We start from the raw sequence: 107,330 nt of genomic DNA on the forward strand, positions 1-107,330 counted from the left end.
AGAGGACGAAGGCCTGGAAGGGCACATTCCCGAAGCCGCCGCCGCTTCTCCATGCCCTCCGGACTTAGGGCGCTCCGGGGGCGCTGCGGCGGGCGAGGCCTGGCCGCTAGAGGGCGCCGGGAGCTTGGGCCGGAAGCCCCGCGGGGGCCGGCTCCGGCCGCTTGGGGGCGCCGCGGGGCCGCAGTCGGCCGCCAGGGGGCGGCGCGCAGCCGGGTCTGGCGGCGGCCGGTGCTCCGGGAGCGCGGCGCGGCGGGCGGGCCCTGTCGGGAGGTCCGGGGCGCCGGAGCTGCGGGGCCCGGCGCGGCCGCCAGGGGGTGCTGCCGGCTCCCGCTCGCCCGCCTCCCGGTAGGCGGGGCCCCGCTCTCCCAGCAGCCGCCGCCGCCGCCGCCACCGCCGCCGCCGCCGCCGCCGCCGCCGCCGCCGCCGCCACCGCCGCCGCCGCCGCCGCCCCGTGTCCCGGTGGAGCCGCCGCCGCTGCCGCCGGGAGCTCGATGCGGACGGAGCCCGGGCCGGGCCATGGGGATCCTCAGCATCACGGACCAGGTGAGCGGGCGCGCCGGCCGCCGCCGCCACGCGAGCCCGGGGATGTGCGGCCTAGGCCCGGCCCGCGCCCCGGCCTCCCCCCCGCCGCGCCCCGGGCCCGGCCCGGCCCGCCCCGCCCCGCGCCGGCCCCGCCTCCGGGCCCGCCGCTGCCCTTGCGGGGTGACAGGGCGCCGGCCCGGCGGGGAGCCCCGCGCCCCGCGCCCGCTGAGCCCCGCTCTCTCCGCAGCCGCCCCTGGTCCAGGCCATCTTTAGCCGGGACGTGGAGGAAGTGCGCTCCCTGCTCTCGCAGAAGGAGAACATCAACGTGCTGGTGAGCGGGGGCGCGGGCGGGGGCGCGGGGCGCGGGCCGGGGCCGGGCCGGGGGCACCCCACCCCTCCCCGCCCGGCCCGACACCCCGCCTTCTGCAGGACCAAGAGCGAAGGACCCCGCTGCACGCCGCCGCCTACGTGGGAGACGTCCCCATCCTCCAGCTGCTGCTGCTGTCAGGTAAGCCCGCCGCCCTGCCCGCCGCACCCGCCGCACCCCCGCCCCGCCCCACACCCGCATTCTCTCCTTGTCCCAGGTGCTAATGTCAACGCTAAGGACACCCTGTGGCTGACCCCCCTCCACCGAGCCGCCGCCTCTAGGAACGAGGTAGGGGCGCCTGGGCCGGGCTCCTCCGCCATCCTCCTTCCCTACTCATCGCCTGCACCATCTGGGGAGGAAAGTCGGGTCTGGGCTCCTCCCTCCCGACCTCGGGACCGGCTGTTTATGGGGGGCCGAGCCCTGCCAGCTGATTTGACGTCAGGGGCAGCTTAGCGCTCCGCTGGCTGGCAGACTGCAGGGGGCTCCCATGCCAGGCCTAAATGACTCATCCCTCCCCGAGGGGCCACCCCGGTGCCTGCTCCCCTTTAGGGCTCTGGGAGGAGCAGGCTGCCCCGGCACTCCTAGAGGTCAGAGAGCCGCTGCTTTAGTCCAGACGTTAAGGGGGACATTTTGGTTGACGTCGGGGGGGGGGGGTGTTGGTCTCAATGGTTGTGGAAGGGTCAGAGTGCTGCATAGGTGAAGGCGAAGGCTTTACTTTTCACCCACGAGGGTGGGAGGGTCTATGGGATGCCTGCGTTCGCTTGGCAAGGGATGTGAGGAGTGCTGAGATTGGCACGACAAAGTTCGTTGTTCTTGAGGAAGTGGTTAGGGAACTTAGAGCCCGTGTATTCTGGAAAGATGAGCGAGGCTGACGGATGATGATCAGTCGGCAGCTTCCCTCTGCTTAGGGGTATTGAGGCATCCCGCGATGCCTGGATGTTGCGGCTGCTCTCGCTTTGGGGGCCGGCGCCTGTGCTAACGTGCTCCCTTCTTCCTGTCTCCCGGTCCGCCCTTCCCGTAAACAGAAAGTTCTGGGGCTGCTCCTGGCACACTCCGCAGACGTGAATGCCCGAGACAAGCTGTGGCAGACGCCGCTGCACGTGGCCGCCGCCAACCGGGCCACCAAGTGTGCCGAGGCCCTGGCCCCGCTGCTGAGCAGCCTCAACGTGGCCGACCGGAGCGGGCGCAGCGCCTTGCACCATGCTGTGCATAGCGGGCACCTGGAGGTATGGGCTCCCCCGATGCCCACCTGGGTCTCCGGACCCTTGGTGAAGGGGCCTGGCTTTTCCTTCCCAACCCCTGGTCCTTTCCCTTTCCCAAGTCTCTGCTCTCCCCATTAGTCCCTGTCCATGGTCCTTTCAGCCTCCAGTCACTTCTCTCTTCAGTTTCCTGGGAAAGTGGAGAACCTTTAGTAGAAGATGGCTGGGGAAAGGGACCCATGCCAGGTTCTGAGCAAAAGCATCTCCTGTTCTCATACAGATGGTGAACCTGCTTCTGAACAAGGGGGCCAGTCTGAATGTCTGTGACAAAAAGGAACGGCAGCCACTACATTGGGCAGCCTTTTTAGGTGAGGAGGAATCGAGGTGAAAAGGTGTATGGCTCACCTAGGCATAACTTAGAGACGGGGAGTTCTGGAGGAGGGTCTGCAACAGTTTATTCTCTGTTCCCTTTAGCCTTGCCATATCTCTGCTCTTCTCCTCATTTCTCCCCCTCCACCCCACAGGACATTTGGAGGTCCTGAAGCTGTTGGTGGCCCGGGGTGCAGATCCTAGCTGCAAGGACCGGAAGGGCTATGGCCTACTCCACACTGCTGCAGCCAATGGCCAGATTGATGTGGTCAAGCATCTGCTACGGCTCGGGGCTGAGGTCAGGGAACTGGGGGATGGGGCTGAGGTCAGGGATTTAAGAACTGTAGAAGAGACTGTGGGGAGATGGGTGAGCAGAAGGAACCTTGTAGTTGGTGGATCCATGGGCATCGGGATGTTTGGAAGGACAGTACTGACAGCCTTGGATCATGGGATTGGAAACCTATGCAGGCTGGAACTGGAGCATTAGGATTCTGGGTTTCCTTGACCAGATGTACCATCTTTCCTATTTTGGCATTCCCCACCATTCCAGATCGATGAGCCCAATGCCTATGGGAACACAGCTCTGCATATCGCCTGCTACCTGGGCCAGGATGCTGTGGCCAATGAGCTGGTGAACGCAGGCGCTAATGTCAACCAGCCCAATGACAAGGGGTTTACTCCATTACACGTGGCTGCGGTCTCTACTAATGGTGCACTCTGCTTGGAGCTGCTGGTCAACAACGGGGCAGATGTCAATTTCCAGGTGACCAAAAAAGAAGACGCCAGAGTAGTGGGAAGAGGGGAACGGTCTATAGGACGGGGAAAGCCTGGAAAAATGACAAAAGTCCCCTAAATTCCCATGCTATTAAACTATAGGGAAGAGTTTCCAGGTTTCTCCCTGTCCTCTAGAACTTTCTGCACTACCCGGCTGGTCTCCAAGAAAATTTACTTACCCCCCAACAGTGATCAGATTGAGCCAGGGGCTCAGGGCATCAATGTCTGCACATTTACTTGATTTTTCTGGACCCAAGGGCTATTCCTTTGGGAGGGAATCTGGACCCAAGGGCTGGTCCTTTGGGAGGAAATCTGGATTAGGCACTTATCTGCTTTTTACTGAAGGATCTCGTTTTCCATAGAGCAAGGAGGGAAAGAGTCCCCTGCATATGGCTGCCATCCACGGGCGTTTCACCCGATCTCAGATCCTTATTCAGAATGGTATGGACCCCAGAGATTACGAGTTGTTCTCCTTCCTATAGGGATTCTAGATCTTTATCTTTTTTGGCTTTTCCAAAAACTCTTGTGTTATTCACTTTTCCTTCTTTTTCTTTTAAATCAATTTTATTGATGTCTTTTGTTTTTTACGTTGCTTAAGTTTTCTCTGGTATCTCTTTCTCTTTTCCCTTCCCAGCGAGCCATCCAAAATAACCAAGAATATTTTCTATCATCTTGCTAATTCTATCTCTTGTCTTATGTTCAGGCCCTTTTTATTACCTGACTTGTTAAAGGTTTGCTGTCCAAAGTTTGTTGCTAGCCTTAGTCCTAAGGCTTGTTCTGTGTGTAAGATAGTATATGTGTCTATCTTAGGTAGTGAGATTGACTGTGCTGACAAATATGGGAATACACCATTGCATGTGGCTGCCCGCTATGGACACGAGCTCCTTATCAGCACCCTCATGACCAATGGTGCTGATACTGCCCGGTGAGCCACCTCTCTTACCCCCAGATCTCATAGGCGAGCCCTTCCAGCTTCCACATCTCTTTGCCAGGCATGTGGGACAAATGAAGGTGCCACTAGCTCTCCTCAGCCTCCTTGGCTAAGCCCAGGGCTGACAGCTGTCCTCTCCTTTGTCTAGGCGAGGCATCCATGACATGTTCCCCCTGCACTTGGCTGTTCTTTTTGGATTCTCAGACTGTTGCCGTAAGCTTCTCTCCTCAGGTACAGACTTTTTGGATCTTTAGCTGAGGATTGGTGGGTCATCCTCTCTCTGATCATTGCCCAGAGGCCAGAACCGTGGATATTCCTTCCCTCCCAGGTCAGCTTTACAGCATTGTGTCTTCACTCAGCAATGAACATGTTCTCTCTGCTGGTTTTGACATCAACACACCTGATAACCTTGGCCGAACCTGTCTCCATGCTGCTGCTTCCGGAGGGTGAGTTCCCTTTTCTCTGCACTCCGGTGAAGAGCCCTGGGCTGGGTCCCGGAAGTCATTGTTTTCTCTTGCCCAATTCTATTTCTGTGCTTCCAATGATGTGTCTTGCAGGTAGGAAGTACCAGCTGTTTTTGTCCACTTAGTCCTTCCTCAAGTGTCCACTTCTTTCTCAGAGAGTCCCCGTTTCTTCTTAACCCTTGTTCATCCCTCCCCCTCTTTCCAGGAATGTTGAATGTCTTAATTTGCTGTTGAGCAGTGGCGCTGACTTGAGAAGGAGAGACAAGTTTGGAAGGTGTGTGGGAAGGGTGAGGTGGGCTCTGGGAGTGGGGGCAATGGAACATCTGCTGGGGGGAATATTGGGAGGACGGCTTCTGACTTGCCTCTCGGTCCTTCACCTCCCCCTCACCATCTTGCCATCATTTTCCACAGGACCCCATTGCACTATGCAGCCGCCAATGGCAGTTACCAGTGCGCTGTGACGCTGGTGACTGCTGGAGCAGGCGTCAACGAGGCTGACTGCAAAGGCTGCTCCCCTCTGCACTATGCCGCCGCCTCCGACACCTACCGGAGGTGAGTCTCCCTTTCTTGCTTCCTCCACCCCCAGTACCTGAACTGTCTCTCCCTCTGGCTCCCCCCCTCAGTTTGCCCTTTGTGCCTAGAGCGGAGCCGCATGCAGCCGCCAGCCACGACCCTGAAGAGGATGAGCCACTGAAGGCATCCCGGAGAAAGGAGGCCTTCTTGTGAGTAGCTTTTGAGGACCCCTGAAGTCCCCCCAGCCCCTCTGTCCCTTGTGTCCCATCCTCTCCTGGGCTTCCCTAGTCTGACTCTGTACCAGCACTCAGTGGGCATCAAGCTGGGCCCCAGAATCTTCAAGAGGCATGAGGCGAGGGGCTCTGCTCCAGTTGAAGTTGAGGGAGCCTGATGGGAGAAGTATTCCACATCTGGAGGTACTTCTAAACAGTTGATCTGTTTGACCCTCCTGAGGCCTGTGAAGGAGGTGATGCAGGGCCAGTGCCTCCATTTTACAGATGAGCAAACCAAGGCTAAGAGAGGAGGAGTGATGGGGCCAGGGTCAGCCTCTCGGTGGAACTCCAGTTGAGGGACGTGGCGAATAAGAGGAGGCAGGGTTGGACATGCTGTCATCTAAACCAGCTTAGAGACAGAGGGGGGCCTTCCAGAGGTGGACCTGGACCACGGGGTAGCCTGGACTCTGTTCTCCCTCCAGCCCTCATCTCTAGCTTGAGCTCCACTACTCCTGGGCTCTTCTCTGATGTGCTTTCTTGCCCTCAGCTGTCTGGAGTTTTTACTGGATAACGGTGCAGACCCTTCCCTGCGGGACAGGCAGGGTTACACAGCCGTGCACTATGCAGCCGCCTATGGCAACAGACAGAACCTTGAGCTGGTAGGTGGGAGGAAGTCCTGAAAAAGTCCAGGACTAGAGAGATCTGGTCTGGCCTGGGGGGCCCAGATCAAGGTGAAGTGGAAGGACCCTGGGGGCATCCCCTAGGCAACACCTCATCCTCACAGCTGCCTCCTCCTTTTCAGCTCCTAGAAATGTCTTTTAACTGCCTGGAAGATGTGGAGAACACCATTCCAGTCAGCCCTTTGCACTTAGCTGTAAGTCCTTTCTGCTAATTCTTCTAATTCCCTCTATGGTTGTTCTTTTTCTTCCCTATCCTCCAGTGCAGTCATAGGAATGGACTTCTGGGTACCAGCACAGGTTGGGAGCTGGCACCCCCTTGAGTCCTCTTCCTAGTTTAGATTCCTTGGGGAAGTGGCCTTGAGGGCAGCAGTCTGGGTAGACACAGACTTGGGAAAAAGAATTAACCAAAAATGTCAACCCCATGGTGCCTAATGATTTGGGAGAAATTTTATCAGGACCCCTCCCAGTCAGAGGTAAGGAATTGGCCATCGACATCAAGGACAAGCTCCATTTTAGTTCCCATACTCTCCCAGGCCTATAATGGTCACTGTGAAGCACTGAAGACACTAGCAGAGACGCTGGTGAATCTGGACGTGAGGGACCACAAAGGCCGAACTGCACTGTTCCTGGCCACAGAACGGGGCTCCACTGAGTGTGTGGAGGTGCTCACAGCCCACGGAGCCTCTGCCCTGGTTAAGGAGCGCAAGCGGAAGTGGACACCCCTCCATGCTGCTGGTAGGGGTCTTAGAAATTTACTCCTCTACCCTGTATAGTCAGGTGAAAGTAGAATTGGAAAATGTTGAGCAAAACCAATAAAAATAACAGTAGAATGCTGATAAAATGAATATGTGGTTTTCTAAGTCACCATGCAGCCTGCAAGCATCCTTATATACAGTTTAATGGTGCCCCTTTTCTGTTTGACCTTGACAATACTGCTGGACATCAATGACCTCAAACTCAAATAGCAGTTAATTCCTGCTGCCCACTTCTTGGCTTAGAAAACCACAAATTAGCATTATCTGCACTTTTATTTGTTTTTGTTCAACATTGCCCAGGTACATTTCAGTCTGGTTTCACTACCTGGGGAGTTTTTCAGACCAGAATTTAAACACCTCCGCTACACTTTAGCAAACCCCTGTTTATGCAGGTTCAAAGTGTGGATGATCTGGAGGATACTGAAAACTGTCTTTGTTTTGCTCTGGGTCCGCTTTCTTTGGTGTTATTCTGATGCATGCTTTAATAGGATATTAAGGTCCAGTGCTGGATCATTACTCTGACTCCCCTAAGGACCTTTCCTTCTCGTCGTCCTAGAAGAACCCTGAAAGAGAATTCCATTTCCTTCCCCACTGTCCTGGCTTGGGCCCTCCCTGGTGCCTTGTTCTCCTTTGGGCCACACCTGGCCCCATCTGGCCCTAAGTTGCCTCCTTTTCTCCCAGCTGCTTCTGGTCACACAGACTCCCTGCACCTGCTGATTGACAGTGGAGAGCGAGCTGATATCACCGATGTCATGGATGCCCACGGACAGTGAGTGTAGGGCTAAGGGTCCAGGCACCTTGGTTTAGGTCAGAGCTTCTCACTTCTTAGCCCCATGCTCTTTTCTTTTTCCTGTTCTGCCTTCAGGACCCCACTCATGTTGGCCATCATGAATGGCCATGTAGATTGTGTGCATCTCCTGCTGGAAAAAGGATCAACAGCTGATGCAGCTGATCGCCGGGGTCGAACTGCCTTGCACCGTGGGGTGAGTGACAGCTCTTTCTAGGCAGGGCCGTGGTAACAGGGAGAAGATTTAGTTGCATGAGACTGACCAGTGTTCAGAAGTCAGGTTGGCCATGGGGAGTGAGCCATCTTATCATCCTATAAGTAGGTTATCAAAACCTCCATTCTATTTTCCTGACATCCCTCTGGGAGGTCACATAGTATAGTAGAAGGAATGTTGAATTTTAGAATCAGGAGCACTTGGGTTCAGATCTAGTCTCTAGCACTTTGTGATCATGGACAAGTCTTTTAGTCTCACTGAGCTTCCTCTTTTCTCAAGTGGGGTTATTGACTCTGGCAAAACTTATCTCCTAGGGCTATTCAGTATACAGTACTTTGTAAACCTTAAGATGCTAAAATTTTATGTCTATATACATGCTCATCTATCTATATAATATGTACAAATGTGAGCTATTATTAGACATGTTATTAGAGATAGCTCACATGCACTTATACCTTCCCATCACCTACTCTTCCTCCCGAAACACTCTTTTAAAAAATTTTTTTATTTACTTAAGGCAGTGGGGTTAAGTGACTTGCCACACAGCTAAGCAATTATTAAGTGTTTGAGGCTGGATTTGAACTCAAGTCCTCCTGGCTCCAGGGCTGGTGCTCTATCCACTGTGCCACCTAGCTGCCCCAGCTCCAAATACTCTTGATCTGTTCCATGGGATAGCCACTTCCGGACTTCAGAGTTTCACCACCTTATTCCCTCTCTGTGGCCCATTCTTCCTCTTGTATCTGTTGACTGCCACATCAAGAATCTTTTTTTCTGGTCGTTGGTTTCCTTGATAGAGGGCATGGTGGGTGGTGAAGAGAGGAGGCATCCCCCCAGCATTCAGTGGTCAGGCTAAGGCTTTTAGTCCTTGGGGTGCAAGATAGGTTAAAACTGTCCCTGTTGCTGGCTCATAGGCGGTGACTGGCTGTGAGGACTGCCTGGCTGCCCTTCTGGACCATGACGCCTTTGTACTCTGCCGAGATTTTAAGGGCAGGACACCTATCCACCTGGCCTCAGCCTGTGGCCACACAGCTGTCCTGAGGACCTTGTTACAGGCTGCCCTCTCCACAGATCCCTTGGATGCAGTAGTGGACTACAGTGGCTACTCTCCCATGCACTGGGCCTCCTACACTGGTCAGGAGCCTGGGAATGGGTGGGCACTGGGATCAGGGGATGGGACTAAGGCTGGAAGAGCTAAACTGAGACCTGGGAGCATATTGGAGTTGATTTGGGAGATTGCTGGATGCTGCTGGCTGGAGGGGGCTTTGTACTGACTCTGCCTTTCTCTCCCCACCTCACTCTCCCCATCATTCAGGACATGAAGATTGTCTGGAGTTGTTACTTGAACACAGCCCGTTCTCATACCTAGAAGGAAACCCCTTCACTCCTTTGCACTGTGCAGTGTGAGTGGCCCCTCTTGCCCCCACCCCTCAAGTCCAATGGCAGGCCCTCTTCCTCCTCAATAAGACCCTGCTCTCTTTCCCCAGAATTAACAACCAGGACAGCACCACAGAGATGCTCCTGGGAGCGCTGGGCGCCAAGATTGTGAATAGCCGAGACGCCAAAGGACGGTGAGTGCTGGCATTCCTGGGGAGCACCACCTCAGGCCTGGCTCCCCCAGGCTGAGGAGCCTCCCCTGCTTCTTCTGTTCCCTCCATCTGCAGGACCCCCCTTCATGCTGCCGCCTTCGCAGACAACGTCTCTGGGCTCCAGATGTTGCTGAGGCACCAAGCCGAGGTGGATGCCGTGGATCAGGCCGGCAGAACGGCTCTCATGACGGCGGCTGAGAATGGGCAGACTGCTGCTGTGGGTGCGTGCAGGGAGGGGGCATCTGCAGCAAATGGTTCAGAGCATCCTAAGGAGGGACAGGATGTCAGGCTGATGGGGAAGCCAGGAAGGCCTGGAGAGGGGAGTTCCAGGCCTTGGGCCATGGCTAGTGATGCTCCTTCTCTTCCCCACCCCCAGAGTTTCTGTTATATCAAGCAAAAGCAGACCTGACTGTATTGGACGGGAATAAGAACACTGCCCTTCATTTGGCGTGCAGCAAGGTAGGGGCATCTCCGCCAGGAGGCTGGTCTGTCAAGGGCCTGGGGATGGGATGGGGAGCAGGACCTGGGGACAGGCAGGCCCTACAAGCAGGAATAGGAGAGGCCATCCAGGAGGGGGCGCATCTGGGGGCAGAGCCCCCATGCTACCAACTTTGTACTCCCTTTAGAAGTCATCCTTTATGGCCTCCCTTTCCCCCACTTTTTCTCAGGGTCACGAGAAATGTGCCCTGTTAATCCTGGCGGAAACTCAAGACCTTGGCCTTATCAATGCCACCAACAGTGCACTGCAGATGTGAGTGTTCACATGAGAGGCTGGAAGAGGGGAAAAACACAGGGTCCTCCAAGGGGTGAGGGAATCTTGGGGGTCTGCATGGTCCCTGCAGAGGCCTTCCCCATCCGGCTTGGGTTTCAAGGACACTGAGCATCTCATTGACTGATTTCTCTTCTTTTTCTCCCTCCCAGGCCGCTCCACATCGCTGCCCGGAATGGCCTGGCTTCTGTGGTACAGGCACTGCTCAGTCGTGGGGCCACAGTGCTGGCTGTAGATGAAGAAGGTGGGGTGGGGCCCAGAGCCCCCCCTGGGTTGGGGTCAGGGACACTAAACAGGAGATAACTTCCTGACCAGGGCTGTTCAAGCTTCTCTTCCCCGGGGAGCTGTTTGGGGTAGGGGGCCTGGTCTCCCCCATCACTCACATTCTGGAACCACCGAAAGGAGGCCAAGGGATAGCGTTTCCCTTTGGGGCTGATTCAAAGGAGAGCCAGGAGAAGCCCCAGTAAGGTGTACTTCCCACTCCCTCCTTTCTGGCCCTCTCATTCCAGACACAAATGTATATACACTTTGCTGAATAAGGATATATTTACCTGGACTCTTAACATTTTAGGAAAACTTGACTGCCTGGGCTCACCTCCACCAGACTCGTGGGGAGCCAGGCTGGTGGGGGAGGAGATCGAAGGGCCCGTACCTCAGTTTCCCCTGATCTGCCCGCAGGTCACACTCCAGCCCTGGCTTGTGCGCCTAACAAAGATGTGGCGGACTGTCTGGCCTTGATCCTCTCCACCATGAAGCCTTTCCCACCCAAGGACGCCGTCAGCCCCTTCAGCTTCAGCCTGCTCAAGAACTGTGGCATCGCTGCTGCCAAGACAGTGGGTGGCTGTGGTGCCCTGCCCCACGGGGCGTCCTGCCCCTACAGCCAGGACCGACACGGCGCCATCGGGTTAGACGGCTGCTACTCAGAGTAGATCCTCCGCTGGTCTCCCCACACCGGTGACCTGATATCTTATTCTATTTATTTAGAAAATGTCTATAAATATAGGGCACTTTAAAGGAGAACACGACTTGGGTGATGGGGGGGCTGGGAGTGGGGATAAGTTAAGAGGAATGAGGGAAAAAGTTGGAGATGAGCTGCTCACCCCTCTGCCACCCAAACTGAGCAGGGTATTAGTGGGCTACCAGGGAGTTCCCAGATTTTCTTGGTGCCCCCAGGGCAGGCCCTTCTGCCAAGTAATCTGAAAAAATTACTAAATGCCTGGCTCTCCTTATCTCTGCCCACCCTTGGCCCTTTTCTTCCCCCTGCCACCCTCCACATTCTGCTTTCAGCTCCACTCTCTCTTCCTCCTGCCCTCCCTCCTGCTTCTTCCTTTCTTGGTCCTCTCTCCAGTTTTCCTGCCTCTGGAGCCAGGCAGTTACCTGTTCCCCATCCTGATCACTGCCCTTCCTGCTCGGCTAGCCTCTCTACCCCCGAAGCAGTGAGAAGCCTTAATTTCTGGTACTGTGTGAGCACTCTGGAGGTGTCCCCCCACTTCCCATAGGGGCAGCTGGGTGGGTGGGGGAAGACTTTGAGCACTGAGGCCTGGAGCTTCTTCCTCTCCCCTCCCATCTACCCTGTCCCATCCCCCCTCCAATTCAAATGCAAAACACTTGAAGCAACAACTACTGTACCTGGGACTCTAGAACCTGCTCCCTTCTCTCCCCACTTCCTCATATGCAAACCAAGGGCTGGCTCTGCCCCTCCTCCCCCAGCTTGGCCCTTCTGGCCCCCCTCACCATGCACTTTAACCTTGCTTCTTCATTTGAGCTCCTTTCAGGGGAGGGCAGCTTCTCAGGCTCCCTCCTCCTCAGCTTTTCTCTTTGAGGCTTGTCATGAATTTTTCAGTGAGCATTCACCCTTTAGTGGAAGAAACAAATGAATTTCCTCTCCATTTCAAAGCCACAGCCCTCTTGTATTCTCTGTGTGTGCTTCCAGCATGTGCTTGTCTTTTGTGTGTGTGTGTGTGTGTGTGTGTGTGTAAGGAGGGCATCCCTACCCAGAGCTCCTCTGGGCCTCCCTCTGCCTCGACCATCCCCTCATGTCCGAGAACTCCCCCCACCCCCCAATCACTGCTGATCTGAAGCCAAAGATGGTGGGAGGGGCATCCGAGCCTTCCTCCAGAGCTAGGGCCCTTGGCTTAGGAGGGGGAAGGCAGACCAGAGTCCCTGCCTCCCAGTGATGGGGTGCGGGGAGGGCCAGGGGCTATACTAACAACAGGATTCCTAAAGCCCCACCCTAGGCACCGCACTAGGGAAGCTGAGGGGGCAAATTTTTCTCTAAATGTAGCATTGAATTTGGCCCTGGTCCCCTTCAATGCCCTCCCCATCCATCTCCCAGAATATCCCCCTTCCCCTTCCATCCAGTGTTCCCTTCCTCACACGCAATACCTCAGCCAGGAGCCAAGACACATAACTTGAACAGAGGCCATAGCCCCTTCCCCTCCCTCTGTATCCTACAGTTGCCATCAGTATTGTTTCCTGAAAACTGGACTGGCCTCGTTTACATAGTGCTTTTGTGTCTCCCCCCACCCCCACAGAGAAACACAAGGGCCCACCCCAGCCTTGCTTGCTTGCATTCTTCACAGCTCTACTGACTTTTCTGTTTTGGATTTAAGTTCTGCCATTTCTGCCTAGAATGATGTTGGGGCATTAGGGGACACCCAGGGCCCCCTTCCTCTCCAAAACCTAACCCCCCCAACTTTTCATTTGTCCAGTTCTCTGTAGCTTGTCTGAGACCTCATCTCTCCATTCCTCTTGGTCTCTTTGTCTTCCCCACTATCTCTTTGTTCCCCTTTATTCTCTTCACCTGCCCTCCCCCACCAATCATTGTTCTAAAACCATTTCAAAACTTCTAAATGACCATTTTTGGTGAGAAGAATTGTGCAGCTTTTAGTTTTCGATCCTGTTAAAGCCAAAGGGCCTTGTGCTGCCCCTTTCCCCCCAAGTCCTTTCCACACTCCCTCCTTCCCTAAATGACAATCAATGTGACCTCTCTCTAAGGGCTGCAGCCCCTCCCCTCAAAAAAAAATCCCTGCTGGCTTTTCAAAGTGCACTCACCCTCTCTGCTGTTTTTTCTTCTCAGCCTTCTCACTCCCCCTTCCATTCTCATTTTGATGCAGGGAGCTGGGTAGAAGGGACAACACAGGTTCTCCAGAGGAGCCCATGTGTGTGTCGTGTTCTCCTTTAATGATGCTCAACAACATCAGTAAGAATCTAAGTGTTTGCAAAGCACCCCATTATTTTGCTAAAAGAGATTTCTGGTGGCTGCCTAGTCTTTGCCCCTTCAGCACAGTGTCAGCTTTGCTGGGGAGGTAGGGGGAAACCCTTTGCCCTTCCTCATGTCATTGGTGAGGGGGGCCTGGAGGATGAGCAGCCTCCTCTCCTTATGCCAAAGGAAATTCCCTGCCCCACCCTGGGCTCCTAAGCCCCTATTGTTTTTGAAGCATCTTGTCCCATACTCATGGCCACTGCATATTTATTTTAATTTTCAGGGTTTTTTTTTTTTAAAAACCTTTTTGACTTAAACGGGTGTGGAGAAATTAAACAAAGGCAGAATGGCCCCCAGTCCTTCTCCAGGAAGGTGAGAGAGTAGACCTCTCTTTCCCCTTCCTTCCCTAGGCTCTCCTCCCTTCTCTCCCTTCTACCCCCCCCTTTAAAAAAAGCTCTAAAGCACTTGCTTCAAGTAATAAGCACTTTTGTGGAAAAGGCCTCTCTAGAGAGGCCCTGGAGAGCAGCCCCAGGGTCCCAGCAAAGAGCGCTGTGGAGGAGACAGACAAATGAAATTGGTAGGAAAATGAAAAGACAACTAATGAGAGCCAGTTTTTAGTTTCTGATTTGGGGGGCTTTTCTGATCTGAGGGACATTGGGCAGTTGGAGGGGGAATCCTCCCTCTTCCAGAAAAAGAAAGGCACAAATTGTGGGTCCTGGTAGAACAGATAGACCAGGGTCACTGCCACTTGTCCAGCTGAGACTGATGGGGCTACCTCCCCCACCCTGCAACCCCCGAGCCATAGGACTGCTGAAAACCACTGAATGTACAGCCCAGGTTGGGGTGGGGAGCAGCCCATAGGGGAGGGGCTTCTATTCTTCTTGTTTGGTGCTGTGGGGGGTGGGGGAGATAACATTGAGGGACCCCCACCCCCAATAAGACTGGTGTTTCTTGGGGTGGAGGAATGGAGGAGGGCTGCCCTTCCTTCATTCACCCCAGGACCCTTTCCCTCTCTTCACCCCCTCCGTTAGACTGTAAGTCCAGCTCACCTTTGCCTTCAATATGTAACCAAAGGAAAACTCCATACTGTTTCCACCAATGTCCACCAATGTTGCCCCACTGGACCACCCATATGTTCCCTTGGCCTTGAAGGGGAAATGAGGATATGAGGGCCATGGGAAAGGGTCTGCAGATCCTCCAGTCTCTCCTCCAGAGTCCTTAAAGGGAACCTGAGAGCTGGGCTGGAGGGCAGGGGATGGGTGGTAAATTGGAGGGAGAGGGTGAATCTCTTGACTATTATGCACACAAGTGTTTCTTTGTTAACAACAGCTCCAGACCTCATGTTCCAGTAAGGAAGACCTTCCCTCCTCTCCCCTCCTTGGCCATCCCCAATCCCAGTCCCCAGTGTGTGTTAATCCTTTCCCCCTTCCCTGATTCCAGCAAAGGAAAATAGCCTTACAGACAATAGCCCAGAAGCCCCCCTTGGGGGGGAAAACACTAGTTTGGGGATCACCCCCACCCCCTATCTTCGGACTGTGGGGGATGGGGAGGAGAACAAAGCAGCCCCTTCCTCTGCCTGGTACAAGTGGTTCCAGCCCTCTCCATCCAAGGGGTCCTTAGCATGGTCAGGTTGCCACTCCACTGGTGAGTAAGGGTCAAGACAATGAATACTTGAGGTCCAAGCCCAGGGGTCTGAGAGGAGGGTCTGGCTTGTCTTCCCCGAGAAGTGACCAAACACCAGGTTTGGGGAGGGCCAGTAGTGGGGGTGCTGCTTTTTTAACTACTTGAAGGTACTAACTCCAAGGCTGCTGTTGCCCATTTGTGTGAAGTGATAGAAACTGTACCCAGCACTTGGGAGGGCATGTAATAGTGAGGGTGGATTGTCCCAGTCCCAGTCCTCCTGCCTCCCCCTCCCCCCTGGGCCTGAGCACTGGACTGCCCATTCTGAGCCTCCCCTCCCCAGGGAGCCAAGAAACTTGTCTTGGCTCCCGGGGACCCGGCTCCCCCTCATTCTGGGCACCATCTCCAATTGCACTAAAGTAGCTGTTGTGCCAGTCTTGCCCCCACTCCAGGGTGGGGTCTCTGCTTCCAAACCCTGCTCCCCATCCTTAATCTCCCCATTCCCTTGTCACACCTGGATAGCTCAGCCTTGTGTATGTGTCCAGGGCAAAGGGAGGGGGGAATCTGGCTGGAGAGGGGTCAGTTGATGAAGATAGGAAAAGAGTGGAGAACAAAATCCTCCCTTAAGCCATGGGAGCCCAGGAGTGAGGGTCTCTGCCCTCAATGCTCTGTGACTGGCAGATGTGCCAAATTGGGGTGGGGATGGGGATGAAGTGGGGCTGCTCTGCTGGCAGCCCCTCCCCCCAAGGTGGCTCTCTCAAAGCAATACAGTTCCCCCTTCCCAGGAGCCAAGCAAGACAGGGGAGAGGGAAGGCCAGAGGCCTGAGGACTTCCTCGTGTACAGCCGTGTATATGGGGACATGTGAGAGTGTTCTTTGTACGGTGCCCACTGTGGGTGTCTGTGTGTGTCTGCTCCTCTCCCCTCATGACCTGCATGACCTGTGATGCTGCAAACACCACCATCCTGTGTGCAGGTGTGCTGGGGGGGCAGGGGGATGCACCGTGTCCCCTCCTCCCCCATCCCCACCCGTGACCCATGTACTCGGTTGTAGGAAGTAAAGAGAACTGAGCACAATTCACTGGATTCTAGTGGAATCTTTCTCTAAGCAATTGTCACACCTGCCTCTCTTCCCTGCCCCAAACCCACCCCGTGGTGCTAGTGTTGGAATCGGGGAGGGGTCTGAGGGAGAGGGTGTAGAACTCCAGGGCACCAATAACAGGTATCGATTCTGCCTGGCATGCATGCACCCAGAGTGCTCTGAGGGCAGCATGGGGAGAGGGAGCTGGGAGGGCTTCACCTGCGGCCCCCTAGCCCTGGGGTAAAGCACAAAGACTCCTTGCAAATGGACATACCCATGCCCCCATCAGACCTAGGCTGGGGTGGAGGGACAGGTGGAAGAAAGACCCCTCCTTCCCCTCCCTATGGCCACCTGCTCTGAGCCTAAGGCCAGATCTTGGTTTTCTACCCTCTTTTGGTGTGAGAACAACTGTTAAGTCATGGCTTTGGGATGGGTTCTGTTTATTAAAAGTCCTATTGCTCCTATTGGCCCCGTGTCCGGCCTCTGTTCCTGGGATGGGGGTGGGTGGGAGTGAAGAAGGGACAGGAATAATGACCCCTTCAGCGATTCCACTTCAGCCATCTAAGGGCAGGGGAAGCAGCTGCTCTTCAAATAGGGCAATAGTCAGCATGAGACATCCCCCCATCAGCAGCCCCAGCCCCTGGAGCAGGATGTGGGATGTAGGCAGGAGCTCTGGGGGATGAAGCAGAGTGGGTAGCTGAAGGGGGGGAAAAATGGTGATCAGATCCATGGCTCTGGTAGCAGGAAAGGCCTGGAGGTGATATTTGGCAATCTCCATGGCCCTTTCCCATGGGTGGGGGGAGGGACAGGAGAATCAGATACCACCCAACCACCACCATCAATTTACAATGATATTCCTTGTCATCCCCTTTTAAATTCCATATTTATCAGTGCCAACCCCATCCTCTCTTACCATATCCACAAGCGCCACATAAAGGAAGACCCCAGCAGTGATCCCGAAAACCCAAGGAGTGAATGGGGCAGGGCCCTGGCTGAGACCCACTCCCAAGGCCGCCCCACCCAGGCCCAGGGCCCCTGACACCAAGCTTAACAGTAGAAGCTTTTTGTGGGGTAACCCAGCCTGGAGTAACATAGCAAAATCACCTGTTGGGAAGAGGAAAGTAGCAAGAGAATGAGACAACTCTCAGCCCAGCCTCTCCCAACCACCACCACCCAAGACAGGCCTTTATTCTCCTTGACCACTACCCTCCAACCCCCCAGTCCACCTCTGAGGTGGCCTATCTTCTTGGAGGCCTCCATCGTTGCCTTGTTTCTATCATCTCCCTACCCAATTCATGGGGAAGCTCATGGCAGAAGACAGCCAGGGTAGTGCTGATACCACTGGAAAAACCATCAGAGAAGGCAATCCCTGAAAGGAAGATGGAGAAGGGATCATGAATCAGTTATTAGATGCCAAGAGGCTGTTTTCTGTAGGGAGCAGCTCTGGACTCTCCCCCAGAGCCCTCCACTTAGCCTCATCAATTGTATCTCTCTTCTGGGTACCCAAGCATCCAGGCCCGGCCCTCCAAATCATCCCACCCTCTTCCCAAAGGGCCCTCTTTTTCACCAATGGCAAGCCCATCAGTGAAGTTGTGAAGTCCATCTCCCAGCAGGACCATCCATGTGACTTGGGTGTTTCCACTGCTTGGGTGGCTGTGGCTGTGACTGTGGCCATGGCTTTGGTGTCTTAGAGGGAGCGAGGCTGGGGAAAGTTGACCACCCAGTTCCCGTGGCCCTTCAGGCACTGGATCTAAAAGGAGAGGAAAGAAAAGGTTTGGATGCAACTCCTGAATTTGGAGAACTTTTGACTCCTGTTTGTCGTCCTTTCCTTAAAGTCTGGCCCCACTTGGGACTTACCTGAGCCTTCCCTCAGGGGTTGAAGAGTTGTTCCCCTACCGTTTTCTAGGTCCTGAATGTCAGGATCTCTCCTTGTTTGCTTACAGCATTTCTAAAACAGGAGTGAGCCCAGGGCTTAGGAAAGTAAAGTCAGAGGGCTAAGGGGCAACATCTGGGTTCATCATTGGCAACCATGGGCCACCTTCTCTCTTGGTTTCTTGTCTCCCTCAGAAAGGAAAAAGAGGTAGGATACCTGGACACTGTCAGGAGGTAAGGTGAAAGGAACTGCCACCCAACTCCCTCACAAACTGACAAGTTTTATTAAATAAGGGCAGCTCAAAACAGGAGGAAAGATATGGCCCCCAGACTCCTTCCCTCCTCCTCATCTCCCCCCCTCCCCGCCTTTTTTCCTAAATAGTTGAACGGGTTCTGGGCTTGTAGGCAGGTGGGGAGTTGGTTACTCACCGACTGTAGCCCACCATGCCGAAAAATACCTAGTAGATTCTCCAAGACAAAGAGGAGGAAGAGGCCTCCCAGCACAGCCAACCCAGGGCCTAGGTCCCCCCCATGGCGTCCTCCCTGAGCCTGAGACATAGAAGATAGAAGATGAGGCAGAGGCCCAGGAAGAGTCCCCACCCCAGAGAGGAAGCCTCATCCAACCCCTCAGAGTAAAACAGCTTCTTCCCCCAATTCACATTTTGGGGAAAAAACAAACAAACATCACTTTAGATGGGGTGTAGAAAGAAGGAGGAACACCAAAGAAAGTGAGATACTCAAAAGTAATTGGAAACAGAGATAGAAACCCAGGAGAAGGTTGGGGAGTTTTTGAGGTCAGGGGTTTTAGGTCACATACGTGTGGCAGCAGGTGCAGCAGAGCATCTCCACAAAGGGTTCCCACAGCCAGTGCCCCCAAGAAGCCCAGGAGAGGATGCAGCAGCCAGGACCCCAGGAGTCGTAACAGTAATATGGAGAAGGGAGCCAGGGCGCTGAGCACCAGGACAGCCAGAGAGCTATAGGCCAAGGCTGGGGGAGGGGGGAGGAAGTGTACAGTCCAAGGTCAGACTAGGACCAGAAAGGTCTCAAAGAGGAAAATTGGGAATAAGGACTAAAGTGGGGAGAGCGGAGGAAAAGTAGGGGGCTTCATTCTGATCTCTCTCCCCCCAAGGATGGCACCCATGTTTCCACTGAAATGAGGGATCCAAGTTCACCATACCCCCATTTCTGTCCATCCAGGTCACTGACCTGTTAGTAAGTCCCCTTGTGGGGCAGGAGCTGGGGTCTGGATGCAGACTCGACTGTCAATCTGGTAGAGTAGGGCTGGGCACAGAAGGGCAAACTGATGGGGGGTCAGGGGAGCAGCTGGGCTTAAGCCAAAATTGATGAGAAGCTGGGAGCCATTTAGACACTGGAGAATTTGGAGGTGAGAGGTCAGAGGACCCTTGGAGACTGTGACTGAGGATTGTAAAGGTCTGTCTTTTTTTTTTTTAAGTTTTTTTTCTTTTGCAAGGCAGTGGAGTTAAGTGGCTTGCCCAAGGCCACACAGCTAGGTAATTATTAAGTATCTGAGGCCCGATTTGAACTCAGGTACTCCTGACTCCAGGGCCAGTGTTCTATCCATTGTGCCACATAGCCGCCCCAAGGTCTGTCTTCGAGAGTATCTCCCCTGGGGCGGCTAGGTGGCACAGTGGATAAAGCACCGGCCCTGGAGTCAGGAGTACCTGGGTTCAAATCTGGTCTCAGACACTTAATAATTACCTAGCTGTGTGGCCTTGGGCAAGCCACTTAACCCCATTTGCCTTGCAAAAACCTTTAAAAAAAAAAAGAGTATCTCCCCCAATGTTTCAACTCTTTATCCAAGTTAGCCCTTGGCTAACATGCACCATGTCTCTCCTGGTCTTTCCAGGCAGGTCCAAGACAAATAGACACATTAGGAATTGGGGGGAGAGAACAAGGGAGATTAGGTGCATTCAGAGGTGAGGGAATCCCAGTCAATTTATGAAAATGACATACAAATAATCCTTGTTTCCCACATATATCCCAAATTATCAGTTGAGGTACTTTCTGAGTGGATGATTCTGTTTGTCTCACCCATTCTAAAATGTGAGACTCCTGGAGTGAGAAAGTCCATTTAAATGACAGTAATCTAGTCTAGTGGCAGAAAAACTCACTTTCTATCAATTCAGCCCAGTCATTGGAAAACTCATTTTTATAAATTTCTTTTTCACTATCTCCCTATAATTACTGTCCATTTGTCTTTTTCTGCTCTCTGAACAATTTACTGAGAGACAGCCCTTTGGAGACAGTGATTACAACTCTCTCCCCAGGCTACAGGGTTAAAAACTGTCTTCAGATGGGTCACCTGACCCTTCCCTGGACATTCTCGACTTTATCAGCGTCTTCCCAATGTGATGACTAAACTTAGAGTTCTCCAAAGACTGTTGTTCTCCAAAGGGTTATGGTCCTAATAAGCACCTAATCACTACAGATAATGTTTCTGTGCTCTGACCAACCTTCTATAAATGCAGAATAAGATGACTGTTATTTCATTAGCCACATTGTACTTTTGGTTCAAATTAAACTTGAGGTTAATAGAAGTCCTCTGATTTTCCCCTCCTCACGGTTCTCTTACTCACATCCTCGTTAAGATGGTCAGACAGTGAATGGTCCAGAAGCAGTAGCCTGTGAAAGAGGCCAAGGCCAGGGGATGGTGGCCCCTGGGGCAAGTGGGAGGACCCTGGTTTCTCTGGATCCCTCCACTTGGAGGGTCCCAGGGGCAGTCCTGCCCAGACATCCACACTCAGCTCAGGGTCCAGTGGCCTGAAAAGGATGGCAATAAAGGAATGGAAAGAGTCAGTTTGTGGACTCTTCCAGAAATTTTAGAAAATCACTTAACATGGAAATCAGGAGGGCATGAGGTTAGAGATGGGGTGTGGGAAGTAGGGCTAGGGCTGCTAGTCTAGATATTAGCAATTATAACATTGGAGAGGATTTGGGAATTCACAAATGGAAAACAAGGTGAGATTAGATTGGGAAAAAGCAGGTACTGAGTATCAGTGAAGAGGGAATTAAGGAACAGCTCAGTGGTATTGATTGAAAAGGTAGAGCATCAATGATGATCAGGACTAGGGTAATGAACTAGAAATTATTCGGGGACTAAGAATAGGGGAGAACAGAAATGAGGGAAAGGAGAATTTGAGGAACTAGGAAATTGAAGATTGGAGGGCTTCAGCAACTCAGAAACTAGGAGATGTGGTTTTGAGGACTTGGTACCTGTGTGTGAAGTTGTCCCCGGGGGAGGGCCCGGCCCTACCCCCCATAGGGGCTGAGTGTCCTAGTCGAAGTCCCTGAACCTGACCCAGGCCTAGGCTATGAAGGAGCCTGGCGAGGCCACTGACACTCAGGGTTCCATTCTCTCCATATAAGCCAAACAGCTGGGCCAGGTAATGTCCCTGCTCCTGTTCAGCGGGACCCAGGGGAGCTGGAGGATCTGGGGAGGGGTCCAAACCCATCACCCACCCTAGAGCCACCCAAATACACAGTCCAGTCAACAGGGGCCCCATGCTGGAGCAGGAGGTTGGGAAGCCGAGGTTTCTTTCTGGTGGTTTACTTCTATTCCCCTTTGGGCATCCTGGGACCTAGCCACACCTGAGAGAACAAGGGTAGAGGGAAGTTCAGAGAAAACTCCCCCCCCACACACACACATTCAGAGTCATTTAGAGTCCACCTTTTATTCTTTATTTTACCTGTGGCCCCCCACAATCAGATTTTTCCGTTCTAGCCTACCCCATCTTCCCCCTTCCCACTGTATATACAGTACCGACCAGTGTTACCACCATTACCCCAGCCCCACCATCTGCCAACATCCAGGAAGATTCTTCCTTCTAGACTCTCCTTTCCAGACTCCCATTACTCCAGCTTCCCTTCTCACATGGGATCCTGTCCCCGACTCCTCATCCCTTCTGCCCTTTGCCCTGCTCAGGCCTCCCTAACCCCACCTTCCCAGGGCCTCACCCACATTAGCAGTGGGAGAACTTTCCACGCAGGTCCGGTAGTCTCTAGGGGTAGACCCTGGCTGGTTCTCTAGGGGAGCTCACTCCTGTGAGGGAAAGGCTAGCCTCAGCTTCCGGTCTCCAAAGTGAAGCGTAAGACACGTCAGGAAGGCTAGGACTGCCACCCTAACACACCTGGCTGGGGGCGGAGTGAGGGTAGGAGGGCTCATATCTGCAGTTAATGGTTCACTTGACTCTGAGCTAGGGTCGAAGGCCACTGGACAGGGAAGGGTTACCCTCTGCCCCTTCTGGGGAGCCATATGGCTAGGACCAATTTAGGGAGTGTAGGACTCAGATTTTTGAATCTACTGCCCCCATCTTCATCCCTGCTTTGCTACCTCTAACACACCAGTTGTTCCCCCTTTCCCAGTTCTTTCTCCAAGTACAGCTCCCACCCCACCCAAACACCCTACTCTCTCCAGGTGGAAAGGAAAGGACTAATTTAGTCACCTCCTTGCCCTGCTTCCAGTATTGATTTTGGCTAGGACCAGAACCCAAGAATCTCAAAGCCGAGCCAAGAAAAACCAGGCTTAACAAGCAGAAGTCCCAGACTGCTGGGAAGGGCATGGTTTATTACTATTCTGTACCCAGAACTATCTAGAGACCAGGGAAGGAGAAACCCTTATGCAGAGAGAAGGCTAGGTTCTTACCTCTGGCCTGGAGCCCAATGGGCAGAGCCTGGCATTACCTGACCACGGCAGAGATGTTAAGGAGCCCTAATGGCAAAAGGACCCAGGCTTCTTACTTTCAGCAAAAGGGGTGGGGGGTGTCAAGGGTCAGCAGCTGAAAGCTTGGGGGAGGGACACTACCTTAAAGGGGCAGGCCTGCCTTCCCCAAGGTGGCTATCTTCTCATTTCTCTCCCCAGACTTCTCCCATCCCAAGGATACCCCTAAGCCTTTCCAAATCCAGAGGCAGTAACTCTCTGCCTTTCCCCATTACAGCAAAGCCACAGAAAGCAAAAAAATTCAGGCACACTGGGTATAAGTATTTATTAGGGAAGTCCCCCTATCACACACACATTTACCATACTTACCCCAAGTTTGGTTTAAAAATGGCAGAGAAGGTTTGGAGTGCCCAGCATGAAGGGGCAGGAGACACAAGTACGCTCACTTGAGTAGGGGGGATTGGCTTAAGAAATAAGAGGAAGAGAGATGACTGCACCCCTACAAATCACCTCAGAAAGTCTGAGGCCAAAATACACTCCCATCCCATACAGACATGGCCAGCTCCCAATGGGCAGTCTTTGTTCTTAGTGGGGAGACACATTAGAGGGTTGTCTTCAGTGAGGAAGAAGAGTGTCTTGCTATCTCTTGCTGCTCCTACGGGTCTCTTTGCCGTTGCTGACCGTGTTGGAGGAGGGGCCTGCCGGGCCAGCAGGTGTGTGGCTAGGCTGACTTCGAGTAATCCGGGTGCTGATAGGGTGAGGGGGAGCATGGGGTGCATGGGAGCCACTGCCTGTTCCAGGGGGGGTAGTTAGGCCGTTCCCATTTTGAGTCTCAGAGGCTGGTTTTAGGAAAAGAACACAGGAATTAAAACAAAAGACCTTTCCTTTATCCCCTAGCCCTGCCCTCAAAAAAAAAGAAACATAGGTATAGATGGATCCATGGCTTCAGCCTCCCCAGAAGTGATATAAACAGACCTAGGGCACCCTTCCAACCAGCTAGTGTGGGGGACAGTACTGAACTTGGAGTCAAGACTCTCCAGTTTGAATCTTGTCCAAGACAAGATACCAGTTATGTAGTTCTGGGGAAGTCTTTTAATCTTTCACCCTCAGTTGTCTGATCTATAGAATAGGTATAATAATATAGCACCTGCTTCAGTATTACAATAGAGCAGAACTAACAGAAGATGGCCTTTATCTTCCAAAGAGAAGAGTTAAGTAACACCATTCCTGGAGTGTAGGGAAATTTGAAGGATAAACAATATATGGCTCAAGTAGAAGAGCAAAATTTAGCTTTACACTTCGATTGCTTTTGCACTGGACTGCTATGAAAAGTGGGGAACTGACTGCCAGAGGAAAGGTACTGGGGAAGAAACTGGTAAGTAGTGTTTTACTTTTAAAAGAAAAACTTCCAAATTTTTTGTCCATAGGTGGAAGCAGCAGAAGACCTACCTATGGATCAAAGACCTATCAATGGATCACAGAAGGTGCCATCCCCTATTTCATCTCAGGGGCCTAGTAGAAGTAAACCAAAGTAGAAAGGAAAGAAGAGAGTTTTGCAAGTGTGAACCTGGAATACTGAAAGGTTCCGGAAGGTGCTGAACCATCATTCCCCCCAGACGGGAGGGTGAGGTAGCAGAAGGAGAGATGCCGAACCTTTGAAGGCCTTTCTCGATGTCTCTCCCAAATAGGAAGAAACAAAAGAAAGGTTTGGATGTCACCTTCACCAAAAAGCAGAGTAGGAATTAAAATCTGGGTGGACTGATAATGCTAAGGGATGGGGTTACAGGGGATGATTTTCAGAGGGCCCCTTTTCCATTCACTGAGATGGAAGATCAAGGGAGAATTTTACCTGGAGATATGGCAGGAGGGCCAGCAGGAGCCTGGGAAGTGGCAGAGGTACTGTCATTCTGTACCTGAGGAAACAAAAACACACTCAATCCTCATCATCAACTCTGGACCCGATTTTAAGGAAGTACCTATGCCAGCTATTGTATTCTTTTCAAACCTCACTTTGAAACTTCCTTAGCTTCCTTTAAATTCCATCTAAAATCATTATTTTCCAAGAAGTTTTCCCATCCCTTCCTAATTCTAGTGCCTTTCATCTGTTAATTACTTCCTATTCATCTTACATACTTAGCTTATTTGTACATATCAGTCTGCTTGCTGGTTTTTTTTTTGCTTTACCTATCCTCCTACTGATCTCTTTATTAAAGCAACAACATCCCTCTTTTTCTTACTCTTTACGAGGATCTCGGGGACTCACCGTTTTGTTGGGGAGCTGCTGGGCACTGTACTCGGGGTTTGGCTCACTGAAGTTGGGGACTTCAGAATAAACCATACAGAATCTACCAGGGAAAGGAAACAACCGAAACCTGGGTCAAATCCTTATGGGCCAGTCTCAGAGGTATCAATTCCTCCCCCCGCCCCCAACAAACAACATGGAATAGGAGCATAGTTGTGGAGCTAGAAGGACTCTTAAGAGGTCGCCACATCTAACCTCTTCATTTTTCAAATAAGGAAACTAAGATCATGTAGGCAGTTAAGAAAGAGGCAGAGCCAGAATTAGGACGGAGATCTGGTGACTGCAAACCTCTTCTCCACCATACCTTGCTGCTCCCTCTAATACAAGGCAGCAATAGCCCTTCATCCCCACCTGCCCTCACACCACAGCTTTCCCCCCTTCTTTAAGGGGGGGGGTCTTCTCCAGTCCAGCCCTTACTCTCCAATCTTCTGGAGATCTCCCCCACGGCCGGTGTAGAGCGTCAGACAGCCTTTAAATACTGAGGCGTACCTGCGGAGGAATGCGGGAGACCCTTCAGGCACCTGGTCCCGGAGGGCACTGCCAGTCCCACCCCAGGATCCTGCCTTACCCCTTGGTGAGGCGGATGATGTCCCCGGGCTGGATCAGGTTGCCCACGTCGTCCCAGACAGAGATGTTGATGCTACCTGTTTTGTCCGCCACTTTGCAGGTCCTCACCTCGTGCCCATCTTTTGTCTTGGTCACTCGGCCTGTGAGGGCGGGGGCGGTGAGGGATGTCCGTGAGTGTCCGGCGGGGTGGGGGCGGGGCAGCTCAGCTGGGCGGGCCCCCCCCCCCCGGCCCCGGGCGCCCCCTCACCCACCTGTCTCCAGCACGATGAAGATGAGGTTCAGGTTCTTGAGCCCCGGCTTGATGTCTTTCACAAAGGTCTCCGTCGTCATGCTGGCCGGGCCTGGGCTCCTGCTGGTGGGAAGAAAGCGGTGAGGCGCGGGGAGGCGTGCGGGCCTTCCAGAACGTTCATCGGCCGCCCCGCGCGGCGGCACCTCGGCCGCTGATGTCGGCGCTCTCCCCCCCACTCAGGGGCCGCGGGCCCGGGGAGGCTGCGCCCGAGCGCGGGGCCGGGGGCCCGGGGGCGCGGCCTGGGCCTGGCGCTGAGTGGGGGCGGGGCGGGGGTGCCGGGGCCTGCCCATTCCGAGGCCGCCGAGGGAGGGGAGGAAGGACGCCGGGGCCCCTCCCTCGCCCACCACCACCACCTCCACCCACCACCCACCCAGCCGGGAGCACGCTGCACGCCGCTTAGCCGCCCCCAGGGGGAGCCAGGGGCCGGGCCTCGGCCGGATGCAGCCCGATGGAACGGAGAGCCGCGGACATTCCAGGAAGTATCCCGGGCCCGGGGAGGGCCGGCCAATCAGCGCGCTCCCAGCGCCGTCCCGACGCGCGCGGCCCCGCCCTCCGCAGGCCGCCCCCAGGGGCTGACCAATCAGAGCCCGCGGCGGCCCGGGCCGAGAAGGGGCGGGCCCTCGGCGTTAAAGGGGCCTCGCGAAGGAGAAGCTCCGCCCCCCCTCCCCGCCCCATCGCGGGACCTTTAACTCCCGGGATCTGGCCCGGCCTGGAGCTCCCCGAGCCTCCTTAAGCATCCCAGTGCCCCGGGGGGGGGGGGCGTTGCTGAGCTCCAATTGACCCCGTACCCCGCCTAGCTGACCCTAGTCGTGTGCCTGGTGGGGCGCCCTCGGGAACGAGCGGGTGGCGCCTAAGAAAAGTTTACCGACTGTCTCCCGGAGCCCGGCCCCTCCGCCTTTGGGCGGAGGAGGGAGCTCTAAGACTATTATTTCTCGAAGTCCAGCCCAGACCTGGCTCCGGAGGGGAGCCTGAACACCGGGAGGATAGGAAGGGGTGGGTGAATGCCTTCGTCATTTTCCTCGCTCCCTGTCATGGAGATTGCGGACAAATATGCAAAAACCGGTAGCCCTCCGACAATAAACATATTCATATACCCAGCAGGTGTCCATAATTAGGATTTAAAACCGAGATCAACAATGAGAAAAACGTCACCTTCCGTAGAATTGAAGATTAAAATGTTTTTTAATCCATTACCTTGTACACAACAGGCGCATAACACATGCTTGCAGCATCGAATTCCTAGAAAGCGTGTTGTTTTACAGCGGTTCCCCGCAGGTCCCAGGACTAAACTAAAATTTCTAGATTTGTATAGCAAAGTGCACCTAGTGGGCCTTCAGTCTCCATTCCTTTCTCCCTGGCAGCTAGCGGGCTCAGGAGGACCTGAGAAAGTCACTTAACCCATTGCCTTGCAGAAGGTGAAGGTTGTTTGCCCCTAGCGCGGAGGGGGGCTCGTGTGGCATACACGCGTGTTTCTGAGACCTCTGGGACTACCTGAGGGAAGGCGTTCACCAAGCGGGCCTAACTCTCCAAGGCCTCGGGCTGAGGCCAGGGGAGGCTCGGGGAGGCCTAGGGGAGACAGAAAGCCGGAGCCCAGACAGGCTAGGGTTGGCCTCGCCCCAACCCAAACAAGCCCGCGAGGCCAAACACGTGCGTGCAGAGCGGGTTTATAAAGCAGCCCCGCCCCCTAGCGACAGCCTCCCGGGCATTACAGAGGAGGGCGGAGGGAGGAGGCAGACGCGGAGGCCTCTCCCCTCCCAGGCAGCTACGTCGTCTTCTTTCGGAATCACGAAAACTTCCGGTCAGGGGAGGCGGGACTAGAGAGTTTCGCCCTTTCTCATTGGCCAGGTGAGAGCTCCCCCTTTCCGGCCCGAGGGCCCGTCAGGAGGCGGGCCGAGGCGTGGCGACGTATTTCCGGTGAGATGCGTCGCGGCGATAGGCGGAGCGAAGAGCCTGGCTTGGACGGACCCAGACTGGCGTCGGAGTCTTCCCTTCCCTCCCCCCTTGTCTGAGGAGCTACGGGGAAGGGACTTTGAGAGCCCAGCCACAGCCGCTTCTTCTCCAAGCAGGAACCCGGAGCCGAGGAGGCCGGGCCGGGCCGAGCCCGGGGGAAGACGGGTCCAGACCGCTCCCAGGGCGGTGCGTACTGCGCCTGCGCGCGCAGGGGAGCGGGGAGGTAGGGCTGGAGGAGTCAGGCTTCGGCCGGGTGGGCGGGCAGGTGGGAATTGAGGAGGCTTCGGGGGGAGAGGCTTGGAGTGGGCAGCAAAGTGATTGGGGAGCCCAGCCGCCCAAACTCACTTCCCCCCCCGGGACCAACTTGATTTCACTCCCTCACTCTCCAGGGGGTGACTGAGCCTCTCTTTTTCCCCCTTCTTGCTTTGCTCCCTCACTCCTTCCTGCTTGAGGGAGGAATCCCTTATTTCTTCCTTCCCTGCTCATGGTTTTTTTTTTTTGTCTAACCTTAAAATTTGAATGCAAGGACATCTTCCCAACAGGAGAGAGAGGGAAGGCCAGGGAGAGGAATTGGCAAACACCCAGCCCATTTTGCCTAACAGTACTCAGGTAATCCCAAAAGAAGTTATTTAATTAAATTAATTAAAGTGGAAAAATAAGAAAGAAAGAAGGAAAGGATTCCCCCCCCCCTTCAACTTTATTATAATAAAGGACTTCTTTGGAACCAATTTCAGAGAGGAAGTATATGACTGATTTAGTTGTGTTATTTTGCTTTATTATTCAAACAAGATTACCTTTCAGTTCAAAAGAAGCAGCAACTTAAGACTCTCTGGTCTTTCCCCACCATTTCCATCCTGATTGTCCAATATTTGGAGGACAGAATCCTGGAATCATCTAGTTGATAGTAAGGTAAAGTTTACAGGGAAGATACATCACCTTAAGAAACACTCCCAGCATTTACAATTGACCAGAAATAAAATGAGCTGCCTTAAGCTTGGTTTGAGTTCCCCATTAAGATTCTTGCTTTAGTTGGAAGTTGCACTGGATGTCTCTTGTAAGCGAATTACCCTTCCAACTTTTCAACTCAAATATCTTTTACATTGTGTTACTATAGAAAGGATACTATCTCACCTGGCTGTGTTGTTTCCTTATGTGTATTCTATCTTATTGAATTTCACAATAACCCATACAGTGGGAAAGTATTATCATTTCCATCTGACAAAACGAAAAAAAATAGAGATTTGAAGACATTAGCTGACCTAATTGAGGTTAGACAGTGTAGAATCAGTTCAATCAGTTCAACAAGCTGACCTTCAGTCTTCCCAGTTTAAAATTTTTTTTTAGAAAATTGTGAAATACTGTGTTACTTTTAGAAATTATAGCATTTGTGGTACCAAGGGACCTTTTGACTGGGGGGAAGGGAGGGGCAGAATGAGGCAGGTTTAGTGACATACTCTTTAGAAATACTATGGGCATGGTGAGTGCCTGCTGAATCACCAATTTTAGGTTTCTAATTAGGCCTGAACCATGAATTGAATAGATAGTCTCTGGAACTGATGGGGTGTTGTGACTTGAAATGAAATTTCTGAATGAAAGAAATAGGATGTTTGCTCTTCTTTGGAACTGGAGAGGACAGTGGGCCATGCTTTATCACTTTGTAGAATTTCCTGAATCAAAGAACCTTCAAGATGACAGAATAGGAATGGCTGTGCCCTCATCCTTTTATCAGAGAGTCGATCTCTGGTTTAAATAGTGCTGCTACACTTATGTCACTATTGCAGACCAGTGTCAAACTAATTGACATTTATTTACTCTATGCTCTGGAGATGAAACATACCCTTTATTATATATAATAGTGATAATTACTCTACCCTTTAAAATTATTTAACAAGAAAAATATGTGTTTGATGGATTGATAATTGTACTTAGGATACGAAAAGTATGATTGGGTCTTAGCCCTCTCTCCTTGATGCTTTTATCAGGACCTCTTGGCCTGTAACTATGTAGTCATCTCTTTAGCAAATCAATTTCTTTACTTATATTCCTTTGTATTGTATCCTGTGTTACCTCAGTCTTCATTATTCTCAAGCCTGTTTGTTCATCACTTTCTAAGTAACTGGGAAGTGGGGAATTTCTGTCTGAACATTCCCCAACTATCTAATTTTTTAAATTTTTACTAGAATACTCTACCTCTTTAACTTTGACTTTCTCATCCTCCCCTCTGCCCTGTATTCGTTTTGTACATGAATTTTGTCTGTCTCTCCTCCCCACCCCACCCCCATTAGAATATGAGTTCTTTGAGGGCAGGAAGTTTATGTGTTCCTTGTACCTTTAGGGCTTAGCAAAGTGTTTGACATGTAGGAGGCACATAATAAATGCTTATTGACATCTGAGCAATTGACATCATAGACTTGAGAGAAAAGCATCTTTTTTCTTCTGTTTTGGAGAGAGGATAAAGTGCTCTCTACATGAGAAAGTGTATAGAAAAATACTAAAGAATGTTAGAATTAAGGTAGTGTTATGGGATCTGGGCATTGCCTAGCTGAGGGCTTGAAGCTTTTGGGCTCTGAAGTTACATTTCTCCACAGAGAATTTTAAAACACAAATGATTGTTTATTTCAGATGATGTCTTCCGTCTCCCTTTTTCCTCCTCCCTCTCTTACTGAAACCTGTGTTGGAGCCTCTCATACTCAATACAGCTACCTCATTTGCCCCATTTGGTTACCAGTTCCAAGTCTGTTTACCTATTTCTCCCCCTCTTCTCCCCACTCAGAGTCAATTTTCCCTGATTCACCTTTCTTTTTCTTATTTCTATTAATAGAGCATTCCTGATTATGACATCATCACCATCCCCTTGGTGACGGAGCTTATCATTAGGATGGAAAAATGAGTCTGAGCACAACATACAAGATGGGTTACTGGGAGCATATCATGAGAGGCACTGAATGGAGCCGTGAGGGGTCTGGAGCCTTGTGAACAAGGGACCCTGCCCCACATCACCTGCCAGGTAAAAAGACAGACCATTGGCTCAAGACCGTGCTCTTAAGTTTTAGCTACCTTCTAGCAAGTCATGTCATTTTCCTTCCTCAGAGTTCAGTCTTTACTGTCAAAAATTCTAATTCCTGATTGGCTATATAGTTTTGCTTGTTTTTTTGTTCTTCATTTCTAACATTTTAAATTCTGGTACCTATGTTCATTTTCACTTATTCTTAGTTGCCTAAGAAATCTTAAAAATTTTTATGTGTCTATCCTATCTACCAACAGATCTAAGGCTATGTCTTAGCTGATAAATCCTTAGGGAAAAGGAATTGACTTGGATTCCTTTTTTGGGGGGGGGGGGTTAGGTTTTTGCAAGGCAAATGGGGTTAAGTGGCTTGCCCAAGGCCACACAGCTAGGTAATTATTAAGTGTCTGAGACCAGATTTGAATCCAGTTACTCCTGACTCCAAGGCTGGTGCTTTATCTGCTACACCACCTAGCCGCCCCTGACTTGGATTCCTTTTATCATACCCTTCTACCCTCCCACCTTCTCAAATAGAGACTGGGAAGAGTAGGAGAGTTTCCATTCCAGGTGTTCCGAATGTTATTAAAGCAATAAATAACCTTTTGATGTAGATGTGTCTTATTTTACATGTTAGAGTTTTACCTAGAAAATTGTGTACAAATTGAACTCACTTATAAGTGGGATTGTATTTTAAACATGCTACGGAAATGTAGCCTCTCCAGAGTCCTATTCTCATATTCTATGGAATGCATTGCAGTGACCCTGAAACTTTGAAGGCAACTACTAGTGCTAGTAGAGAATAATCTTGAGTTAGAGTCTTTATGGTGGTGAGGCTTTAAGTATCTCTTAGCAACAGACTGAGCCTGCTTTCTAAAGAACTAAGCTAAATATGTAGACTGGCCACTCAGAGGAGGAATTATTTGGCCATGGCAGCCCATGAGACAAAAAAAACTAGAGAATGACCCTCAGTCCTGTTTGAACTTGCTTTCTTAGTGAGAGTGACTACAGGGTAATGACATATAAACATACATATATGTGTGTGTATATGTTATGTCTAATGTGTGTACATGTATACATGTATATACACGCACACACAAATATACATATACACACACACACACACACACACACATTAGATCAGGGCCATTCAACCTTACTTTTAAAAGTTTATCGAAATAATAGACAGCATATTTGATTTGCCATTTTAGTGAGAGCTCTGTGGTAGCTTGACTTCATTTACTAAAAGCCTTTAGTAAATTCAGTCAGGCTGTATAAAATTGCTCTGTGGGCCACATTTTGGATGGCCCTGTGTTAGACTGTAGGAAATTTCCCTTGGTTGTTAATTTATGAGAAATCTTGGTCCTGTGATTAGCAAATATACTCAGGGTTGAAGGAAACAGATCTTGTCATCCTCCTTGTAAATGAAACCAAAAAAGAGGGGTTTCAGTTAGCTGAACAAAGAGGTTAGAGAGATAAAGAAGGAAGTTGGACAGTGATAAATATCATTTTAGGAGACAAATATTTACAAAAAAGTCACCATTAAAAACAATTGCAACTTATGTACTATATGGTTTCAAGGGAATTTCTCTAGTAGAGAAATTTATTAGGAAATTTGGTAGGAAAATAGAAAATACTCCTGCATTTAAATCAATATTGTTTGACATGTAGTGACTTCCTGTAAAAGTTGGAGTAGGTGATGTCAGTGAGAATTATAGCGATCAGGTAAAAAGGGATGAGAGGGAGGGCCCAGACTTGGGTTTGAAGCTTTTGTATAGTCTTGTTTCATTCATACCTTATTTGAGGAAAGAGCGCCAGATTCTAGCTACATTGAGCACCAGACATCATCACAAAATAGTAAATTGGTTATAATTGTAAAGCCCCCTAATAAGTCCTGTTGTAAAGTACTTAGTACAGTGCCTGCCCAATGCACCTGAGGTGCTTAATAAACTCCTTGTTTTGGCTCAGTCGTCTCTCCAGTCAGATTGCTCCCTTGTTAGAGCAAAAATCAAAATTAGTGTAGGAGAGGGAAAAAAAAGATGAAAAGACATGGAACTTAGGCTTGACCTAATCAAACAAGTTAATGATAATGAAAAATGATAATGGACAACCACAAGGGCTTGAACATTGCTGTAATTTTATACACACACACACACACACACACACACACACACACACGAAGAAAGATGATGGAAATTTATGAGCAGTATTGCCTCAAACTAGAGAAGAGTAAGATCAGTTTTAAGAAAGTATAGTAAGGGACTTAAGCAAAGTTTCTGAAGCCATTTAAGGGGAATCACAAACAGGAAAAATAGAAAATATCTGCATAGATTTTATGAAAAACTTTTAAACATCAGGGTCAGTAGATCTATCACACATGAACATCCCAGATGACATAATCCTGGGGGTACTTAGATAACCTATTATAAAGGAGGCAGAATAATTCTAAAATGAACCAAGATTAGAAAAGCACCTACTCTCTGCCAAGTGCTAAAAAAGACAAAAGAAACTTCTTGCTCTTAAGGAGTTTACAATCTATTGGATTATAATAGTTCAGTGTATATGGAGTAGATCTGTTTTTAGAGGAAGGCATTGAGGAAATATTTATAAAGTATCTGAAAAATGAAACAAAATTTGTGGGGACAAAATTTACTGAAAATTTTTCAGAAATTTATTGATAATGGAAAAAAAACAAGCTGATATGTACCTACTTTTCTGTATATACAAACTTTTCATGAGAATTCTCTCCATACACTGTCCAATTTGAGAACAGGTAGACTTTTCAGTTGATATTCTACAATTGGCTCTAGCTTTACCATCATACAATTTACTGAAAGCCACAAAATAGTGCTTTAAATTTCTTCTATATACATCAGAATCATTTAAGTTTTTTTAATAGATTTAACCATGGATCTTGATCAACCCACCTCTGATTAGAAACAGTAGGTGTAACACGGAGAAGATGTGTGCTTGCCAGTAGTATTTGACACTTCATGTGGAGAAGTTCATCACAGAGACTAGTGTGAAATGTATGATGAGATGTTCCAGTTTCTATTTGCAGATAAATAATGCTAGTGCATCAATCCTTAAAACATTTCTTAGTTTCAAATTAGAGATACATAAGCAGTCAGAATGATTTGACTTGGCCATAATAACAAGTGGATAACCAATGACTACTGCCCAGACTGACTTGAAGTGGGGTGTCATTTTTTCACCATTATTTTTATCTGAGGAGAAAAAAATATAGTACTAATGGACCCTAATTGAGTTGAATACAGAATTAAATGGGACAATGAGTGGATTGGATTGACCTCAAGAAATTGCAAAGTTCATTTAATAGCCCCAAACTTTTCCTAGAAATAAAAGTTTATCTTTTTTAATTCCAGTTTTTACTTGGGTTATGTTACCTGTAAGACATAGAATGTCTCCAAAGAATCAAAAATAAGTATTACATGGCAAGTAAAAGGCTTATGGTAGGTTTGAGTTGGCTGCATCAGAGAATAGATGAGTAATTTGGAGGAACAAGAATAAAAGTTATGGGGGGGGGGCGGCTAGGTGTCTTAGTGGATAAAGCACTGGCCCTGGAGTCAGGAGTACCTGGGTTCAAATCTGGTCTCAGATACTTAATAATTACCTAGCTGTGTAGCCTTGGGCAAGCCACTTAACCCTGTTTGCCTTGCAAAAAAAAAAAAGCCTAAAAAACAAGTTACCAGGAAATTGTAAGGTCAGAAGAGAAGATGAACTAGTTATATATGGTGAGGGAAAATAGGTAGGCATTTATTATGGAAAGACAGGAACAAGATTATGTGGTCTGTATCTTTGGAGAAGATAGTCAAATTCATATGATGATCTTAGATCCTTTTGAAGTAAGAGAATCTTAGTTTTAAAAACTCCTTGTGGTAAGAATTTTGTAAAGTACTTTTTTAAGAGCTAAAAGGCACCTTAAAACATAATCTCAATCAGTTTTTTTCCTCTGAGGCCCAGAGAGATTTTAACTATAGAAGATCACATCTATTAAGGTCGAGCTTTTGTAATGTGAACAAACAGCTTCTAATTTGTGTGTGCACACACATACACATGCATCTGTGGGAGGGACACATCCCTGCTCAGAACTTAAATCAGTCTTTTCTTTTTTTCTGTGGTTTCTCCCCATCCTAACTGAGAAGGTGGTAAAATACCATGGCATCTTTATATAGGAACTGTTTGCTTTAAAATAAGCAGTCCATATTTTGGCTGGAGGAAGATATCTGTGGCTATTGTACAGGAATTTGGTAATTTTTCTGAGACCTTGGAATTGGTAGAAGGTGATAGGGGAAACCCAAAACCTAGCTTTCTGTGGACAAAACCCTGGCAAAATTCTGTAGATGTAATTGGGTTCAGAGTGTGTTCTTTTCTTCTGTATTAAACCTGCAAAAGATTCCGAGAGGTTTTCTAGAATTCCGCTTTGGAGAATGACAGCCTTCTGCAAGCCCTGCCCTGGAGCTTCTCTGAAGGAGAGAAGTAGGTTCTATTTTCAATTGCTGACACACAGGCAACCTGAGAAGGACTTCTACTCCTTTAGGAGCAGGCTTGCTTCCTTGAGGGATTGAGATATTAGTATAGAGCTTTGCTTCCTTTTCTAGATTCTCTGGTGACAGAATAGGCCTGTTCTCAGATCTTTCCCCTACTCTGGATTTTGATGATTATAATGTGTAAGTTGTCTCTCTCAATAGAATGTAAGTTTCTTGAAGATAGGGATTGATTTTATTTTTTCTTTGTATCCCAGAACCTAGTATAATACCTCAAATGTAGTAGGTACTTTCAAATGCTTATTGATTAAAAAAAATGTTAAAAAGGGACAGCTAAGTGGACCAGTAGATAGAGCACTGTTTTTTGTTTTTTAGTTTTTTCAAGGCAAATGGGGTTTAAGTGGCTTGCCCAAGGCCACACAGCTAGGTAATTATTAAGTGTCTGAGGCCAGATTTGAACTCAGGTACTCCTGACTCCAGGGCCGGTGCTCTATCCACTGTGCCACCTAGCCACCCCTCTTGATACACTCTTTTTTTTTTTAGATTTTTTTTTCAAGGCAATGGGGTTAAGTGGCTTGCCCAAGACCATGTGGCTAGGTAATTATTGTGTCTGAGGTCGGATTTGAACCCAGGTACTCCTGATTCCAAGGCCGGTGCTCTATTCACTGTGCTGCCTAGCCGCCCCCTTGATACACTCTTAATGAAGTTTTTTTTTTATTTTTTGAAGTTTTACACCAGCAATGTATTTTTATACTTATCTAGATTTTGCTACTAAGCCAGAAAAAAGTTAGGATTTGATTATTTTCTTTATCGAAGTTATTTCAAACATTGTGAAAATAGTACCTCAAAATCAACAGAATAAATAGTAGCTATTGGAATATTTTTGTTATCATTTGGAAAGGGTCAGTTAAAACAAATTTTTTTTAATTTTTAGAGATTTTATTTGAGTTTTGAGTTTTACAATTTTTCTCCCTAGCTTACTTCCCTCCCCCTACACCCCCCCACCACGGAAAGCAATCTGTCAGTCTTTATTTTGTTTCCATGTTGTACATTGATCCAAATTGAGAGAAGTCACATCCTTAAAGAAGAAACAAAAAGTATAAGTGATAACAAGATCAGACAATAAGATATCTGTAAAACAAAATTGTTAAAACAGCCTTAGGTTATCTTTGTAAAAGCTTGGTGTCCAAAACAAAGGAGGGTTAGTTCCAGCCCCTGTACACTTGGCACTGGTCAGACCACAATTAATAGTCTTTCTTGGGCACAAAATTTTCCTAGTGACATTGACAAAGAGGGCAACTTCTCTGCGGTGAAGTATGGGGAAGTCAAGTCATATAACTCACATTTAGATTGTGCTTTATAATGGTTGAATGAACTGGATATGTTTAACTTGGAGAAGACTAGAAAGAAATAATAAAATGTCATCATATTCTTGAAGGTTTGTTAACATAGGAAGAGGGATTGTACTTGAACATACTTAATCTTTTGGCCTTGCTCCTTATCCAAACAGTGAAGCAATTAGACTAGATCTTGCCTTTGAGATTTCTTTTAATTTTATTTAAGGCAATGGGGTTAAGTGACTTGCCCAAGGTCACGTAGCTAGGCAATTATTAAGAGTCTAAGGCCAGATTTGAACTTAGGTACTCCTGACTCCAGGGCTGGTGCTCTACCCACTGCACCACCTACCTGCCCCCACCTCTCAGATTTCTTGATAATTTATCTTATGATCTTATTATTTAGTTAATAGGACTGGTAGGATATAGAACTGGGAAGAGATACTCCAATACCGTGAGAGTAAGTGATTGTTCAGGGTCCAAGTAGCAGAGCCAAAATTTGAAGTCTTTACCTCTAAATAGTAGAAGAGACAGTGCCACAAATCTGGGAAAGTAAGTAAAGAGGGAGAAAAGAAATCCATGTAACAATTAAGACTCTTCAACAGTGAACTTTCTGTCTATTAATATCTGCTTCCAGGAAGTTGTAGTGAGAATTTTTCCCTCAGGTGGAAGGCCAAATGAGGTGACTTATAAGGGCCCCAAATAATTAGAAGTCACTTGTTTGTAGATTTATTTAACTGATGTAAGCAGTTTATGTGTCTTGGCTATTTTCTTCAGCAACAAAGAAAATGTTTATAAATTTTTAAAACTTATTTTAATCACCTGTGTGAAATAGTTTTGTTTTCTACATAAAATCTCAAATTCAATAGAGTAATTAGGTTGAGATTTTTTTATTCTTGTTTGGAAAAAACTATCAGTAAAAACAAGCTGTTAATATAGTCTTAGGGTATATTACTACTTCAGTAGTTATTCTCACAGAAACTTGATACCATATTTTTAAAGATTTTTAGCTGCATGAACAGTGATGGTTTCACTGATACTCTTTAAGGTGTTTCATGGGACTGATTGTTTAACTGTCTTTCCTCAAAGATTGTTAACTGATTGCAAAGGATGAAAAGGTAAGGAAAAATGACTAAATCTGAGGATAAACTTTCTGTTTTTAAAAACTCCTAAATGTTTTCTTAATTTAAAAATTACAGAGAAGAAAATGTTTTTCTTTTACATAGTTATACTTCTCTCTGAATTAACCTACTAAAGTGTCTTCTACTGGCTCACTTCATTTTAAAAATTAAGCATTCAAAAAAGTTTTTAAAATTTGAGCTTTCATTTAAGAAAATTAAGAAAAGTAGAGTACCCTGATTTTACAATAGATTTATTTATGTTGAAGTCATGGATTTCACTCTACTATGACTCCTTGGGAGGAACTGCAATGCTGATTTCTTGCTCTTCTTGGGCATTTCTCGTTCTTGTTAGCACAAACAAGAATGTATGAGTTATTTTCTTCTACTACTCTGTCCTCTTCTCAGCAAATTAGGGACACAGAAAATCTATTACAAGAACTTTTGAGTCAGAGTTTTATTTTTGGTTTTTTAAGGTCATCTCCTATCCATCCATAATCATTTGTTAATTGAAGGATTAATATCTTTGGTGTCCAGCCTGCTTCATTCTCTGCTTATCTAGATACTTCTGGGGATCTGAGAGTAGGAAGAGCATAACATAAAGTAACTTCCCTTGTTACCTGCAAGGAACTGGAAGCCAGTTGTCATTTTGTAGCCCCAAACTCCCTCCTCTTTTTGATGCATTCCTAAGTTTGATTAGACAAGATACTGGTGTCAGGTTAACAACCATTTATTAAAAGTGCCTTTTTTTGCAAGTGAACTTTAATTTATTATTGCTATTATTACAATAATTTTGTTATATGAGTAAACATACCCCCCCCAAGAAGATGAGAAACCTCAAGAATAGTGAGAGAGAGAGAGAAAGAAAAAAAATGTACTTCAGTCTGTGTTCAGATTCCAATGACTGTCTCTGGAGTGAGTTGCTTTCTTTATCATAAGTCCACCAGAGAAGTTGCTTCAATGTTTTTCCCACAGTTACTATTACTAGCTGTATTTCTTGCCACTCTATTCTTCCCCACTCTCATTTATTCTATTCTCTCTCTCTCTCTCCCCCCTTTCATCCTGGCCCTGTCCAAAAGTGTTGTATCTGAGTACCCTCTCCCTCAATCTTCCCTTTCTTCTATTACCTATTCCCCTCTTCCCTCCCCCCATTCGCCCTTATTTCATCTCTTCTCATTTTTCTCTAGGGTAAGATAGATTTCCTCACCCTATTAAGTGTGTATGTTATTTACTCTCAGTCATTTCTGGCTGGGAATTCAGAGAATGAAGGCTCACTCATTCCCCCTTGCTTTCCCCCTTTCTATTCCATTGAAAAAAACTTTTTTCTTGACTCTTAGGTGAAATTTCTTAGCTTCTTCATCTCCTTTCCCTTCCTCCCAGTACTTTAAAAGTGCCTTTTAAAGTGACTGGGATCCAAAGAAAAGCAAAAGCAAAGCTGTCTCTGCCCTCAGAAAGCTCACAGTCTAAAGCTGAGATAACTATTCAAAGGAGACATAGGCTGGATAAATTTGAATGACTGTGAGGGGAAAGCACTAGCATTAAAGGGGATTGGAAAAGACTTTTTCCAGTAGTTGGGTTTTTCAGCAGAGAATTAAAGGAAGCCAGGAACAGAGATGAGGAAGAAAAGAATTCCAGGCAAGAAAATCACCAGCAAAAATGTCTGGAAGGGGAGTGTCTTTAATGAGGAATAGCAAGGAAGTCAGCATCACTGGTTTGTAATATACAGGGAGTGAGTTAATGTATAAGAAGACTAGAAAGCTAAGAGGAGGTCACATTAAGAAGAACTTTAGAAGCCATGGATCCTCAACTATTCTGACTCATGAAACTGTGCCCAGAGGGCTATCAAACTATATATCCTTTGATCCAACAATACCACTTTCTAGGTCTATATTCCAAAGAGATCATAAAAAGGGGGAAAAGATCCACAAGTATAAAAATATTCATAGCAGTTCTATTTATGGTGGCAAAGAATTGGAAATTGAGGGGATGCTCATCAACTGGGGAATGACTGAACAGGTTGTGATATTTGAAAAGTAATGAAATATTACTGTTTATAAGAAATTATGAATTGGCAGGTTTTCAAAAAGCCCTGGAAAGATTTTTGTGAATGGATGCTGAATAAAAGGAACAAAACCAGGAGAACATTGCCCTGAATATCAACTGAGTTCTTTTCAGTGATAAAGAGATCAAAGATAATTCTAAAACACTCATGATAGAAAATGCTCTCCACAATCCAAAGAAAAAACTGTGGAGTCTGAATTTAGATCAAAGCATAATATTTCCACTTTTGAAAATTTGATTTCTCTCTGTTCTGATTCTTTCACAGCATGACTAAAATTGAAATATGTGTAATATGATTGTACATGTATAACCTATATCAAATTACTTCCTGTCTTAGGGCAGAGGGGAGGGAAGGATGGGTGAAAGGGAGAAAACTTTACAAAAGCAAATGTTGAAAACTATCTTTACATATAATTAGGAATATAAATAATTTTTTTTAAAAAGAAGCAGCCATATCAGTTTGACAACTGAGTGGAGTCTGAACTGGTGTGAGGAGAGACAATGTCAGCATTTCAAACTGGTTTGAACTCTAGGTTGTAGTCAAAACTTTCAGAGTCTCATACAACTCCTCTTCCCTCCTCCACCCCCCCCCCAAAAAAAACCCACCTTTTTTTGGGGGGGGTGGACCTAAGAGAAATTTCTAGTCAGACTTACCACATGCTGCAAACTTAAATTGGTAAATGTCCCCAAAGGGCATCTGGTTGACAGCAGTCATTTATGTCCAATCCAGTCTTTTACATCTAATCAGCCCTGCTGCTCAATCACCACCTCTACCCTGTGGGTTAGTCGGTGTTCTTGCTCCATACCCTGAAGACTCATCTTCAGGTATCTATTGGTAGCTACCCTTTCTTCCTCCCTTCCTTGTAGAAGTTGCTAGCCAAAGACCTTTGGAATCACTCAACACTCTCCATAAAGGAGTTATTTGAATCAGATGTTTAGGTAGTGGCATCTTAACACATCTTTCCCATTCTCCTTGTGAAAACCAATAATAGTCAGATTTGAATGTATGGAATTGTGAGGTTTTTTTTTATTTTCTTATAAATACTTAATTGTGTCTTTCATTTTTGGCCAGACTAGAATTTTCAGGGACCCACAAATATATTCTTAGACTGGTAGACTACCTTCTCTTCAGGACTCAGAGAATTATTAGCTAAATTCTTTTCCTGGCCCTTATTAGAGCCCCTACTTCAAGCACACTCTTCATTGTGTTCAGTTTTGCATGTGTATGCTGAATTTTCTAATGAACTATAGATTAAAACTCCATTTGAGATGAACGTGATTTTTTTCTTGTATCCTTGCTCAACAGCTACTTGTAGCTCAGCTTTGAGTATAGTCAATATTTAGTCAGTGATATTGAATGCCCCTTTTCAGTACAAATCCTAAGAGAAGAGGATAAAATCTTTTTTTTTTAAGGTTTTTTGCAAGGCAATGGGTTAAGTGGCTTGCCTAAGGCCACACAGCTAGGTAATTATTAAGTGCCTAAGACCGGATTTGAACCCAGGTACTCCTGACTCCAGGGCCAGTGCTTTATCCACTATACCACCTAGCCGCCCCCCTAGAGGATAAAATCTTAGGGTGGAGTGAATCTCCCCACATCTTCCTCTACAAATTCCCAGAAGTTTTAATTCAGTAACTTTTTGTTCTTTGGAAAGGGAGGGGGATCAGGACATAACTTCCTTTCCCAGCATGTATGGAGGAAATTGAAAGGATGTAGTAAGCAAAGTAGTAACTTGTAGAGCACTGGCGTGATGCCATAGGGAAAGAGGTGGAAATGAGCTGTGTCTCCCAGCCTAAGAATATACTTGTGGGTCCCTGTGTGTGCAAGAGTGATTGGAGGAGGATTCTTTTCCCTTCCTCAACAAATAAGTTGTATCTAACAGAGGTGAAAAGTTAAATTCCTAACCAAATACACCTGCTCAGCTTCAGTGTCAGAATGAATACAAAGGCTAACATCTGGTGGGAGAGCTGTGGCCTGGCCCATTTGTTGATCTCTCCTAATGCTACTTCTCTTCTCTTTCCTACAGGGCCTGGTCTTGGTGATGAGACATGGGGTATGATGTAGCCCGTTTCCAGGGGGATGTTGATGAAGACCTTATCTGTCCTATCTGCAGTGGAGTTTTGGAGGAGCCAGTGCAGGTGAATTGGCAGAGTAGAAGGGCAGCAGGTGTTGTGTTTGTATCTCCCTAACAGTACTTTTTGAATTGGGATGAGAGGTTTAACATGAACCATTTTTCATTGAAAAACAGTGTTAATGGAATGCTGAGGCCCAGAGAATTAAAGCCCCGTAAGTATCAAGAGAACTAATGTTAGAATAAAAGTGTCCCAGTGTCTGATTTCCTATCTCCCAATACAGAATGAATAACAGAAAAACTCTGCCTGAGTAGGCAAGGGAAATTGGGGAAACGATTGATCATGTTTTCCTCGTATTCATTGAGAAAGGAAAAAGATCCAAGTAAACTGAAGAGAGGCCTGGCCTAGGAGCCAGGAAAGCCTTGGTTTAGGTCTCACTTCTGAGACACTGGTTATATGAATCTGGGCAGACAGCTCACTTAAATTTCCCAGTGTTTTGTGTGATTCTCAAAGACTATCACAGAAAAAGTGCAAACAGGGCTTCCTTTTCTGAGGTTCCCTCTGTCACTTTAGCAATGGCTTCAGGCTTTGTCCCTACTAGATTTTTCTGGGAGGTATCTTAGCTGATGACTAGAAGAAATAAAATAATTGCGTGTAATATATGCTGGCAGAGAAGCTCTAATTAAACCAGTTGAAGTTTGAGGTAATGGAGCTGATCTGCAGCCTCCCAGCACTCCTGTGAACACTCGTCAGGGCCCCTTAGCTCCTCTTTCCTTGTGGGTCTGACCAGGGTCCTCCAGCCAGGTTTCTCCTCCTGGCCATGGCCTCATCTCCAGCCCTTCTAAGTAGTGACTCGGGTTTTATATATCTTGACAGGTGAGAATGCTGCCTGTCTCCTGGTTGCTGCCTACTTCTATCAGCAGTATGGGTGATTGGGGGTGGGGGAGTGGGTGCCTTTCTGGAGAGCCAGCAAGATTCACATTGAGCCTCATCATTGGTCCATCATTGTCCCTTGGTCTCGAAATCACCCTGCCTGTCTTCTTCCTCAAGATCTCTCTAGGCACCTAGCTCCTGTGTACAGTGAGCCAGAATTAGTAGAGAAAGAGAAGCCTCTCTCTGAAACTAAACCATTCCTCCTCTTTCTCCAAATCAATCGCTTGGGTCTGATATGTGAGAATTTACAGAACTAGCCAGAAAACATGAGTATAAGATGAATGCCTTTGGTGCGCGCTCTCTCTCTCTCTCTCTCTCTCTCTTAGTAAATACCAATTGAAGGTATGCTCTTGTGGGACCTGGAATTAAGACCAGTAAATACCCACATTCGAAGGTAGTCAGACTCTCAGAATCTCCAAGTTTAGAGGACTCTAATGTTACCCCAAAGCATCCCCTGAATTTGCTGCTCAAATGGCTTCACCTCTTAGATTACCTTCCTCCCTATCTCTTCAGCCACTCAGAAGAAAAAGTTGCAGTGTCTGAACAATTCAGTTTGAGTCTAATGAAAATAAGCTCTGTCTTTGCAGACTTTGCAGTTTTGTACCAAGAGTAATAGTATTAAATGTGGGAGAAGGTTCTGAGACCATGTCAGGAAGTCTCTCTGGGTTTCCCTTTCTCTTCCACCTAGGTTGAGCTTTGTTTTCAGGTACTGTCATTTAATGTGAATCAAGTAGGCATGGAAGGAAATGTCCAACTGTCCTCCATTCTTTATTTTTTTTTTAAAGATTTTTACTAGGCAATGGGGTTAAGTGGCTTGCTAGGTAATTATTAAGTGTCTGAGGTCAGATTTGAACTCAGGTACTCCTGACTCCAGGGCCGGTTTTCTATCCACTGTGTCACCTAGCCGCCCCTGTCCTCTATTCTTGAAATGCTCTCCCTCTACCCTTCCAACTACTGACCTGGCTTCCTTTAAGTCCTCCTAAAATACTGCCCTTGGGAAAGGAAGCCTTCTCCAATCCCTCTTAATTCTAGTGCCTTCCCTCTATTAATTGTCTTCTATTTATTTAATGATTTTCTTTGTATGTATTTTATTTGCAGGTTGTTTTCCCCATTTTAGATTGCATATTCCTTGAGGGCAAGGACTGTTTTGATTTGGTTTTTACCTCTTTTTTGTATCCCCTGTGTTTACCACAGTGCCTGACACTTAAAGGTTTTGAATGATTAAACTGAAGAGTAGGTGATTGCCCCTTATTCCCAGACAAGATTTTGCAGAACAAACACCAAAGTGTGTCTCATATGTACGAAAGACTAAGAGCTTTGTCAGCAATGTGGAGAATGGTGTCCTCAGCCTTTTTGTAACTAGGGGACCCCTTAGTACCTGGTAAGGCCTGGGTGTTAGATGATGCCCTCACGAAGGCTCATGGTTTTTTCCTACTTCAAAATTACTGGCCTCTAAGGACTTTCAAAGGCTGTCTGGACAACAAGAAGGGAGAAGACAAGAACAAGAGGAATATTTTGTGTGTTTTCTAAAGTGGAAAATTTATAGCTAAAGAAGAGTCTGGTCTCAGAAAAGCCCCAATGGCTTTTTTGTTGAGGTTAAGACAACTGTTGAAAAATGTTGGACATCAACAGAGGAGTTTCAGGTAGAAAGTAGCAAAATTATTACACAGTGAGTGTGGGTGAGTTCCAAGCCTGGGGACTGTGTTTCAAGTAACACTTAGGAAGTTGTTGGCACTGCTAAGGAAAAAAAAGCCTCAGTCTGTCTAGGAGGAGGCTTGTTTTAACCTCAGCATGGGCAGTCAATTTCTTCAGTACACCTTGCTTTTGCCTGGAATGACCCCTTCTTCTTCCATAGAAATCCTGTCCCTTCTAGAAACTTCCTCTCAGAAAATTCCCTCCACTCACCAACCATTCTAGCGTCTTATGTCAGCTTTTCTCTTTATAACTCGTTAATCATGTACTGCCTTGTGACATCTTTTTCCTTGTCGAAAATTTCTTAAATCATTATTATTTAATTTTGTTCATGTTTCATTTCCCCTACTGGTTTATAAACTTTTTGAGGGAATAGATTGTAGTTCCTTATAACTTCCAGAGTGCAAGCTAGGCATGTTGTAGATACCTAATAAATAATTGTTGATTTGACCTACTTCAACCCTAGAGGGCACTTTATCTCTGTTGGCTAGGTCATAAACTTCTAAACCTTGAGGGAAGGAGGGGAAGCCCTTATCATTCCTGGGCACCTAGGAGAGATCTGACTAGCTTGGTCTGTGGAGATGGTGCCAATGCTGCTCCCAGGCCCTGCTGACTCTCCTGGGGAACTCTCTCCCTGCCAGGCCCCTCACTGTGAGCACGCCTTCTGCAATGCCTGCATCACCCAGTGGTTCTCTCAGCAGCAGACGTGCCCGGTAGACAGAAGCGTAGTGACAGTTGCCCACCTGCGCCCCGTCCCCCGGATCATGCGGAACATGCTGTCAAAACTGCAGATTGCCTGTGACAACGCTGTGTTTGGCTGCAGCGCCGTTGTGCGGCTGGACAACCTCATGTCTCATCTCAGTGACTGCGAGCACAACCCCAAGCGGCCCGTCACCTGCGAGCAGGGCTGTGGGTGAGGATTGCCATCTGACCCCTCTCCAGTCCAAAGTTAGAAATTCTTCCATCTCCCCATTTTAATGCCCTTAGTCCAGACAAATGAAGGTAGCCTGTCTGCACCCCTGCCTTTGTACCCAGACAATGTCAAGATAGTTTCTTTTGGACTAAAAGATCTTGGGCAAAGTGGTGCCTTGTCTTTCTTGGCTCTGCTCTGCATTCCAGGCTTCCTGAGTGGAGTATCTGTCCTTCCCAAAGTTTATCCTTTATATGGAATTTTTGATTCTATGCTTCTTGCTCCTTTTTTCCCTTAATTGATATTATGAAAGACAAATTCTCTTGATTCTGTAGAACTTTTTAGAGCCATGAAAATTGTTTGTCTCCCTCTTCTTCTCCACCCTCATCAAGGGGTCTCCTTATCTGGCTTAAGTTCCATCTTCATCCTCATCCCCTTGATTCTCTGTTCTTTCCAGCTCACATGGGTAGGTGTGGTTTGGGAACATGGGGAAGCAGAGTTGGGTTATGTGTAGTTGAGGGCGTCAAAGAAGGTTTAACCATAGCTGGGATCTTCATATAGGAAGCAAGACTATCTGGGTACGTTTTTTAGAAGAAGGGAGTATATAAGAGTATAAGAGATAAGTGGACTTTGACTGAGAGAAGGCTCTAGTCTATCCAGTACATTTCTGCAGTGGAATGGGACTCCCTATAGTCTCCATGGTGGGCTGGGCTTAAGAAACTCAGTCTTGGTCACTGAATTCCCTGTCACTCTTTCCTTGCCCTGGGCTTACAGCCTGGAGATGCCCAAAGATGAGCTGCCCAACCACAACTGCATTAAGCATCTACGCTCAGTGGTACAGCAGCAACAGACACGAATTGCGGAGCTAGAGAAGACTTCAGCTGAGCATAAGCACCAGCTGGCAGAGCAGGTATGTCTGAGGGACTTGGGAAATAGGATTGGTTAAAACAACAGTAATTCTCTCATTGAATAAGGTGCATGTATATGAGAAAACCAGTCACTGTGTCATATGGCTACTTAAGTTGGAATAGGGAAGGATAGAGTCCTTACTATTTCCCTCTTCCCCTCAGTTCCTCCCTTGCTGAAAGTTTTCACCTGGAACAGTATCATTGTCCTCATGATTTATCTCCCTAAAAATCCTCTTGAACTGAACTGCCCTTTATCTTTTTTGACTGTTGTTTCCTATCCTTATCCTGGCTCTCCTTCCAACAGAAGCGGGACATTCAGTTGCTGAAGGCTTACATGCGAGCTATTCGAAGTGTCAATCCCAACCTTCAGAATCTGGAGGAGACTATTGAATACAATGAGATCCTAGAGTAAGTGGAATCCCAGACTTTGGGGGAATCCCTAGCTAGATGGGGTAATCTCTTAGGAGGAAAAAAGAGATTTCTTGCTAGGAATGAACTAAGGCAAAGATAGAAAGGATACAGAATTCCCCTGTTTTAGATTGGAGTTGGGTTGTTTCAATAGGTAGTTACTCAGTTGACAAAGACCACTCTGAAATTTTTTGAATTCCAGACACAAGTAGAAATTTCTGGTTTTGCCCCTCTGAAGCTCATGGTCTAGGGGAAGACAATATATACAATAAGAGTAGCAGGGGTGGCTAGGTGGCGTAGTGGAGAAAGCACCTGCCCTGGAGTCAGGAGTACCTGGGTTCGAATCCAGTCTCAGACACTTGGGCAAGCCACTTAACCCCGATTGCCTTACAAAAAAAAACAACCTTAAAAAAAACCCCAAGAATAGCAGCTTAATGTTTAAAATGCATCCTGAGCACAAATGAGAGTGAATATTTTGATTAAGGTTCCATTTTAGATCTGAAAATTTAATATTTGGAAAAAAGTTAAGGGGTTGAGGAAATCAGGAGAGGTAAAGCATTTTTACTGAATCAGGTTTGGAAAGAAGGAATCAACACACAAAGCTAAGCCTTGCACATATTGCTCACATTTATGTTACCTTTTTTTTTTTCAAGGAAAAGGGGGTTAAGTGGCTTGCCCAAGGCCACACAGCTAGGTAATTCCAGGTAATTATTAAGTGTCTTAGACCGGATTTGAACCCAGGTGCTCCTGACTCCAGGGCCGATGCTTTATCCATTATGCCACCTAGCCACCCCTATCCACTATGCCACCTAGCCGCCCCTATGTTACTATTTTAAAAAATGTTTTGCACATCTCATTTGTTTCTCACAGTAAAGGTGATGGCGGGTGCTTTTGTCCTTATTTTACAGACGGGGGAATATAGACACAGAGAAGTTATGTCCATGTTTAAAAATTTACATAATGTCCAGGGCAGCCCAGGATGGGAGGAGGGGAGCTAGAGTGATTTCCTCAATTACCCTCCACACAGGTGGGTCAACTCCCTGCAGCCAGCACGGGTGACACGCTGGGGTGGCATGATCTCCACGCCGGATGCTGTTCTGCAAGCAGTCATCAAGCGCTCTCTGGTGGAGAGTGGCTGTCCAGCCTCCATAGTCAATGAGCTGATTGAAAATGCTCATGAGCGAAGCTGGCCCCAGGGCCTGGCCACACTAGAGACACGTCAGATGAACCGACGCTACTATGAGAACTATGTAGCCAAACGTATCCCTGGCAAGCAGGCAGTGGTGGTCATGGCCTGCGAGAACCAGCACATGGGTGATGACATGGTGCAGGAACCAGGGCTTGTCATGATATTTGCACACGGCGTGGAGGAAATCTAGGAAACCACAGCAAGACTATAAATCAAGAAGGAAACCTGAAAACCCCACCACTCCACTGGGCATGTCCCTCTCACCCCCAGTTGCCTATATTCAAGCCCCAGTTTCTCAATCTCCTGGCACTAAAAGTGCCCCAGGGCATTAGTTTCTTCCTCCCTCATACCTCTATCCCCTTGTGCCCGAGAGGGAGATCCAGATATGGATGCTATTACTCTTACTTCCTTTCCCTCCCCCCTCCTAAAATTCTGTACATTTTCAGTTAATTGGAAGGGTCCCTACCTCTACTTCCCCTGGGTCCCGATGTTTGCAAAAGGAACAAAAGCATACTTTGCCCCTAGAGGAGAGGGGTGAGGTATAGTACCACCCCAAACCAAGGGGTTGGAGCAGGTAGGCATTCTGGTCTTCAGCAGAATTGATGGGGAAATCTGAAGGGGGAGTCAAGGTCAGAAGAAAAGATCTAGAAGTGGTAAGAGATGCCAAACAGAACTGATCAGTGCTGCTGGCTGGGGTTGGGGTGAGGATGGTGCTTATGACCTCTTTTGCCAAGTAGGAATCTTCCCACCTTTGGGGATGGTGAGGGGCAGGTTTTAGCTAAATGGGTGGTGGAGTGGGTACTAATGGGTCAGCTGAGCCTCTCTTCCGTTCCCCCTTTTCATAAATAGAATGATGGGTTCTAAGAGTTTGAGGGGAGGGGGTGCCAGGAAAGAGCCCCTTTCCATGTCTGGCCTTTGCCAAAATGGGGTGGGCTGATGTCCTTTATAGATAGGTCAATGGTAGTTCCCAGATACCCCCTCTCCCTCCCTTGTGATTGTGGTTCATATTTTTGGTAATTTGCTTCCGGGTTTTGTTCTGTTTTGTATTTTTTCCCATTAGGCAACTTTTTTGTTTAAAAAGAGTGAGCCACCTCTGGCCTCTTCCATTCTCCACTCAGCCAAGTGTTGGATGTTTAATTTATTTACATTATTTTTTCTTTTTTTTAAATTTTCATCTATTTTTCTTTCCTTTTTTTTTGCTCTTCCAAAAGACCAAAAAACTAAACCTTTTTTCTCATCTCACCAAACTCTTCTCTCCCAAACCCACAAGAATTAAAAACATTATTCTTTTGCTGTTCTTTTTGTGGGAAATCATCTTGTAAGGGTTGGGATGGGGGGGCTGTTTTTCCCCCTAATTACGTCTTAATTTTTTGCTTGAGTATAGGTGGCCCTTGAATGATGAGAGCTATGTTGTGTCTTCCCCCATTCCTAATATGCCAGATTAATCTTTTCTCTGACTCCCATCAAGATCTATTGAAAGACCAATATATGTCTGCCTTTTGGAAAACTGGAGCTGCTGGCCTTCTCACCCCGAAATTCTTTGGGGTTTGTTTATAGTATTAATTTTGTAGACAAGCTTTTCTTCTCCCTGAGTTGTGGGGCTGGGTTTAGGCAAACTGCTATACCCCCTTTGTCATTGGTTAGTTCAAGATGGTCTTCCAGGGCAGCTCTCACACTGGTTGCTTGGAAGCCAGTGGGGTGCACAGTTTGTTTTGTTTGTGCTTGAGTCACAGCTTGAGGTCTGTCCTTCCATATCCATTTGGTTTCTGTCTTCTCTTTGGAACTTTCTGTGTAGGCCTGCTTGCAGTTGGTGAATATCTCCCTGTTTGGGGCACCTCTAGAACTGGACAGGACAGGCATGTGTTCTAGCTCCTATCAGGAGCTCAGAAATTAGAGAAAAGCTTCTCTATCAGGTGTAATTATTGGACCTGGTAAGTTTCCTAGGATCAGACCCCCAAAATTGCCCTTTTCCTCCTGAAACCCCAAAATAATCTGGAAGTCTGATTTGGGCAGTCTCTACCCTTCACACTGGTGTCTTCAGGTTCTGGCTGTGTGTGTTTCATGGTATTGACTACATTCATAATAAACCTTTTACTCAGCAGATTCTTAATTCAACCTTTCTACCAGGGTTTCTTCTCTGCCCTCTTTTTTCCCCCTTTTTTAAATGATGTTCATTACATCTTTTCTTTATAATCTGCTTTTGCCTCAGTGTATAAGTTTCTAAAAGTCAAACCTTTTTTTTGGAGGGGGGAGGAAGAGTGTGTATGTGGGTGGCATGGGGGGGCTTAATTCCCTTTTTTGTCAACCACATCTTTATAGCACAAACTCCTATCTTTACCTCCAACCAATCCCCTTGTTTTTAGCTGTGAATTGTATATCCAAAGCCTCAAATCCTATCTTGACATTCTTCCTGTCTCTGATACCTTGGAAACTTCTCCCCTTTCTGTCACCTAGTTTCTATACTAAAGGAAATTATTACCCCATTCACTTATCTGATTTGTCTTATGGAATGAAGGGGCAACCTGAGAATACAATAAATAGTAACTATTCCTAGGAGGAGTGTGATTTTACTCAGTAGAGCTGGCCTTACAGCTGTACAGACTGGCTCTGTGAATTAGTGCTGGCAATGTGACCTGGGCTAAGGTCTCAGTGTTCTAGACAGCTAAGGTTTAGATTTGCCAGGAAAGGGCCTGATGTGCATTGGTAGTAAGTGTCCTTATGCAGGAGTTCCTGCTACTAATGAAATTCCAAGTCCTATCCTTCTCTGAACAATGTTCCAAATTCTTGGTGCTACAGTGCATAAATTTAGATGAGGTGACCAAAATGTTGCGACCAAGCTGTTCCTTCAATGTGATAATGGGTCAGGAGCAGGAATGACTTTCTAGTGAGGGTGCTATTGATCAAAAGACTGTCAGAATTGGCTTCACAACTTGTGGAAAAGTCTTTGGAATACTATTCAATACTATCTTCTTAGAGTATCTCCTTCCCTCATCTACCCCCCCCCCAATTTTTTTGAAGCCTAAACTGGTAAATGAATAGTTTGACTTTTTTTTTAAGGGAGACTTGAGTTTGTTGGCTTAAGACCAGTATAGCTCAGTTTGTAAAGATTTATCAAAAAAGTCAATTTTTGTCCATGGGGGCACAAAGCAATTAGACATTTGGGAGGCACTATGGAAAATGATTGTAAGACATTGCATTTATAAGTGTGAAGAGGCTTGTGGTCATTGAAATTGAGTTCATCAGCTAATTTTGATACTTTCTAGCTGAGTGACCCTTTGGGAAAATCACTGAACCTAACTGGGCTTCATTTTCCTAATCTGCAAATCAGAAATGATACTTGCACTGCCTACCTCACAGGGTTGTTGTGAGGAATGTGCTTTGTAAACCTGAACAGGTTTTATGGTTTACAATGTAAGTTATTAATAAATGTGAGTTAATTCTAAGGGTATTTTAAAAGCCTTTTAGAGGCTTGAGCTATATCCCAAAGACCCCCATCCCTTAGTATTTGAAGGGGGAGATATGTATGTGTGAATATATATTTATACACATACATAAAAGGAGGAGAAATTTATCAAGAAGGGACTCTAAAAGTCATTACTACTGAGCAAGGAACAAATGATGCATATAGCCTTGCTTTGAAGTCCAATTGTTTGGGGGGAAAGTTGGTAGTAGAACTTGAATGCTAAACTCAGGTTTGGATTTAAACTAATAGGAAATTATAATTCAAGAACTGAGAGAAATGGAGAAATGAGATGGACATAAAGTTAGGTTACTGTAATTCAGGCATAAGGACATAAAGGTCTGATGGACTAGGATGAAGACTAAAATGTGTTTGAAAAAACCAAGGTATTCCCCATAACACTCAAGATTGTATTTGGGGGTGGCTAGGTGGTACAGTGGATAGAGCCACCAGCCCTGGAGTCTGGAGTCCCTGAGTTCAACTCCAGCCTCAGACACTTAATAATTACCTAGCTTTGTGGTCTTGAGCAAGCCACTTAACCCCATTGCCTTGCAAAAAAAAAAAAACAAACCCTATCTAGGGCGGCTAGGTGGTGTAGTGGATAGAGCACCGGCCCTGGAGCCAGGAGTACCTGGGTTCAAATCCATTCTCAGACACTTAATAATTACCTAGCTGTGTGGCCTTGGGCACGCCACTTAACCCTGTTTGCCTTGCAAAAAAAAAAACCTATTTAATAAAGATTTTATTTGGGGGTGGGGGGAAGTGCACTAAGTGTATGGGGGAAATACTGAAGATGGTTAAGAAGTGAACAAGTATTAATCTCTTAGGAGGCAGAGAGCTAGCTTTAAAGGCCTGGGTCTTCTAGCAAAGATTACAGTGTGTGAAAGTAAGCTAAGCTCTCCTGAGAAATGTCTCAGGGACAATAAAAAAGCTTCTGATGAAACACAGATTCCATAAAACCAGAGAAACAGCAGTGAATATATTTATTCATTCCAGGACTACACTAGGAAATTGCCTGAAGTCTACAAACATCCTGATCCGGGGAGGGACCAGGGCCTGAAGCCAGCACATTTTCCTGGTTGATGCTGTACCAGGGAAGGTGGTGGAAGCTAATGTGACCTTCTGATTGGTGACCCATAGGCTGGAGAATTGACTTAGGTTCAAAGGTTTGAACAGGACCTATTATTATCTTGGTGCAGTAGTGCCCTTACTCTGGGACAGCAGCAGAGGAGATGGGACCAAAACCCAGCTATGCCATCCTAGATGGTGTTAAGGGGCAGGGACCGAAACCCAGCTATGCCATCCTAGATGGTGTTAAGGGGCAGAGCTTGATCCTAGCACAAAATCCTAATTCAGGAACTGAGATTTAAGACAAATAGAAAAAAATGCTAATAGAATTTGGTTTAAGAATGACAAGAGGTGGGGCAACTAGGTGGTGCAGTGGATAGAGCACTGGCCCTGGGAGTTAGGAGGAAAAGAATTCCAAGAGAATCAAAACAGTACTAGAACCCCTGAAGATAAAATGACTAAGGGTGAATTTCAGAAATTGAGCTGAAATGAAATAATTTATTGATAAAGCTCTTAGGGAATAAGGGACTGAAAACATGAAAAACATTACTGGAGGACTGAAAAATATTGTGGAGCAAATAATTACAAGATAATAAAAAAAAGTCAAGACTGAAAAATCATAATGAGGTCATTTTTTTAATGACCTAGAAAACAGTTATAAAATTTGAACTCTGCAGAGGGAATTATAGCAAGATGGTTGTAGACTAGGACCCAGAGGATCCCAGATCCTCTGCAAAACAACCCAGTAAAAGTTTAAAATGTACCTTGTGCAGGAAAATATGGAAAATCACATCTTGACTCCACTCAGCCTAGGGGTACACAGAAGGACTATTGGAATTTTGAGGGAGCTCTGAAGTAGAGAAGTCTGTAGAAATATCTGCACAAAGCCTCAGGGGAACTGAACAGATTCAGATCTCGCTAATTAGTAAAAAGTTCTCAAAGACCAGTTAGTGTGATCCTGAAACCAGGTGAAGAAAATCCATTAGTATGGGGAAAAGACTGAAGTCAGCCTAATGCAAACTTCTCTTCCTAGAACCCTATGACAAGGAGGCCTAAAGCAGAGTACATAACAAAAGCAGTGCAAGATCCCTTTGAAGGAAGAGAGTGTAAACTTGCCCTTCCTGTGCCATTCAGGAGTTAAGGAAAAGTATACAAGTTAAGCATGGATCCTCTTATGCTGCCCCATCCCCCGGCCCTGTTAATTCCCTTGGACTGAGATGGATTATGCCCATAGGGTAAACAATGACCCTATAAGTCTAACCAAAGCTTCAGGAAAAACTACTGGATATAAAGATTACAAATACTTGGGGAAAATGAAACACAAGACAAAAAAGATGAGCTAGAGAGGAAAGAATGACAATGAAATCTTACATCTCAGAATAGTAGAAAACTAAAAATTTTAAGCTCTGAGTAATAGCCAAACAAGGTTATTTAATGAGACTTGAAATGTGTGTGTGTGTGGGGGGGGTACTTAAAACTGACCTCCAAAACAGGTTAAAGAGAAAGGTGATCTAAGAATTATCTCACTATCTGAAAATTGTGACCCATCCTCAGGTAACTAGTCTTTCACTACATTCCCCCTCTCCCCAAATTTCAAGCAGTTACAAAAACTTTCCAGAACTCTCTGAACTTGAAAACAAAGTGAAAATGTATAAAATGGTTGAATACTCACAAACTGCAAAAGTGGGGGGGGGGCAACAAGAGTCAGATGGGTTTTACAATTGAATTCTGTCAAATATTCAAGGAATAATTCCAATGTAATGTGAATTGGCAGAAATAAGGGGAAAGACTTAGAAAAATGGACAGCTAAGTGGTGTGGTGGGTAGAGTGCTGGCTCTGAAGTCAGGGGGACTTGAGTTCAAATGTGGCCATTTAGCAGCTGTGACCTTGGACAAATCACTTAACCCTGATTGCCTTGCATCCATGGCTATCTCCAGTCCTGATTCATATTGGGTTCAGTGACCCAATGGCTCTAGAAGAGAAAGTGAGGCAGTTGATAGGATAGTACCCCCCCCATTCAAATTCAATCTTCCCTGATAATCATAACAATCTTCAAAAACAAAGGACAAACATAAATATAAAGTCCTCACATCTAAACCAGGGAGAAAGCAGAAAAAGAAAATTATAGACCAACATTCGTGATGAACTATAGGCAAATAGACTATAGCAACATCTTAGGAAGATTACAAACTGACCAGGTTGGATTTTATTTAAAAAGTCTTAATGTTTATTGAAACTACACTGACTTTCCCACATTTTAATAAGTCATGTTAATATAAATAAAACCATATGAATATATCACTAGATGCTAAAAAGGCTTTGTTCAAATCCAAAGCATTTTTGTTAAAGACAGTAGAAATCACTGTAATGAACACATTTTTCCTTTATATAGTAATTCATACAGGCAAATGTAAGGGACAGCTGTTGGCTCAGTGGATAGAGCATTGGGCCTGGAATGAAGACAGTTCAAATCTTGACCCTGGGGAAGTCAATCTTTTAATCCACTGGAGAAGGAAATGGCAAACCACTCGGGAATCTTTGGCAAGGAAACACCATGGACAGTTCTAGTATGCAGTGGTCTGTGGAGTTGGAGTTGGATGAAACTCAAAAACAAACATATATATATATATATATATATATATATATATATATATATATATATGTATATGTATATGTATATGTATATATATATTTAAGAAAATTTAAAGATATTTTTCCACATTGGAAATCAGAAGTTAAGCAAAGATATTCATTAATACCTCTACTATTTCACCTTTGCTCACTATATTAATAATACAAGAGAGAAATAAAGGTAATTATGAAGTACAGGCAAAGAGGAACCAATTATCACTTGGAGATGATAGTTTACTTAGAACAGAAAATGGAAACAATAGATTCAGCAAACTTGCTAGTTACAAAATAAATCTATATAAACCATAAGCATTCCTATGTTACTACTAGAATATCTAAATTCTTAAAAGAGTTATGTAAAAATAGTAGAGGTACAGCTATAATAGTGGGGAACCTCATTTACCTTAAATCTCAATAATATCTAAAATCAAGAATGTGAACATAATCTTTAAAAATTTAGACTTATGTAAAATATTGAATGGGAATAGAAAGAAATTTGCTTATTTCTAAATTATGTATGACACCTTCATAAAAATTGACCTTGTTAGGGTATAAAAGCCTCACAAATGGAGAAAAGCAGACATAATAGATGTATCTTTTTCTGATCATCATGCAATAAAAATAGCATTCGATAAAAGGCCTTTGAAGCAGAGACTAAAAAATAATTGAAAACTAACAATTCTAAAGAATAGGTGGATCACTTGGATGCAGCTTCAGCTGATTTCTGGTTGCACCTCAACTTTTCTTCAAACTGGATCTGCTAGCAGGTACAGCTCTACTCCTATTTTCTGGAAAAAAATTTAAGAAGAAATCTTCATCCCAACTCCTAAATAAATTTGATACTGAATTGTTAAAGGGGAGAATGAAGTAGAAATATTAGAAAAATTTTATATCAATTTTATTTTCTTCTGTGCTGGCCTTGCATATCTTATGGGGGTCTGATTTCCATCCCTTTGTTATCTAGATAAATAGTTCCTATTGTGGGCCTTAACCCCATTGCCTTGCAAAAAACCAAACAAACCAAAACAAGTGAATCAAAAGAACAAGGAAGAAATTTTGTTTCATAGCTTTAGAGATAAGAAAAATTTAGTTCATGACTAAAAAAGTGATAGGATCACAGAAAATATTGTAACAAATGATGAAGGGTGTGTTTTCAAAGAAACCCAGAATAATTTACACAATAGCAACAATATTGGAAAGTCATACACATTCTCACATACTTAGGAACTCTGGTAGTAATGACCATCTAGGATTCAAGAAGACTCATGTTGAAACATGTTACTTCTTGATAGGTGATGAACTCTCAACTATTAGTTTAAGAAAGCTCACAAAAAAAATGGAAAATGATGAATCTTAAAGGGCTGCAAGAGGGGCAGCTAGATGGAACAGTGGATAGAGCACTGGACCTAGAGTCAGGAGTACCTGAGTTCAAATCTGGCCTCAGACACTTAATAATTACCTAGCTGTGTGGCCTTGGGCAAGCCACTTAACACCATTGCCTTGCAAAAACATTTAAAGGGGGGGGGGGGGCTGCAAGAAAACAGACACAATTCAGTGTTGGTGATACTAGGAATTTGTCCAACTATTTTGGAATGCTGTTTTCTTTCCTTATTCCCTTTCTCCCCCTCCACCCCTTCTACTCCATCCATCCCCTCCCACATTGGGAGGGAAAACAAACAAAAAACAAAGTCTTGTAACAAATACAGGTGGTGGTGAAAAACAAATTCCTTCATTGTCCCTTGTCTACATCTAGAAAAAATGTCTCTTAGTCTGTATCCTAAGCTCATTCCTCTTTCAGAAGGCAGGTGATGGTTTTATGGTTCTCCTGGAATCTTTCTTGATCATTATATGGACTTTTAGAATTTCTTATTTTGTTTATGTATAATTTAATATAAATTTTTATATTTATCACATAGAAAATTAAGTTGTTTTTGCTCACTTCATTCAGCATTGATTCATAAAAATCTTAGGTTTCACTAAAACCATCTTTATCTTTTTTTTGAAAGAAGGAAACAAGCATTTTAAAGGTCCTATTATGTACTGGGCAGTGTGCTATATATTAAAAATATTTCCTTTTGATAATATAAAATATTAATATTACATTAGATTCATAACATAATTGTCATTTCCTCCAACTGATGAGTATCCCCTTAATTTCTAGTTCTTTGCTACCACTAAAAAAACTTAAAATATTTTTTGTACATCCCTTTCCTCTTTAAAAATCTCTTCAAGATATAGGACTAAATTTCCCTAATAAATATTGATGCAAAAACTTTAAATAAAATATTAGCAAATACATTATAGCAATTTATCACTAGGATAATGCACTTATGATCAGGTTGGATTAAACAGGAAATCAGGAATAATTCAGTATTAGAAACACAATCAGCAAAATTGACCATATCAGTAATAAATCTAACAGAAATCATATGATTATCTCAATAGAGCTGAAAAAGCCTATGGCAAAATTCCTATTAAAAACACTAGAGAACATAGGAATAAATGGAGTTTCCTTAAAATGGAAAGCATATCTATCTAAAACTATCAGCAAGCATTATATATTATGGAGATGAGCTTCTAATAAGATTAGGTTGCCTGTCACCCTATTATTCAATATTGTACCAGAAATGTTAACTTTAGCAATAAGAGAAGAAAAAGAAATTGAAAGAATTAGAATGGGCAATGAAGAAACAAAACTCACTCTTTGCACATAATATAATGATATGCTTAGAGAATCCTAGAAAATCAACTATTAAACTACTTGAAACAACAGCTTTAGCAAAGTTTCAGGATATAAAACCCAAATAAAGAAACAGCTTTATATTACCAAATAGAGCACAGAAGCAAGACATAAGAGAAATTCCATTTAAGGTTACTATTGACAACAATTAAATACTTGGTAGTCTGCTTGCCAAAATAAACTCAGAAACTATATGAACACAATTAAAAAACACAAAGTCAAATCTAAATAATTGGAAAAATGTCAATTGCTCATGGGTAGGCCAAACTAATATAATAAAAAATGACAATTCTACCTAAATTAATTTACTTATTCAGTGTCATATCAACCAAACTACCCAAAATTATTTTATAGAACTAGAAAAAATAGTAACAAAATTCATCTGGAAGGAACAAAAGATCAAGAACATCAAGGAATTTTTTTTAAAATGCAATGGAATGTATCCTCAGATCTAAGATTATAAAGCAACAATAATCAAAATTGTTTGATACTGGCTAAGAAGAGTGGTGAATCATTTGGATAGATTAGGTTCAAAAGAAACAGTAGAGGGGCAGCTAGGTGGCACAATAGATAGAGCACTGGCCCTGGAGTCAGGAGTACCTGAGTTCAAATCCTACCTCAGACACTTAATATTACCTAGCTGTGTGGCCTTGGGCAAGCCCCTTAACCCCATTGTCTTGCAAAAATAAAAAATAAACAAAAACAGTAGAAAATGACTAGTAATTTATTGTTTGATAAATTCAAAGACTAGCTTCTAGGCTAAGAACTCACTAATTGACAAAAATTGCTGAGAAAATGAGAATAGTATGGCAGAAACTAGGTATAGACCAACATCTTTTGTTTTTTATTTTTTTATTTGTTTCAATTATATGCAAAGATAGTTTTCAATATTCATCCTTTTGCAAGCTTTTGAATTCCACATTTTTCTTTTTTAAATATTTTATCTATTTGTTTTTCTAACTACATGCCACAGTAGTTTTTACCAATATTTTTATTTGCAAGATTTTGAGTTTTACATTTTTCTCCCTCCTTCCCATTCCACCCCCTCCCTTTGACAGTAAGATCAAGCTGTACAATTACAACCATGTTAAACATAGATCCATATTAAACATGTTGTGAGGGAAGGAATTCCACATTTCTCTACCACCCTTTCTACCCTCCCCCTCCCATATCAGCAAACAATCAAATAGAGATTATATGTGAACATGTTTAACCTATTTCTATATTAGTCATGTTGTGAAAGGAGAATTAGAATTAAGTAGGAAAAAAATAAGAAAAATAATAAAAGAGAAGTTTTAAAAAGTGAACATAGTAATCATTGCTCTGCATTCAAACTCCATAGTTTTTTCCTCCGGATGTGGATGGAATTTTCCATAACAGATCTCTCAAGAGTGTCCTTGATCACTGAACTGCTGAGAGGAGCTGTGTCCGTTATGGTTGATCATCTCACAATATTGTTGTGAATTGTACAGTGTTCTCCTGGTTCTGTTCACTTTGCTTAGTATCAGTTCATGCAAATCCTTCCAGGCAATGCAGTTAAGTGACTTGCCCAAGATCATACAGCTAAGTAAGTACTAGATGTTTGAAGCTGGATTTGAACTCAGGTTCTTCCGACTCTAGGGCCTGTACTCTCTCCACTGTGTCATTTAGCTGCCCCTCACTCATTTCTTACAGAGAAATAGTACTCCATCACATTCATATACTGTAACTTGTTCCATCATGCCCCAATTGATAAGCATCCCCTCAATTTCTAATTCTTTGCATAGATCAACATCTCAGATCCTATACCAAGATAAGGTTGAAGTGATTTAGACTTAAAGGGTGATAGTACAAGTTAATTAGAACAGAATTTATGACCAAACTAGAAATATTATAAAATGCAAAATAGATAATTTTGATTAAAAAAGTTTTATATAAATATAAACAAAGTAACCAAGATTAGAAGGAATGCAGAAAACTGGGAAACAATTTTTACAGCTAGTGTTTCTGATAAAGGACTTATTTTTAAAATGTATAGAGAACTGAGTCAAATTTTCAAGAATATAACTCATTTTCCTATTGATAAATGGTCAAAGACTATGAATAGGCAGTTTTTAGATGAAGAAATTAAAACTATCTATGACCATATGAGAAAATACTTGGCAGCTAGATGGTGCAGTGGATAGATCATCGGCCCTGGAGTCAGGTGGACCTGAGTTCAAATCCAGCCCTCAGACATTTAATAATTACCTTGCTGTGTGACCTTGGGCAACTTGCCTTGCAAAAAAAAAAACAACTAACCTAAAACAAAAAAAAGTACTCAACCATTATTGATTCGATAAATATAAATTAAAACAACTCTGAGGTACCACCTATAACTATCAGATTGGCTAAAATGACAAAAAAAAGGAAAACGATCAATGTTGGAGGGAATGTGAGAAAACTGGGACACTAATTGGTGGACTTGTGAACTGATCCAACCATTCTGGAGAACAATTTGGAAATATGACCAAAGGGCAATAAAACTGTGCATATGCTTTGATCCAGTAATACCACTATGAGGACTGTATCCCAATGAGATAATTTAAAAAGGGGAAAAGATTCATATATAAAAAATACTTATAGCAGCTCTTTTTTGTAGTGACAAAGAAGTGGAAATTGAGGGAATGCCCATCAATTGGGGAATGACTGAACAAATTGTGGTATATGAATGTGATGGAATAGTATTGTTCTGTAAGAAATCATAAGCTAGTGGATTTCAGAAAAATTTGGTAAGACTTGCATAAACTAAAGTTGAGTGAAGTGAACAGAACCAGAATATTGCACACATTATCAGCAACTTTGTGTGTTAATCAACTATAATCCAGCAATTCAATGAGCAAAGGACAATTCTAAAAGACTTGTGATGGAAAATATCCTCTACATCCAGAGAAAAACTATAGAATCTAAATGCAGATCAAATCATACTACTTTAACTTTTTAAAATTGACATTTTTTCTGATTCTTCTTTTGCAACATTATTAATATTGAAATGTTGTGAACATGATTTTATACATGTATATAAAACATTATTGAAATGGGGGTGACGATCAACCTTGATGTACTTGCTCACTCCTTCAGTGCAACAACCAGAGAAAATTTTGGGCCATCTGCAATGGAGAATACCATCTGTATCCAGGGAAAGAATTATGGACTTTGAACAAAGAGTGAAGACTACTACTGTCAAATTAGAAAAAAACCCCACTATATTATTATAATTTTACTATCTCATACTTTATTTTTCTTCCTTAAGGATATGATTTCTCCATATTCAACTGAGATCAATGTATAACATGGAACCAATGTAAAGAATAACAGAATGCCTTCTGTGGGGAGGGAAGCAAGAATGGGGGAAAAATTGCAAAATTCAAAATAAAATCTTTCTTTAAACAAAAAAAATTACTGAATGTCATAGAGAGGAGGGAGATAAGAAAGGAAGGCAGCAAAAGTGTAATTCAAAATTTTAGGAAAAATATAATGTTGGGGGCAACTAGGTGGCACAGTGGATAGAGTACCGGCCCTGGAGTCAGGAGTACCTGAGTTCAAATCTGACCTCAGACACTTAATAATTACCTAGCTGTGTGGCCTTGGGCAAGGCACTTAACCCCATTTGCCTTGCAAAAAAAAACCCTAAAAAAATTATAGGTAGATAGATATATCTATATATAATGTTGAAAACTATTTTCACATGTAATTGGAAAGATAAAATTAAAAAAGATAAAGGAGTAGTAATGGTATTACTAGGTCAAAAGATATGCACAATTTAATAATTTTTTTTTACTTGGTTCAAAATTACTTTCCAGAATAGTTTCATTTTACAGTTTCACCAATAGAGCATTATTGGGCCTGTTTTCCTTAGTCCCTACAAAGTTTGTAATTTCTGGAAAGTAATTTTTAACTATGCAGGAAGATTATCTACAAGTAACTAAGAGATGCAATACAAGCTCTGGGGGAAAGAATTTGAAGGAATAAATTGTTTCAAATGGAAACCTTACTCAAGGAAAGCTCTGAAAACTAGATTAGTCCAAAGAAAGCTCAATGACTCAAGGTGGCAATAAGAAATGTTAGACCACCTAGCTGTGGCCTTGGGCAAGCCACTTAACCCCACTGCCTTGCAAAAAACCCTAAAAACAGAAAAGTTAAAACAAAATCAAAATTTGAAAACAGAAAAAAATCATGAGATATAAGATGTAAAAAAATTGACTTGGCAAACATATCAAGGAGAGATAATTCATGTACTCCAATGACACCCATAATTTTGGGGGTGAAAAAGCTGGTGTCTATATTTCAAAAAATCATAAGTGAAAATTACCCAGTTTATTTGTATCAAAAAAATAATAAGAATCCATCAATCATCTCCTAAAACAAAATAAATCAAAAATAAAACTCAGAAGAAAAAGTTCAAGGAATATCATAGACAAAATCCAGAGCTTCCACATTGAAAGAAAAAAAATCCTACAGATATACAGAAAGGAGTTCAAATATATTTTTACAACCAAGAAAGCTTGTCAGTTATCCTCAAATTGGTTTAGCCCATTTACCAAGATGACAGTAAGTGGATGTGGCTGCTGCTTGTGCTACAGCTTTTTGGAGCCACAGATGAGAACTGGGTGAATCAGGTGGACACTGAAGGTGGAGGAGGAGCTCTGAAAAGAGCTCTGCAACCCTCACACCAGAGCTGTTAGTCCTCAAAGAATACCCATCTAGAGCTGTGATAGGGGCATTTAATTCAGTAAGAGAGCTACAACTCTTTGACCAGTGACAAAGCTGACGTATTACCAGGTGAAAGAGGTAAATGGGTACAATATAATAGTCATGTGATAATTATGTTTATACAGCAAGTATTTCATGTTATTGTGTTTTTCCTTGTGTTTATTTTCTCTTGTATTAGTATCATGAATATGTTGTGGTTGCATTTGCCTAACTATTCAGTTTTACTGTATGTTGGGGTTTTTTTTGCAATACAATGGGGTTAAGTGGCTTGCCCAAGGCCACACAGCTAAGTAATTATTAATACTGTATGTTTCTTTACAAATCTTTTTCTTCCTATTTTGTTCATTTGTAGAGCCACCAATATCATTTGGCCTTCACTTTGCTGTTTGCATAATTTGCTTGTGTTCTGTGGATATCCATGTATTGCTGTCACAGTACATATACCATGTCCTACGTGTAATTTAAACATGTAATCATTGAAGCAACTTGTTAAATGATGGTTAAATGCTATGTCTACTATATGTATCATTGGTGTGTATTTATTGTGAATAATATGCCAAGATGATTACCTTTTTTTTTTTAATTTTTCTGCAAGGTATTGGGGTTAAGTGGCTTGCCCAAGGCCATACAGCTAGGTAATTATTAAGTGTCTGAAGCCAGATTTGAACCCAGGTACTCTTGACTCCAGGGCCAGTGCTTTGTCCACTGCACCACCTTAGCCACTCCCAAGATGATTACCTTTGATGCTGTTTTAATCATCCTTGTTCCACTAAGTGCTGATTGTATTTGATACTCAGCCAATTAACTCCAGAGGTCAAGTCCCCTAGAGGATTCTTACCAGGGCCTGCAGAATTTCAAATCCTGGGGAAAATGCAACCATTTAGTCAGAATTCCAGGTAAAAATTCTGAAATCTAATTGGAATTCGATACAAAGGGAGAGAGCATCTTCAGGTCTAATTGGTAGCTTTTAATATAACATTCTCCTGAACTCCAAGGTTCAGCTGAGTCCAAGCAGAAAACTGAGGAGAGTCTAGACAGAGAAACCCAGTCCTCTGAGTCCCACCAGTACTCCAGGTCTGATGGCCCTCCCTTCTCTACTCAGGGAGCCCTCTGCTCTAGACCCAGCATGCAGCTGAACCAACTTTAGTTCTGAGGCACAGACGCTACCTCTCAGAAGAAAAGTTTCTTTCCCCTAATGCTTCAGCTCACCTAAAACCTCATTCTGGACCCCTAAAGAGCAAATGTTAAAACATAGTCTGACATTCCCCAATTGCAGTTTACAGATGAGGAGATCAAAGCAATCCATAGTCATATGAAAAATTGTCCTAAATCATTACTTATTATAGAAATACAAATTAAAGCTTCTTTGAGGTACCACCTCACACCTCTCAGACTGGCCAACGTGACCAGAAAGGATCATTGTTGGCAGGGTTGTGGGAAATCTGGGACACTTTTACATTGTTGGTGGAGCTGTGAATTCATCCAACCTTTCTGGAGAGCAATGTGGAACTATGCTCAAAGGGCAACAAAAATATGCATACCCTTTGATGTAGCAATAACCACTACTGGGTCTATACCCTAAAGAGATAATGAAAAAAGGGTCAAAACATCACTTGTACAAAAATATTTATAGCAACCCTGTTTGTGGTGGCAAAGAATTGGAAATCAAGTAAATGTCTTTCAATTGGGGAATGGCTTAGCAAACTGTGGTATATGTATGTCATGGAACACTATTGTTCTATTAGAAACCAGAAGGAATGGGAATTCAGGGAAGCCTGGAAGGATCTGCATGAACTGATACTGAGCGAGCTGAGCAGAACCAAAAAAACATTGTACACCCTAACAGCAACATGGGGGCAATGATCAACCTTGATGGACTTGCTCATTCCATCAGTGCAACAATCAGGGACAATTTGGAGCTGTCTGCAATGGAGAATACCATCTATATCCAGAGAAAGAACTGTGGAACAAAGACCAAGGACTATTACCTTTCTTTTTTTTTTTTTAGATTTTTTTTCAAGGCAATGGGGTTAAGTGGCTTACCCAAGGCCACACGGCTTGGTAATTATTAAGTGTCTGAGGTCAGATTTGAATCCAGGTAATCCTGACTCCAAGGCCGGTGCTCTATCTACTGCACCACCTAGCTGCTCCAACTATCACCTTTAATTTAGAAAAAAAAACACCTGATATTTTATTGTCTGATCTTGCTATCTCTTATACTTTGTTTCTTCCTTGACATGCTTTCTCTCTCATCACATTCAATTTGGATCATTGTATACCATGGAAACAAAGTAAAGATTGGCAAATTGCCTTCTGTGGCAGGTGGGGGGAAGGAAGGAAGTAAGATTAGGGGAAAAACTGTAAAACTCAAATGAAATCTTTATAATTAAAAAAAGCTTAGGCTGAGACTTTGGGATGTTGACAAGATGGAAATGTGAAGTTAGCAAGCTCCTGGAGCTTTTCCCTACACCATGTCAAATGAAGCCTCTACACATAAAAGCTACAGATCCCACCAAAAAAAGAAGATCCAAACAAGTTTTCAACTGTAAACATCATGGAGGATCAACAATGAAGGTCTCTTTTTTGAGGGGAAAGGGAGGTAGAGCCCAGAAAGGTGGGAGAGCAGGGAAACCATCAGGAGGTTTCTAGCCACAGTGCAGTGCAGCCCAGTCCAGGCTGCTAGACAGCAGCCCAGGTTCCAGCCCAGCTAGAGAGCATCTCAGCAGGGAAGACAAAGTATGAACCCCAGCAACACTGGGGCAACAGGACTGGGTTGCAAACAAACCACTGCATAGGCAGCCTGAACATAAAGGAGGAAATAAACCTTTGTATAGGCAACTCCTGGGCTGCATAAGTAACAACTTGGCAAGTAATAAGCCCAACCCCAGCACAAAAAGCTTGGGTCTGTATTTCATATATCCTAGGGAGCAGAGCTCAACAATCAAAGTGAGCAAAAAAATAAAAAGAGTGCTAACCATAGAAAGCACTATTTAGATAAAGTAAAAATGCTATCTCAGAAGAAAGCAGTGACAAATCATCTACATGGGAGGTCTCAAAAGGATTTATGAAGTGGACTCAAATTCAAAGCCTCATAGAAGAGCTTAAAAAAGATTTTAAAAACCAAAGAAGAGAGGAGGAAGAAAAATGGAAAAAAGACAAGAGCTATGCAGGAAAATTATGAAAATTTTACCAAAGAAATTGACTCCTTTAAAAGTAAAAATGACTGGGGGCAGTTAGTTGGTGCAATGGATAGAACACCAGCCCTGAAGTCAGTTATACCTGAGTTCAAATCTGGTCTCAGATACTCAATAGGGGTGGCTAGGTGGCGCAGTGGATAAAGCACTGGCCCTGGAGTCAGGAGTACCTGGGTTCAAATCCAGTCTCAGATACTTAATAATTACCTAGCTGTGTGGCCTTGGGTAAGCCACTTAACCCCATTTGCCTTGCAAAAACCTAAAAAAAAAAAGGAATAGATACTCAATAACTGCCTGGCTGTGTGACATTGGGTAAGTCACTTAACCCCATTGCCTTAAATAAACAAACAAATAAATAAAAGTAAAAATAACTAATTGGAAAAAGAATGTAACTCATCTAAAACTCAAATTGACCAATTGGAAAGAGAATACAACCCAGTCTACCAGAAAACCTAGATCAAAAAAGGTGTCTGTTAAATATAGATCAAGTAGACAAAATAGTCCTTGAAAGAATACACAGAATACTTCTAGAAAGAGACCCCAGGATATAGGACTATCAAAGCCAAATTCCAGAATGTTCAAATAAAGGAGAGAATAATGCAAGCAGCCAAAAAGAAGCAATTTTGTTTTTAGATTTTGCAAGGCAATGGGGCTAAGTGACTTGGCCAAGGCCACAAGGTTAGATGATTATTAAGTGTCTGAGGCCAGATTTGAACTCCCATACTCAGGACTCCAAGGCCAGTACTCTATCCACTGTGCCACCTAGCTGCTCCTGAAAAAGAAGCAATTTCAATACAAAGGAAGCATTATCAAAATTACAGAGGACTTATCTTCAATTGAAAAAGTTGGAGGGCCTGAAATATGATATTTCAGAGGTCAAAGGACCTTGGATTATAACTAAGAATTTATTACCTTGCAAAATTCAACATATTCTTTCAGGGGAAAAGATGGATGTTCAGTGAAACTGAGGACTTCCAAAACTTCCTGATAAAAAGACCAGAACTGAACAGAAAATTCAATCTTCAAGATTGATCATCACTCCCATGTTGCTGTTAGGGTATACGTTTTTTTCTGGTTCTGCTCATCTCATTCAGCCTCCTAGATGAAAAGTTTTGACAGTTATGAGGAGTTGTATGAATTTTATGATGAATAAAACTTGAGTTCAATAACTTTATGTAATTTTTTTTTCAAATTTCGGGCCCCAAAATTAAGGTGCATCTTATATGTGGAGGAATACAGCAACACTACTTGTAACTCTTAAGAATTGTATTTCTCTTAGGATAGTTAAAGGGTTGACTATAGTTGAAGGAATTGTATTTAGAGGATATGGATACAGTTGGTTCTTGTCCTTCCTTATGGAAGAAGACCAAAATGACATTGCTGTGTTTGAGACAAATTACAGTATCCAACTGTGGCCAATCAAACCAATATGAGCTCAGAATGCTCTACCACAGGTTAGGCACAAACAGTCCAGATGAACACCTGGGGTGTTTAAACTAATGTATCTCACATTTCCATTGAGTTAATTCTGTGTTGCTCATAGAACTCAGCATTTTCTCTGATGAGGGCATCCTAGGCTGGGTGGTCCTGTGCTGGTGTCTCCCATGCCTTACAATCAATTGTAAAGTTCTTGAGAGACCTTCAGGGTGCCTAGTACTTAAGAGTACTTAGAGGTTCTATACATTATTAAATCAGAAGTGACTTTACTAGATACCTACCTAGGGGTTTATAGTATTATAAGGGCAGAAGATGAGAGCATACTCAGAATAGTTGGAAATAAAGAGATTAAGAAGTGGTTCATGACTTAAGCCATGGTTTGGGGGGCTAAAGGAACAATGGGAGAGAATGTACCTGATATTTTGTTTGGGGAGGACTGTAGGGCTATGGTTAGAGTACTACAGAGATGGAGGGAGAGAATGTACTTAGAGGGACTGGTCATGAAAACACGATGAAGAGATTTTGTTTTGTTTAACACTTTGGCTACAATTGGAGGGAGTAGGCTGGGGGAGAGGGTATAAATGGTTCATGAAATGATTTTGTTTTTCATGATGCTTTGGCTTATGAGGATTGTGTATCCAAGGAAGGTACTTGAAACCGGGGTACGATATAAAGTGATTATCAACTGATGTGATTCATGACATGACTCTTGAGAAGTATATTTCTAATAAGACAGAAGAAGAGAGAGTACTTAGTGTCCATGAGGTAATGTTGCTCATCAATCAAGCAAGCAAGCAATTAATCTGAGTATAGCACTTCCATCAGGTCACCTAAAAGGAGTATATTTTGACAAAGGGGATGTAAATACAGGGTTAAAAATAAAAACATAAAAGAAGGACTATTCTAGGATAAAGCTAAGCATTAATGGATAAATAATACCAGGTGAAGAGGCACAAAGAACTTATTATAGTAGAGGGAAAGAAGGAAGGATATGATCTCTGAGTAAATCCTACTCAATAGATTTTGGCCCAGAGAGGGAATAACATACATTCCCAAATGGGTTTAAAAATCTATCCTACCCAAGGAAAAAAAAAATCTATCCTACCCTACAGGTATATGTGTGTGTGGGGGGGGGGGGGGCAGTTATTCCTAAAAGGGAAGGCAAAAGTAAACATGAAAATAAAGTTCAAATTTAAAAGAAAGGTTAAAGGGTAAAGGAACAAAACACTGATGAGGAAGAATAAGAGGAAAGGAAAGAGAAAAGTACAAATGGGGAAAGATAGCATGGAGAGATATAGAGAATTGAACCAAATTTATAATGAATGAATGTTTGTCCTTCACTCTTTTTTTTTAGGTTTTTGCAACGCAAAATGTGATTAAGTGGTCTGCCCAAGGCTAAACAGCCAGGATGTCACTGAGTGTCTGAGGTCAGATTTGAACCCAGGTCCTCTTGACTCCAGGGCCAGTGCGCCATCCACTGTGCCACCTAGCCATCCCTATACTTTACTCTCAAAGAAGACCATGACACACCAGGGAGATGATACCATGATATTCATGTGAATTGGATTTGAATGAGGGGGTACTGTACAAAGGTAGTCAAGGTCACAAAGCCAGTAAGTGTCAAGTGTCAAGAGACTGGATTTAAACTCCCATCCTCCCGGCTCCAAGGCCATACTCTATCCACTGTGCCACTCAGCTGCCATCAAATTTATAAGGTTACAAGTCATTCACCAACTGATAAATGGTTAAAGGATATGAATAGGCAAATTTTCAAATGAAGAAATTAAAACTATATATAATCATACAAAAAAATGCTCCAATTCATTACTTTTTTTGCAAGGCATTGGGGTCAAGTGGCTTGCCAAGGTCACACAGCTAAGTAATTATTAAGTGTCTGAGGCTGGATTTGATCTCGGGTCTATCCTGACTCTGGGGCCAATGCTCTATCCACTGTGCCACCTAGCTGTCACCTCCAGTTCATTACTGAGTAGAGAAATGCAAATTAAAACAACTTTGTGATACTACCTCCCACCTTTCAGATTGGCTAAGATGACAAAAAGGGAAAATTATCAGTGTTGGAGAGGTTGTAAGAAGACCGGGACATTAATGCATTGTTGGTGGAGTTGTGAATTCATCCAAATGGTTGTGGAGAGCAATATGGATCTATGCCCAAAGAGTAATAATAAAAATAAAATTGATCATACCCTTTGACCCAACAATACCAATACTAGGCATATATCCAGAAGAAATCATAAAAAAGTGGGAGAAGTTCAATATGTTCCAAAATATTCCACAGCAGCTCTATTTGTAGGTGTCAAAAAAAATGGAAACTGGGGGGGGGGGGTGCCCATCAATTGGAAAATGGCTGAACAAGTTATGGTATATGAATGTTATGGAGTACTATTGTTCTCTAAGAAACTGTGAATGCTTGGATTCTGGAGAAGCTTGAACACATGCTGAGAGAAGGGAACAGAACCCAGAGAACACTGTACATATTAACAACAATGTTGTGAGTTGATAAATGTTGAGGATGCATCTCCTGTCAGCAGTTCAGAAATCAAGGACAACCGTGGAAGGTTTGTTATGGCCAATGCTATGCACATCCAGAAAAAAACAAACTACAGAATCTGAATGGGCACTATGTTTCCTTTTTTCTGAAACGTTTTAACATTTTATTTGTTTTCCAATTATATACAATAGTAATATGTACCCATCCTTTTTTGCAAGGCTCTGAATTCTACAATTTTTCCCCCTCCTCCCTATATGTTCACTTTTTAAAAATTTCTCGTTTTTCCTTCCTATCCCATTTTTTTCTTTTTTCCCTTAGTCCTAATTCCTCATAAAATGAGTAATAAATAGCTACATGTTAAACACAAATGTACATGTTCATTAGACTGCCTCCGAGGGGAGGGGGGTGGTGGAAGAAAATAGTATTAAACATGCACATGGATGAACTCTCTTAACATGTAAATGGAAAAATAAAATATCCATTTAAAAAAATTAGCAGGGACAGTTAGGTGGTACAGTGGGTAGGGCACCAACCTCGGAGTCAGGGAGACCCGAGTTCAAATCCAAACTCAGATACCTAACAATTACCCGGCTGTGTGAACTTGGGCAAGCCACTTAACCCCATTGCCTTAAATAAAGAAGATTTTAAAGACGTGTAAAAAAGACCTTAGGCTGACACCCAGGGTTTCAGGAAAAGGGGAGGAAAGGCATGAAGACACTCCACGTACGAGGTGTCAATCAAGTGTGGAACAAACGGGTCCTTTATTACCACGCACCCCAAAACTAACGAGGGGACCCCGGCTGGCAGGGACGTCCAGCCCCGCTGCTCCGGGGCAGGTTTTCCGAAGTGAAAGAGGCCTGTGATGCAAAAGACATCATTTGTAAGGTGGAGCGAAGCGGCGGGACTCGAACCCGCCACTGTCGGGGCGCCCCCTCCAGCCCCGCCTGGCTGCCCGCAGCTCTGCACGGTTCACCCGTGCTCCCCAGCCCCCCAGTGCCCCGCCAGCAACGTCCTGAGGAGCGGGTGGACCGGCCCCGGCCCGCGCCCCGGAGATGCTCCCGCAAAAAAAAAAAAAAAAAGCATCGCGGCCGTCACGAACAGGATTCGAACCTGTGCGGGGAAACCCCATTGGATTTCGAGTCCAACGCCTTAACCACTCGGCCACCGTGACTCCCGGCCTGCGTTCTGGCCGCGCGCGCTTATAGGAAGGGCCGCCGGCGGCGCGCGAGGGCCGGGCCCGGCCGAGCCGAGCCGAGCCGAGCCGAGCCCCGGCCCGAGGTCGCGGGCGGGCGGCCCGGCCCCGCGGGGGGGGGCACTCGGGCCCCCCCGCGCCACGCCCCCTCCCGTCAGCGCGCCCCCCGGTGACCCGCGGCCGCCCCCGCGGTGCCTCCTCCCCGCGGCGCTGCGGCGGCGCCCGGCAGGGGGCGCTGCGCCGGGCCCGGCGGCTGCGGGCGGAGGCGAGGCGCGGGGCGGGCGGCGGCGGCGGCGGCGGCGGCGGCGGCGGCGGCGGCGGCCGCGGGGGGGAGCCCGGAGAAGATGGCGGTGCGGAAGAAGGACGGCGGCCCCAACGTGAAGTACTACGAGGCCGCGGACACCGTGACCCAGTTCGATAACGTGCGGCTGTGGCTCGGCAAGAACTACAAGAAGGTAGGGGCCCGGGCGCCGAGCGGAGCACAAAGGGCGGCGCTCGGACCCCCGCCCCGCCGCCGCCGCCGCCCCTCCCCCCGGGGCCGCTCCTGAAGCGCTTCGGCCCCGGGGCCGCCCTCCGCGCGCTCCTGGGAGGCCATCGGGCCGAACGGGGGCGCCGGGGGGAGGGGGCGCCGGGGCTCGGCCTCCCCGAGGCTTTGTGCGCGCGCCGGGCCGCGGGCGGGGAGCCCCGCGGGGAAGGCCGGGGCGCCCGGGGCGCCGGAGCCAACAAAAGGTCGGGGCGCTCCCGCGGCCTCTCCTTTGTCTGCCCGGCCCGCCCCCTCCTGCCCCTTGGGGATCCCCGGCTCCCCGGGAGCTGGCACGGCAGTGCCCCGGGGGCGGCGGGGCCGGGGCCTGGGGGGCATTGTGCCATTCACCTTTGCCACCTGTGACCCGGCCTCCCCCTGAGAGGGATGCTGTCCTCCGGGGTTGGGGTGCAGGGAAACTGGGGCCACAGCTTTAAAGACGAGCTGTTGCAGAGCAGTGTTTTCCGGGGGTCTGTGCGAACGTCCAGGCTTGATGTGAAGGGTGCCTACTTGCCCACCCGACCTGGCATTCAGGATCTTTTTTTTTTTTTTTGCCTGCTGTTTCTCTATTAGACAGGATCTTCCTTATATCATTATTATTCTCTAGAGAATCTGTACAGATCCCCAAAGAAGTCCCCTCTAAAAATATCCACTGACAGTTTTATTGATTTCCTTTCTTAGAAGTAATTTTGCCCAAGATTTTCATCTCTCTTCCCCCCTCCTAAAAAAAAGTTCCCACAAGTTAGTGGCCAGTCTTATCCTGTTCAGTGAATCCTGAAGAGCTCTCCTTTTTCCTCTCCTCCCCTTCCCTCCACATGGGCTCGATTCCATAAAGCCTGAGGCTTTCATGACCCAGAGTACTGTTGTGGCTCCAAGATAAGAGGGTCTTGGCAGCTCACCTTACGGGGTGAAGCTGGAGAAGGAGGAGAAGGAAATTGAAATTCTTCCCCCTTGGACACTCAGTACTAAACAACATCAGTTATTTGCTGGCAGCAGAATGGTTACCTCTTGGAGCTCTTTCAAGCTGCTCTTTGAACTAGGTGAAGGTGCCTCCTTTCTGACTCTTCTTCACAAATAGTTTCTAGCTGTTGTCTGAGGAGAGAAGTTTCCAGAACGTCTACTCTTGACCTTACCACCCTTCTATGGGTTTCTCTCTCAAGCTTAAGGATTGTGGGAGATATAATGGGAGCTCTCATTATTCCCTTCTTTCTTCCCTGTCTCCCTAGTACATCCAAGCTGAACCACCCACCAATAAGTCCTTGTCTAGCCTAGTGGTACAGTTGCTACAATTCCAGGAGGAGGTATTTGGCAAACATGTGAGCAACGCACCCCTCACCAAGCTTCCGGTGAGTCACAAGGTCAAGGTAGATGGGGACCCCTCCGGCCTGGGGAGAGACCTAAGCCATTCAAGTCTTATTCACTCCCTTCCCCCTCCATTCAAGGGTATTGCTGGTTTAGCCCCATTTGGTCACATTTGACATCTTGCTTTACCCCTATCTAGGGATTTGTCAAAAGGCTAAACTAATTGAAGAAATGCCCTTAGTTTAGGTGCTGTACTTTTTAAGTATTGTACTTTGCTTTCTGAAGTGAACTCAAAAGGGGGGGAAGGACTAGGTGACTTTTACCACCACTCCTTCTTCAGCTGCTTTCTTCCATGTGCCACTTCTGGTTTTGCAGATCAAGTGTTTCCTAGATTTCAAAGCAGGAGGTTCCCTATGTCATATCCTTGCAGCTGCTTACAAGTTCAAGAGCGACCAGGGATGGTGAGAGATCCTCAGACTCTTTTTAAATGCCATTTGCTAGGAATGGGCTACCCTACTGATCACCATGGTCTTTTAAGTGGGGGGGGGGGTATCTAGAAATGACTATTTCTTTGTGGCAATGGCAATGACTTTGACTTAGTGGAAGAGCAGGGATTATTTTAAACTGTCATTTTCTTTCTTTTTTAGACTAACTATATTTTTTTAATTTGTGTTCTGAGAGGAATCCATGCTCAGTTGGGGAGTGGGAAGAAGGCATAACGTTTTTCTCCAACAGAAAGGCCGGGGTGGGGGGGTGGGGGAGTGGAACTAGCCAAAGGACTTAACAAGAGGTTGGGTTCAGAGGAAATGTCCATAGGTGAGGGTCTGAACTTTTCACATTGGAAGCAGAACAGGGACCTGCCAGCTTGAAACTCTTTTTGTGCCTTCTTTTAATTCCCCAAGTTATAAAGTCATGTGTCCCCCACCCCCATCCCCAGGCCTGAGCCATGCCACTCACTGGGCTCTTGCCTTCCCACAAGGCGGCGTTACGATTTCCAGAATCCGTCCCGCATGGACCGAAATGTGGAAATGTTCATGACCATTGAGAAATCTCTTGTGCAGGTAACATCTAAGAATGTCCCAATTGGCTCCTTCCTTACTCTGCAGTGAGAATGGAGAATGCTCCAACCATCAAACTGTCTGCTTGTCCTTCCTACAGAATAACTGCTTGGCCCGACCCAATATTTTCCTACACCCAGAGATTGACCTTAAGCTGCTAGGGAAATTGAAGGACATCATCAAAAGGCACCAGGTAAATAGATGCTTCTGAGGAACTCTGTGAGATAGCATTGCTTTTCCCCTTTTTAATCTTTCTTTCTAAGAAGTAGCCTTGAAGGGCTCATATCTTCTATTCCCCAAGGCTAGTCCTTGCTGCCTTCCTCACTACCTATAAAGAAAGGGAAGAAGACATTGAGCTTCTTCCAGGCTCTGTGCTGGAAGCTGTACCCTCCCCCCAAGCAATAATTAGAGTCTATATCACCAGTCTAAGGTTTAGTCTTATACCTTTATAATTATTTGAAAGTAGCATGTGAAATGACTAGCTGACGTAGAAGTTCGAACAAATATTTGTAGATAAGTAAATTGGTATTTTATCATTCATAGCTTGTCTTCTTGGTAGGTCAGTAACCTTTAAATCCCATATAGGTTTTCCTCACTACCGAATAAATATCTAGTTCTTTTTCCTTTGTCACTGAGTTTATATATTCCTGGGGAGTTTAGACTAATTATAATATCATTCAAATAAAATTAACTGTAGAAAGGCAAATCCATTGGTAAAAGATCTCTTCAGAGTTAAGACTTGGACTCTAATTTATTTGGGGCACAATCTTGCTTCCTTCTATTAGAAGAGACCATTGAGAGCAAACCATATTTAATTTTTCTGCCTTGATGTATTGATTTATTCTGATCCCAGGGAACAGTCACTGAAGATAAGAGCAACGCCTCCCATATAGTATGCCCTGTTCCTGGGAACCTGGAGGAAGGTAAGCTTCAGCTTGACCCTTACCCAGGGTCAGCTTGCTGGCTGTTGACTAAGGAAGTTTCTAGAGCTTCAGCAACCAAACCGTTCTGCTCCTTTCCTTCACTCAGGGAAAACTTTGGCAGAAGAGAAAGACTTGGAGGGACTTCAGTCCCTGGGTCCCTGGCTCCATGAGATTCCTCTTGTCCAGTCTCTTGCTATATCAGGAGGGTGGTTCACTTTCATCTCTGGGTCCCTCTCCCTCACTTTCTGTCCACGTTCCCAGCTGACATCCCTTTCTTCTTTTCCTTCCCCTCTCCCCTCAGAGGAATGGGTACGGCCAGTCATGAAGAGGGACAAACAAGTTCTTTTGCACTGGGGTTACTATCCTGACAGGTGAGAACCTGGCCCTGACCCCTAAGGGGTTTTAGGAGCATCAGTCAGACTTCAAAAATCCAAAAAAGTTGGACAGAGCATCTGCATGGAGCTGTCCTTGGTGGGAATGGGAGCTAGACAGTTTAGAGCCATTCAGAATCAGGGATCCTGGTTAGAGGGATCTTCAGATACCCAAAGATTCCTTTGTCTTCAAGTAGTGATTTGGAGCTTAAAAAATAAAAAAGTGTTTGTATATGATTTCCTTCTTGTTTATTCCCCTCACTTCTGTAACGTTTTGCTCGGTTTTCCCATGCAGTTATGACACCTGGATTCCAGCAAGCGAAATTGAGGCTTCTGTGGAAGATGCACCCACACCTGAGAAACCAAGGAAGGTGACTAGCTCAATAATGACATTTATTTTAATATAGGTTTAATAACATTAAGCACATACTGTGTTTGGTATATTGGGGATAAAGAGAGGGAAACTAACTGTTCCTGCACTTTACTTTGTAATCTAATTAGGCAGCTCATGGCCTAGACACAAATATCAATGACAGGGGATAGAGGTCCACATAAAAGAGTCCATATACTTCGAGGTATAGGAAGTGATATCTTTCAGCTGGAAGGACACCTGTATTGGACCTTTGAAGAAGAGGATTTCAACAATTGAAAATGGGGGAGAATTCATTCTAGTCATAGAGGAAAGCATTCCTCCACTTTGCCCTGTTTTAAGATCCAGGCTTTTTAAAGCAAATCAGAGGTTCTCATCCCTCCCCCCCCATTTGAGATTTATCATGTCCCAGGGCAATCCGGGAAGCCGAGGAGGCTTCACATAGGACTTACTGAGCGTGGTCTCTGCTCCACAGGTTCATGCAAAATGGATTCTGGACACAGATACTTTCAATGAGTGGATGAATGAAGAAGACTATGAAGTGAATGATGACAAAAACCCTGTGTCTCGCCGTAAGAAGATCTCAGCTAAGACACTAACAGATGAGGCAAGATGCCTTACTTCTTCTTCGCCCTCTGAGTGTGCCCTCAGTGGCTGCTCCTTCCTAGGAAGCTACCTTCTAACGTGACTCTTAATTCCCCATATCTAGGTGAACAGCCCAGATTCAGACAGGCGAGACAAGAAGGGCAGTAACTATAAGAAACGAAAACGCTCTCCCTCTCCTTCTCCAACTCCTGAAGCCAAAAAGAAAAATGCAAAGAAGGGGTATGCTGCTATATTCACTTCTGTTCATTGGCCCAAAATAAAAGCTGCTCAAATTCAGTTCTCCAAATGAAAAACATGTCCTGTCCTTCATAATCTTTAGGATTCCTTCCTGCTTTTTTTCCTTATGAATCCTTTGGCTTAGATGAAATTGACCTTATTTTTTCCCTCTCTCATATGTAGCCCCTCAACACCTTATACTAAGTCAAAGCGTGGCCATCGAGAAGAAGAACAAGAGGATTTGACCAAGGACATGGATGAGCCCTCACCAGTCCCCAATGTGGAAGAAGTGACACTGCCCAAGACAGGTAAATACTCACCTGGATTCCTAGCTTCCATTCTCTTTCCCTAGCTTTTTGTCACTATGCCCAGAACCCTCTGCTTGAATATCCCCTAAATTTAGTTGGTGGCTAGAGCTAATATCCCATTGAATATCCCCCATTCAGCACTTCTTCCTGTGGAGTGCTGTGCTCTATTGGAGTAATCAGACCTAGTCCCTACCATTTAAGTGTATGTAGTCCTTAGGACAGACAGATGGACTGAGAAGAATAACACAGAGAAGAGAATAAAGTTGTTGAGGCAAGTGCATTTTAGATCAAATTAGAATGGAAAAAGTTATCTTTATCTAATTAAATATGATATGAAGGATCTCTTGATGAAAGGGGAAGGGGGCAGTTAAGAGTGGATAAAGTACTGGGTCTAGAATCAGGAAGACCTGAGTTCATATGTGACTTCAGACACTTAACTGCTGTGGGACTGTAGTCAATTCACACCTTCTTTTCAAGGTTGTTATGAGAATCAATTGAGATATTTATAAAGTGCTTAGCAAAGTACTTGGGAAAGAGTAGGCATTGTATAAATGTTGGCAGTGGAGTTGTGGTGGTGCTGGTGGTGGTGGTCACGGTGGTGGGAGTGGTGATGGTGTGGTAGGAGTGGTAGGTGGTGATGAAGATAATGATGAAGAAGAAAGGGAGAGGACTTGGTAGAAGCTAGAGCTATATAATAAATTACAGTTTTGTCTCAATATAGTCAATACCAAAAAGGATTCAGAATCGGCACCAGTTAAAGGAGGCACCATGACTGACCTTGGTAAGGAGGGAGATGCTCACTGGGGTTGGGAACAGGGTTGACTCCTTTGACAGAGAGAGAGAGAGAGAGAGAGAGAGAGAGAGAGAGAGAGAGAGAGAGAGAGGCAGAGGCCTTTTGAGGGCTTTGCTAGCTGCTCTGCTCCAGGTGAGTCTGCCCAGCTAGGAAGGTGTGGTTTTTACTCTTCTAGGAGATTAACCTTCATTCCATGCTGAACTTTTTTTTATTCCAGATGAACAGGAGGATGAGAGCATGGAGACCACAGGCAAGGTGGGAATTATAACAATAATAACTGGCATTACAAAAATGTTATTATCTAGAATTGTCTAGGATCTTCCATCTAGGGCCAATTGTAGCTGCTTTTCAGGTCTTTGACTCTTTTAGGGCCCTGGAGCTCTTAGCTACCTATCCTCATTCCCCATCCCAAATGTTTACCCTCAAGGTTTTGGGAGAAATGGGAGTAGGTAAAGGGAAGAAAGGAAATGCTTCATAGTCAGCAGTCTCCATACTTCTAGGATGAGGATGAGAGCAGCACTGGCAACAAGGGTGAACAGACAAAGAACCCTGACCTTCATGAAGACAATGTGACTGAACAGACTCACCACATCATCATTCCTAGCTATGCAGCCTGGTTTGACTATAATAGGTACTGGTATTTTTAGTATGCTAACATCTTCAGGAGGCCCTGCTTTAATCCAGACTCTTCCATAGCCTTCTGGCCAACAAGTCCTTCCTAACACCCAACCTTCATTCTTCCTACTTCACATTGTGGCTGCTTTTTTCCTCTGCTCAATGTAGCCAAAAAGAGCCATGTATTGGGAATTAGAGAATCTGGTGTCCAGTTCATGTTCTGGTACACTTCTTACTACCTATGTGATCTTGGTCAAGTTATTTGATATCTATAGATCTATTTACTCATATTCAGAGTTTAAGAGTTAAACTTTATGATTTTTTAAAAAAGATTTTATTTTGAGTTTTACAATTTTTCCCCTAATTTTACTTCCCACCCCCCACAGAAGGCAATTTGCCATGAACTTTATGATTAATGAACATCCTTTTTTAATTTTTATTTTTTTAGATTTTTCAAGGCAATGGGGTTAAGTGGCTTGCCCAAGGCCACATGGCTAGGCAATTATTAAGTGTCTGAGGTCCGATTTGAACTCAGGTACTCCTGACTTCAAGGCCAGTGCTCTATCCACTGCGCCACCTAGCCACCCCATGAGCATCCTTCTAACTCTAAATCTTGTGTCCAATCCTGACTTTGCTCTTAACAGTTTCCATTTATCCATCGGTTCCTAAAGCTACCCTGTTTTCTTTTACAGCGTCCATGCTATTGAAAGAAGGGCTCTGCCAGAATTTTTCAATGGCAAGAACAAATCCAAGACTCCAGAGATGTAAGGAAACCTCAGCTTCTATTCTTCCCCTACTTTCTGTATGAATAGTGGAGGCTAGTGGGAGCAGTGGGCGCCACCCATGCTGTCAGTGTTTTTGTCTCCAGAGTGTTGTTTAGAGTTCATCTCACCTGTGGGTTTGAGAGGTACATTGCTGGGGTTTCGGAAAGGCTTCCCCAGGCCCTCCAGGTTCATTTTACCACTTCTTGAGATTTCTTTGACATTGGACAAATCTCTTCATTCTGTACCTGATGATAACAGAATACTAAGTCCTTCAATTGTGAAGCAGCATAGACGATTCTAAAGAGTAAAATATCTGGCAGCTGAACCTTCTTCCAAAGTCATTTTCTTAAACTTCCATTATATTTGGGAAATAATTATATGTAATCTTTCTAAGATGGGGAGAGCATCAATAACTGGAGAGGTCAGGACTGGCTCTATGTATGAGGCAGGCTCTTTTGTTGTACTTTGTTTTTTTCTTTGATTGTTTGTTTGATTGTTTTTTGAAAGGCAACTCAGCTAGGTAATAAGTGTCTGAGGACAGATTTGAACGCAGATCCTCTTGATTCCAGGGCTGGCGCTCTATCCACTGTACCACCTAGCTGCCCCCACTTTTATTATACTTTGAAGGAAGCTACCTCCATCCCTTTTCATCTCTGCCTTTTTTTGAAGCCTCCCTCATTCTAGCTGTTTTTCTGAGTTGAAAGTCAAATTTTCCTCTGCAGGTTTTCTTTTAGCACTTTTCCTGGATCTCTCTTTTTCCTTGATGACATTCCACTTTGTAACATTCATATGCACATCTCCTCTTCTCCCAGACCAGCATTCCAATTAAATCATAAATCTCTCAAGAGGCTCCAGAACAATATGTAACCTTGTAGCTCTTTAACATAAGTATTAATTGAACTGAATTTTCTCAGTAAGTTTTGATAAAGAACATAGACCAGGAGGACATTGAGTTCTTGAAAAAGGGAGTGAATGAATGGTTATCAAGAGTGACAAGGAATGTTTGAAAGCAAAACTTGGGCTATTTTAGATTTCCACCTGCAGCCCTCTTGCTTTCCTAGTCTCCTGTTGGCTGAGACTTCACCTACTTGAGATGTGTTCAGCTTGCCATACTCTTAAAATATATTCATTTTGACTTTTTGAAAAAATATATTAGTATATGTTTTGATAGTTTTAAATGAATGCCCCCTGCCCAAATAATTATAATCCTTGAAAACAGTTAAGTAAAACCACCTACAAAATGAAAGGGTTGGACTCATTGGGTCCTGTGGGCCCTTCTAACTCTGCCTCTGAGCCTATGGAGCTGTGATGGAGTGATCTCCACTCTTAGCATATGCTGCTTTCTACATTTGTCATTTATTGATTGTTGTCAAGAGAAGGGAAGGGTATATACTTTAATAGATTGGTACCAATGTTATATTTGACCTAACTTTTGTTGCCCTTTAGTTTAACTTGTTTCCCTTGCTCAGGAACAGTTATCTTCCCTTTCCTGCCTTTCAGTCTCCTTGCCTTTTACCAATACTTCTTCCATTCTCCCAGTTACCTGGCTTATCGAAATTTCATGATTGACACCTACCGACTGAATCCTCAAGAGTACCTCACCTCCACTGCCTGCCGCCGGAACCTGGCAGGTGATGTCTGTGCCATCATGAGGTAGGACTTGTGATTGGTGAAAGAAGGTAGTGAGGATGTTGATTTCCCTTACCAGATCTGAGTCCAGGTTGCCCTCAAGTGTCTCTGGGCAGAAGTAGAAACCCCAGGTAGATGATCTATGGGGAAAGAAGGGGAAGAAACAGAAAGAAAGCTCTCCTTTCACTTTTGTGGGTACCTTGGAATGACCTCTTTCTCTGCCTCCTGGCCCTCACAGGGTCCATGCCTTCCTGGAACAGTGGGGTCTAATCAACTACCAGGTGGATGCAGAGAGCCGACCAACTCCCATGGGACCCCCACCCACTTCTCACTTCCATGTCCTAGCTGACACACCCTCAGGCCTGGTACCACTGCAGCCTAAAACACCCCAGGTAGGAATGGAGTGCTAAAGAGATTAAGTTGGGGGGTGGGAAACAAACTGGACTTCTGAGGTTTTCCATTTCTGTTTTTGGAGAATAGGGTATATAGAGGAAGGGAAAGTTCCTAGTAGGGTGGGGCAAATTATCTAAAATGGGAAACAGAATGCATATATGGGAAAATGGAAAATCAAGAGCTCACAGAAAGGTTTTTTTTAATAAAGATTTTTATTTATTTTGAGTTTTACAATTTTTCTCCTAATCTTGCTTCCCTCTCCCCACCCCCCACAGAAGGCATTCTGTTAGTCTTTACATTGTTTCTATGGTATACATTGCTCTAAGTTGAATGTGATGAGAGTGAAATCATATCCTTAAGGAAGAAAAATAAAGTATAAGAGATAGCAAAATTATATAATAAGATAATGAATTTTTTTTCTAAATTAAAGGTAATAGTCTTTGGTTTTTGTTCAAACTCCACAATTCTTTCTCTGGATACAGATGGTATTCTACATCACAGATAGCCCAAAATTGTCCCTGATTGTTGCATTGATGGAATGAGCAAGTCCATCAAGGTTGATCATCACCCCCATGTTGCTGTTAGGGTGTACAATATTTTTCTGATTCTGCTCAGCTGGCTCAGCATCAGTTCATGCAAATCCCTCCAGGCTTCCCATCCCTCCTGGTTTCTAATGGAACAATAGTGATCCATGATATACATATACCACAGTTTATTAAGCCGTCCCCCAATTGAAGGACATTCACTCGATTTCCAATTCTTTGCCACCACAAACAGGGCTGCTATGAATATTTTTGTGCAAGTGATGTTTTTACCCCTTTTCACAATTTCTTCAGGGTATAGACCCAGTAGTGGTATTACTGGATCAGAGGGTATGCACATTTTTGTTACCCTTTGGGCGTAATTCCAAATTGCTCTCCAGAAAGGTTGGATGAGTTCACAGCTCCACCAACAATGTATTAGTGTCCCAGATTTCCCACATCCCTTCCAACATTGATCATTGACCTTTCTGGTCATATTGGCCAAGTCTGAGAGGTGTGGGGTGATACCTCAGAGATGCTTTAATTTGTATTTCTCTAATAAGTAGTGATTTAGAGCAGTTTTTCATATGACTATGGATCACTTTGATTTCCTCATCTGTAAATTGCCTTTGCATATCCTTTAATCATTTGTCAATTGGGGAATGGCTTTTATTTTTGAAAATTTGGCTCAGTTCTCTGTATATTTTAGAAATGAGTCCTTTGTCAGAAATACTAGTTGTAAAAATCATTTCCCAATTTACTACATTTCTTTTGATCTTGGTTCCAGTGGTTTTGTCTGTGCAAAAGCTTTTTAATTTAATGTAATCAAAATTATCTAGTTTGTTTTTAGGGATGTTCTCCATCTCTTCTTTGGTCATAAACTGCTTCCCTTTCCATAGATCTGACAGGTATACTCTCCTAAATCCTGTATCCATTTTGATCTTATCTTGGTATAGGGTGTGAGGTGTTGTCTAATCCAAGTTTCTGCCATACTAACTTCCAATTTTCCCAACAGTTTTTATCAAAGAGAAAGTTTTTATCCCAATAGCTGGTCTCTTTGCGTATATCAAACAGCAGATTACTATAATCATTTCCTGCTATTGCACCTAGTCTATTCCACTGATCTACCACTCTATTTCTTAGCCAATACCAGACAGGTTTTTAAATGTTTTTATTGTTAGGCATTTTAGCTGTTTTGGAGTAGCCCTCTGAGGAAAGTAGGGCAAGTAGATACTCCATCTCCATTTAACTAGGAAAAAAAAAAGCTTAGAGAAACTCAGTCACATAAAATTCATAGAGGTCAAACTAAGGATAAAATAGGTCTCTTGACTTATAGGTCTGTTCTCTAAACCTTTACAAATGAATATTATGCCAAATCCTTCATGTAAATTCTGTGACAGAATGAAGAGGCAACATTATTCAGGGTAGGAAGAACTGCCCCCACTTCCTATGTGCTTCACACCATTTAATCTACCTAGTCCCCATGACACCAAGCTTTGTCCACCAGGGCCGCCAAGTTGATGCTGACAACAAGGCTGGGCGAAAAGGCAAAGAGCTAGATGACCTGGTCCCGGAGACAGCTAAGGGGAAGCCAGAGCTGGTAGGTGGAGTATAGCACCCCTTGACTTCCTGCTGACCCCTTATGAAGTAGGGAAGAGATATGGAAACAACCTCGCTATTGGCCCTGGAGCTTGAACAAGAAGCACTCTGTTCCCATTCTCATTCTGCCCTCTCTCATTGCTTGATCTTCCCTCAAAACAGCAAACCTCAGCTTCCCAGCAAATGCTCAACTTTCCTGACAAAGGCAAAGAGAAACCAACAGACATGCAGAATTTTGGACTACGGACAGATATGTACACCAAAAAGAATGTCCCCTCCAAGGTTTGAAACTTGGGGAAGGGAATGAGGGCAGAGAGGGCCCAGCATGTAGACTGCATGGTCCTCAGGAATAGAAGCCTACCTCCTGGTAGAGATCCTGTCTTCTTTCTTTTTACCTTTTCTTCCATCCCCTGTAGAGCAAAGCTGCTGCCAGTGCAACCCGAGAGTGGACCGAACAGGAGACGCTACTTCTTCTGGAGGTAACTGAGGTCTTGAGGGTTCTAACTGCAGCTTTTTCCCCTTCCAGACTTTCCCTCTCACCAAGCACCTAGGAATTCTAGCAATCAGAGTTCAAACCATCCATCCATCCATCAACAAATCAGTCATGAAACATTGATATTTAAAAATGGAGAACTGCCTCCTGCTCTTCACTCCTTTTCTTGGTGCTGCCTGTGAGAGGGGGGCTGACAAAGAGGAAAGGAAGCTCAGCTTAGGCATGACTCTGCCCATTCCCAGGCATTGGAGATGTACAAGGATGACTGGAACAAGGTGTCAGAACACGTGGGGAGTCGCACCCAGGATGAATGCATTCTGCACTTCCTCCGTTTGCCCATTGAGGACCCATACTTAGAGGACTCGGAGGCCTCACTGGGGCCCCTGGCCTACCAGCCTATCCCCTTCAGTCAGTCTGGTAACCCCGTCATGAGCACTGTTGCCTTCCTGGCCTCTGTGGTTGACCCCCGAGTGGCTTCAGCTGCTGCCAAGTCGGCCCTAGGTAATGTAAAGAGGTTGTTTTCTGCCTGTTCCCACAACCAGTTATATGAAGGATTGTCTTACTTACCTTCCTCCCTGGCTCAGGAGGCAAACCAGAACTCCAAACAAATGGACTTTGTACAGAGTCTTTTTTTTTTTTAGGTTTTTTTGTTTTGTTTTGTAAGGCAAGCGGAGATAAGTGGCTTGCCCAAGGCCACACAGCTAGGTAATTACTAAGTGTCTGAGACCGGATTTGAACCCGGGTACTCCTGACTCCCGGGCCAGTGCTTTATCCACTATGCCACCTAGCTGCCCCTGTACAGAGTCTTTAAGAGTAATAGATATACTAATCTTTCCCTCTGGGGTGGAGAAGACACTCAGGGTTGTTAAGGTTAATGATGTGGGCCACGGGGCAGCTAGGTGGTGCAGTGGATAGAGCCCAAGACTTGGAGGACCTGAGATCAAATCTGAGCTCAGACACTTAATAATTGCCTAGCTGTGTGACCTTGGGCAAGTCACTTAGCCCCATTGCCTTAAATAAAGTAAAAAATAACTAAATTTAATTAAAAAAAGAATAGTCAATGATGTGGGCCACCACTTGTCTTTTCTGGACATTGCAGAAGAGTTCTCCAAAATGAAAGAGGAGGTTCCCACAGCCCTAGTGGAGGCTCATGTTCGAAAGGTGGAGGAAGCTGCCAAAATGACAGGCAAGGCAGACCCATCATTTGGTTTGGAAAGTAGTGGCATTGCAGGAACCACCTCTGATGAACCTGATCGGATTGGTAAGATGTCTCCTTTCTTTGTCATTGTGAGCAACATATTAAGGGCTGGTGTGGTTTGTTTTCTCATAACCAGTAAGGCCCCTTATATAAATAATAATCCCTGATATCCCTCCATTGTCCTCGCTCTGCAGTTCTGACCAGTAGAATGAATACAATGGAAATGAATTATAGACACTAATTCTATCATACTGCTTATTTTACTTCCCTTTCTCACAGAAGAAAGTGGCACTGATGAGACTCGAACAGAAAGCCAGGTTGCAGAGGAAAAAAAAGAGTCTAAGGTACAGTCGCACTGACCTCTTCTTGGGCTGGTGATCTGGCTAGACTGAGAATCGGAAAGCAAGTGGAAAGTTCCATGAAGTACTGAGGAATATGTCTCATATCCTCAAATGCTGCTTCTGTCTCCTTTTTCCATCGGGATTTAGGAACCACGGGAAGGAGGTGCTACCATAGAGGAAGAAGTAAAGGATAAACCAAGTGAAGCACCCAAAAAGGAGGAAGAGAAGGGGAAGGAAGGTGACATTGAGAAAGAGTCAGAGAAGAGTGAAGGGGACCCCATGGGTGAGGTTTTGGAATGGGTGGGTCAAGAGTCTAAAATGCAAAGATGGGAACCCACAAGATTGACTTAATCTTTGTTTTCCAATTTCAAGCTGATCAGGAAAAAGAAAAGGAGCCAAAGGAAGGGCAGGAGGAGGTGCTAAAGGATGTGGTTGAGGCTGAGGGTGAGAGGAAAACCAAAGTAGAGAGGGACATTGGCGAAGGCAACCTCTCCACTGCAGCTGCTGCTGCCTTGGCAGCAGCGGCTGTAAAAGCCAAGGTGAGGCACTGGTCTGAATGTCCCCAATATCTTCATATCACAAAAGTTTAGATTTCTAGCTTAGACAACTTGAGTCACTCTGAGCTGACATTCTCTACTAACCCTTCACTACTCAAAAGAAATTCTTTATAGTCTTTCATCTCCTTTCTGCTACCATTTCCTCATCATCCTTTATAGAAATGGGAAAGAGTAGGTAATCATCATTTGTAGACCAACCTTCATATTCAGGGCACCTTAGTTACTTCTCTAATCTAAATAACCTAATCTCTTTTAACTATTCTTTATTGCTTCTGTTTTTAGTGTTTGTTTGATTTTTGGTCTCTGATGTCTACCCCAATTTCTTCATATCTTTTTTAGGTTTTTTTTTTTTTTTTTTGCAAGGCAATGGGGTTAAGTGACCCAAGGTAACACAGCTAGGTAGTTATTAAGTGTCTGAGATCGGATTTGAACTCAGGTCCTCCTGACTCTAAGACCAGTGCTCTATCCACTGCACCACCTGGCTGCCCCTATATCTTTTTTAAAATGTCAAACTCCATTTTGAATCAAAGCTGTGGCTGGTTGGTAACTTCTTGCAAGTTGCCAGATTTTTTTCTTGTTTTTGTAATTTTGAGGGTCTCCCCAATCAAGACCTCACAGTGATCTCTTGTGCCTTTCCCTCAGCACTTGGCTGCAGTTGAAGAAAGGAAAATCAAGTCCCTGGTGGCCCTGCTAGTGGAGACCCAGATGAAGAAGCTGGAAATCAAACTTCGGCACTTTGAAGAGCTGGAGACTATCATGGACCGGGAGCGTGAGGCCGTGAGTAGCCTTCCGCAACAGGAGCTCTGGAAATCCCTCCGTCATTGAGCCAGTGTCTCAGAACAGGGAAAACGGTGTCTGGCAGGGCTCCGGAGAAGTGGAGAGTAGCCAGTCAGAGCAGGGGAAAGTTGGCCCCAGGCAGCTAAAAGGAAAGTGAGACAGTGGGTGTGAGAGAGTACAGGTGAGTGAAGAAAGGACCATGGGCTTGGTAGAGGGGGTTAATATTGTGAACATGAGTCCAGAAGGAGCTGAAGGGGCCAATGATGTAAATGTGATCATGGGAAGCAATAATGACCTTTGTGATAAAGGAATAACACTAAAAATACAAAGTACTGTAATGTAAATTTAATGTATTAAGTAGATGAGTTCCAAGAAGACTTTATTTCAAGAGTTCAGTTGAGATCAAACTTTAAGGTAAAGCTCTGGTACCACCTTAATGCAACCCTTCCTGATCCTGCTAGGGCCTTCCTTGCCAATCTGTGCTCTATCTCTTCTATACATATATATATATATGTATATGTAAAATGAGGGACAGTTTCATTTTTTGTCTTTGTAGGCCCACCACCAAGTGCAGTAGCTAGCACAGAGAAAATACTTAATGTTTGTGGATTGGTTGAGTGAAGCTTCTTGAGGTCAGGGAACTTTGAATTGGATTTTAAAGAAGGGGAAAAAATAGCTGAGAATGATGGTGTGTGCTGATAACTTCCTCTGTTGGGGAAGTCGAGGCTAGAGGATCACTCCAGTGCTGGAGTTCCAAGCTGCAGTGGCCTGGGCCAACTTAGTGTCTGCACTTAGTCTGGGACCATTATGACCAGCCCCCTGAAACAAGGCCCATCAGGGTTAGCTGCCTAAGGGGGTCACAGATCCTCTGCAGACTAGTCAGGGGATTTGGCCTGGGAGTAGCTACTTGCACTCCGGTCTGGGAAGATGAAGAGCCCAGTCTTTGGAGGAAGGGGGACAGAGAGAGAGAGAGAGAGAGAGAGAGAGAGAGAGAGAGAGAGAGAGAGAGAGAGAGAGAGAACAAACAGGCTTAATCCTAGGAATAACAGGTAAAAAGAGTCCAGAGGGTAGAAATGAATCTGTCATGTCATGTCATACAAGTTAGCTGAGCTAGGCTGAAGATGTGAGAGAAGGGAACCTAGTGAAAAGAGCAATTTATATCTTTCTTCTGTCATTCTCTAAATACTAACATCCATGTGCATAGTCCCGTACTAGGTGCCAGGGAGATAGCAGGTTTAGGTGAGACCCGATGCTACCTTCAGGGAGCTTCTGGGATCTGGTGGGCAGAGAAACCACCCCAGATAACCAATATGCTGCTATAGCCTACTGGCACAGGGGATGAAAGTGCTTTGGAAATCAGGCATTGGGATTTGGACTTTATATGATGAATGAATATGAAGCCATCTTAAGATAATTGAGGAGGGTATTGGGTGTTGCTTGGGCCCCTCCTGAGCTGAAATAACGTTGCTCAAATAAACTTGACAGCTGGAGTACCAGAGGCAGCAGCTCCTGGCCGACAGACAAGCCTTCCACATGGAGCAGCTGAAGTATGCAGAGATGAGGGCCCGGCAGCAGCACTTCCAGCAAATGCACCAACAGCAACAGCAGCCTCCCCCAAACTTGCCTCCTGGCTCCCAACCAGTACCCACAGGAGCCTCTGGGCCACCCCCTGCCCATGGCTTGGCTGTAGCTCCTCCCTCTGTGGCCCCTACTCCTGCTGGATCTGGGGCCCCTCCTGGCAGCTTGGCCCCCACTGAACAGATGGGACAGACAGGGTCAGCCTCAGGGTCACAACAGCTCCAACCAGCCGGAGCACCCCAGCCTGGGACAGTCCCACCTGGAGCCACCCCCACTGGACCCCATGGTGAGCTACGATCAACTGGTGCCTTAGAGCATGTTGACGTCATGATGTCTGGTGGGAGGGGGCACATTTGAAGCTGTCCTTTGGACAAGCATATCGGTGTTAGGGAACCCTGAACACAAGCTCCACATTTGAGATCTCCCCTCTAGGGGCCTGGTAAAGGGAATGAAGTGGGGGAGCTCAAGCATGTGTGGCGTGATCACATTCTGTTTCAGCTCTGAGCCAGCAGAGGTCACTCGCTGGCCAGGACTTCAACTGTCCTCCACATGTGCAGCACCCAGCCTCATTCCTTGTAAACCCAATAGTAGTAATAGACAGTTACACAGCATTTTTAATTTATATTTATCTGGTGACAATAACTTTTAGATAGAGATGTAAATATTAGCATCTCCATGTTACAGATGAAGAAATGGAGGCTCTGAGGAGCCAGACTCAAGTTTTGATATTCTCTCCACAACATGACTTTGGAGTGAGGTCATGGAGATGACTGCCCCTTGCCCTCCTGTTACATAGGAGAGAATGGGATGGGGGGCATACTGGGCAGAGAATAGCTCCTAACATTATCTTCTTTCTCTTCTAGGCCCCTCACCGTTCCCCAGCCAACAAACTCCTCCCTCAATGATACCAGGGGCAGTGCCAGGCAGTGGGCACCCTAGTGTGGCCGGTAATGCTCCTTTGGGTTTGCCTTTCAGCATGCCTCCTCCTCCTCCTCTTCCTCCTCCTCCGTCATCCATCATCCCATTCAGTAGCCTAGCTGATTCCATCAATATTAACCTCCCTCCTCCTAACCTGCATGGGCATCACCACCATCTCCCGTTTGCCCCGGGAACCCTCCCCCCACCTAACCTGCCTGTGTCCATGGCGAGCCCTCTGCATCCTAACCTGCCGGCGACCACCACCATGCCATCCTCCTTGCCTCTCGGGCCAGGGCTGGGATCCGCTGCAGCCCAGAGCCCTGCTATTGTGGCAGCTGTTCAGGGCAACTTCATGCCCAGTGCCAGCCCGCTGCCAGGTGAGAAGGGACCAGGAGGGGCCTGGGGGAGAGTGGGTGGCTTGGGTGGTCTATGATGGGTTCAAGGACAAATAGGGAGGAGGTCAGTGACTGACTAGAGCTTCCCCTTCCTTGCTGCGTCCTGACTCTGGTAACATCCCACAGGAAGGAGGGCACGGCCGGGACTCCTCCACAATCCCCCCATGGTAGACTGGGAGTCATGGGGTCCGGGTCCCGGCCCAGCCTGCTGAGGCTGTCCTGCCGAAACACCTAAGCTATGACTTGGAAGATGATACTAATTTGCATGATTTGCATTTTATTTGCATGTTAACTTCATGTCCAAATGGTCCCTGTCTCTGCCCCCCCCCCCCCAGCCGGTCAGCAGATGGCCTCCAGCCTTCACTGAGTAGACACTCTCAGGATTGGCTTAGAACTCTTACTAGGTTTTCTGGGGAAGCATGGGAAAGATTTGGGGGAAGTGCCCCTTTTCCATTATCAGTTATTGGGCTCTCTTTCCATGGAGAGCATGGGGGTAGCAAGTATCCTCCCCCCATCACCCCATGCACTGTGAGCTTTGTGCCCTGGCTGTGGATTTATCTTGGCTGTAGAGTTCTAAATGTGAGTTCTGTTTCAGTTCAACTGATTGATCTGTTTCTTTTCCACAGACCCAGGCACCCCAATACCCCCAGACCCCACAGCCCCCAGCCCAGGCACGGTCACCCCTGTGCCACCTTCACAGTGAGGAGTCGGCAGGATACCTCTTCTCTGCCCATTCCTGGTTTGGAGACTTGGCCTCCTGGAGCAGCCTGCCACCCCAAGGACAGAAGGTGCTGCCTCCCCAACCCCTTTCCAAGGTGGATTTCTTCCCCAGCCTGGACAGCCCATCACTTCGTAAGGAAAGTCACCCTTCTCCTTCCCCACTGTGTCTGTTTGTGCCTCAAAGGCACAAAGTTTAGATCTGATTGTATCAAGACTTTTATTTAAAAGAGATTATTAATGTCTGGGGAAGGGGGTGAGGAGGAGAAGGCAGTACCAGAGAGAGAGAGAGGGGGCTAGGGGACGCATGGGGGGGTATTTATACCAGGTTCTCATTAACCACTTCTGAGGGGCACATCCCCTCTTCCTGCAGCTTTGTGGAATTAAAAAAAAAAAAAGATAATAAATTCACAAACACTTTTAAAGGGAAAGAAGGAATGGGAGAGGAAATCTACATAATAGATCTTTTCCCCCTTCCCTTCCTTAAATAAAAAAACACAAAAAATGTTGAGATGGTTCTGATCAGCAGGAACTGGGTAAGAGTGTCAGAGGGAACTCTAGCAGGGAGCCGATGATCTCAGGGCTCCTTCCACTTTCCCCAGCTTCACCCCCCCACTCTTCTGGAGTGTCAATTCAGTCCTCTTCCCAGATCATTGAGAATAAACTCTGCTGCTGCTTCCTCAGATAATGTCACTGTTTTAGGCCCTTCCCCCCACCCTTTCCCCCACCCTGTCCCAAGCTAGGCAAATCCCCCTAAATGTCAGTTTTGTGTGTGTGTGTGTGTGTTTTTTAAATTGGCTGCTTAGAGTGTGTATGTGTGTGTGTGTGTGAGTGTGTATGTGGGGGGGCAGGGTGGGGAGGACGACACTTTGGAAGTTTCGAGTCCTTCAGGAAATGGTAGGGAGGACGGGACTGGAGTCTGTATCCCAGCTCCCTAAACTTAATAAATTACTTTCCCAGAGGGAATAAAAGGTAGAGTTCACAGAAGATGGAATGTTTTTAAAACCTGAAATTTAAAAAAAAAAGCACTTAAGCACCTCCCTTTTATGATCTCAGCCCTTTTCCCCATCACCACCAGAAACATTCATTTCTGCAAGTGATCATCTCTGGGATCTGGGGGTTCAGGGAGGGAAGCGGAGGGGGTGTAATGTCGAGCTGATGTCTATCACTGACAGCTCTCCCCACTCTCCGAATCCTCCTTGATTCACCCTGAATGTCAACAAACCTGACTCTTCAAGCTCCCCTCTTCCTGGAGCCAGCATCACCCCTATAAACCCATCTCCTCCCACCTGGGCCCTTTGTTCCATGTGCCCTTCTACAATGTACCCACACTTACTCTTTCCCTTCTGTGGCTCAGCACCTTGTTAAGTCTTCTGTAAATTTTCCTTTTTTTTTTATAAATTAATTTGCTTTTCACTTCCATCTTGTGGGTTCCTGCTGTGTTGTGTTATTTGACTTTACTAATTGGCAAAAGTGGAATGAAGTGGATTCAGAATTCACTCCCCCCCCATTTTTGTTGGAAGTTTTCCACTTTCCAGGATTTGGGTTTTGGGATAAGTTGAAGTTTTCTGAAGAGATAATAAAGGTGGGGTCTCTCCCCAACCCAGAACAGACTATTTTTGGCCAGTGTAGTCCCTTCCAAATGAAAGTTTAGTTTCCTTGAACCTTTTAGGGACTAGAGGCTTTCTGTCCTTCCCATATTAGGAGATATGGAAACTCATTGTTCCATTTGCTGTCACCCAAAGATGGTTTGGCAGATCTTGAGCTACTATCAGATTGGGAGGGGGGTGGTGAGAACTGTGGGAGACAGGAATGAGCGCTGAGGTAGGAGCTGTGGGTTTCTTTCCTTTATCTTATTTGAAGGCAGCTAGGTGGGTCCTCCTTGGCCCATCCACTGTAGCTTCATTTTGCCCCTTTTGCCATTCTTGCCTTTTCTACCCTGTCACCCCAAAAGAACAAACAGATGATTAAGAGCAGATTGCAAGTTTATTTGGTGAAAGCAGAGAGCAAACAGGACAAAGAGGATATATGATGGGGTTGAAAGTAAGGATGTTTGTGACCCTGAAAAATGTAGTTAGTTGCTTCAGGGACTTCACACTGAGAAAAATGGGTATTCTTTGTGTAAAGGGGAGTTGTTCTCAGCCATTCAACACCATCCGGACTAGTTCTGTGGACAAAGAAATGGGGATGAGTTGGGGACCAGGCAGATAGGGGAGGGGCAAGCTGAGGGTGCTGGGACATCTAGACCCCTTGAGGTGGCAGGAGTGGAAATATCCCCCAGAGGCCAGCCCTGGAGAGAAGAGCCACCTATGGGATCTGACTTAGCCCCATTGCCCCCAGCTTCCCTCCCAAAATTTGTTAGTCCCTCTCCCACCCTAAGCAGCAAGGTCACAGCAGAGATAGAGAAGGTGCCTCCCCCCCTCAACTACCACCTAGAGGCACTGTCAACCCATGACAGGTGAAGGGGAGAACACAGTGGGTTTATTTTTGGAGGAGGGGGGAGATCACCTCCAAGCTGCCCAGCAAAAGGGAAAAAAAGAAAGGGCAAGGTATTAAATTAGCATGAGCTTGTCAGGCAACCCTCCCCCATCGCCAAAACCTCCCCCCCCAGGGAGATGGACAAGGGCAAGATAGCACCCTAAAGCAAGACTGTCCCAGGCCCAGGAAGTCACCAGACGTCAAGAGTCCAGGGCAGAATTTGAGGGGCCTTTGGAGATAGGGTCATACCCAGACAGTCTTCCTTTACGCAGGGGGTCTACCCTCCCCTTCCCAATCAGACAGGTCCATGCAGAAGCATGCCAAGAGAAAGTCAAAGGAGGAGGGGGGGGGCGGAGGCAGAGGCAGAGGCCAAGGAGGCCAGGGACAAACAGTGAAAGAGAAGAGGGAAGGCAGGGAAGGGACCAGGAAGGAGACACGGGAGGGTCAACTTGGGAGGAGAGGCTGGGAGGAGCCGTACCCGCCCCATGGGGCCCTTCACCCCGACAGGATATGCCTCACAAACGCTGCAGGAAGGAAGAGACATTCATGGTGAAGACAAGACACAGACATAGGGTGGTGGGGGGTCACACAGGGATGTGAGGGTGAACATTCTGTTGCTTATTTACCTTCCACCCCTCAAACCCAGCTCTCTTCCTGCCCCACCCCGCTGACATCCCACACTTGAGCTAGGCCTGACCCCTCTCCTGCCTCCAAAGGGCTCTCTGAGTCATGGGCCCACCTGGAGGTACATGGCCTTCCATAAAGTGGGGTATTGGCAGAATGGACTAGTGGGAGGAAGATTGTCCTGCCCTCCTCTCCTGAGACAGCAAGTACCTGTAGCCTTCAGCACCAAGGAGTCTCTGATGGATGGCCCTGCCACTTTAGCACTTTCCACTGCTAAACCCTTCCCCCAAAATGCTGAGCCCCCCCCTCACCTTCATAGTTGATGCAACCATTGCTGTCCTCATGCCCTGCCACCAACACTTCTACTTCTTCCTCTGTCATCTTCTCACCTGTAGAGGGGAGAATCAGACCTCTCAGAAAATATATTGGGGCAAAGTGGGAAAGGACCCCCTAAGATCAGAGGAACCCTGAGGCCTGGTGGTGTGGTAAGAGACCTTACCCAGTGTGATGAGGACATGTCGAATTTCAGCCCCCATGACTGTGCCGTTCCCTTCCTTATCAAACACCCGGAGTCCCTCGACATAGTCTTCATATGTACCCTGGTCCTTATTCTTTGCTACCGTCTGCAACATTGGCAGAAAGTGTTCAAAGTCCAATACCTTCACGTTCATCTCTGTCCCAGAGGAAAAAGGGGAGGAAACGGTTAGTGGATCAGGTCAGAATGGCCGTTTCCACATTTCCTGGACTGTGGCTGGAGCATCACACAGTGGCTCATCTTGACTGGATTTTCTTTTGTTTTTTTTTTTTTCTATCAGACATTTTCCAATATTACCCCCAAAACAATTCAGAATTCTCTTGGATAACAGTAACCATAACAAAAAAACTCTCCCTCCCCAATTGCTGTAAGACCCTCATCCAATCTGAGCATTGCCATGAACACTAGCACCCCTCCAACAGGCCACTTTTTTTTAACATTTTGTTTTCCAATTATATATAATAGTAATATGTACCCATCATTTTTTGCAAGGCTCTGAATTCTTCAATTTTTACCCCCCCTCCCCTTCCCCCCCCCACAGAAGGCTGTCTGATATTCTCTACATTGTTTCCATGCCATACGTTGATGTAAACTGAATGTTGTAAGAGTAAACATAACACCACCACCACCCCCCATCCCCTCCTCCAAGGAAACCTCAAGAATAGAGAGGGGAAAAAAGTACTTCAGTCTGAGTTCAGATTCCAAACAGCTCTGTCTCTGGGGTGAGTTGCTTGCTTTATCTTAAGTCCACCAGAGAAGTTGCTTCAATATTTTTCCCACAGTTGCTATTATTAACTGCACCTTCACTCTATTTCTCCCTACTCTCATTTATTCCATTCTCTTTCTTCTTTCATCCTGGCCCTGTCCAAAAAGTGTGTTGTATCTGAGTACCCTCTCCCTCCATCTTCCCTCTCTTCTATCACCTATTTCCCCTTCCCCCTTATTTCATCTCTTTCATCTCATTTTTCTCTAGGGTGAAATAGATTTCTATACCTGATTATACCTGGGTTTATTATTTCCTCTGAGCCATTTCTGATGAGAATGAAGGCTCACTCATTCCCCCTTGCCTTTCCCTATTCCACTCCACTGAAAAACTGAAAAACTCCATTGAAATTGTGAAAGTTCTTAGCTTCTTCCTCTCCTTTCCCTTCCTCCCAGTACTTCCCTTGATCACCCACTGACTCTATCATTTTACTCTATTATACATTCTGGGAGAATCTAACTGCACCCCTGAGTCCCTCTTGGGGGCCCCCCCCTCTCACCATCACTCTTGGGATTCCCTAAGACCTTGAGCACCTCAGCATTGGTAGGGTTCTGGCCCAAGGCTCGCATCACGTCCCCACACTGGCTGTATAAGATCTTTCCATCCCCGGTTCGGTCAAACAGCAGGAAGGCCTCCTTGAACTCTAGAGGTGGGGCAAGAGACAGGTGAGCCTGGGTGGCCCTGGGAGCCGCCTAGCCAGAGTTCTGGATGCAAGCTCCTGGGGCCCTAGGCCTGGGTCCACTTTCACTGCTTCTACTCAGGTTTCCCAAGGGAAGGATCCCATCTCGGGCTAGCTAAGTCCCCTGCCATTTGCCTGGGTTGGGGGTGCTCCAACTCCCCCACACCCCTCATCTTTCCCTCCTTCTTCCAAACTCTCCCAGCCCCGCCTTCCCTCCTGGGGGAGGAATGCGCCACCGCCCAGCCTGGCTTCCAGGCCTTATAAGGAAGTAGGTGCGGGCCGGGCTCAGGGCATCCCCAAAGGGCAGGTCTCCCCCCATTCCCGAAGCAGAGGGCTCGGGCAGGGTCGTGGCTCCCTCCCACCCCAACTCCCGGGGCCCACACCGATGCCCTTCCCCCTCCAAGCCGGTAGCCAGGCTCGAGTGGGCGCAGCGGCGAGTGTGGCAAGAGGCAGGAGAGGACGGAAGCGGTTAATGGAGAGGGGGCAGGGGCCGGCGACCAGCACCCAGTCACCGCACACGGGGAGGGTTAGGGGGGCCCAGAGGCTTCGCACACCGACCCGAAGGCACTCACCCAGAGCCTGGGCTCAGATCTAGAGAGGAGGTGGGGGAGGAGGAGGAGAGAGAGTGAGAGAAAATGGAGGAGGCGGGAGGAGAGGTGCCGGAGAGGTGCTGGGGGCCCGGCGGGCGCGGGCCCGCGGGCCGGGGGCCGCTCTCACCTGCCGTCTGGTCCTCCGTGAAGTCACACTGCGGCCCAACAGAGAGCAGAGGGGAGCAGAGGTCAGCAGCGCGACCTCCGCCCCCGGCCCCGGCCCCGGCCCCCGCGCTGCCCCCGGCCCCCGCGCTGCCCCCGGCCCCGGCCCCGGCCCCGCCCCCGCGCTGCCCCCGGCCCCGGCCCCGGCCCCCGCGCTGCCCCCGGCCCCCCCCCGGCCCCCGCGCTGCCCCCGGCCCCGGCCCCGGCCCCGTCCCCGCGCTGCCCCCGGCCCCGGCCCCGGCCCCCGCGCTGCCCCCGGCCCCGGCCCCGTCCCCGCGCTGCCCCCGGCCCCGGCCCCGTCCCCGCGCTGCCCCGGGCCGGGCCCCACCATCTCGGCCGCTGCTCCTGCTCCTGGGCTGCTGCTCCCGCTCCCGCTCCCGACGCCGCCGCGCTCCCTGGAATGGCTCCGACTCCGAGCCGCTCCCGCTGGCCCGTGACGTCACCGCGCCTGGCCTTATGCAGATGAGCTTCCCGGATTACCCAGCAGGCCAATCAGGGCCCAGGCCACTCCGGAGCCGCCCGGGCCGGGAGGGACGGGGCGGAGCCGCTTCCGGAGCCCGGGAGCCCGACGGGCCCCGGCCTGCGGGGACCGGGTGGCATCTCGGGCCTGGCCCGCCCGGCCCGGGCCCTCCCCCGCGGCCCCCCCAAACCCTGCTATGGAACCTGCGCGGCCTGGGCCGGTGAGCGGGAGGGGCCGTCCGGGCAGCCAGGGAGGTCCTAGAACGACTCGGCCCAAGGGGTCCCGAAGCCGGCTAGTCTTCCCCGGCTCCCTCCCAGTTGTCGGAGAAGGGAAGAAGAGTCTAAATGACTCGATGGAATGATTTTCCTACGATCACCAGCAAGTCTACGGTGCAGGGTGGTCTGTAGCCGGAGAACGAGCTGCGGAGTTGGAACAAAGTCCAAGGCCTAGTCCCTTCAACTTAGGAGAAACCCGTTATCTCTTTATGTAACTCTGCGGCCCGTCTACTTTGTGTCTTCCTTAAGGAAATCATTTCTCTCTCCTCACATTCAGTTTGGATCAGTGTAGACCTTGGAAACAATGTAAAGACTGGCAGCTCGCCTTCTGTGGGGGCGGGGAGGGAAGTAAGATGAGGGGGAAATTTATGAAACTGAAAAGAAATAAACACTTTTTAAAATTAAACAAAAATGAAATAAGATGTAGCACACAGGGCTATATCTGAATGAAAAAAAGAAAGATCACCCAGCCAGGCACTGGAGACTGGGTGCTCTGACTCTTGGATCTTTTCCTCAGTCCTGGTCCATGGACCAACATGGTGTTAGTGGGAGGGATCCTCGAGCAAGGCCAGGCAGGGAAAGAATAAAAAAAGATGGAATCTTGCTCAGGAGCACAACCCCCCCTCTCCCCCCCCCTCCAAAAAAGCAGACAAGAAACTGGAAGGCCATTACTTTATTAAGGGAAATAAAGTGAGGCTAGGGAGGACAAAGCAGCATGTCTGTCCCTTGCCCTCACTGTCCTCCACTGTCAAGGCAACAAACAGTGACCGTCTCCCCAGGATGCAGGAAAACACTCTGGCTGGAGACAAGTAGACTCTATGGAGAAAGAGGTGTCTGAGTGGTTTGGGTAGCTGAGACGGGTTGCCCCTACCGCCACCCACATCAGAAGCAAGAAGAGGTAGACAAAGCTCTCCCATGGAAGGAGACACTGAGAGAAATAGGGGTTTTTTTACATTTTGTATTTTTTCCTTTTAAACTCGGACCTCCCAACAATCCCGTGAGACTGAAAAAACAAATATTAACCTCATCTTACAGATGAGAAATTAGGCTCATAGAAATGACAGGACCATAGGTCCTTTGAAACAAAGATGACAAAAAAGAAAAAAAAGAAACCAAGATGACACTTGAACCCAAGGGCCTGAGTCTGTATTTAATGCTATTTCCTGATTCTAAGACTCCAAAGGGGACATGAAAAAAGTAGGTATGAAACTGAGGAGCTGGGGGGCTGGACTGGGAAATCACTCTACCTTGGCACCTCAGCTGGACATAATATGTTTCAGGAAGGCTGCAAAGGAAGGTGAGAGAGGGTGGTCAGACCCAAGCACCCCTACTCCACTCCCAGGACCACCACAACCCAAATGTCTCCCCCAGTTCTCACACATACCCCCAAACTTTTCTCTTGACCTCTACTTTCCTCCCTGCCCTCTTACCCTCATAGTTGATGGAGCCATTGTTGTCTTCATGTCCAGCCAAGAGAGTTTCCACCTCTTCCTCAGTCATCTTCTCCCCTAATAGTAGAAATAGATAAGCTCGGAGCCTATTCCTTCAGTCATTCTATTCAGGGTGGTACTTCTTCCTCTTGTCCTTCCATACTGAAGCACTGGAATCTCCTCTCTACTTCCCCCCCCTTCCTTCCCAGTCTCATGTCCCACATTATATTAATAATATAAATATTAGGGGGCAATTATGTGGTACAGTGGATAGAGCACCAGTCCTCAGGTCAGGAGAATCTGAGTTCAAGTGTGACCTAACAGCTATGTGACCTTGGGCAAGTCATTTAACCTCACTGCCTTGCAAAAATCAAAGTAAAAATAATACAAATATTAATGCCACACTTCTGGATAGAACTTTTCTTTAAAATGATCACTTATTTTTCACAAAACACCTAGGAAGCTCAGGTTTCATTTTCTTCCTGACAAAGGAAGAAAAGAACTTGCTCGAGGTCACATAGCCAAGTGGCCACACCTTCTGATTCATGACCTTCCCACTTTGCTCATCAGGTTGTAGAACATTAAGAAGTCTTGGGGTAGCTAGGTGGTACAAAGCATAGACTGCCAGCCCTAGAGTCAGAATGGACCTGTTCAAGTCTGACTTCAGATTCTTACTAATTGTGTGACCCTGGTCAAGTCACTTAACCCCAACCATCTCAAAAAAAAAAAGAAATCTCTCCATCTCAGCCACATCCCTAATTATTCTGGCTTCTTCACATATGTCCCTTCCAGGAAATGGCATTGCTAAACTGGACAGAAATACCCACTTCCATTGCCATGGTTACCTTGCCCTCCTTTCCCTCATACATCTTTCACAATGGCTCTCTTCCCTTGTTCAGTCCCAAGAATCTGGGAAGTTTTCCCTAATCTCAAGTGAATTCCTCCTCCTCCACCATGAGCTCCATCCATTTGCCTTTTTTTTTTTAATCTCCCACTCTTACCCAGGGTGGTGAGGACATGACGGAGTTCAGCCCCCATGACTGTACCATTCCCTTCCTTATCAAACACTCGAAGTCCCTCCAAATAGTCTTCATATGTGCCTTGGTCCCGACTTTTAGCTACGGACTGGAGCATGGGCAGGAAGGTCTCAAAGTCCACACGCTTGGAGTTCAGTTCTGAGGGAGCAAGTGGGTAGGTGGGAACAGAGGGTGCTAAGTGACCCCTTCCTGGGACTCCTCCATCCAACCCTCATTACCTGGAATCTCTGGCCAAGGAACAAATCTGTATCATTTTAAGTTCTATCTTTCCTTTCCTTTCTTTCTGTTTTGTTGTTACTTTTTAGCATGTAAAATGTTATTGAAAGTTCATGTAGATTTTGTTTTCAGGACACATGATAAATGCTTTATATATAGTCCATGAACATGTTATTGAATTATATATGAGTCACTGATGTTCTCATTTTTTAGTAATTCAGAGGTCTTATTTCTATGACTAGCTTCTACCTAATTGAAAATAAATGGCAAAGCATCTTAGTATCTTTGCCAAGAAAACCCCAAAGATGCCATGAAGAGTAGGACATGACTGAAGACAAGGTGACATTCATCAATCTATGAACCACTGAGCTAATAATTATGAAACTTAGCCAGTTTTGCCTCTTTCCTGTTTGTCTGTTTTTCATTAATCCCTTACATAGAATTACCAAAGCTCAGAGTTGGGAGGTACTTCAAAAAGTTTCTAATCCAACAACCCCTACCTGAACTGAACTACTTCTACAGAATCCTGCAGTCCTGGGCAAAAGCCCCTCCTCACCTCCAATATCACCTTTAGCTCTCCTGACCAGCTAACTCAGCTCACTCTTGGAGTACTTCGCATTACCCTTTGAGCCTTAGTCATCACTTTTTTTGGTCCCACTACCATCATTACTTTTCATCTCACCATCATTCTTTGGGTGACCCAGCACCTTGAGCACCTCAGCATTGGTAGGGTTCTGGCCCAGGGCCCGCATCACATCCCCACACTGATTGTACAAGATCTTTCCATCTCCTATTCGATCAAACAGCTGGAAGGCCTCTTTGAAGTCTGGGAATGGGGAGGGAATCTGGGTTAGCCAAAGCGTTTCCTCCTTCCCCAGGTTGGAAAGAAGGCTCAGAATAATGGACTAAGGTAGAACATAGCAGGAGGAAAAAATTCTGAGGACAGAACTAATGTGGAGGGAAGCTCTGAGACTGAAAAAAAAAAACCAAAAAGACAGGGAGACAGAAAGACAAGACTGTGACAGGGGATTTAGGATAGGAGGTGGGGGTGGGTAGTTATGGTCTCCTCACCCTCCAGTTGGTCCTTGTTAAACTCGATCTGTGAAGGAAAAGACAGTGTGAATATGATTAGGGTGTAATTGGCAGCTTCAATGGAGTGGCCCAAAGGCACCCGTAGCTAGAAACTAAGAACTCCTGAGTCCCATTCCCAGTTCCAACTCATAGGAGAATATGAGCAGGGGGTATGTGGGAGGGAGACCTTCCTGGGAAACAAGGCTAATCCAGCACCACCTGTTTCCCTCCCCCCCTGGCTCTCCCAACCCTGCATCTCTCACATAATCTGCAGTTGAACAAAAGCTAAATTTACCCCCACACCCCCAGCTGTGATTGTCTAACAAGTCCCACTCCTCACCCTCCCTTCTCAGACAACCAGCCTCATTCTCCTCCTTTTAGCCTTCTTTCCTAGGCCCTGAAGGGTGGGAGTAAAGGATGGACACTGGCCCCTTTCTCCCCTGAAACAGTTCTAAGGAGTTAAGCATCTTGTGTTCCCCACATCTCTGCTCTCCATTCAAGATGTAAACGGGTGACATTGTGAGTCATAGTGAAAAGACAAGAGGGGGCAGCAAAATCCGGGTGCCTGGATTCAGATCCCTGATAACCCCATTCCACAGATTTACTCTCTGATTTCTGAGGGAGCTAAGAAAGCTCCCAATTATTATAATACTCCATTAGTTCCTCCCCCCACTCTCCCTGTTCCATCTACAAGCCCCCCACCACAACTACTCATCATCTCTCCAAATCCTAACCTCCTAAAGATGCCTCCCCAATCTCCTCACTGCCCTCCTCCCTTCATCTTGACCCTTATGACTGGGAGACTCACCACCACTTTGGAGAGGTCAATGGGGGGCTCTTGGGGTTTGGTGGATGCTGCAGAGGTAGGGGGAGCAGCTGGTTCAACCTTAGGCTTCCCTGGAGGGGCCACTGCTGGCTTGGCAGCAGGTTTGGGAGCAGAAGGTCCCAATGGCTTCTTCACAGGGGCGTCTTTTTTGGGAGGCATGGTGGATGATGGATGACGGGCACAAGGACAGTGCCCGGAGGGGGCACTCAGTTTAAATAGCCAGGGAGTCTGGGATATCAAGGGGGCGGGAGCAAAGATCAGGCTGGTGGGGGGGGGTGAGGTGGAGGAGAAAGACAAAGACAGACAAAGAAGCCTGCCTGCCCTCTACCTCCCTGCCTCCCCCACTCTGGGCCTCCTGCCCCAACCTCCTGCCCCAAGGTCTCCGTCTCTCTGCCCACATTTCCCAAGGCATTTTGCCAGGGTACTGCTCTCTCTGGGAATAAGGAAATGGGGGTATTGGGGAACTGGGGGCCTAGATTGAAAGGCTCACCCTTGGGTGAGCCGGAAGCACCCCAACAGAGAGGACATTGGCATTTCAAATTTATAAAGTTAGAATATATGAAAGACTAGGAAAAAAAGGACTCGGACATTTCGATCCCTGAGCCCCCTCTTCTCTGGAAGAAACTTTTTCTACCCCTGCAGTTAGATGCATCTGGGAGGAGGGAAGAATTCAAAGTTGAGGGTAAAGTTATGACTCACCGCCTCCCTCTCCCAAAAAGTCCCTCTCAGGGATACAAGCATCCTTCCAAATCAAATCCCAGACTATAGAAAGTGGGGTGTCACTGTCCACTGCAGATTATGCTCCTCGCTCCTAGCTCCAGTACCAGATCTGGTAGGGAGCAAATTAGGAAGAGGGAAATACGATAAGGAAAGGACAGTGTGTCGTCAGGCAGTGGGAGGCTGGTTGTGCTCCAGTATGCCACCCCCTTGACCAGCAAAGGCAAATGGAGGTCAAAGTTAACACTCCCCCATGCCTTGGTCTTAAAGAGGGGGCTGGAACTGCTTCTGGTGGCAAGAGATGAAGCAGGGTCCTGATGCAGAAAGAGTGGATAATTCTCCATTCCTGAGAGAACCCAAGAATGAAATCCTAATGAACTTTTTCCCATTATTTCTCACATAGCTCAGTATCAGAACCCTTCCCACCACAGACACCCTCCAACCCACCTCACACTACCACACCTGAACCCATGGCTCCAGGCTGGTCAGAACCAGACATAGGGGCAATCCAGTCTTCCACCCTTGCCTAAGTCTGAGCTGAAGGTATCAGTTCCATAGGGATCCAAGGGACAGGCAAAGGGTGAGTAAGAAGGCTCAGTTGAAAAATTCATCATATTTTGGATAAGGAAATCAAGGTTAAGTCTGAGGATTAGATGGAGCAATCCTAAAATGAATCATCTCTGGAAATGGTTACCTCTGAGACTGAAAAGGGAGCTGTGGGACAATGGAAGAGAGGGAAGAGTGGGAAGATTTTGGAAAGGGATAGGGCCATCCACTATCCTGAAAAGAGTGATATCATTTAGAAATCTATGTTTGAACCCCCCAAATCTAAAACTAACTGGGATCAGAAAGGTCAGAATCTCCTGGGTCCCCCAGAGGGTGCAGGCTGGGCTCAGGGAAGTACTCCTCAGAGGAGAAAAAGAAGACGAGTCTAACTAAAGATGAACCCAAGCTCTGGTCTGGCTTGCCAAAAAGATATGAACCTTGAAGGAGTTACTAGACAGTATATAGCCAATTCTAAATGACTCAGGTTTTTATGTTTTAAGTGTCAACAGAGTACAGTAGAAGTTATTGGTTAACTGTGTCATTTTTATGTTTTTTTATATGTGTACTTTGGAACCTTCTATATTTTTAGTATTTCTTTTATTTTTTCCTGGAGGAAATACCTATCCTATATCTGGTCTATATTGTCTATTGAGTATCTTCCCATTTCATATTTTGGGGAGAGTCTGGATATGAGCCAAACCTAAATTGTTTTTATTTTTTTTAAATACCTAAGTTCTAAGAGATTTTCCCTTAGATTCTCAGTTTGCTGTAGAGTCTCTCTTTCCTCTCTGAAAAAAAAAAAAAGAAAATCCAGGCTTCCCCAGGACTGAGCCCAGATCCTTGAAAGTAAGCTCCAAGCTGAAATGGAAGAGGACAAATGTCCCAGGGCTGACTCACCAACAAGTAGATCTAAACAAGGGAAAATTAGTCTGGAAAGTTAAATGACTTGCCCATGGTCACACAGCTGATCAGTGTCAGAATTAGGATTTCAACCCATGTTCTCTGCCTCCAAATTCAGGGCCTCCCACCATATATCAAGTCTTTCCAGCTCTGTGACCCTGAATTACTTCAGGTCTCCTAAGACTCAGATTCCTATCTATCAAAAACAGATAAGATGAATGACCATAAAGGTGAATACAAAGCATAATCCAGTCTCCCACACAAAGACTTCGATTGGTTCAAGGAAGTGATTATTTGATTCAATTTAACCTAGATCCACAGAGCCAAATACCCTTAGATTTTTATTGAATAAGTCAATGAGTGGTTCTGGTAGGGCCACTTAAGGGTTACTCCTGAGCCTGCCAGCCCCAAAGGATTCTGGGAGTGGTAGTCTCAGCCTAGATTTGGATCTCATGGAAAATGTAGTTCTTTTCTCTTAAAATGGTTCCTGATTGCATGGTTGCAGACTTTCAGCCTTTAAACCTTTGCTGTTGGTCTCCAGATCATGGAAAAAAATTGAATATATTCATATATGTATACTTTATTACATTATATATGCACTCTGCTTTATTAATAGATTCTATACATTACAAAACCTTCAAAAAGAATATAAATTATTAATGAGATACATTTCAAATAACTAATTTTAAAAATATTTTTATTGTTTAAAATAAAAATATTATTAAAATAATAAACATTTTAACATAATTTAAATTTATGTATTAGAATATTTTTAGTGAGAGAAATATGATTGAATAAATTTCATTTTTTTAAATTCTTGATTTTGCCAGTGATTAACAAATATTTTTTATTTCAAATTTTTCCCAATTATACGCATAGTTTTCAACATTTGTTTTCTGTAAGCGAGTTTCACATTTATCAACAATCCACCTTCCCTTCCCTTCCCCTTCCTGTGACAAGTAATCTGAGATAAATTATACAAGTACAATCATGTTGAACATGTTTCCATATTAGTCATATTCAACAAGAATTTGTTATACACTTGCTAAGTGCTAGAGATATAAAAGCCAAATCCTTATTCTTGATAATACAGTGAATTTCAAGGATTTGAACTTAGATCTCCCTAATTCTAGATTCAGAAGTCTATTTGCACATCCTAGCTGCTTTTTCACCTAGTTACTGTTAAAAAGATATTTCACAATGACCCTTCTATAACAGTGGAAGAAGTATGCCATGGGCTATTACTGAATCATTGTGCTCATTTTTCAGTCCAATCTACCAGTCATGTAAAGGGTTGTGGTTGGTTGTTGGGAGTCTCAAATCCTTCCAAACTAGCCCATTCAACAAACAGATTTCCATCTTCCCTAATGTGTTGGGGGATGGACATGCTCTGTAGTGTTAAAGTTCCTATCTGGTAGAGGTGAAGGGGGCAGAGGTAGGGAGAAGGTAAAAATATCCTGGTAGTCTTCTTCATTTGCTTCCAAGTTGCATTATGAGGCACAGTGGTTTCAGGAAGGGTCTTGATGGAGAACTGCAGATCCTAGTTCTGTGTTTTCCTATTTTGAGTCCTGAGTCCACCGGCATCTGGAATCTTCAGTTATTAGTCTTGCCTGAGTCTTGCTCCTCTGCATGCTGAGTCTACTTCTCTCTGACTCTCCTTGCAGCAGTTTCTCCTAGTCTAACAAATAGATATAAATATAGGTAAAAATATAGATTTAAATAGATGCATCTGTACTCAGGGATAGAGGGCAGAGGTGCCAACATCAAGGATCTCACATCCACTGAAAGCATTCCCCCACCCCGAGACTGGCTGCCTGACTTTTCCTACCCATTCTGTTGGTGCTGTTTAGTTGTATCTAATACTGTCTTGGGTTTTTTTTGGGGGGGGAAGATAGTGGGGTGGTTTGCCATTTCCTTTTCTAATGAATTAAGGCAGAGAATAAATGACTTGTTCAGAATCACATAATTTTTAAGTATCTGGAGGATGAATTTGAACACAAGTCTTCCTGACTTCAGGCCCAATTCTCTATCCACTGAACCATCTAGCTATCCATTTTGTAGGGATGCCTACACGCTCATGGAAAAGCTTAGCTGCTTTCCTGAGTTTTAGTATTTTCTTCCCATAGTCTAGTGAGTTGTCTTCCCCACCCTTGAGATACTAATGTCTTAAACATTTAGTATTTCTGGTTCTCTGGGGTTTGATTTGCAAGGAGTATGACTACCTTACTTCCCTACTCTCCTCCAAATTCCAACAGGGCCCCTCCAGGTTGGAGGTGAGAGAAGCCTTTGAAAGGAAAAAAAGAAAAAAAAAGAAAGGAAAAAAAAGACTGAAGCTACTGCTGCAGTGAAGGGAATTAGACTTCAGGAAAGACTTTCCAGTTTGGTCAATAAATTTGGCTCCAACCTTCACCCAAAAGAAGTGACCAGGATAGGAGTTGCTATAGTTTTAGAATGAAGCTTGATATAGGATCTAGAACTGGAAAGGACTTTGAGATCATCTAATCATAGAATCTTCTTTTTGGGATTATAACAAAGAAAATCTTTGAGATCATCTGAGATCAAACCAATGATGCTCCCATGGTCATGCAGTTCTTATGAGGGAATAGGAGTCTCAAAGCCTTCCTTCCCTGTCCCTCAATGTCACCAAATTAGCCCATTTTGAGAAGCAGCACAAGAGGCATAGTGAAAAGAGCAAAATATTTGGAATCAGAAGACCCAAGTTTTTTTTTTTTAGGTTTTTGCAAGGCAAATGGGGTTAAATGGCTTGCCCAAGACCCTTAAGTGTGTCTGAGGCCGGATTTGATCTCAGGTAGCCGGTGCTCTATCCACTGCCACCCCAGAAGATCCAAGTTTGAATACCCACTTTCCTAGCTTTTGGGCAAATGATTTGTCTGGAAAAACAATTTGAATCCTTAGTTAACCCAGGCTCAAAGCTTATTTGCTTAAAATTCTACTCAATAATGGAGATTGATAACTTAATGTTCCACACCTGAGGGAGTAGAATTGGTGAGAGCTCAGGAGAAGAGAGATCCTGATCTGCTAATTTCCAGCTTCAAGAGAGAAGACATACTCAGATCCTTTTTAGGTTCCCGAAGGGAAAAAAAAAGATTTTGGGAAAAGGTGAACATAATGAGAAGCCAACACTTTGATTATGTCCTTATCTACAATCTGCTTCACTAGAAACTTTGGAGAATTTCCTCTTGGGGATAATTTGGGACTCTTTCTTGTTTTAAGCTGAGATATCTCACTCCCTATATAGTAGAGTTTATTCTTCAGTATATTGTCTAGGATTTCTGTTTGTTATGTATTTGGTTAAATGTGTTCATTTGCTATTCTCTACATGTATTCTTTGTGGAACTAGCCTTTGGTAGGGAGTAAATCAAGCCTTGGATAACTTTGGGAACTCTTTCTCCATTAAGAAATAAAAATCAAGGGGGTAGCTAGGTGGTGGCTAGGTGGCGTAGTAGATAGAGCACTGGCCCTGGAGTCAGGAGTACCTGAGTTCAAATCTGACTTCAGATACTTAATAATTCCTTAGCTGTGTGGTCTTGGGCAAGTCACTTTAACCCCATTGCCTTGTAAAAACCTAAAAAAAAAAGAAATAAAATTTATCTTGAATCTAATAATTAGCTCCTTTAGATCAAGGGTGGGGAACCTCTGGCACTTGGGCCCATGAAATCATGTGGTTTGGAACTGCAGGTGGGACTCAAAATTTGACAAATTAGGAGCTTTTTATGGATGAATTAATTAAATATTTGAGCAAATATAGAGACTAATTTTTAAGTTTTGGTCTTTGACAGAAAATAGTTTCCCTGTCCCTGCTCTAGACTAACAACAGGGCAGCTAGGTGGCAAAGTGGATGGAATACAGGTTCTGGAGTCAGGAAAATCCCGAGTTCAAATGCAGCCTCAGAAACTTACTAGCCAGAGAAGAAAATGGCAAATCACTCCAGTATCCGTGCCAAGAAAGCTCCAGTGGGGTCCTGAAGAGTCAGACACAACTAAAAAAATGATTCAACAACAAACTAACAATATTTAAGAGGATAGGTAGATATAATTCCAGCCAAGTATTCCACTCTATGAGGAAGACAGAGTGACCAGCCTCTGGCCCCAACCTCCTGCTTCTCCTCCTGGAAGGGATCAATGTCTCCTTTTTTATTTTAAAATTTAAATTTATTTATTTAAGGCAATGAGGTTAAGTGCCTTGTGCAAGGTCACACAGCTTGGCAATTATTGTCTGAGGCCAGATTTGATCTCAGTTC

The 107,330-nt window shown here is 45.6% G+C and overlaps 7 protein-coding genes and 1 non-coding gene across 23 annotated transcripts; 3 read left to right on the forward strand and 5 right to left on the reverse strand.

Moving 5' to 3' along the window:
• Positions 1–420: 420 nt before the first annotated feature.
• Positions 421–16,042, forward strand: ANKRD52 (ankyrin repeat domain 52). 2 transcript variants are annotated; one of them, XM_074226382.1, is made up of 29 exons: positions 421–543; positions 770–853; positions 952–1,030; positions 1,107–1,177; positions 1,915–2,115; positions 2,369–2,456; positions 2,613–2,755; positions 3,008–3,220; positions 3,594–3,672; positions 4,042–4,156; positions 4,311–4,393; positions 4,491–4,608; positions 4,832–4,900; positions 5,038–5,178; positions 5,268–5,348; positions 5,899–6,010; positions 6,154–6,225; positions 6,565–6,766; positions 7,468–7,555; positions 7,652–7,769; positions 8,699–8,918; positions 9,100–9,187; positions 9,272–9,355; positions 9,449–9,594; positions 9,750–9,832; positions 10,042–10,124; positions 10,295–10,386; positions 10,821–11,096; positions 13,259–16,042. In XM_074226382.1, the coding sequence occupies exons 1-28, from the start codon at positions 517–519 to the stop codon at positions 11,069–11,071; spliced, it is 3,231 nt and encodes a 1,076-aa protein (XP_074082483.1). In that variant the 5' UTR covers positions 421–516; the 3' UTR covers positions 11,072–11,096; positions 13,259–16,042. The 2 variants fall into 2 exon arrangements, with proteins under 2 accessions (XP_074082483.1, XP_074082482.1); XM_074226381.1 differs by having other exon boundaries at positions 10,821–16,042.
• A 331-nt stretch (positions 16,043–16,373) lies between these two features.
• Positions 16,374–22,823, reverse strand: SLC39A5 (solute carrier family 39 member 5). Of its 4 annotated transcripts, none has more exons than XM_074226384.1 (12): positions 22,582–22,823; positions 21,898–21,978; positions 21,153–21,527; positions 20,516–20,699; positions 19,125–19,287; positions 18,736–18,905; positions 18,348–18,467; positions 17,904–17,994; positions 17,614–17,796; positions 17,335–17,415; positions 16,960–17,150; positions 16,376–16,743 (listed from the first exon to the last, which is right to left on the reverse strand). In XM_074226384.1, exons 3-12 carry the CDS (start codon positions 21,440–21,442, stop codon positions 16,600–16,602), a joined length of 1,617 nt encoding a protein of 538 aa, XP_074082485.1. In that variant the 5' UTR covers positions 21,443–21,527; positions 21,898–21,978; positions 22,582–22,823; the 3' UTR covers positions 16,376–16,599. The 4 variants fall into 4 exon arrangements, with proteins under 4 accessions (XP_074082487.1, XP_074082485.1, XP_074082484.1 ...); XM_074226383.1 differs by having other exon boundaries at positions 21,894–21,978; XM_074226386.1 differs by lacking the exon at positions 18,348–18,467 and having other exon boundaries at positions 16,374–16,743; positions 21,894–21,978.
• Positions 22,824–22,904: 81 nt separating this feature from the next.
• NABP2 (nucleic acid binding protein 2) lies at positions 22,905–26,211 on the reverse strand. Of its 3 annotated transcripts, none has more exons than XM_074226388.1 (7): positions 26,125–26,211; positions 25,717–25,814; positions 25,467–25,605; positions 25,316–25,387; positions 24,860–24,941; positions 24,446–24,509; positions 22,905–23,435 (listed from the first exon to the last, which is right to left on the reverse strand). In XM_074226388.1, exons 2-7 carry the CDS (start codon positions 25,793–25,795, stop codon positions 23,236–23,238), a joined length of 636 nt encoding a protein of 211 aa, XP_074082489.1. In that variant the 5' UTR covers positions 25,796–25,814; positions 26,125–26,211; the 3' UTR covers positions 22,905–23,235. The 3 variants fall into 3 exon arrangements, with proteins under 3 accessions (XP_074082489.1, XP_074082490.1, XP_074082488.1); XM_074226389.1 differs by having other exon boundaries at positions 25,717–25,817; positions 26,125–26,190; XM_074226387.1 differs by lacking the exon at positions 26,125–26,211 and having other exon boundaries at positions 25,717–26,016.
• A 1,447-nt stretch (positions 26,212–27,658) lies between these two features.
• RNF41 (ring finger protein 41) lies at positions 27,659–67,128 on the forward strand. 4 transcript variants are annotated; one of them, XM_074226391.1, is made up of 8 exons: positions 27,659–27,890; positions 28,247–28,313; positions 30,526–30,711; positions 41,751–41,862; positions 45,063–45,334; positions 46,106–46,241; positions 46,544–46,647; positions 47,675–67,128. In XM_074226391.1, the coding sequence occupies exons 4-8, from the start codon at positions 41,773–41,775 to the stop codon at positions 48,024–48,026; spliced, it is 954 nt and encodes a 317-aa protein (XP_074082492.1). In that variant the 5' UTR covers positions 27,659–27,890; positions 28,247–28,313; positions 30,526–30,711; positions 41,751–41,772; the 3' UTR covers positions 48,027–67,128. The 4 variants fall into 4 exon arrangements, with proteins under 4 accessions (XP_074082492.1, XP_074082493.1, XP_074082491.1 ...); XM_074226392.1 differs by lacking the exon at positions 28,247–28,313 and having other exon boundaries at positions 27,659–27,927; XM_074226390.1 differs by lacking the exon at positions 28,247–28,313.
• A 3,567-nt stretch (positions 67,129–70,695) lies between these two features.
• Positions 70,696–70,777, reverse strand: TRNAS-CGA (transfer RNA serine (anticodon CGA)). Its single transcript has one exon. It is a non-coding gene; the product is annotated as a tRNA-Ser (tRNA).
• A 330-nt stretch (positions 70,778–71,107) lies between these two features.
• SMARCC2 (SWI/SNF related BAF chromatin remodeling complex subunit C2) lies at positions 71,108–91,182 on the forward strand. 6 transcript variants are annotated; one of them, XM_074226395.1, is made up of 29 exons: positions 71,108–71,253; positions 72,545–72,664; positions 72,996–73,081; positions 73,558–73,681; positions 73,779–73,871; positions 74,532–74,601; positions 74,903–74,972; positions 75,268–75,343; positions 75,818–75,949; positions 76,052–76,167; positions 76,348–76,472; positions 77,194–77,253; positions 77,483–77,520; positions 77,766–77,896; positions 78,573–78,644; positions 80,184–80,297; positions 80,512–80,665; positions 82,695–82,787; positions 82,949–83,068; positions 83,203–83,265; positions 83,522–83,780; positions 84,379–84,540; positions 84,757–84,821; positions 84,966–85,101; positions 85,191–85,357; positions 86,018–86,152; positions 87,638–88,016; positions 88,594–89,025; positions 89,670–91,182. In XM_074226395.1, the coding sequence occupies exons 1-29, from the start codon at positions 71,143–71,145 to the stop codon at positions 89,744–89,746; spliced, it is 3,780 nt and encodes a 1,259-aa protein (XP_074082496.1). In that variant the 5' UTR covers positions 71,108–71,142; the 3' UTR covers positions 89,747–91,182. The 6 variants fall into 6 exon arrangements, with proteins under 6 accessions (XP_074082496.1, XP_074082500.1, XP_074082499.1 ...); XM_074226399.1 differs by having other exon boundaries at positions 88,594–88,677; XM_074226398.1 differs by having other exon boundaries at positions 84,966–85,056.
• Positions 91,183–91,727: 545 nt separating this feature from the next.
• On the reverse strand, positions 91,728–96,019 carry MYL6 (myosin light chain 6). 2 transcript variants are annotated; one of them, XM_074226403.1, is made up of 7 exons: positions 95,920–96,019; positions 95,557–95,584; positions 94,660–94,803; positions 93,362–93,535; positions 93,174–93,251; positions 92,717–92,762; positions 91,728–91,927 (listed from the first exon to the last, which is right to left on the reverse strand). In XM_074226403.1, the coding sequence occupies exons 1-6, from the start codon at positions 95,920–95,922 to the stop codon at positions 92,734–92,736; spliced, it is 456 nt and encodes a 151-aa protein (XP_074082504.1). In that variant the 5' UTR covers positions 95,923–96,019; the 3' UTR covers positions 91,728–91,927; positions 92,717–92,733. The 2 variants fall into 2 exon arrangements, with proteins under 2 accessions (XP_074082504.1, XP_074082503.1); XM_074226402.1 differs by lacking the exon at positions 92,717–92,762 and having other exon boundaries at positions 95,920–96,017.
• A 965-nt stretch (positions 96,020–96,984) lies between these two features.
• On the reverse strand, positions 96,985–101,134 carry MYL6B (myosin light chain 6B). The gene is made up of 7 exons (XM_074226401.1): positions 100,889–101,134; positions 100,081–100,108; positions 99,692–99,835; positions 98,758–98,931; positions 97,757–97,834; positions 97,574–97,611; positions 96,985–97,142 (listed from the first exon to the last, which is right to left on the reverse strand). Exons 1-6 carry the CDS (start codon positions 101,063–101,065, stop codon positions 97,583–97,585), a joined length of 630 nt encoding a protein of 209 aa, XP_074082502.1. The 5' UTR covers positions 101,066–101,134; the 3' UTR covers positions 96,985–97,142; positions 97,574–97,582.
• Positions 101,135–107,330: the final 6,196 nt, after the last annotated feature.

The sequence above is a fragment of the Macrotis lagotis genome, chromosome 2 (genome assembly GCF_037893015.1).
Source record: "Macrotis lagotis isolate mMagLag1 chromosome 2, bilby.v1.9.chrom.fasta, whole genome shotgun sequence".
Taxonomy (NCBI): domain Eukaryota; kingdom Metazoa; phylum Chordata; class Mammalia; order Peramelemorphia; family Peramelidae; genus Macrotis; species Macrotis lagotis.

Coding starts and splice junctions, on each gene's coding strand:
- ANKRD52 (XM_074226381.1), top strand. CDS start 517: ATGGGGATCCTCAGCATCACGGACCAG. Junction 4,609..4,831: donor CATGCTGCTGCTTCCGGAGG/GTGAGTTCCCTT, acceptor CCCTCTTTCCAG/GAATGTTGAATGTCTTAATT. Junction 9,833..10,041: donor TTCATTTGGCGTGCAGCAAG/GTAGGGGCATCT, acceptor ACTTTTTCTCAG/GGTCACGAGAAATGTGCCCT.
- SMARCC2 (XM_074226395.1), top strand. CDS start 71,143: ATGGCGGTGCGGAAGAAGGACGGCGGCCCCAACGTGAAGTACTACGAG. Junction 74,973..75,267: donor TGGGGTTACTATCCTGACAG/GTGAGAACCTGG, acceptor TTTCCCATGCAG/TTATGACACCTGGATTCCAG. Junction 77,897..78,572: donor GCCTGGTTTGACTATAATAG/GTACTGGTATTT, acceptor TTTCTTTTACAG/CGTCCATGCTATTGAAAGAA.
- MYL6 (XM_074226403.1), bottom strand. Junction 93,536..94,659: donor AGGGAATCCCAAGAGTGATG/GTGAGAGGGGGG, acceptor CCTCTGGGACAG/AGATGAACGTGAAGGTATTG. Junction 93,252..93,361: donor ACATGTCCTCATCACACTGG/GTAAGGTCTCTT, acceptor TCCCCTCTACAG/GTGAGAAGATGACAGAGGAA.
- SLC39A5 (XM_074226385.1), bottom strand. CDS start 21,442: ATGGGGCCCCTGTTGACTGGACTGTGTATTTGGGTGGCTCTAGGGTGG. Junction 19,288..20,515: donor CTGACCATCTTAACGAGGAT/GTGAGTAAGAGA, acceptor CAAATTCTCCAG/TGTCTAAATGGCTCCCAGCT. Junction 18,906..19,124: donor ACAAGGGGACTTACTAACAG/GTCAGTGACCTG, acceptor CCCCTCCCCCAG/CCTTGGCCTATAGCTCTCTG.
- RNF41 (XM_074226392.1), top strand. CDS start 41,773: ATGGGGTATGATGTAGCCCGTTTCCAGGGGGATGTTGATGAAGACCTT. Junction 41,863..45,062: donor TTTTGGAGGAGCCAGTGCAG/GTGAATTGGCAG, acceptor TCTCCCTGCCAG/GCCCCTCACTGTGAGCACGC. Junction 46,648..47,674: donor GAATACAATGAGATCCTAGA/GTAAGTGGAATC, acceptor CCCTCCACACAG/GTGGGTCAACTCCCTGCAGC.
- MYL6B (XM_074226401.1), bottom strand. CDS start 101,065: ATGCCTCCCAAAAAAGACGCCCCTGTGAAGAAGCCATTGGGACCTTCT. Junction 99,836..100,080: donor TAACAAGGACCAACTGGAGG/GTGAGGAGACCA, acceptor CCCCATTCCCAG/ACTTCAAAGAGGCCTTCCAG. Junction 97,612..97,756: donor TGGCTCCATCAACTATGAGG/GTAAGAGGGCAG, acceptor CTTCCTTTGCAG/CCTTCCTGAAACATATTATG.
- NABP2 (XM_074226388.1), bottom strand. CDS start 25,795: ATGACGACGGAGACCTTTGTGAAAGACATCAAGCCGGGGCTCAAGAAC. Junction 25,606..25,716: donor CTTCATCGTGCTGGAGACAG/GTGGGTGAGGGG, acceptor CCGCCCTCACAG/GCCGAGTGACCAAGACAAAA. Junction 25,388..25,466: donor ATCATCCGCCTCACCAAGGG/GTAAGGCAGGAT, acceptor ATTCCTCCGCAG/GTACGCCTCAGTATTTAAAG.